General features: G+C 43.2%; 6 protein-coding genes across 11 annotated transcripts; 3 read left to right on the forward strand and 3 right to left on the reverse strand.

The window, feature by feature from the left end:
* The first annotated feature begins 39,127 nt into the window (after positions 1-39,127).
* Positions 39,128-43,908, forward strand: LOC109874564 (uncharacterized). 3 transcript variants are annotated; one of them, XM_031810088.1, is made up of 6 exons: positions 39,128-39,257; positions 40,737-40,815; positions 41,815-41,940; positions 42,071-42,205; positions 42,382-42,545; positions 43,096-43,908. In XM_031810088.1, exons 1-6 carry the CDS (start codon positions 39,225-39,227, stop codon positions 43,456-43,458), a joined length of 900 nt encoding a protein of 299 aa, XP_031665948.1. In that variant the 5' UTR covers positions 39,128-39,224; the 3' UTR covers positions 43,459-43,908. The 3 variants fall into 3 exon arrangements, with proteins under 3 accessions (XP_031665948.1, XP_020322124.1, XP_031665949.1); XM_020466535.2 differs by having other exon boundaries at positions 42,382-42,479; XM_031810089.1 differs by having other exon boundaries at positions 40,737-40,809.
* Positions 43,909-44,015: 107 nt separating this feature from the next.
* On the reverse strand, positions 44,016-51,919 carry sf3a2 (splicing factor 3a, subunit 2). The gene is made up of 8 exons (XM_020466534.2): positions 51,636-51,919; positions 50,731-51,014; positions 46,219-46,265; positions 46,014-46,123; positions 45,647-45,696; positions 45,068-45,208; positions 44,893-44,961; positions 44,016-44,774 (listed from the first exon to the last, which is right to left on the reverse strand). Exons 2-8 carry the CDS (start codon positions 50,926-50,928, stop codon positions 44,463-44,465), a joined length of 927 nt encoding a protein of 308 aa, XP_020322123.1. The 5' UTR covers positions 50,929-51,014; positions 51,636-51,919; the 3' UTR covers positions 44,016-44,462.
* Positions 51,920-51,937: 18 nt separating this feature from the next.
* plekhj1 (pleckstrin homology domain containing, family J member 1) lies at positions 51,938-54,810 on the forward strand. Its single transcript, XM_020466537.2, has 6 exons — positions 51,938-52,442; positions 52,632-52,699; positions 52,794-52,860; positions 53,076-53,166; positions 53,303-53,366; positions 53,467-54,810. Exons 1-6 carry the CDS (start codon positions 52,349-52,351, stop codon positions 53,548-53,550), a joined length of 468 nt encoding a protein of 155 aa, XP_020322126.1. The 5' UTR covers positions 51,938-52,348; the 3' UTR covers positions 53,551-54,810.
* A 13,804-nt stretch (positions 54,811-68,614) lies between these two features.
* On the forward strand, positions 68,615-76,121 carry LOC109874868 (fizzy-related protein homolog). Its single transcript, XM_020466906.2, has 13 exons — positions 68,615-68,793; positions 70,124-70,194; positions 71,088-71,216; positions 71,594-71,657; positions 71,771-71,901; positions 72,054-72,136; positions 72,282-72,465; positions 72,614-72,679; positions 72,860-72,962; positions 73,162-73,346; positions 73,692-73,925; positions 74,084-74,281; positions 74,464-76,121. Exons 2-13 carry the CDS (start codon positions 70,126-70,128, stop codon positions 74,503-74,505), a joined length of 1,488 nt encoding a protein of 495 aa, XP_020322495.1. The 5' UTR covers positions 68,615-68,793; positions 70,124-70,125; the 3' UTR covers positions 74,506-76,121.
* Positions 76,122-92,851: 16,730 nt separating this feature from the next.
* LOC109874764 (hydroxysteroid 11-beta-dehydrogenase 1-like protein) lies at positions 92,852-99,396 on the reverse strand. Its single transcript, XM_031810112.1, has 6 exons — positions 99,363-99,396; positions 96,187-96,380; positions 95,904-95,928; positions 95,764-95,783; positions 95,572-95,665; positions 92,852-94,456 (listed from the first exon to the last, which is right to left on the reverse strand). The coding sequence occupies exons 1-6, from the start codon at positions 99,394-99,396 to the stop codon at positions 94,203-94,205; spliced, it is 621 nt and encodes a 206-aa protein (XP_031665972.1). The 3' UTR covers positions 92,852-94,202.
* Positions 99,397-105,552: 6,156 nt separating this feature from the next.
* On the reverse strand, positions 105,553-112,111 carry LOC109874606 (spindlin-W). Of its 4 annotated transcripts, XM_031810094.1 has the most exons (6): positions 111,915-111,983; positions 110,475-110,655; positions 110,333-110,374; positions 109,967-110,232; positions 108,967-109,200; positions 105,553-107,952 (listed from the first exon to the last, which is right to left on the reverse strand). In XM_031810094.1, exons 3-6 carry the CDS (start codon positions 110,350-110,352, stop codon positions 107,747-107,749), a joined length of 726 nt encoding a protein of 241 aa, XP_031665954.1. In that variant the 5' UTR covers positions 110,353-110,374; positions 110,475-110,655; positions 111,915-111,983; the 3' UTR covers positions 105,553-107,746. The 4 variants fall into 4 exon arrangements, with proteins under 4 accessions (XP_031665954.1, XP_031665950.1, XP_031665951.1 ...); XM_031810090.1 differs by lacking the exon at positions 110,475-110,655 and having other exon boundaries at positions 111,915-112,111; XM_031810091.1 differs by lacking the exons at positions 110,475-110,655; positions 111,915-111,983 and adding an exon at positions 111,422-111,645.
* Positions 112,112-143,428: the final 31,317 nt, after the last annotated feature.

The raw sequence follows: 143,428 nt of genomic DNA on the forward strand, positions 1-143,428 counted from the left end.
TGATGGGGTGGCATTCATAAAACGCTAAAAATAGACTAGAGAAAGAATGATAACAGGCAGCATTGAAGCATGCTCAAATCTGGATTCACAGCCTATAGACTACAATAGTATTATGTTCCGTGGATCCATTTACCTACATGAAACACTAGGAAACACTATAGGAAACATTATAGGAAACACTAGTCAAGGATCATACTAGAGACTAGTCAAGGATCACATCACCTCCACCCTACCTGATACCCTAGACCCACTCCAATTTGCATACTGCCCCAATAGGTCCACAGACGATGCAATCGTCATCACACTGCCCACTGCCCTATCCCATCTGGACAAGAGTAATACCTATGTAAGAATGATGTTCATTGACTTCAGCTCAGCATTTAACTCCATAGTACCCTCCAAACTCGTCATTAAGCTCGAGGCCCTGGGCCTCGCCCTCGCCCTGTGCAACTGGGTCCTGAACTTTCTGATGGGCCGCCCCCAGGTGGTGAGGGTAAGAAACAACATCTCCACCCCACTGATCCTCAACACTGCGGCCGCACAAGGGTGCGTTCTCAGCCCTCTCCTGTACTCCATGTTCACCCATGACTGCGTGGCCGTGCACGCATCCAACTCAATCATCAGGTTTGCAGACAGTGGTAGGCTTGATTACCAACAATGACGAGACGGCCTACAGGGAGGAGGTGACAGGACAGTAGTGGAGAAGGTGGAAAGTATTAAGTTCCTCGGTGTCCACATCACTGACAAACTGAAATGGTCCACCCACACAGACAGTGTGGTGAAGAAGGCGCAACAGCGCCTCTTCAACCTCAGGAGGCTGAAGAAATTTGGCTTGTCACCTACAACTTTTACAGATGCATAATCGAGAGCATCCTGTTGGGATGTTTCACCGCCTGGTACGGCAACTGCCCTGCCCACAACCGCAAGGCTCTCCGGTGGGTAGTGCAGTCTGCACAACGCATCACCAGGAGCAAACTACCTGCCCTCCAGGACACCTACAGATCATCATTGACAACAACCACCCGAGCCACTGCCTGTTAATCCCATATCATCCAGAAGACGAGGTCAGTACAGTCCAAGTACAGACTATTAAACAGCCATCACTGCATAGAGTGGCTGCTGCCAACATACAGACTCAAATCTCTTGTCACTTAAATGTAATAAATGGATACAATAAAGGCATCACTAGTCACTTTAAATAATGCCACTTTAATAATGTCTACATATCCTACATTACTCTTCTCATATGAACATACTGTATTCTATACCATCTACTGCATCTTGCCTTGTTCGGCCATCGCTCATCCATATATACATATATATTTATATGTACATATTTTTATTCATCCATTTATATTTGTGTGTTTAAGGTAGTTGTTGTGAATTTGTTAGATTACTTGTTAGATATTACTGCATTGTCAAAACTAAAAGCATTTCGCTACACTCGCATTAACATCTGCTAACCATGTCTACGTGACTAATAAAATGTTATTTGTTTTGATTTGATGTATATGACACACTATTAGAAACACTATATGAAACACTATAGGAAACGCTACAGGAAACACTATGAAACACCAGGAAACACTAAATGAAACACTATATGAAACACTAAATGAAACACTAAATGAAACACTATATGAAACACTAAATGAAACACTATATGAAACACTAAATGAAACACTATATGAAACACTAAATGAAACACTATATGAAACACTAGAGGAAACACTATATGAAACACTATATGAAACACTATATGAAACCCTGTAGGAGACACTATAGGAAACACTAAATGAAACACTAGGAAACACTATAGGAAACATTATAGGAAACATTATAGGAAACACTATATGAAATACTATATGAAACACTATATGAAACACTAAATGAAACACTATATGAAACACTAAATGAAACACTATATGAAACACTAAATGAAACACTAAATGAAACACTATAAGAAACATTATATGAAACACCATATCAAACACTATAGGAAACACTATATGAAACCCTATAGGAGACACTATAGGAAACACTATAGGAAACACTATAGGAAACACTATATGAAACACTATATGAAACCCTATAGGAGACACTATAGGAGACACTATAGGGAACACTATAGGGAACACTATAGGAAACACTATAGGAAACACTATAGGAAACACTATAGGAAACACTATATGAAACACTATAGGAAACACTATAGGACACACTATAGGAAACATTATAGGAAACACTATATGAAATACTATATGAAACACTATATGAAACACTAAATGAAACACTATATGAAACACTAAATGAAACACTATATGAAACACTAAATGAAACACTATATGAAACACTAGAGGAAACAATATATGAAACACTATATGAAACACTATATGAAACCCTATAGGAGACACTATAGGAAACCCTATATGAAACACTAGGAAACACTATAGGACACACTATAGGAAACATTATAGGAAACATTATAGGAAATACTATATGAAACACTATATGAAACCCTATAGGAGCCACTATAGGAAACATTATAGGAGACACTAAAGGATACACTATAGGAAACACTATAGGGAACACTATAGGAAACATTATAGGAAACATTATAGGAAACACTATAGGAAACACTATAGGAAACACTATAGGAAACACTATAGGAAACACTATAAGAAACCCTATAGGAGACACTATAGGAAACATTATAGGAAACACTATAGGGAACACTATAGGAAACACTAGGAAACACTATAGGAAACACTATAGGAAACACTATAGGAAACACTTTAGGAAACACTATATGAAACACTATAGGAAACACTATAGGAAACACTATAGGAAACCCTATAGGAAACACTAGGAAACAATATAGGAAACACTATAGGAAACACTATAGGAAACACTATATGAAACACTATAGGAAACACTATAGGAAACACTATAGGAAACACTAGGAAACACTATAGGAAACACTATAGGAAACACTATAGGAAACACTATAGGAAACACTAGGAAACACTATAGGAAACACTATAGGAAACACTATAGGAAACACTATAGGAAACACTAGGAAACACTATAGGAAAAAGGTTGAGTCAAACTAAGCTAATTTCCCCATATCCCTTAATACATTCTGCTTCCTGCTTGCCTTGTGCGGCCATTAAAAAAAATGCCGGAATGACATCATCACATACGCACATGAACACAAATATACACAGATATACACACCGAGACAGCATTATGAAAATTATGAACACGCTTACACACAGCATTAGGATCACAGACACTCGCTTGTGTGTGAGGTCAGAGGGGTTGGCACTGTGTGTGAGATCAGAGGGGTTGGCTCTGTGTGTGAGATCAAAGTGGTTGGCTCTGTGTGTAAGCTCAGAGGGGTTGGCTCTGTGTGTGAGGTCAGATGGGTTGGCTCTGTGTGTGAGATCAGAGGTGTTGGCTCTGTGTGTGTGTGTGTGTGTGTGTGTGTGTGTGTGTGTGTGTGTGTGTGTGTGTGTGTGTGTGTGTGTGTGTGTGTGTGTGTGTGTGTGTGTGTGTGTGTGTGTGTGTGTGTGTGTGTGTGTGTGTGTGTCTGCTGGAGTGAGATAAAGAAACCGAGGTCTGGTGATTTGTCTGTCTGTTTCTGTGTGCGTGTTTGTGTTAATGTGTGTGTGTGTTGGTGTTGGTGTGAGTGTGCATGCTTATGTGCGTGTGTTGGTCAGTGTGAGTGTGCGTGAGTTATTTGTCAGGGTGTATCTGTGCTCTGTGCAGTTTGTCAGATTGAGTGTGTTTGTATACAGAGCTGTGCCAACGCCAAACAGCCATTTATCATGGAGGGGTGAGGGAGCAAGGCTGGCCAAGCGGAAAGCTGACAGAGGCAAGGCTCAGGACAAGGGACCTGTTCTAACACCGCTATAATGCATCCTTCCTTGATTCCTTCCCTCCTTAATTCCTTCCTCCCTTCTTTCCTCCCTTTTTGTGTGTGTGTGTGTGTGTGTGTGTGTGTGTGTGTGTGTGTGTGTGTGTGTGTGTGTGTGTGTGTGTGTGTGTGTGTGTGTGTGTGTGTGTGTGTGTGTGTGTGTGTGTGTGTGTTTATCTGTTCCTCCTTTGATCTCCTCTTCTAGTATTTTTGCCCGTGGGTCAAGTGCGCAGCTTTCAAGGCTTCCCATCTGGAATGTGGAGACAGAGAGACAGGGTTCCTGTTGAGTGAGGAGCACCTGGAGTCTTCCACCAGTTTCCCCTGCCACTGCAAGCACACAGCTCATATATGAGGGAGGGGGCCAAGAAGCAGACAGGGATAGACAGACAGATGGAGAAAGACACAAAGCATAGAGGCAAGCAGAGGCAACGGAAATATGCAGAGAGAGAGGGGGAGAGAAAGAGAGAGCGAGAGACAGAGTCTCAAACCCAATACCCCCCTTAGCCCTCCCCCTTGTTTTTGAGTGTTCCTTTGTGGAGGAGGCTACCCCAAAAACAGAGCAACTAGTGGTAGGGAGAGATAAATAACCCTGGGGAATGGAACATCACTACATCACTACATCACTTGCTCACATCAGAAGTGTTCAAAGGATAGCCTACCACGCAATTTGTTGACGACGAGGCTTGTTTTTCCACAATGCATGTACTGGGAGCAGTAATACCTTTCCTTATATTTCTCATGCTACAAATACATACTTGCCATATGAGTAACAAATGAGAACTGCAAAACAACAATGTTGTCGTAATGTAGCCATCCTCTGTCTATGGTTCAATGTGGAGAAGTAATGTAGCCATCTTCTGTCTATGGTTCAATGTGGAGTAGTAATGTAGCCATCCTCTGTCTATGGTTCAATGTGGAGTAGTAATGTAGCCATCTTCTGTCTATGGTTCAATGTGGAGTAGTAATGTAGCCATCCTCTGGCTGTGGTTCAATGTGGAGAAGTAATGTAGCCATCCTCTGGCTGTGGTTCAATGTGAAAGTAGTAATGTAGCCATCCTCTGGCTGTGGTTCAATGTGGAGTAGTAATGTAGCCATCCTCTGGCTGTGGTTCAATGTGGAGTAGTAATGTAGCCATCCTCTGGCTGTTGTTCAACGTGGAGTAGTAATGTAGCCATCCTCTGGCTGTGGTTCAATGTGGAGTAGTAATGTAGCCATCCTCTGGCTGTGGTTCAATGTGGAGTAGTAATGTAGCCATCTTCTGTCTATGGTTCAATGTGGAGTAGTAATGTAGCCATCCTCTGTCTATGGTTCAATGTGGAGTAGTAATGTAGCCATCCTCTGGCTGTGGTTCAGTGGGGAGTAGTAATGTAGCCATCCTCTGTCTATGGTTCAATGTGGAGTAGTAATGTAGCCCTCCTCTGGCTGTGGTTCAATGTGGAGTAGTAATTTAGCCATCCTCTGGCTGTGGTTCAGTGTGGAGTAGTAATGTAGCCATCCTCTGTCTATGGTTCAATGTGGAGTAGTAATGTAGCCATCCTCTGGCTGTGGTTCAATGTGGAGTAGTAATGTAGCCATCTTCTGTCTATGGTTCAATGTGGAGTAGTAATGTAGCCATTCTCTGGCTATGGTTCAATGTAGAGTAGTAATGTAGCCATCCTCTGGCTTTGGTTCATGATCGAATATCATCGAATATTGTAAGAGCTTTCATTGTCTGCTTATATGCCCCTGTTATTTATTCTACGGTTCTGCAGGGAGAATACTGTCAGAACAGCCCACGTTATGAATTCTCTCACTGTCCATTTCAAAAGTGCTGAACAAATAGGCATATCCATCTTAGCTCGCTTATTAATGTCTTAATGGATATTATGGCTCGCCTCGTTTCCGTTCATCGTTCCCTTATGCCATAGTTTGTACATTGTGTCACGCCTGCTCCCACTTCCCCTCTCTGGCGCTCGAGGGCGCCAAGCTGCCCTTCATTACGCACACCTGTCACCATCATTACGCGCATCTGCGCAGTATTGGACTCAGCTGGACTCCATTACCTTGTTGGTTGTCCCTCTATATCTGTCTGCTCCTTAGTTTGTTCACTGTGTCAACATTGATGTTGTTACATTTTCCTCTGTCCAGATGCTATCCTTGTTTGCTTATTGTCTATTATTCATTAAATGTTCACTCCCTATACTTGCTTCTCGTCTACCAGCGTTGGTCTTTACAGAATGCTGACACCACTATCTGAAGCATTGGGGAGTTCTTGTTTTTTGTTTTTGGTGGTGACGTCGGGTCCGGGTGCCTCAGTCGATGGAACCGGGGGTGCCCCAGCTGGCTCATCGGGCTTCCACGCCTTAGCTGGCTCGAGAGGTTTCCTTGCCTCTGTTGGCTCGGCAAGCTCCCATCCCACGTCATGCCTCAGCTGGGATCGTCAAGCTTTCACCCCTCAGCCGGATCGCCAGGCTCCCATGCCTCAGCCGGCTCGTCGGGCTCCCACACCTCAACCGGTTTGTCGGGCTTCTATGCCTCAGCCGGATAGTCCAGCACCCATGCCTCGGTCGGCCCATCAAGCTCGCCCAGTTGGGATGCCAGGTGACACCCCTAGAGGGGGAGGTGCTGTCACGTCTGCTCCCGCTTCCCCTCTCTGGCGCTCGAGGACACCAAGATGCTCTTCATTACGCACACCTGTCACCATCATTACACACATCTGTGCAATATTGGACTCACCTGGCTTTGCTGGTATGCACCTAAAAAATTGGTTGAGTTTGATAAGATACCACTAAGATATACATGCTAAAATCGCCACTAATTTGGTGAAGACATTTTTTGGGGAGGAGATTGGAGATTGTCTGTTATGTCAAGATGTCCGACCGTTCTATTTAACGTAATCTCCTCACATTTGCATACAACGATTCATGGACCATCTATATCTGGGTTGCATCTGGTTACCATGGCCCAACTTCACCTGCACACTAGAACTCAGTGCGAAAAGGGAGCAGAGATGACTTCATCAAGTCATCCAAAAACATGGCAGATATTGGATGAATATAAAATGTTAATATGGCTGTGAGTGATGGAAAACAAATCTGCCTCAGTATTTGAATAATTCACTGGATAATACAAGGTGATGAAATAAGTGTCTTATTAGGACTGTTCTAATCTGACTTCTCTATGTGGCCGTGTATGGAAATGATCTTTCTGAACCGGGTGTCAGTTAAACTGCAGTACCGAAGCAAGACTGTAGGAACAGTGCTTCTCGACCGGAACCCAGGCCCCTTGGAGTTATGGGAACCACTTGATAGGAAGTCTGCATCTCGATTTGCTTTGTTTGGAGGGCCAACTAGAGGGCTGAAAAGGCACTACACCTCAGTCAAAGTTGAATCAGGACACCACTTCAACGCGATGCAGGTTAGTGCAAAACGGGGGCGGAAGGCTAAGGAGAGGTATTGGGATACCTCCATTTATATTATTTATTTCAAGCTATATTATGTCACTTGCATTGTAATTGTATCATATTGCTTTGGTAACATCCAATTGTCCCTTCCATGCTAATAAAGCTCAATTTGAATTTAACAAAATGTAATTTAAATTTGAGAGAGAGAGAGAGAGAGAGAGAGAGAGAGAGAGAGAGAGAGAGAGAGAGAGAGAGAGAGAGAGAGAGAGAGAGAGAGAGAGATGGGAGAAAGAGGCTGAGTCCCTTCCATTGTTCATATAGCAGTGGGCTGAGAGAGGCACATAGCTGAAGCTTAAAAACAATTACCTTCTGGCTGAATGATGATTAGACACACAGCGTGTGAGTGGGAGCTGGAGAGGCCTACAAAAATCCCTCTGAGGAAGCAGAGGTGACGTACAGCCAGAAACAATTGATCACATAGGCAGGGGAACCCTAAGTGTACTCTTCAAAGATAACAATTGATAACCACATTCAACATCACATCATTGTGAACTCGGATTGAGATTAAAACTTTAATAAGACGATTTTGCTACCAAAATATCCAAGATATTGCCTGGTCAATGCAAATTAGTATGTTTTCATCAATGTTTGGTGCCAACATAGAGGACATAGCTCCAGAACTATTGTATCTGCAGCACATTTTAACAGACAGTCTATCGTCATGGATAGAAACTGGTGAGGGCCCAAAAAGATGACAATTTTGTTTTGCACAGAAACACAAGAAAAATCTCTGTGAAGTGCAAAAAATCTTCACTCCCCCCCACACACACATTCTTAAATTGCATTTTTGTCCCCCCCTCCAGTTTTATTTGAATGTAATACAAATCAAGTCAACGGTGTGCTTTAGGACCATGCAGACAGCTCCCCAGCTCCCCAGCCCCCAGCTCCCCAGCTCCCCAGCTCCCCAGCTCCCCAGCTCCCAGCTCCCCAGCTCCCCAGCCCCCAGCTCCCCAACCCCCAGCTCCCCAGCTCCCCAGCCCACATTTCCCCAGCACCCCAGCTCCCCAGCCCACATCTTCCCAGAACCCCAGCTCCCCAGACCTCCAGCTCCCCAGCACCCCAGCTTCCCAGCTCCCCAGCTCCCCAGACCTCCAGCTCCAGCTCCCCAGACCTCCAGCTCCCCAGCTTCCCAGCTTCCCAGCTCCCCAGCTCCCCAGTGCCCCAGCTCCCCAGCTCCCCATCTCCCCATCTCCCCAGCCCTCCAGCTCCCCATCACTGCTGAATTAGCAAACATTTTAAAACTGAAGCACTCATTCATGACATCTGACATCACGAACTGAACTCTATTTGTTATTCCCCCACTTTATTTTGAGTACAAAACAGCGAATATTGCTGAAAAGCCAAAAGTTTGCATCCCTCTATCATATTATCTCTGTGGTATTGTATCTATTCTATGATACTACCTCTGTGGTGAAAACTCTCCGAGAGAGAGAAAGAAATTAGGGCCATTGGCATCAGTGTTGTGTTCTACCTCTGTGCTTTTCACAAAGAACGGATGTGAAAAGCTGCAATCATCTACAATCAGCCGTCTGTCAGGGATCCACTAAAAGGCTCCTCAACAACCCTGCTTGCTGCACACACAAACAGCCAGAGAGAAAGAGAGAGAGAGAGAGACAGACAGACAGACAGACAGACAGACAGACAGACAGACAGACAGACAGACAGACAGACAGACAGACAGACAGACAGACAGACAGACAGACAGACAGACAGACAGACAGACAGACAGACAGACCAGACAGACAGACAGACAGACAGACAGACAGACAGACAGACAGACAGACAGACAGACAGACAGACAGACAGACAGACAGACAGACAGAGACAGAAATAGAGGGGGAAAGTCAAGGAGAAAATAAATCATAGAGCTTTAAAAGTGAAATGAGAAAGAGTAGAAGAAGTTGGAGGGAGAGCTGCTAGAACAAGACAGGGAGTATGAGAGAGTGAGACAGAGATAGAGAGAGAGAGAGAAGGCGAGAGAGAGAGAAAGAGAGTATCAGAGTCAGAGACAGCAACCCTGTGAAATATCTCCATTCTAATGAGATCACAAATTAGGCCGCCAACGAGCTGAACACTGAAACAGGCTAACGTGTGATCACCAGACTGGCTCATACAGTATATCTAAAATGCTCATATCTCCCTTCAAAAGCTCATATCTACTTCCAAAAAGCCCACAACTCACAACTCTACCCAAAAAGCTGTTATCTGCAGAAGTTGGCAATTTCACCCACCCACTCTAAACACCCAGACTGCTATCTCAAAACAGAGAGGGGGAGAATCAGAATATGTGAGTGGCCCTTTGAGGTTGTTTTGAGGAAAGTGGACAAAATGGGGAAAGGAGAATTAGAGAAAGGATTAATGGGTGAGAGCAATCATTATTTGACAGATATTGATGAGGTGGAATAGCCAGAGTGGGCCTTGAACCAGTGATCTTGCAGATACAAGTCAAGTGCAGTACCTCCTGTGCCATTAAGTTTCAGGCCTTATGCTGTGGGGTGCTGTGGGGTTATACAAGGTGGATACGACTTTAACGAAACTGTCAGAGCAACTCTACAGGAGTCAGCTGTACCTGAGACTGAAAACACACATTCAACACACCTTTAACTCACTTTCTCTCTGAAACAGTTGCCAATGGGCCAGTCGCCAAAAAATCGCTGAGAGAGAGAGAAATTTAAGCTGTGAAGCACTTATTTTTCAATGGTGGAGTAACCCTCTGTTAGTTTAGCAGTACCCACTGTATTTTTCTAAGTTAGGGAGGAATAGGACACCGACAGCATGAGGTCAACCCCCCCTACCCCCGAACCAGCTCATGTATAGTCCACCCCCCTACCCCCGAACCAGCTCATGTATAGTCCACCCCCCTACCCCCGAACCAGCTCATGTATAGTCCACCCCCCTACCCCCGAACCAGCTCATGTATAGTCCACCCCCCTACCCCCCACCAGCTCATGTCTAGTCAAACCCCCTAGCCCCCAACCAGCTCATTTCTAGTCCACCCCCCTACCCCCCAACCAGCTCATGTCTAGTCCACCCCCCTACCCCCCAACCAGCTAATTTCTAGTCCACCCCCCTACCCCCCAACCAGCTCATGTCTAGTCCACCCCCCTACCCCCAACCGACAGCATGAGATCCATCCCCTTACCCCCCAATTAGCAGCATGAGGTCCACCCTCTTACCCCCCAACCAGCAGCATGAGGTCCACCCCCTTATCCCCCAACCAGCAGCATGAGGTCCACACCCTTACCCCCCAACCAGCAGCATAAGGCCCACCCCCTTACCCCCCAATTAGCAGCATGAGGTCCACCCCCTTACCCCCCAATTAGCAGCATGAGGTCCACCCCCGTACCCCCCAATTAGCAGCCGAAGGAGCGTGGCTCAAATACTTTCAGTGTTCATATCTATACACAGTATATCAAATCTAAAACATCAAATGTTTGAAGACAGATGGATCTGATGGATAACCAGAGAGTTGAATGAACATCAATCAGCAGTTTGAGATATCAGCTGATCTAAGAAGGGCTATATAAATACATTTGATTTGATTTGATCAATCAGACATCACACGAACACACACAGACACAGACAAATGTTGTTCTCTCTTGAAGGCCTATGATTCTGAAGTGTAGAATCCTCAGTATAGTAGCCTTGGGTTAGACAACTGCAGTTTTTCTAGTTCTTTGCTTTGCCACTAACATACTGCTAATTTGGTCATTTTCGAGCACACACACACACACACTGATGGACAGGCCCCTCAATAGATTACATTGTTAATTTCATCGACACCCAGGGGGTCTGATAGACTGGAATAAGCTATTGATCACGAAAGCTGTGGGGATACACACACGCACACACACACACACACACACACACACACACACACACACACACACACACACACACACACACACACACACACACACACACACACACACACACACACACACACACACACACACACACACACAGGGGGATACTATGACCCCTGCCAAGGAACTGGGACTGCACACTGAGAAGCACTTACTCCACGCTGACAATGGCAGATTAGGTAGAGCAGAGCTGCAGTCATCTTTTATGAGCTAGCCCTTATGAAGTGGGGCTGGTGTCTGAATGCTTCAGTTCAGTGCCTTCAGAAAGTATTCACAAACCTTGAGTTTTTCCACATTTTGTTGTGTTACAGCTTGAATTTAAAATGGATTTAATTGAGATTTTGTGTCACTGGCCTACACACATATTCCAGTATTTATGCTGCAGTAGTTTATGTGTCGGGGGGCTGGGGTCAGTTTGTTATATCTGGAGTACTTCTCCTGTCCTATTCGGTGTCCTGTGTGAATCTAAGTGTGCGTTCTCTAATTCTCTCCTTCTCTCTTTCTTTCTCTCTCTCGGAGGACCTGAGCCCTAGGACCATGCCCCAGGACTACCTGACATGATGACTCCTTGCTGTCCCCAGTCCACCTGGCCATGCTGCTGTTCCAGTTTCAACTGACCTGAGCCCTAGGACTATGCCCCAGGACTACCTGACATGATGACTCCTTGCTGTCCCCAGTCCACCTGGCCATGCTGCTGCTCCAGTTTCAACTTCCACCTGACTGTGCTGCTGCTCCAGTTTCAACTGTTCTGCCTTATTATTATTCGACCATGCTGGTCATTTATGAACATTTGAACATCTTGGCCATGTTCTGTTATAATCTCCACCCGGCACAGCCAGAAGAGGACTGGCCACCCCACATAGCCTGGTTCCTCTCTAGGTTTCTTCCTAGGTATTGGCCTTTCTAGGGAGTTTTTCCTAGCCACCGTGCTTCTACACCTGCATTGCTTGCTGTTTGGGGTTTTAGGCTGGGTTTCTGTACAGCACTTTGAGATATCAGCTGATGTACGAAGGGCTATATAAATAAATTTGATTTGATTTGATTTGATATTCCATCATGCCAAAGTGGCATTGTAGGGTCGCCTAAATAGGGGACCTTCAATACATTTGTAATTCAATGTCGTATAAAATGATAATGATAGGGTACGTTGTTGGGGCTGTATTTCTAGACCTAAAGAAAGCTTTTAACCACGAGGTTCTCATTACAAAACTGTCCAAGTTCAACTTTTCCCCCAATGCCTTGGATGAAATCATACCTTTGAATGCAGAACCCAGTGTGTCAGAGTGAGCAATGAGCTGTCGCCCACTCTCAGCTATGATGTGGGCGTGCCCCAAGGGTCAATACTGGGGCCCCTGAAGTTCAAAAGTATGCAGATGATACAGTGATATATATGTATGCAAAGAGCAAACAACAAGCTGCAAAATAACTCACTACTGCAATGGTCCAGGTTACAAAGTGGCTCAGTGACTCATGTTTGAATCTCAATGTGGAAAAAACAGCCTGCATGTTCTTCACAAAGAGGGCAACTGATGCTACTGAGACAGATGTCTATGTGTCAGGGGAGAAGCTTCATGTGGTATCTGATGCTACTGAGCCAGATGTCTATGAGCCAGGGGAGAAGCTTCATGTGGTATCTGATGCTACTGAGACAGATGTCTATGAGCCAGGGGAGAAGCTTCATGTGGTATCTGATGCTACTGAGACAGATGTCTATGAGCCAGGGGAGAAGCTTCATGTGGTATCGATTTTAATTACCTTGGCATCATACTTGATTCCAACCTCTCTTTTAAAAGCAGGTGAAAAGGGTAACTAAAATAACCAAATTCAATCTAGCTATTTTTTGATTCATACAAAATTGTTTGACTACAGATGTAGCAAAGCTGTACTTCAAATCTATGATACCCCCCAAACTTAACATACTGCTTGACTAGTTGGGCCAAGCTTGCTGTGCAACATTAAAACCCATTCAGTCAGTCTACAAACAGGCTTTCAATGTGCTTGATAGGAAGCCCAATAGCCATCATCACTGTTACATCCTCAGAAAGCATGAGCTCCTGAGTTGGGAAAATAATGTGCAATACACCGACGCATGTCTTGTATTCAAGATCCTAAATGGCCTGGCTCCCCCTCCGCTCAGTATTTTTGTTAAACAGAAAACCCAAACCCATGGCAGCAGACCCACAAGGTCTGCCATGAAAGGTGACTGTATAGTTCCCTGAAGGGAAAGCACCTTTAGTCAAACTGCTTTCTCTGTGAGAGCTTCCCATGTCTGAAACACAGTGCCATTAGACACACATAACTGCACCACCTATCAGACCTTTACTAAAAACATAAAGACATGGCTAGAGGCCAATCAGACGTGAACATAATCACTAGCTGTGTATTGCAGCTTTCCATGTTATCTGTTGTCTGTAGCTTGTGAGGTGTGGAAACACTGTTGTTTTTATATATTTTGATTTGTTGCTTTTTGTGCTACTTCTCTGTCTGCATGCTACGTGTTGCCTGGCCTATGTTTCTCTGTCTGCATGCTACGTGTTGCCTGGCATATGTTTCTCTGTCTGCATGCTATGTGTTGCCTGGCCTATGTTTCACTGTCTACATGCTATGTGTTGCTTGGCCTATGTTTCTCTGTCTACATGCTACGTGTTGCTTGGCCTATGTTTCTCTGTCTGCATGCCAGGTGTTGCTTGGCCTATGTTTCTCTGTCTGCATGCTACGTGTTGCCTGGCCTATGTTTCTCTGTCTGCATGCTATGTGTTGCTTGGCCTATGTTTCTCCTGTCTGCATGCCAGGTGTTGCTTGGCCTATGTTTCTCTGTATGCATGCTACGTGTTGCCTGGCCTATGTATCTCTATCTGCATGCTATGTGTTGCTTGGCCTATGTTTCTCCTGTCTGCATGCTATGTGTTGCTTGGCCTATGTTTCTCTGTCTGCATGCTACGTGTTGCCTGGCATATGTTTCTCTGTCTGCATGCTACGTGTTGCCTGGCCTATGTTTCTCTGTCTGCATGCTATGTGTTGCTTGGCCTATGTTTCACTGTCTACATGCTATGTGTTGCTTGGCCTATGTTTCTCTGTCTACATGCTACGTGTTGCTTGGCCTATGTTTCTCTGTCTGCATGCTATGTGTTGCTTGGCATATGTTTCTCTGTCTGCATGCTATGTGTTGCTTGGCCTATGTTTCTCTGTCTACATGCTACGTGTTGCTTGGCCTATGTTTCTCTGTCTGCATGCTACGTGTTGCCTGGCCTATGTTTCTCTGTCTGCATGCTATGTGTTGCTTGGCCTATGTTTCTCTGTCTACATGCTACGTGTTGCTTGGCCTATGTTTTTCTGTCTGCACGCTACGTGTTGCCTGGCCTATGTTTCTCTGTCTGCATGCTATGTGTTGCTTGGCCTATGTTTCTCTGTCTGCATGCTATGTGTTGCCTGGCCTATGTTCTCTGTCTGCATGCTACGTGTTGCCTGGCCTATGTTTCTCTGTCTGCATGCTACGTGTTGCCTGGCCTATGTTTCTCTGTCTGCATGCTATGTGTTGCCTGGCCTATGTTTCTCTGTCTACATGCTACATGTTGCTAGGCCTATGTTTCTCTGTCTGCATGCTACGTGTTGCCTGGCCTATGTTCCTCTGTCTGCATGCTACGTGTTGCTTGGCATATGTTTCTCTGTCTGCATGCTACATGTTGCCTGGCCTATGTTTCTCTGTCTACCTGCTACGTGTTGCTTGGCCTATGTTTCTCTGTCTTTATGCTACGTGTTGTTTGGCTATGTTGCTCTGCATGTGCTCACTGCTCATTGTTTGTCTGTATTGGTATTGTAATTGTTTTTAATAACCTGCCCAGGGACTGTGGTTGAAATTTAGCCGGCTGGCTAATACCGGCACTTTTACTGAAACGTTGATTAATGTGCACTGTCCCTGTAAAAATAAAATAAATTCAAACTCAAACTCAAACCGTTATCAATTCACATCCCAGAGAGTCTTGAAGTTCATTTTATACTTCGTTTTCACTAAACAACAAACATATTACAAAGTAAGCTTACATTTGGTCTGTGTTTGAGCTAGAACTACAGGGGAGTAGTTGTCAACGTTCTCCAATTGTCAACGTTCTCCGATAATGTGTGGCTGAATTCGAACATCAAATGTCCACCCAGTGACTACATCTTTGTGTGAAAAACAAAGCAAACTACCCAATGGGAGGGTGAAAGATGACAAGATCCAGGTGTACCGAGAAAGAGGCTTTGGAGGAAATTCTAAGTGAGTCTGACACAGATGCAGGGAGCGACCTGGACCAAGATGACTTGGGCTGAGAAATGTTTTCTAGAAGGATTGGATTCCATTTTAGATCTGTAAATACATAGTTTTTTATAGCTTTCTATAGTTTACTATATGTATTTATTAATTTTTTTGATATAGTTGTGGTCTGCCTCTTTTTGTTCGGTACTGCCAGTATAGTGTTGTCCTATGTAGCCTATACCCTGTGTATCATTTCACAGTAGTTACATATTGTATATATTTCACATAGGTTTGCTGGTAAAACTTGGATATATTCTGTGTAACTGTGGAGAGGCCACCAAATTCTCATGGCCATTGATACTTTGTCTCTAAAGGTAGGCTACCTGTGTCCCACTGTTTGAATTGCATAGGCTAGTATATTGCTTTTACATTACAGTATTGTAGTTTTGTTATAGTTGTGGTCAGTTTTTTTTGTATAGCTTACACAATAATTATGACAACTTCCAGAGGATGTCCTCCAACTTATCAGAACTCTTGCAGCATGAACTGTTGTCCACACAATCAAAGGATTAGATAATTAATGCAGTACTGAAAGCATAAACTACAGTTAGCTAGCACTGCAGTGCATAAAATGTAGTGAGTAGTTGACTCAAAAAGAGAAAAAGACAGTAGCTGAACAGTTTTGAATAAATACAGTGCCTTGCGAAAGTATTCGGCCCCCTTGAACTTTGCGACCTTTTGCCACATTTCAGGCTTCAAACATAAAGATATAAAACTGTCTTTTTTTGTGAAGAATCAACAACAAGTGGAACACAATCATGAAGTGGAACGACATTTATTGGATATTTCAAACTTTTTTAACAAATCAAAAACTGAAAAATTGGGCGTGTAAAATTATTCAGCCCCTTTACTTTCAGTGCAGCAAACTCTCTCCAGAAGTTCAGTGAGGATCTCTGAATGATCCAATGTTGACCTAAATGACTAATGGTGATAAATACAATCCACCTGTGTGTAATCAAGTCTCCGTATAAATGCACCTGCACTGTGATAGTCTCAGAGGTCCGTTAAAAGCGCAGAGAGCATCATGAAGAACAAGGAACACACCAGGCAGGTCCGAGATACTGTTGTGAAGAAGTTTAAAGCCGGATTTGGATACAAAAAGATTTCCCAAACTTTGAACATCCCAAGGAGCACTGTGCAAGCGATAATATTGAAATGGAAGGACTTTTCAGACCACTGCAAATCTACCAAGACCATGCCGTCCCTCTAAACTTTAAGCTCATACAAGGAGAAGACTGATCAGAGATGCAGCCAAGAGGCCCATGATCACTCTGGATGAACTGCAGAGATCTACAGCTGAGGTGGGAGACTCTGTCCATAGGACAACAATCAGTCGTATGTTGCACAAATCTGGCCTTTATGGAAGAGTGGCAAGAAGAAAGCCATTTCTTAAAGATATCCATAAAAAGTGTCATTTAAAGTTTGCCACAAGCCACCTGGGAGACACACCAAACATGTGGAAGAAGGTGCTCTGGTCAGATGAAACCAAAATTGAACTTTCTGGCAACAATGCAAAACGTTATGTTTGGCGTAAAAGCAACACAGCGCATCACCCTGAACACACCATCCCCACTGTCAAACATGGTGGTGGCAGCATCATGGTTTGGGCCTGCTTTTCTTCAGCAGGGACAGGGAAGATGGTTAAAATTGATGGGAAGATGGATGGAGCCAAATACAGGACCATTCAGGAAGAAAACCTGATGGAGTCTGCAAAAGACTGTCACGCCTTGGTCTTAGTGTTTTGTGTTTTCGTTATATATTTTGGTCAGGCCAGGGTGTGACATGGGTTTATGTGTTGTGTTTCGTATTGGGGTTTTATAGGATTTGGGATTGCTATGATTAGGGGTGTGTCTAGTTAGGCTTGGCTGCCTGAGGCGGTTCTCGATCAGAGTCAGGTGTTTCTTGTTGTCTCTGATTGGGAACCGTATTTAGGTAGCCTGAGTTTCGCTTTGTATTTCGTGGGTGATTGTTCCTGTCTCTGTGTAGTGTTCACCAGATAGGCTGTAATAGTTTCATGTTCCGTTTGTTGTTTTTTTGTATTTATTAGTTATTTCATGTATCACCCCAAAAAATGTATTGGGGGGGGGCTCAGAGGGAGAGTGGATGAGTCATGTGTCAGACCTGAGCCATCGTGAGGAGCAGCGATATAAGGACTTCTGGTCTTGGGAGATGATATTAGACGGAAGAGGACCCTGGGCTCAGCCTGGTGAATATCGCCGCCCCAAGGAGGAAGCAGAGGCAGCAGGAGATAGGAGCCAACGATACGAGGGAACACGGTTGGCAAGGAAGCCCGAGAAGCAACCCAAAAAAATTATTGGGGGGGGCTTACAGGGAGTATGGCTATGCCAGGTAGGAGACCTGCGCAAACTCCCTGTGCTTTCCGGTGGGCTAGAGAGACCGGGCAGACACCGTGTTATGCTATGGAGCGCACGGTGTTTCCAGTGCGGGTGCATAGCCCGGTGCGGTTCATACCAGCCCTTCGTATTGGCCGTGCTAGAGTGGGCATCGAGCCAGGTAAGCTTGGGCAGGCTCGGTGCTCAAGAGCTCCAGTGCGCCTGCACGGTCCGGTCTATCCAGAGCCACCTCCACACACCAGTCCTCCGGTAGCAGCTCCCCGCACCAGGCTTCCTGTGCGTGTCCTCGCTCCACATCAGGCCTACAGTGCGCCTCGCCTCTCCTGCGTTGTCGGAGTCTCCCGCCTCTCCAGCGCTGTCGGAGCCTTTCTCCTCTCCTGCGCTGTCGGAGTCTCCCGTCTGTTCAGCGCTATCAGAGCCTTTCTCCTCTACAGCGCTGCCGGAGCCTCCTGCCTGTTCGGAGCAGCCTGTGCTGCCAGTCTGCAAGGAGCTGTCAGTCTGCAAGGAGCTGCCAGTCTGCAGGGTGCTGTCAGCCTGCATGGAGCAGTCAGAGCTGTCAGTCTGCATGAAGCAGCCGGAAATGCCAGTCTGCAAGGAGCTGTAAGTCTGCAAGGAGCTGCCAGTCTGCAGGGTGCTGTCAGCCTGCATGGAGCAGTCAGAGCTGTCAGTCTGCATGAAGCAGCCTGAGTTGCCAGTCTGCAGGGTGCTGTCAGCCTGCATGGAGCAGTCAGAGCTGTCAGTCTGCATGAAGCAGCCAGAGCTGCCAGTCTGCAAAGAGCTGCCAGTCTGCAAGGAGCTGTCAGTCTGCAAGGAGCTGTCAGCCTGCATGGAGCAGTCAGAGATGTCAGTCTGCAAGGAGCTGCCAGTCTGCAGGGAGCTGTCAGTCTGCAAGGAGCTGCCAGTCTTTAGGGTGCTGTCAGCCTGCATGGAGCAGTCAGAGCTGTCAGTCTGCATGAAGCAGCCAGAGCTGCCAGTCTGCAAAGAGCTGCCAGTCTGCAAGGAGCTGTCAGTCTGCAAGGAGCTGTCAGCCTGCATGGAGCAGTCAGAGCTGCCAGTCTGCAAGGAGCTGCCAGTCTGCAAGGAGCTGCCAGTCTGCAGGGAGCTGTCAGTCTGCAAGAAGCTGCCAGTCTGCAGGGTGCTGTCAGCCTGCATGGAGCAGTCAGAGCTGTCAGTCTGCATGAAGCAGTCAGAGCTGTCAGTCTGCATGAAGCAGCCAGAGCTGCCAGTCTGCAAAGAGCTGCCAGTCTGCAAGGAGCTGTCAGCCTGCATGGAGCAGTCAGAGCTGTCAGTCTGCATAGAGCAGCTAGATCCGCCAGTCAGCCATGATCTTCTAGATCTGCCAGTCAACCAGATTCTTCCAGATCAGCCTGTCAACCAGAATCTTCCAGATCTGCTAGTCAACCAGAATCTTCCAGATCTGCTAGTCAACCTGAATCTTCCAGATCCGCCAGCCAGCCAGGATCTACCGGAGCCTACTACCTACCTGAGCTTCATCTCAGTACTGGGCTTCCTCTCAGTACTGGGCTTCCTCTCAGTACTGGGCTTCCCCTCAGTTCCGGGCTGCCCCTCAGTTCCGGGCTGCCCCTCAGTCCCGAGCTGCCCCTCAGTCCCGAGCTGCCCCTCAGTCCCGAGCTGCCCCTCAGTCCCGAGCTGCCCCTCAGTCCCGAGCTGTCCCTCAGTCCCGAGCTGTCCCTCAGTCCCGAGATGCCCCTCAGTCACGAGCTGCTCCTCAGTTCTGTGGGGTTCTGGGTGAGGACTATTAGGCCATGGTCGGCGGCGAGGGTGGATTATCCCAGGACGCGAAGGGGAGGAACTAGGACATTAATGAAGTGGGGTCCACGTCCCGAGCCGGAGCCGCCACCATGGACAGACGCCCACCCGGACCCTCCCTATGGTTTTGAGGTGCGTCCGGGAGTCCGCACCTTGGGGGGGGGGGGGTTCTGTCACGCCTTGGTCTTAGTGTTTTGTGTTTTCGTTATATATTTTGGTCAGGCCAGGGTGTGACATGGGTTTATGTGTTGTGTTTCGTATTGGGGTTTTATAGGATTTGGGATTGCTATGATTAGGGGTGTGTCTAGTTAGGCTTGGCTGCCTGAGGCGGTTCTCGATCAGAGTCAGGTGTTTCTTGTTGTCTCTGATTGGGAACCGTATTTAGGTAGCCTGAGTTTCGCTTTGTATTTCGTGGGTGATTGTTCCTGTCTCTGTGTAGTTTCACCAGATAGGCTGTAATAGTTTTTTTGTATTTATTAGTTATTTCATGTATCGTCACTTTTTTCATTAAAGATCATGATTAACCACCACGCTGCATTTCGGTCCGACTCTCTTTCTACAAACGAAGAACGCCGTTACAAAGACCTGAGACTGGGACGGAGATTTGTCTTCCAACAAGACAATGATCCAAAACATAAAGCAAAATCTACAATGGAATGGTTCAACAATAAACATATCCAGGTGTTAGAATGGCCAAGTCAAAGTCCAGACCTGAATCCAATCGAGAATCTGTGGAAAGAACTGAAAACTGCTGTTCACAAATGCTCTCCATCCAACCTCACTGAGCTCGAGCTGTTTTGCAAGGAGGAATGGGAAAAAAATTCAGTCTCTCGATGTGCAAAACTGATAGAGACATACCCCAAGCGACTTACAGCTGTAATCGCAGCAAAAGGTGGCGCTACAAAGTATTAACTTAAGGGGGCTGAATAATTTGGCACGCCCAATTTTTCAGTTTTTGATTTGTTAAAAAAGTTTGAAATATCCAATAAATGTCGTTCCACTTCATGACTGTGTCCCACTTGTTGTTGATTCTTCACCAAAAAAAACAGTTTTATATCTTTATGTTTGAAGCCTGAAATGTGGCAAAAGGTCGCAAAGTTCAAGGGGGCCAAATACTTTCGCAAGGCACTGTACATTTCTTCCAAAATGAAGGAGAAGCAAGAGAGAAATAGAGAGAGAGAGATTTCTTCATTTTTTTCCACTTTCAGTTTCACTTACTTAGCTAGCTAATGCAGCTAGCTAGTTTAGCCTACTGAAACACCCTGCTCAAACAGAGGGATGCTATGTTAGCTAGCTGGCTATGACTTTCCAACACAACACTGTAACTCTTCCAAGTCAAGGTAATCTTTTGGTTTTACAAATGTATTGCCACCAGGGCCCACCGGTGTCACTGTTTGCTGACTTTACACTGTAACGTTAGTGCATGATTGTAGCTGGTTTACTAACGCACTAACGAAGTCATTTTAGTAATGCTGACTATGACGTTACTTTAGCTAATATGATGACAACGATGTAGGCTGTGTGTAGCAGTTTGGCTTGGAATGGTTTTTTTGCCTAATTATATACAGCTGATATCTTGTGCATTGAAGTCCACAAGCGAAGGGAAAAGGTGAGAGCCAATAGATGCAAGATGGACTACAATGTGGCTACTATGAAAGTGAACTGTGTATACTTGTGATCAGGGGTGTATTCATTCTGCCGATTCTGTTGAAAAACGTTTCTTAAACTGAAGCAAACGAAACAAAACGGGGATATCTGAATACCTGAATTTGTTGTACCTGAATTTGTCCAATAGAATCTCTTGTTTGCAACTGTTGGATGAATGATTACTCCCTATCACAGCTAGATGCAGGCAAGAGTGTGCAAGGTGGTATTGAATGTCACTGTCTGTCCATGTGTCACTGTCCGTCCATGCGTCACTGTCCATCTGTCTCCTCAAATTTGTCTCTCGACCTGTGTGCACCTACGTTGTAAACTGTCATTCATAGGCTAGGTTGTAGCAACCTCATGATGGGTATAGGGAAATTTGAGTATCATGTAGTAGCCTAAACCAATTGCTGTTACATTGAACTGGGTGAATGGAATATGAATGACAGTTATCCAATATGCTGTAATAGAAACAAGGCCATGCTCATGAAAAACAAATTGTTCTTCCTCATCGTAAACGTCACTGACTGCCACTGGTCTCTACTGCTGTCTCTACTGTTGGTTCCAACTCAACCACTCCACAAAGGCCCCACTCTTCTTCCACTTCCCCACTGCAGGCCCTGGATCCACTCCCCTCTCTCCCAGTTCATCTAGAGGTGGACACCTAGGCCTCAACAGAGTAGAGGGAGGAGTCGAGGTAGGGGCACTGGAATGGAACCAGCACAATAGAGGGAGATGAACCTGAGGGCAGGTGGCATTATGTGGAGCCAGTACCGCCCAGGTACAGACCGAAATGACCTGTAGGACCACAGTTGGACAGTACTCAAACATATACTCCCTTCCAGTTGTTTCATCTCTACTTCACCACCTCTGTGCTGGGGACACTAGTTTCCAATAGCAACAAGTATGGGGACAAGAGGCAGAAGGGAGTGGGAGACCATGCACTGGAAACATGTCACCATGGGCCACATGCTCTCCTACATTTCCCTGGTGATATACATGGGACTGGTGAAGGAGAATAGTTGACAAGTGGAACAAGTCCTCGCTCTACCGATTCAAGTTCCTTGCCTCCATCATGTGTGAAACCAGTTATTGGCAATCAACCGTAACTCTTCACGAGTGACCCACAAAAGGAGGAGGAGAATGACCAGAAGAAGGGTATGATCGTCTTTTCTTGCAAATAGTTCTTATTAATTTGGAACTAAAACACTTTAGGCTTATTCAATTTGTAATAGCAGTGGAATTACACCATTTCCATACTTAGGAGACTTTGGAGCGGTTGAGGGGATACTTGGAGACGTCCTTGACTAAAACATCTGTACTAAAATGTTCTAGCTGTTGTGTCTATTGATCACATTTTTTCCAGATGTTTTTGACTTCTTGTGGAAGCCATCTAATTGACTTATAACTTGTCCATGAAAGATGACTTTCAAAATAAAAACATTTAAAATACAAATTGTGTGTGCTTGATCTTGTGTGATCTGAACTGTGCCACCCCTGTCTATGTTCTGACCATTTCCTTATCTCACAGGTATTTTCTTTCCAATGATACCAACATCACAAAGAAGTGGGTCAAAATTTTAAAAAGCAGACATTGAATATCCCATTGAGCATGGTGACGTTGTTAATTACACTTTGGATGGTGTATCAATACACCCAGTCACCACAAAGACACAGGCGTCTTTTCTAACTCGGTTGCCGGAAACCGCTCAGGGATTTCACCATGAGGCCAATGGTGACTTTAAAACAGTTACAGGGTTTAATGGCTGTGATAGGAAAACACAGAGGATGGATCAACAACATTGTAGTTACTCCACAACACTAACCTAATTGACAGAATGAAAAGAAGGAAGCCTGTACAGAATACAAATATTTCAAGACATGCATCATGTTTGCAACAAGGCACTAAAATAATACTCAAAAACAATTTGGCAAAAGCAATGAACTTTTTGTCTTGAATTCAAAGTGTTATGTTTGTGGCAAATCCAATACAACACATCACTGAGTACCACTCTCCATATTTTCAAGCATGGTGGTGATTGCATCATGTTATGGGTATGTTAGTAATCATTAAGGACATGGGAGTTTTTCAGGATAAAAAATACATGGAATGGAGCTAAGCACAGGAAAAATCCTAGACTAAAACCTAGTTCAGTCTGCTTTCCAACAGACACTGGGAGATGAATTCACCTTTCAGCAGGACAATTACCTGAAACACAAGGCCAAATATACACTGGAGCTGCTTACCAAGACGACATTGAACGTTCTTGAGTGCCCTAATTACAGTTTTGACTTAAATCGGTATGAAAATCTACAGCAAGACTTGAAAATGGCTCTCTAGTAATGATCAACAACCAACTTGACAGAGCTTGAAGAATTTTAAAAGGAATAATGTGAAAATATTGTACAATCCAGGTGTGTAAAGCTCTTAGAGACTTACCCAGAAAGACTCACAGCTGTAATTACTGCCAAAGGTGATTCTAACATGTATTGACTAAGGGGTGTGAATACTTATGTAAATGAGATATTTCTGTATTTCATTTTTAATACATTTGCAAACATTTCTAAAAACAAGTTTTCAGTTTGTCATGGGGTATTGTGTGTAGATGGGTGAGCAGAAAATGTATTTAATCCATTTAGAATTCAGGCTGTAACACAACAAAATGTGGAATAAGTCAAGGGGTATGAATACTTTCTGAAGGCTCTGTATCAGTCCTTTGCAATCCTTCTGCAGTGATAGTGTAAAATGACGGTGGCAACTCAAACGTTCACATTGACTGTAATGTATTTTAAGTCTTTACATAATCAATCTATCAGTCAGTATGTGATTTCTTCTGGCTATGTGTTATAACCAGAGTAAAAGTAGGGGAGAAATGTATTACCTTAAAGCCATTTCCAAGGCTTATGTGATGACAAATGCAGCTTGGGAAGGTATGAAAGCAATTCCTGTCAAGGCTGATTTCAAGGCTTTGTCCATAGTCTAAATAGCCTCTTAGACAGTGCTACACTTGTCTTTGATTAAGTGGGATTAGGCTCTGAGTGCTTCAGTTAGTCAGACACACCGTGTGTGTGTGTGTGTGTGTGTGTGTGTGTGTGTGTGTGTGTGTGTGTGTGTGTGTGTGTGTCTGTGTGTGTGTGTGTGTGTGTGTGTGTGTGTGTGTGTGTGTGTGTGTGTGTGTGTGTGTTCTATCTGTCTCAGTAGCGAAGATGTATGGTTTTGGTTTTGTGTGCGGCGCCTGTGTAATCACGGTTATAAGTACTTCTGAATCACATTCAACTCTGATCACACCCCGGGCAATGCGCAGACACACACACACACACACCAGGCAAGCACAAACACACACACACCTCTCCCTCCTCCCTCCCCAATTCTTCATTGATGGAGTAATTTGTCCTGAGATTGTACTCTGGGGTGCAGTGTGTATTAATGACCATCTATTCATCTATGGCTGTTCAGCCTCTCAGCTTCCCCACCCCACAGCACTGAAGCTCTGCCAATGCTTCAGAGTGTCTGTGACAGCCTCTAATGCCTGTAATAGACTTGGGATAAGTGCTTGGCCTCCGCCAAACCAAAGGCCTCGGTGTGTGTTCCTGTGTATGTGTTTTGTGTGTGTGTGTGTTGGGTGTGGGTACCTATGTGTGTGTTTTGTGTGTGTTTTGGGTGTGCGTGTGTGTGTGTGTGTGTGTGTGTGCCTGTGTGCCTGTGTGTGTGTGCCTGTGTGCCTGTGTGTGAGCCTGTGTGTGAGCCTGTGTGTGCCTGTGTGTGAGCCTGTGTGTGCCTGTGTGTGAGCCTGTGTGTGCCTGTGTGTGAGCCTGTGTGTGCCTGTGTGTGTCAAACAAGTACCAACAGCCTAATGCTAATAGGCTTTATATGATAAGGGCTCTGAAGCTGAACCCTGCTCTCTGGGACAAAGATCAGTTGATCAGAGACTGAGCTTAACATTCACATCACAGTTTCTGAGATAAATCCTAACCAAACACTTTATGAGAGAAAATCCTAACCAAACACTCAGAGAAATCCTAACCACACACCCTCTGAGAGAAATCCTAACCACACACCCTCTGAGAGAAATCCTAACTACACAATCTCTGAGAGAAATCCTAACCACACACTCTGAGAGAAATCCTAACGTCATCAATAGCTTCTCACTATGAACAACAACAGCTTTCTTCTGGCTGTGGAACCTCGACCTTCTCTATACTGTCTCTGTGTCACCCCCCCCCCCCCCCCCCCCCCCCCACCCCCACCCCCACCCACCCACCCGCCTCATCCCTCTCTGTCTCTCCCTTTCATATGGCAGTTGAATAAGAAAATGTAAAGTAAGGTATTCCCGAAGAGAGCCTGGATAGTTCCACCAATCCCCCCCCCCCCCCCCCCCCGCCACTTGTGCACAATTCCTCCTCAAAACCACTTGGACAGATTAAACCACAAGCAAAGTAAACCGCGGGCAAAGCTTTTTGTTTTTCCATGCACACTGCCTATGCAAACTCAATGCAGACTCTTTTCTGCTTGGACTGGCCAACCATGGGAGTTAAATCAGGTTACAGAACATGTAGCAAGGACTATAATGAGACAAGGTACAGACCATGTCCCTAGAACTAAGACCCCTAGTCATGATGAGACAGGGTACAGACCATGTAGCTAGAACTAAGACCACTAGTCATGATGAGACAGGGTACAGACCATGTAGCTAGAACTAAGACCACTAGACATAATGAGACAGGGTACAGACCATGTAGCTAGAACTAAGACCCCTAGACATAATGAGACAGGGTACAGACCATGTCCCTAGAACTAAGACCCCTAGTCATGATGAGACAGGGTACAGACCATGTAGCTAGAACTAAGACCACTAGTCATGATGAGACAGGGTACAGACCATGTAGCTAGAACTAAGACCACTAGACATAATGAGACAGGGTACAGACCATGTAGCTAGAACTAAGACCCCTAGACATAATGAGTCAAGGTACAGACCATGTAGCTAGAACTAAGACCCCTAGACATGAGACAGGGTACAGACCATGTAGCTAGAACTAAGACCCATAGACATGATGAGACAGGGTATAGACCATGTAGCTAGAACTAAGACCCCTAGACATAATGAGACAGGGTATAGACCATGTAGCTAGAACTAAGACCCCTAGACATAATGAGTCAAGGTACAGACCATGTAGCTAGAACTAAGACCCCTAGACATAATGAGACAGGGTATAGACCATGTAGCTAGAACTAAGACCCATAGACATGATGAGACAGGGTACAGACCATGTAGCTAGAACTAAAACCCCTAGACATAATGAGTCAAGGTACAGACCATGTAGCTAGAACTAAGACCCCTAGACATGAGACAGGGTACAGACCATGTAGCTAGAACTAAGACCCCTAGACATAATGAGACAGGGTACAGACCATGTAGCTAGAACTAAGACCCCTAGACATAATGAGACAGGGTACAGACCATGTAGCTAGAACTAAGACCCCTAGACATAATGAGACAGGGTATAGACCATGTAGCTAGAACTAAGACCCCTAGACATAATGAGACAGGGTACAGACCATGTAGCTAGAACTAAGACCACTAGACATAATGAGACAGGGTACAGACCATGTAGCTAGAACTAAGACCCCTAGACATAATGAGACAGGGTACAGACCATGTAGCTAGGCCTAGGACACCTAGATATAATGATTGCAGCAAAATCAGCAGGTTAGTTATTGGTTTCATAACTACATTGCATCCCTCTTTCTCAAATCTGGGCCTCTTATTCCACAACACTGTTTCCCCCTCTCATTTCCCCTCTATAATCAAGGACTGATTGACACCTGGGACACCGGGGGATTGACACCTGGGACACCTGGGAATCAGTTATCATAATCAATCAAGAGAAAACCAGCCAGGCTGATTTGATTGGCCCTGCCTGCTGCCCTCCGTCCTCTTCTCTGATGCTCCTCTCCAGATCTAGTACTCTTCTCTAATGTGAGTGCTCCTCTTCAGCTCCTCTTTAGCTCCTCTTTAGCTCGTCTTTAGCTCCTCTTTAGGTCCTCTTCAGGTCCTCTTTAGCTCCTCTTCAGGTCCTCTTTAGCTCCTCTTTAGCTCCTCTGCAGGTCCTCTTTAGCTCCTCTGCAGGTCCTCTTTAGCTCCTCTGCAGGTCCTCTTTAGCTCCTCTGCAGGTCCTCTTTAGCTCCTCTGCAGGTCCTCTTTAGCTCCTCTGCAGGTCCTCTTTAGCTCCTCTTCAGGTTCTCTTCAGCTGCTCGACAGCACCAGACTCTACAGCACTAGACTCTAGAGCACTACAATCTGCAGCACCAGACTCTGCAGCACCAGACTCTGCAGCACCAGGCTCTACAGCGCTAGGCTCTACAGCACCAGGCTCTACAGCACCAGGCTCTACAGCACCAGACCCTGCAGCACTAGACTCTACAGCACTAGACTCTTCAGCACCAGGCTCTTCAGCACCAGGCTCTACAGCACCAGGCTCTACAGCACCAGGCTCTACAGCACCAGACTCTGCAGCACCAGACTCTGCAGCACCAGACTCTGCAGCACCAGACTCTGCAGCACCAGACTCTACAGCACTAGACTCTACAGTACCAGACTCCTCAGAATCAGACTCTACAGCACTAGACTTTACAGCACTAAACTCTACAGCACCAGGGGCTTCAGCACCAGACTCTACAGCACCAGACTCTTCAGCACCAGACTTTATAGCACCAGAATCTACAGCACCAGAACCTACAGCACCAGGGTCTTCAGCACCAGGGTCTTCAGCACCAGGGTCTTCAGCACCAGGGTCTTCAGCACCAGACTCTACAGCACCAGGGTCTTCTGCAAGGGTCTACAGCAGGACCTACTACTTTGCTCATCTCTTCTCTCCTTCTCTTGTTCCTCCTCTCTTCTCTCTTTCTCTTGTTCTTCCTCTCTTCTCCTCTCCTGTCACTGCAGATGTCCATTTAGCATGGGGAATACTATGTGGTTATCAGCCACCCTACTAACACCTGTGCCTGCTACTCCAGTATCAAGTATGCCAGTTCTCATGACTGGGACTGTGATTACTGAGAGACATCATTTGACTACTCTATTCAACCTCACATGTACTCCAATAATCACCTTCATCCTCTGCTGACTCCTCCCACCAGGAACTACACCTTCTACCAGAACACAGATAACAACCCAGAAGACCCTTGAAGATTCTAAATGAGGAAACAGGAGCTCCAGAGGATGTAATAATAAAATCCGTGAGAAGCAATGCAGGGCCTGAACTGGATGGGAAACAATGTAGTTTTAGGCTAATGTAACCAGAGAACAGTATGGTAACATAGTATGACTGTGGATGTGTCAGCCCACCTCTAGGACAGTGGCTCATGCCCACCTCTGGGACAGTGGCTCATTACAGGCCACTGCATGCCAAGCGCAGAACTCTCTGTTTCCTCACCTCCGGTGGCAGAATGATGGACAGATCGCCACGCCATCTTGGAATCAAGAATAAGTTAATAAACAACAGTGAAAAAAACAATCAGAAATTATCTATTTCACTTGATTTGGCAATATAAACATACACACTGAGTATACCAAACATTAAGAATACCTTCCTAAAATGTAGTTCAACCCCCCCCTTTTGCCCTCAGAACTGCCTCAATTCGTCGGGCCTGGTCTCTACAAGGTGTGAAAAGCGTTCCACAGGGATACTGGCCCATGTGGACCATTCTTGATTCACACGGGAAACTGTTGAGCATGAAAAACCCAGCAGTGTTACAATTCTTGACACAAACCGGTGGACCTGGCACCTACTACCATACCCTGTTCAAAGACACTTAAATATTTTTTCTTGTCCATTCACCCTCTGAATGGCAAACATACACAACCCATGTCTCAACTGTCCCAATGATTAAAAATCCTCCTTAACCTGTCTTTGCCCCTTCATCTACACTGATTGAAGTGAATTTAACAAGTGACATCAATAAGGGATCATATCTTTCACCTGGATTCACCTGTCATGGAAAGAAACCTTGATCAAAGGGAACAGTAATGCTGTGGTTCCCACCTATCTCGAGGAGGCCTGAAGTTAATGTTGCTGTACATTCTATCTAACCCAAGGTGTTCTGGGGTTCCCTTTGTAATAGATCTTAACCAACATCAACAGTCTGCCTCTTCCACTCCAGCGTCGCTCAGTCTCTCAGTCAGCCTCTCAACTCACTTTTGTCTATGAAGTATTTTAATGTCAACTCATCTGAATTGCAAACGAGGAAGTGAGAGTCAGACGGCAGATGCCAGACTCATTGCCAGGCCTGGAGAGGAGCAGTCTGTCAAAGTCACTGTGATCAAATGGACCAGTGCCACTACTGCTGGGATAAGGAGCACACTGTTGTAGCCCTAGCTGGACACTACTGCTGAATAATATCAATCAGATGATAGTCAAGTCTCAAGATGTATTATTCAGGATAATGCTTATCTATAACCATCCTTACAGGTCTGTAGTAGTTTAATTTCAGAGCCAAGGTGGTAAGTTGTTTGTATACACATTACTTCTTCACTTTCGTTTTGTTCGATCAACCAATTCTGACAAGTCCCACAAAAACTACTGAACTTCCTTTCACTCCTCTCCCCTAGGTCTGAACATTCTAGTCCCATTCTCCTCAATATTCTAACATTTGAACGTTCTAATTCCGGAACACTACCCCACTCTGAGTGTTCTGTTACTCTGTATGTGGAATCCTCAACGCCTGTCTGTTCTATATTAGAACAGTTTATCAGGCAGTATCCTGATTTTTCACCACAGAAACACACATCATTCTATAGAGATTTGCATGGAATGGCTTTACCCTCACTCTCACAAAAACACTACTGGCAAATTCAGTATCCGGAAGCAATGATTCATTCTCCTCTTTTGTTAATGGATTTGCCTGTTTGCTCATCAGGTTTCATGATGGCTGTACCTCTCCTCTATTTTTTCCTCCCTTCATCATCATTGTCCCTTCGTTTACCAATAACGCAGTTCCAGTTATTGCTGCTTCCGACTTCCTCCTTTTCCTAAAAAGTTTTAGAAGTATGTACAGTTGAAGTCAGAAGTTTACATACCTCAGCCAAATACATTTCAACTCCGTTTCACAATTCCCTCATATTTATATCCTAGTAAAAATTCCCTGTCTTAGGTCAGTTAGAATCACCACTTTATTTTAAGAATGTGAAATGTCAGAATAATAGTAGAGACTGATTTATTTCAGCTTTTATTCTTTCATCACATTCTCAGTGGGTCAGAAGTTTACATACACTCAATTAGTATTTGGTAGAATTGCCTTTAAACTGTTTAACTTGGGTCAAACGTTTCGGGTAGCCTTCCACAAGCCCATTTGGCCCATTCCTTCTGACAGAGCTGGTGTAACGGAGTCAGGTTTGTAGGCCTCCTTGCTCGCACACACTTTTTCAGTTCTGCCCACACATTTTCTATTGGATTGAGGTCAGGGCTTTGTGATGGCCACTCCATTCCTTGACTTTGTTGTCCTTAAGCCATTTTGCCACAACTTTGGAAGTATGCTTAGGATCATTGTCCATTTGGAAGACCCATTTGCGACCAAGCTTTAACTTCCTGACTGATGTCTTGAGATGTTGCTTCATTATATCTACATAATTTTCCAGCCTCATGATGCCATCTATTTTGTGAAGTGCACCAGTCCCTCCTGCAGCAAGCACCCCCACAACACGATGCTGCCACTCTGTGCTTCACGGTTGGGATGGTGTACGTCCGTTCGTAAGCCTCTCCCTTTTCTTCCAAACATAACGATGGTCATTATGGCCAAACTGTTCTATTTTTGTTTCATCAGACCGGAGGACGTTTCTCAAAAAAGTACGATCTGTGTCCCCATGTGCGGTTGCAAACCATAGTTTGGCTTTTTTATGACGGTTTTGGAGGAGCTGCTTCTTCCTTGCTGAGCGGCCTTTCAGGTTATGTCGAAATAGGACTTGTTTTAAATCAAATCAAAGTTTATTTGTCACGTGCGCCGAATACAACAGGTGTAGTAGACCTTACAGTGAAATGCTTACTTACAGGCTCTAACCAATAGTGCAAAAAACAGTATGTGTGTGTATGTAGGTCAGTAAAGAAATAAAAACAACAGTAAAAAGACATTTGAAAATAAGAGTAGCAAGGCTATATACAGACACCAGTTAGTCAGGCTTATTGAGGTAGTATGTACATGTAGGTATTGTTAAAGTGACTATGCATATATGATGAACAGAGAGTAGCAGTAGCGTAAAATGAGGGGTTGGCGGGAGGTGGGACACAATGCAGATAGCCCGGTTAGCCAATGTACAGGAGCACTGGTTGGTCGGCCCAATTGAGGTAGTATGTACATGGATGTATGGTTAAAGTGACTATGCATATAAGATAAACAGAGAGTAGCAGCAAAGTAAAAGAGGGGTTGGGGGGGCACACAATGCAAATAGTCCGGGTAATCATTGCTTACCTGTTCAGAAGTCTTATGGCTTGGAGGTAAAATCTGTTGAGAAGACTTTTTGTCCTAGACTTGGCACTCGTGGGTGAACAGGGAGTACAGTAGGGGACTGAGCACGCACCTCTGGGGAGCTCCAGTGTTGAGGTTCAGTGTGGCAGATGTGTTGCTACCTACCCTCACCATCTGGGGGCGACCCGTCAGGAAGTCCAGGATCCAGTTGCAGAGGGAGGTGTTTTTAGTCCCAGGTTCCTTAGCTTAGTGATGAGCTTTGAGGGCACTATGGTGTTGAACGCTGAGCTGTAGTCAATGAATAGCATTCTCACATAGGTGTTCCTTTTGTCCAGGTGGGAAAGGGTCGTGTGGAGTGCAATAGAGATTGCATCATCTGTGGATCTGTTTGGGCGGTATGCAAATTGGAGTGGGTCTAGGATTTCTGGGATAATGGGGTTGATGTGAGCCATTACCAGCCTTTCAAAGCACTTCATGGCTACAGACGTGAGTGCTACGGGTCTGAAGTCATTTAGGCAGGTTGCCTTTGTGTTCTTGGGCACAGGGACTATGGTGGTCTAAATGAAGCATGTTGGTATTACAGACTCAATCAGGGATATGTTGAAAATGTCAGTGAAGACACCTGCCAGTTGGTCAGCACATGCCCGGAGCACACATCCTGGTAATCCGTCTGGCCTCGCAGCCTGGTGTACTGTATGTTGACCTGTTTAAAGTCTTACTCAAGTTGGCTACGGAGAGCGTGACCACACAGTCGTCCGGAACAGCTGATGCTCTCATGCATGCCTCAGTGTTGCTTGCCTCGAAGCGAGCATAGATGTGATTTAACTCGTCTGGTAGGCTCTTGTCACTGGGCAGCTTGCTGCTGTGCTTCCCTTTGTAGTCTGTAATAGTTTGCAGGCCCTGCCATATCCGATGAGCGTCAGAGCCGATGTAGTATGATTCAATCTTAGCCCTGTATTGACTCTTTGCCTGTTTGATGGTTCGTCGCAGGATTTCTTGTAAGCTTCCGGGTTAGTGTCCCGCACCCTGAAAGCAGCAGCTCTACCCTTTAGATCCAACTGCTCTTAAACGCTAGTAAAACCAAATGCATGCTTTTCAACCGGTCGCTGCCTGCACCCGCATGCCCGACTAGCATCACCACCCTGGATGGTTCCAACCTAGAATATGTGGACGTCTATAAGTACCTAGGTGTCTGGCTAGACTGCAAACTCTCCTTCCAGACTCATATCAAACATCTCCAATCGAAAATCAAATCAAGAGTCGGCTTTCTATTCTGCAACAAAGCCTCCTTCACTCACGCCGCCAAGCTTACCCTAGTAAAACTGACTATCCTACCGATCCTCGACTTCGGCGATGTCATCTACAAAATGGCTTCCAACACTCTACTCAGCAAACTGGATGCAGTCTATCACAGTGCCATCCGTTTCGTCACTAAAGCACCTTATACCACCCACCACTGCGACTTGTATGCTCTAGTCGGCTGGCCCTCGCTACATATTCGTCGCCAGACCCACTGGCTCCAGGTCATCTACAAGTCCATGCTAGGTAAAGCTCCGCCTTATCTCAGCTCACTGGTCACGATGGCAACACCCATCCGTAGCACGCGCTCCAGCAGGTGTATCTCACTGATCATCCCTAAAGCCAACACCTCATTTGGCCGCCTTTCGTTCCAGTACTCTGCTGCCTGTGACTGGAACGAATTGCAAAAATCGCTGAAGTTGGAGACTTTTATCTCCCTCACCAACTTCAAACATCAGCTATCTGAGCAGCTAACCGATCGCTGCAGCTGTACATAGTCTATTGGTAAATAGCCCACCCTTTTTCACCGACCTCATCCCCATACTGTTTTTATTTATTTACTTTTCTGCTCTTTTGCACACCAATATCTCTACCTGTACATGACCATCTGATCATTCATCACTCCAGTGTTAATCTGCAAAATTGTAATTATTTGCCTACCTCCTCATGCCTTTTGCACACATTGTATATAGACTCCCCCTTTGGTTTCTACTGTGTTATTGACTTGTTAATTGTTTACTCCATGTGTAACTCTTTGTTGTCTGCTCACACTGCTATGCTTTATCTTGGCCAGGTCGCAGTTGCAAATGAGAACTTGTTCTCAACTAGCCTACCTGGTTAAATAAAGGTGAAATAAAAATAAAAATAAAAGATCAGTGCGAATGTTGCTATAATCCATGGCTTCTGGTTGTGGTATGTACGTACAGTCACTGTGCGGACGACGTCCTCAAAGCACTTATTGATAAAGCCAGTGACTCATGTGGTGTATTCCTTTACTGTGGATATAGATACTTTTGTACCTGTTTCCTCCAGCATCTTCACAAGGTCCTTTTGCTGTTGTACTGGGATTGATTTGCACTTTTCGCACCAAAGTACGTTCATCTCTAGGAGACAGAACGCGTCTCCTTCCTGAGCGGTATGATGGCTGCGTGGTCCCATGGGGTTTATACTTGCGTACTATCGTTTGTACAGATGAGAGTGGTACCTTCAGGCGTTTGGAAATTGCTCCCATGGATGAACCAGACTTGTGGAGGTCTACAATGGTTTTTTCTGAGGTCTTGGCTGATTTCATTTGATTTTCCCATGATGCCAAGCAAATAGGCACTGAGTTTGAAGGTAGGCCTTGAAATACATCCACAGGTACACCTCAATTGACTCAAATGATGTCAATTAGCCTATCAGAAGCTTCTAAAGCCATGACATCATTTTCTGGAATTTTCTAAGCAGTTTAAATGCACAGTCAATTTAGTGTATGTAAATCTCTGACCCACTGGACTTGTGATGCAGCTAATTATAAGTTAAATAATCTGTCTGTAAACAATTGATGGAAAAATTACTCGTGTCATGCACAAAGTAGATGTCCTAACCGATTTGCCAAAACTATAGTTTGTTAACAAGACATTTGTGGAGTGGTTGAAAAACTAGTTTTAATGACTCCAACCTAAGTGTATGTAAACTTCCCGACTTCAACTGTAAGTCCTCCTCGGGTCTGAAATCCTTGCCTGTTACTGAGAATGAGACTGCATGAGAATAAAAGACCAAAATAAACATTTTATTCATACTTCTTTTTTGGGAGAAGGCTTCATTTTTCTCACTCTTTTCTGTTTTATTCCCTCTTGAAAATTACAGGTACAAACTTTATACAGCACTGGTAAAAATTGTAAATGGAGCACATCTGGCCCTGTGGTTAATGCACTGCCGCACTGCAAATTGTTGTAGCAGACATTATCATTACAATCTGGGGCCACGTTCATCATCGGCAGACTGTCACTGACTATTCAACAATAGAGTTAACATTCACGCTTACTTACTCTGTGAGGTCATCATACCCTCTAACTGGCAGCCAGGAAATAAGAGCTAATATGATTTTACGCTTCATAATGTCCCGTTGTGAGGCAGGGCATAGAGAGTATCCCACACGGTGGTGGACAGACACACAGTCTCTCTGCCCTCTGAATTATTTCCTCATTACATAAGGACAAAAGGGGCAGATTCAAAAGCGCCACAGCCAGCCATTGGCCTCCCTTGTGAGACAATGTGGGGCATAGGGAGTCCGGAGGCTTTGTTAGCCCACTTTACCCCGCACTGTATGTGGGGCTTCCGTAGACCTTGAAACAGTCCCCAAAACTTTGGGACAAACTTGGCCGAGTTTGACTTCTCCCTATTGTACCAACAGCAATGACAAGATGACGAGAGAAAGTCACTGATTCCTCTGGTTATTTTACTCAGATGAGGCGTGAGATCATTCTGTTTGGAAATGGGGCGGAAAAGGCACAGTCTTGACGATCAAACAGATAACGCCTTCCACTCTCCAATTCTTACGAGGTCATGTCCTGATCACTAATCAACGATGACAAACCAATGTTCACTTGGTTAATTAAGTCAGTTAAGACTTAATACTTCCCATTTATGAGCAACAATAACTTACAATGCAAACATCCAGAAATGTTACTGACATGTCCTGCAGCATATACAGTAGATAATGTATACTATACATACAGTGCATTCGGAAAGTATTCAGACCCGTTGACTTTTCCCAAATTTTGTTACGTTACAGCCTTATTCTAAAACGAATAAAACAATCATAATTCCTCATCAATCTACACAAAATATCCCATAATGACTAAGCAAAAACAGATTTAAAAAATATTGTGCACATTTATAAAAAATACAAAACTTAAATATCACATTTACATAAGTATTCAGAACCTTTACTCAGTACTTTGTTGAAGCCTTTGGCAGCAATTACAGCCTACAAGCTTGGCACACCTGTATTTGCGGAGTTTCTCCCATTCTTTTCTGCGGATCATTTCAAGCTCTGTCAGGTTGGATGATGAGCGTTGCTGCACAGCTATTTTCAGGTCTCTCCAGAGATGTTCGATCGGGTTCAAGTTCGGGCTCTGGCTGGGCCACTCAAGGACATTCAGAGAGTTGTCTTGAAGTCACTCCTGTGTTGTATTGGCTGTGTGCTTAGGGTCATTGTCCTGTTGGAAGGTGAACCTTCGCCCCAGTCTGAGGTCCTGAGTGCTCTGGAGCAGGTTTTCATCAAGGATCTCTCTGTACTTTCTCTGTTCATCATTCCCTTGATCCTGACTAGTCTCCCAGTCCCTGCCGCCCTGTGTATGTAACCTTCTGAACCAGTAGAATTGTGATACAATGAATTATAAGTGAAATAATCTATAAACAACTGTTGGAAAAATTATTTGTGTCATGCACAAAGTAACCGACTTGCCAAAACTATAGTTTGTTAACAAGAAATCTGTGGAGTGGTTGAAAAACGAGTTTTAACAAGTTTTGTATGTAAAGTTGAAGTCGGAAGTTTACATACACTTAGGTTGGAGTCATTAATTAAAACTATTTTCCAACAATTGTATGTACAGTTGAAGTCGGAAGTGTACATACACTTAGGTTGGAGTCATTAAAACTCGTTTTTCTGTATTCTGAAAGCTCTTTTCTCTATTTAGTTTTTCTGTATTTTCAAGGCCAATCTCAGATTCTCTTTGCTTGACATCATGGGGAAATCAAAAGAAATTAGCCAAGACGTCAGAATATAAATTGGAGACCTCCACAAGACTGGTTCGTCATTGTGAGCAATTTCCAAACTCATGAAAGTACCACGTTCATCTGTACAAACAAAAGTATGCAAGTATAAACACCATGGGACCACACAGCCATCATACTGCTCAGGAAGGAGACGCGTTCTGTCTCCAAGAGATGAACGTACTTTGGTGCGAAAAGTGCAAATCCCAGAACAACATCAAAGGACCTTGTGAAGATGCTGGAGGAAACAGGTATAAAAGTATTTATATCTACAGTAAAACGAGACCTATATCGACATAACCTGAAAGGCAGCTCAGCAAGGAAGAAGCCACTGCTCCAAAACCGCCATAAAAAAGCCAGACTACGGTTTGCAACTGCACATGGGGACACAGATCGTACTTTTTGGAGAAATGTCCTCTGGTCTGTTGAAACAAAAATAGAACTGTTTGACAATAATGACCATCGTTATGTTTGGAGGAGAATGTGGGAGGCTTGCAAGCCAAAGAACACCATTCCAACCATGAAGCACTGAGGTGGCACCATCATGTTGTGGTAGTGCTTTGCTGCAGGAGGGACTGGTGCACTTCACAAAATAGATGGCATCATGAGGCTGGAAAATTATGTAGATATATTGAAGCAACATCTCAAGACATCAGTCAGGAAGTTAAAGCTTGGTCGCAAATGGGTCTTCCAAACGGACAATGACCCCAAGCATACTTCCAAAGTTGTTGCAAAATAGCTTAAGGACAACAAATCCATCACAAAGCCCTGACCTGCATCCGATTGAAAATTTGTGGGCAGAACTGAAAAAGTGTGTGCGAGCAATGAGGCCTACAAACCTGACTCCGTTACACCAGCTCTGTCAGGAGGAATGGGCTAAAATTCACCCAACTTATTGTGGGAAGCTTGTGGAAGGATACCCGAAACATTTAACCCAAGTTAAACAATTTAAAGGCAATGCTACCAAATACTAATTGAGTGTATGTAAACTTCTGACCCACTGAGAATGTGATGAAAGAAATACAAACTGAAATAAATCAGTCTCTACTATTATTCTGACATTTCACATTCTTAAAATAAAGTGGTGATCCTAACTGACCTAAGACAGGGAATTTTTACTTGGATTAAATGTCAGGAATTGTGAAAAACTGAGTTGAAATGTATTTGGTGTATGTAAACTTCCGACTTCAACTGTATGTGGTAGATAATGTATATTATACATATATGGTAGATAATGTATGCTATACATATACAGATAGCGCCTGGTGTAGAATCGCAGGGTCATTTAACCAGTCTTACTGTAAAATGTCCTTCCCAGGGGGCAAATAGCCAGCTCTGACAGTGACTCCCATTGCACTGCACTACTATGCAGACTCTGATCAATAGTCAACAGTAGTAGTGCACTGTATGAGGAATAGGATTTTAATGGTCAATGTAAAAGTAGTACCCTTTCTGGGGAATATGGTGTCATTTGTGCCACAGATCCTGTACCCATGGGCGAGGTCGATAGCGGGTGACCACTGACGGGCACCGTCCGGATCGCGTGCAGTACCAGGAAGGCTAACCCTGGCACTAACAATGACATGATGACTCATCTTTCCTCCCCACTAGCTAATCCTGCTTCCCAGCTATTTGCTCCCTGCACACCCAGCCCCTCCAACACTCTGTCTCCAACCCTAACCCATTCTTCTGCATTTTCCCATTTCTCTTGAATTTAGTACACTATCTGCTATCACAAAGGACACACAATAGTATATCTAATCATATTGAAATGTCTGTTGAAAGGACCCTATTCTCTCTCTTAGGTAACACTGATTAATGAGACACACAGAATACTTCAACCACATGTCCCAGCCCCAGCCATGACTTGGTTTGGCCTCTACCTCTTGCCTTGTACCGCACCCTGGTGGTCAATTCTGTAAAGTACATCCTCATATGGTACAGAAACAATGAACATTACAGTTGTCGCCCATAAAGCATAATGGAAAAAACAATACATGTCTGCGTTTCATATTGACCCACAATATCAATGTCATATTCTAAGCAGCCATGGGTAATTTCATTGACAAATAATTGAATAATTGACAATAATTGAACATGGGTTCATGCTGGTCTAGAACAAGCCTTTATACAAAGCAGCCCTGCAGCATCAGAAGTGGCCATTCCTGATTTAGCATAACCCTTGCTCTCCCCCATCCCTCATTCTCCCTCCCCATACCTCTATCTCTGGATCTGGCAGCTGGCATGTAGTCCACCCAGCATCGTTCAACCCCTCTGGCTGACACTCAATGCTTTTTGTTTTTTCATTCTCAATGCTGCAGCTGTGCTTGGCTGTCACCCTCCACACAGAGGGTGTCTCTGCCACCACCCCGGCCCCGCTCCAGGACAACTGCTCATTGACAAAGGTCCTTGATGTTTTCTGAGGCACCCCTCATGTCGAACAAGGTAAGACGCACTCCGTCTGAGGTCAAGGGTTAGGTGTCAGGCCATACGGTTGGGGAGACAAGCTGCTATCCCAGCTGGAACATCATAGCATCCTCTGCAACTATCCATGCCTGTTTGTGTGTCTGTTTCTCTATAGTGTCGACTCATCACTATTTTTAGGACTGTTATAAGATCAGTCAGTTCAAGGTTCAATCAGAAATGTAATATCCTCAACTATGGCTTCAGTGGATTATAATGTAATAATTTAGGTTAGTAGACTGGGCCTGAAGTTACTCAAGTGCTGGAGAGGTTGCCTTGACGCCTAACGCCTTTGTTGTTTGTTGTTTGTTGTTTGTTGTTGCTTTACTAAGGTCTGTTACATATGTGTTGGTTATACTTACACAGTATATTCTATTGTAATGACTGATTATACACTGAGGATACTTAAGCAATAAGGCAAGAGGGGGTGTGGTATATGGCCAACATACCACGGTTAAGGGCTTGTTCTTAGGCACGGCGCGTTGCGGAGTGTCTGGACACAGCCCTTAGCCGTTCCTTATTACTATTATAAACTGGTTACCAATGTAATTAGGGCAGTAAAAAGACATGTTTGTCATACCCGTGGTATACGGTCTGATATACCACGGCTGTCAGCCAATTAGCATTCAGGGCTCGAACCACCCAGTTTATAAAAAACATTAAGACCTGTTAGTTCCATGACATAGACTGACCAGGTGAATCCAGGTGAAAGCTATGATCCCTTAGTGATGTCACTTGTTAAATCCACTTCAATCAGTGTAGATGAAAGGGAGGAGACAGGTTAAAGAAGGAGTTTTTAGCCTTGAAACAATTGAGACATGGATTGTGTATATGTGGGATTCAAAGGGTGAATGGTCAAGACAAAAGATTGAACTGCCTTTGAACAGGGTATGCTAGTAGGTGCCAGGTGCACCGATTTGTGTCAAGAACTGCAACGCTGCTAGGTTTTTCACACTCAACAGTTTCCTGTGTGTATCAAGAATGGTCCACCACCCAAAGGAAATCGAGCCAACTTGACACAACTGTGGGAAGCACTGGAATCAACATGGGTCAGCATCCCTGTGGAACGCTTTTGACACCTTGTAGAGTTCATGCCCTGACGAATTTAAGCTGTTCTGAGGGGAAAAGGGGGGGGGGGGTTTGCAACTCAATATTAGGAAGGTGTTCTTAATGTTTGGTATACTCAATGTATAATTATCCAGTCATCATTCATTTCATTTACACGTCTATATCGACAGCAAGCAAAAAACTCCCATCTAAAAATAGCAACTAATCCATAGGTATGCTCTGACCAAATGCATTGACAATATGAAGTCTGTGTCTTGTTTCTACCCCCTATATACTGTCGGTGTCTCAGGAAAAATAATTGTAACATAATTAACTGTGACAATCCTATAAATCTCTTCTCGCCTCTTACCCTTTCCCTCAATTCTCCCCCTCTGTTTCCTCTTTCTCTCTCAGGGCAGGGATGGAGAAGAGTTTGAGGAGTTAGCCAGACCAGAACCTCCACCACAGAAGCCTGTCCACAGACCAGGTAAAGGTAAGGAACACACACACGCACGCACGCACACACACACACACACACACACACACACACACACACACACACACACACACACACACACACACACACACACACACACACACACACACACACACACACACACACACACACACACACACACACACACACACACACACACACACACACACACACACACACACACACACACACACACAGTGACCACTGACTCAACTGAAGCTCACTGACCACAACAAAGAGCGTGAGTCAGACACTGTTTCAGTCTCTGTGGCAGACAATCAATCAAAGATTGAAGTAAATATAGACCTTATTCCAAGTACCACTGGACCATGAAACACAACCAAGCCTTGTCTCCTTTACCAGCTGTGTGACCCAGTTTATTAGGTACCCCCCATTCACGTAAATGGTTCGGTGCTACAGACAGTGAGTCACGTGGCTTGCTATATAAAGCAGGCAGATGGGCATCAAGGCATTCAGTTACTGTTATATTGAACGTTAGAATATGCTGCTTCAATGAGTGTATCTAATAAACTGAGTGTATATACCATTATCTTATCTTTTAAGGTTATCGTTGGGGTCAAGAAGTCTTTACACCAAGTATACTAAAACCGTTAGGGTCCCTATTTCAGAACACTGCGGTCTAATAACATGTGAGTGGTGCAGGCTGGTGGTAGCAGCATTCCTCTACATAGTTACCACGTCATTGTAACATGATATCTGGTCCTAAGAGCACCACGGCGTGAATTCACCTCACACAGCCTTACTGGGGAGCTTTAACTAGCAAAGCCCCTATCCTCTAGTTACAACCGAGTATATATTTTCTCTCTCCCCCATCTCATTTCTCTCACACTCTACTCACCCGTTCTGCACCACTAGCCGTTAGAGTATACACCACCAACACCATGTCCTTGCCTGCTCCCAATGGATGTACTATATTATGGTGGTGGTCAACCTAATGAGTATCCCCCTGGCTAACACTGATCTGTTTCTCTGCAGAAATGTACACTCAGGAGAGAAGGCGGACCCTCCAGGAGAGGACAATGCCTTCTCAACAGGAACCTCCAGTTAGGCAGCAAGTCCCGAAGATGATGCCCAGAGAACCCAGTCTCCCTGCCAGAAGCAGTGAGCCCACCTCTCTTTCTCTCTCTCCAAACTCTCTCTCTTTATCTCTCAAAAACTTGTCAGTCAAAGACACCTGATTTATGCTATTATAACCCCTGTCTTTGTTTCTCTTCTTCTCTGTGTATCTCAGTGTCTCTGCGAAAAGCTATGTCTCTCCAGAACTTGAGCCAGATAGAGACACCCTGGGAAGGGGTCACCCTCAACCGCTGTCTGTTCATAGCCATCACCATCCTGCTGTTCAGCACTGTCTTTCAGAAACTACACGGCAAGTAGACAAGTGTAACCCACACCCCACTACATACAGTATACTGTATACAGTAAATCATCTCTTTCCTTAGGAGAACTGGCACACCTCTGAGGTGCTGGGAATAAAAAAAGTACTTTGTCATTAATGATTAAAGTGATTTCCATGACGGATGTGATTGTCCTGTCATCCTATAGAAACCATAAAAGGTGGACGGGGTGTGGAGGAAGAGGAGTATGACATTGCACTGACTGTGAGGCGCTCTGCGCTGAGACACAAAGTCCAACCACAGGAGGTAGTGGTACAGACATACAAAATACTCTCCCGTCTCTCTGGGCTCAGAAACCTCATTCCCGACATGGTATGGATTACAGGAGATTTGATGCTAAGCAGCACTCATAAAAGCCTGCAGTGTGTGCTGGTTTTCATCTGCACTTTGCAGATCAGCTACTACCGTCACTGACGGTTAGCTGGACAATCCATTAAAATATGGATAAGTATATAGATTTTAGCTGCATGTGTGTGTATGGAATCTCACACTTCCATACAACAGGCTTAAGTTGAATCGTGCTTGAAATACACATTCACTGAAAACGTGTATGGGACCACAACAATTCCATCCATTTCTACCTCAGAATGCATAGCTGGCAGAATGGGACACCAGACAGATAGTGCCCTACGAATGTCTCTGATTTGATTGACCGCTTTACCTGGACAATTTTCCCAAATCAGATTCTTAAGTTTGATAACTAGCGAGATATTAACACAAACACCACAGCATTTTCAAATAGTATGTTGTTTTATGAGTATAAAGTACATACTCATGCAGTGTTAAAGTTAGCATGCAGTACCTTTTTCCAAAGAGGTTCTGCACTTCTGTGTTTGCTTATGACCATTTCCTGTTTCTGCAGCCAAAGACATCTCTGTATGAGGTGCTCTTCTGGTGGTTACCTGACATTGATGACGATAATGAAGAAGAAGCTGATGAAGAGGAAACCAAACAAGGTCGAGTGAAGAAAAGGGTTCGAGAGAGGTCGCTGAAGGGCCTGAGAGGCAATGGAACACCAGAGAGAAAACTTGTAAAAGGCAGAGAGGGGAAGACAAAAGATAAGAGGGCCAAGAGAGAGAGGGATGAAGAAACTAAGGGAAAGACAAAGGGAAAACAGGCCAAGCTGGGAGATGTGGAAAAAATGGATGAGGAAATAAAAGGGGAAGATGAGGTAAAACCCAAGAAGCTACAAAAGGTTATGAAATCAAAAGCCAGCAAATCTTAAGGCAAACACCACGCTGTCTGATTAAATATTTAGTAAAGGAGTATGATAGATCTAGTTCGCCATTTGTAAATTGTATAATGAGGCCACATCACTTACAACTAATACATGCTGTTGGCTCATTGGCAGCCATTACAAGTGCCAGTCAGGAGAGAAAACCAGTTCTTAGTCTGCCACGTACTTCTTGCTTAAAATATTGAATGATGTGGTTTGTATTGTAAAGATGAGACTTAATTGATTAATTGTAAGGGTGCTATTGTAAAATAACTGCTCAACTGGGGCCTCTTTATAGCAATGCTGGATGTTTCAGACTGCCTGGGCAATTGATGTCATTTTTTTACTAACACTGTAAATACTGTACTTGAAAAAAAAAAAAAAATTGTAACATCTCATTTCTGCTACCTTAACTCCATCACAAAGCATTGGACACATCAATAAAGCTTTCCCTGTGTACTCTGAGAAACAAATAAGTATTGTATTATTCCACAAGCATATATTGTCTTTGTAGCTAAACACATTTTGTTTCCAGCCAAGCACAGAGTAATATCATAAGACACAACTCACTTTTCCACATTCTTTATTATAAAAAAAAGTATATTTAAAAAGGAATTGTGGATTGTCAAAGATGTTGTTTAATTCAGAGGGCTCAACATCTACAATACAGAGGAATCTAGTCATACTGGTGCTATTACAGAGCTCACAAAACAATGACCACCTTACAATATCCACACTAGCAGAATACTTAGAATGCATGACCATGACATGTACACTGCTTAATTCAGAGTAGTACCCAGAGTGTAGATGCTGCCAGAGACAATATTTCAGTATGACAAAATTCCCTTGGCGACTGTGTACAAAACCTAATGAATATGGTCTGGTGGTAAAAAAGCATGTGGATAAACAACGTGTCATCCAGTTTAGAAAGTGTACATTGAAACAGTACACTTGACACAGTCCAACGAAGGGGCACTGTAGTGTAATAGCAACCAAACGATAGGCAGACACAATCAGTTGTTTTGATGGGGCATTCCTCCATGACTGTCAGAAGGGAGCGGGGGTCTCATCAGGGGTGGCATGCCCATCCCGGGGCCACCGTGTTGCATCTGATGATGGTGGTGCATCTGAGGAGGGCCAGGGGCACCAGGGGGCAAGGGTGGCATATGCATCCCCCCTGGGGGTGGAGGGGGCATGGCCTCATTGGGGGGCCGAGGACCTATCCCACTCATCAGCGGAGGGGGGCGCTTTACACCCATCGGGGGTACGGGTCCGCTGGGTGGAGCGAGAGATTTCTCCATCTTGAAGTGGAATTGGAGGAAAAACTGGAAAGATATTGGGGGGGATTAAATGACGTGTACATTCAGTTCAGGATTCTATTAATACTCAAATATCCTTCGAAAGATACAACCATCTATGGGACTGTCAGCACCAGTACCAAACCTGCTTTGTATCTTTGTTCCAGTGGGTCCAGAACCGACTCTCAGCTTTATCAATCTCTCTGCTTGGCACCTGCAGAAATACAGAACATACAAAACAGGTATGATTTGTCAGTACGAGGCAAAGACAAATTGGAGTGATTGGGGATTCCCTTAGGTCCAAATGAAGACACACACACCTTGAAGGCGATGGTCTCATATGGTTCTGCAGCCAGTAGAAGGTACTGCCAACGACGGTCTGGGGGCTCAATGCGCTGCTCGTATGCAGACATGAAGCGATGCCTGGGCCCTATGCCCTCCGCTATCTCTGGGTAATCAATCTGATAAGGGAAGAGAAGGACAGTTACTCAGGGTAACCAGTGTGTCCTAAGACTCTACTGTTCTGAAATGTATGTGACCAATAACATCTGCTAAACACGTGTATGTGACCAATAACATCTGCTAAACACGTGTATGTGACCAATAACATCTGCTAAACACGTGTATGTGACCAATAACATCTGCTAAACACGTGTATGTGACCAATAACATCTGCTAAACACGTGTATGTGACCAATAACATCTGCTAAACACGTGTATGTGACCAATAACATCTGCTAAACACGTGTATGTGACCAATAACATCTGCTAAACACGTGTATGTGACCAATAACATCTGCTAAACACGTGTATGTGACCAATAACATCTGCTAAACACGTGTATGTGACCAATAACATCTGACCCATGTTAATTATGTCCATGTCTCATTCAGACTCACCTGGAAAAGTAAAGACTGTTGCCCACTCTCTGGATCTCTCTGCTTGGTTACTGTGGGAAGGGAAATAATATCAGTTCAGCTCCACGATTCTCCCCAAAGAATGTAAGAGGGACACTGCGCCACCTTGTGGACTGCCCAACTATTTTTTTTTAGCTTTATCATTTAAGGACTATTTTTGCTCTAGATTGCAGAAAATGGCATTTATAACTATTCAAAAATGCAAAGATTGGGGCCACTGCACACCCACCCACACTCAGCAGCACCACCTTGTTAGAAAATCCTGGGGAGAACCCTTACAGTACATAACAGATTGTTCTGGAGTCATTGAATCGTTGATGACTTACTAACATCAAAACACATAACCTACCTTTGTACCCTGGTCGACCAATCTTCACAAATTTCTTGACCTCGACCTTCACCTTTTCGGGGGCTGGCTGGGCAGGGGCTTCTTTTGCTTCTTTGGCTGCTCTTCTCGCTCTGCATTCAACAAAACAGGGAAGTGAGCAACACCAAATATACAAAGTTCTTCAATTAAATAAATATTTTTTAAGTGGTAATCGATATGTACTTACAAATTGGTCTGATGCTTCTTTCCCTGTGTATGGGCCAGATAGCTGCCCTGTAATGAGAAAACAGTTAAGATCATGAATTCAAATGAACCTTTTGAACTAGGGCTGACCACATTTTGTCGACTGGTCAGTTGTTTGGTCGAAAGTCTGTAGGTCGACCAAGATTTTTATAGTCGAGCAGTTGCAAATATATATATGCAGTACCAACCAGTCAAAAGTTTGAACACACCTATTTAAGGGTTTTTCTTTATTTTTACCCTTTTCTACATGGTAAAATAATAGTAAAGACATCACAACTATGAAAACACATACGGAATCATGTAGTGACCAAAAAAAGGTGTTAAACAAATCTCAATATATTTTAGATTCTTCAAAGTAGCCACCCCCTTTGCCTTGATGACAGCTTTGCTCACTCTTGGCATTCTCTCAACCAGCTTCTTGAGGTAGGCACCTGGAATGCATTTCAACTAACAGGTGTGCCTTGTTAAAAGTTAATTTGTGGAATTTCTTTCCTTCTTAATGCATTTGAGCCAATCAGTTGTGTTGTGACATGGTAGGCATGGTATACAGAAGATAGACCAAGTCCATATTATGGCAAGAACAGCTCAAATAAGCAAAGAGAAACGACAGTCCACCATTACTTTAAGACATTTAGGAAAATTAATAACTTTGAAATGTATATCCTTCCTGTTTTGCCCTGTCCGTGGGTGTCATCGGATGGGGCCACAGACCAGATCAGACCAGAACAGACAGACAGAACCTTGAATGACCATCTCTCTCTCAGGACCTGAGCCCTAGGACCATGCCTCAGGACTACCTGACATGATGAATCCTTGCTGTCCCCAGTCCACCTGGCCGTGCTGCTGCTCCAGTTTCAACTGTTCTGCTTGTGATTATTATTATTTGAACATCTTGGCCATGTTCTGTTATAATCTCCACCCGGCAGAGCCAGAAGAAGTGGCTGGTTCCTCTCTAGGTTTCGGCCTTTCTAGGGAGTTACATAACATACATAACCTGTACTATTTACGCTGTCTATGCACACTAGGTAAGACCTGGCTGGACCACCACCTGTATTTTGGTTAGCGCACCAGTTGGTGAGCTGTGGGAAGGCAGGTAAGGGGACTAACTTTTACTTTCTTTAGTTCCGTCCAGCCCCTTTTCCCCACCATACCGTGTTTAGGAATAATAAATTACCTGTAAACTGTATTCCTCTCTGCCTCTGTCCTTCCCCGCACCAACAATCACATACTTTTTCACTCCAAGGGGAGTTGAGATGTAGCAGGGTGTTGCGTTCCCTCCAAGAGGCGTACGTAACAGTAGGTGAACGGATGATCTCCACGTGTGGTTCCCACCGTGAAGCATAGAGGAGGTGGTGTGATGGTGTGATGGTGCTTTGCTGGTGACACCGTCTGTGATTTATTTAGAATTCAAGGTACACTTAACCAGCATGGCTACCACAGCATTCTGTAGTGATACGCCATCACATCTGGTTTGCGCTTAGTGGGACTATCATTTGTTTTTCAACAGGACAATGACCCAACACACCTTCAGGCTGTGTAAGGTATATTTAACCAGGAAGGAGAGTGATGGAGTGCTGCATCAGATGACCTGGCCTCCACAATCACCCGACCTCAACCCAATTGAGATGGTTTGGGATAAGTTAGACCGCAGAGTGAAGGAAAATAAGCCATCAAGTGCTCAGCATATGTATCAACTCCTTCAAGACTATTGTAAAAGCATTCCAGGTGAAGCTGGTTGAGAGAATGCCAAGAGTGTGTAAAGCTGTCCTCAATGCAAAGAGTAGCTACATTGATGAATCTAAAATATATTTTGATTTGTTTAACACTTTTTGGTTACTATATGATTACATGTGTTATTTCATCGTTTTGATGTCTTCACTGTTATTCTACAATGTAGAAAATAGTAAAAATAAAGAGAAACCCTTGAATGAGTAGATGTGTCCAAACTTTTGACCTGTCATCCATGACTGTCTCAGTGGACTAATCCATTGCGGAGGACACGGGGATGGCACAACAGTATTACCAGTTGTAAATGTATCGGTAATTACCATCATTTCTAGTCCACAATGTTTGGATAAGTTCATTTATGTTAATGCACTCAATATATTATTACAGTATTTTAGCGTTCTCATGGTCGGAGTGGACACATTGTTTGTAGACTGCACAACCTAGGCTACACTTGTCTGAAACAAGTTTTGGCTCCTGTCAATGTTGAGTAAGGACACAAATCTGATTATGCAAAGAATTAGGCCTAGGCTACCTGGCCTGCATGCAAATGTAGGCCTATAAATGTGCCCATTTGGGGATCTGACAGTATTTCTGATTTTCTTAACTCACCACCACTGAAACTTCTCAAAGTAATTTTTTCTTCACCTCAAACAGCAAGGTAAACTAAGTCTGTTTTTACATCCATTGACATTTAACTCAGCAACATCAAAAAAACGTCCTCTCGCTGTCAACTGCGTTTATTTTCGGCAAACTTAACATGTGTAAATATTTGTATGAACATAACAAGATTCAACAACTGAGACAAACTGAACAAGTTCCACAGACATGTGACTAACAGAAATGGAATAATATGTCCCTCAATGGGGGGGGGGGGTCATAATTAAAAGTAACAGTCAGAATCTGGTGTGGACGCCAGCAGCATTATATACTGCAGTGCATCTCCTCCTCATGGACTGCACCAGATTTGTCAGTTCTTGCTGTGAGATGTTACCCCCCTCTTCCACCAAGGCACCTGCAAGTTCCCGGACATTTCTGAGGGGAATGGCCCTAGTCCTCACCCTCTGATCCAACAGGTCCCAGAGGTGCTCAATAGGATTGAGATCTGGGATCTTCGCTGGCCATGGCAGAACATTGACATTCCTGTCTTGCAGGAAATTACACAAAGAACGAGCAGTATGCCTGGTGGCATTGTCATGCTGGAGGGTCATGTCAGGAGGAGCCTGCAGGAAATGTACCACATGAGGGAGGAGGATGTCTTCCCTGTAACTCACAGCGTCTGCAATGACAACAAGCTCAGTCCGATGATGCTGTGACACACCGCCCCAGACCATGGCCAACTCTCCACCTTAAAAAAAAAATTTTTAAATAGATCCTGCTCCAGAGTATAGGCCTCGGTGTAACGCTCATTCCTTCGACGATAAACGGGAATCCAACCATCATCCCTGGTGAGACAAAACCACGACTTGTCAGTAAAGAGCACTTTTTGCCAGTCCTGTCTGATCCAGCGATGGTGGGTTTGTGCCCATAGGTGGCGTTGTTGCCGGTGATGCCTGCTGAGGATCTGACTTACAACAGGCCTACAAGCCCTCAGTCCAGCCTCTCTCAGCACTGATGAGTTGTAACTCGGGCAGTTGTTGTTGCCATCCTGTACCTGTCCCACAGGTGTGATGTTCGGATGTACCGATACTGTGCAGGTGTTGTTACACGTGGTCTGCCACTGCGAGGACGGTCAGCTGTCCGTCCTGTAGCGCCGTCTTAGGCGTCTCACAGTAAGGACAATGCAATTTATTGCCCTGGCCACATCTGCAGTCCTCATGCCTCCTTGCAGCATGCCTAAGGCACATTCACGCAGATGAGCAGGGAACCCTGGGCAACTTTCTATTGGTGTTTTTCAGATCAGAGTCAGGAGAAAGGCCTCTTTAGTGTCCTACGTTTTCATAACTGTGACCTTAATTGCCTACCATCTGTAAGCTGTTAGTGTCTTAACAACAATTCCACAGGTGCATCTTCATTAATTGTTTATGGCTCATTGAACAAGCAAGGGAACCAGTGTGTAAACCCTTTACAATGAAGATCTGTGATGTTATTTGGATTTTTACAAATTATCTTTGAAAGACAGGGTCCTGAAAAGGGGACGTTTATTTTTTTTGCTGAGTTTAGTTCCTCAAAGTAGCCTATTTTTAAAAATCATTCCTGCTTTCTTTCAATAACCACTGTGGAGGGAGCTGAAGGTTTGAGTTAACAAACGTCAGCCTCGAAACCTTAATGACTTGGAGAAGATCTGCAAAGAGGAGTGGGACAAAATCCCTCCTGAGATGTGTGCAAACCTGGTGGCCAACTACAAGAAACGTCTGACCTCTGATTGCCAACAAGGGTTTTGCCACCAAGTACTAAGTCACGTTTTGCAGAGGGGTCAAATACTTATTTCCCTCATTAAAATGCAAATCAATTCATAACATTTTTGACATGCATTTATCTGGATTGTTTTGATGTTATTCTGTCTCACTGTTCAAATAAACCTACCATTAAAATTATGGACTGATCATTTTTGTCAGTGGGCAAACGTACACAATCAGCAGGGGATCAAATACCTTTTTCCCCTCACTGTAGGGTGTAGGAAAAAATACATGTTTTAATGTTGACCAATCGATTGAACAGACCACTTCTTGGTTAACTAAGGATTTTAAAAAATTGTGTGGGGGGGGGGACACCCTAAATGTATCATCATATAAAGAGGAGTTATGGTGTGTTAAAATTAGCTCATTACCTCATTGTTGTGTAGTGTCAGACACAGCTTACACTCATAAGAGCCCAGATGGTTCTTCATGAAATAGGGGTCCTTGTTGATGTCGATGGTCTCCAGGGCCAGCTGGCGGAGCCGCTCTCGCCTATCCCGGTTGCTCTCCGAGGAGGACGCCACGCCACCGCTCCCCGTCTTGCCCCCAGCTCTGTGTTGGAAATCCATCTTTGCGGGGCGATGGATTCACTCACCTTCAAACCTCCTCCTGCTGCTAGGCAGCTGGTCAAATACTCTGAAAATAAGTCTTCAGACTGTGGAGAAACATACAGGAAGAATATTGTCAATGTTATGTTTGTAACAAACACTAGCAAAATAAATAAGATTAGTTGTGGAATTGATCTAATCAATCTGCACTGTGGCATAGAAGGTGGAAAGTACTTAAATAGCTAGCCATCTCTGTGGCTGTGATTGGCAATTGCCAATCTAACCTCCACCATTGGAGAACACGTAAAATCTATTCATATGATGCATTTGCAGAACAACTGAAACAACGTAACGTTACCTAGCCAATAGATTAGCGTGCGACTAATTAACTAGCTAGCTATTTAACCAATACTAACTAGTTACATTATCCATTTGCAAACATAACTACATCATTGGCTAACTTAACGTTACTACATCAAAAGCACTGCATGTATTAACTAAATCAAATTAGTTACATCTAATCTACGTTACTGTGTTTTGGTGCGCATGTTAGCTAAAGTAGCTTTGTTGAGCTAACCGGCAAGGTAGCTCAACATAATGACGATTTTAACTTTAAACGAATAAAACGGGGCACCTTTTCATATCTGGTTGCCGTATATTCCGTAAAATAAATACAATACCCTAGCTAATATCACATTTACCAGATAATTACTAGTTTTAAAACTCACCAATTAATTTACGTTTCGATCACGCTGTTCACAAGTTAAACATTCATGCGCACGCGTGAACATCAGTTTTGTACGTTTGTATATCTTTATTGACAAACGTACTTAAAACACAATTTGACGATGTCAAATGCGGTCTTTCTTTAGCTTTACTGTACGAACTAGATTAACAAAAACATAAATATCTTAATTACTTCCCTCCCTAAAATTTGAGACATCCCTTTGGCCACAATTTATAGCCTATAATGTTCAAATGCGTATCAGTCCAAACACAAAATGTCCTCACACAGTCACCATACTACGAAAGCAAGTGTCACATATAAAGGAGTGTCCACGTTTTTTTTTTTTTTCTAGGGACGTAGCTAGGCTAATATCGGACACTTCGACCGCAGTGTGTTTAACCAACCACAAATCAACACATTTCATGACGCTTTGTTAGTTAGGCAGCGAGTAGTTGAAAGTAAGTGCACTTCTTCTGACAGCAGCAGCAGGAGGCGGCTTGAGGAACTAGCTGAAACGAGTTTACCCGCATGAAACTACCGCAGTGAGGCGTGTAACGATGTATATTACCAACACTGACATTTTGACAGAATAGCAAGCTAGGCTAGGTTGCCCTCAGCCATAAGGACATGGCTCTTTTTAGCTGAGAGTGTTGCTTACTAAAGATTTGTATAATTAACGGTCAACCCTGTGCTGCATTTGTGAACCGCCTCAGGATGCGTTTCAATGAGAAGGAACTAATTTCGTTGAGTCGCCAACCATCTGAGAGGGCGGCGGAACTTGGCATGCGAGGACCGAAGAAAGGAGATGGTATGACTAATCCGAGTGGGATCACTCATCACTGATGTCCATAACACCTAACGTTAGTCTAGATCTTAGCTACTCTAACTTGCCGGTTAGCAATTGTTACTCATTCATTGGAAGGCTACTGTAATGTCAAATTGATGGCATGATCAGGAAGACGTTTGCTCATTCATTTGTTCTCATCTGTTATGCCAGTTGTGAAGAGGAGGTTGGTGAAGCTGGTGGTTAATTTCCTGTTCTACTTCCGAACTGATGAGGAGGAGGTAGGAAGAGTCACCACCACCATCTTATGTCTGTCTCTGACTGTATGGGGACTGGGCAAGTGACAGTGGGTGTGTTTTTTTCTCTCCTTGACAGCCTCAGGGTGCCTTGTTGCTAGAGCAGTGTCGGGTAGAAAGAGAGGACAGCCTTGCCTTCTCTATCAGTGAGTCCAAAACTGATCTCCTCTGCATTCATTGTTTGGTTGGCTGTGACCCACTTTTGTTTGACTTTTTTTGTAATTTAGCAGATTCAGTTATCCGGAATAAACATTGCTAGAGTGCCCAACAAGAAAAGGAAAAACAAAGTCCTTTTTAAGCTTTAGTCACTGTACAAAAACATTGTGGGAACTGCTGTCCTAAGGAACCAATCTTCTCTCAGCTTTCCTAGATGAGGCAGAGAGGAAGTACCTGTTTGAGTGTGACTCCCAGGAGCAGTGTCAGGAGTGGATTGACTCCATCATCAAGGCCAGGTAATATAGGACTGCCCCATTTCACTTGTCTATTAGTGCAGAGGGTACAGCTACAGAAGCTCTTCAGGACCAGGGTGGGTGACTATTTTTGCATGACTCATCCTAGTTGCCACTCTGTTCTTCATCTGTCCTACAGTTATGAGTTCATGAGGAAGAACTTGATCTTCTATCGCACAGAGATCCACCGGCTGACCGGCAAGGTAAGACAGACGGACCTGTTATCTGGATGGTCTCTTCTAATTATAGACTTAACAAAGTAACTCTACACAACCTGAATACACACTGATTACCTTCTCCTAGGACCCTCTGGAGCAGTATGGTATTGAAGATGAGACACGCTTCCAGGTCACTAGTGGCCTACAGCTCATGCCGAAAGACATTTAAGATGTACTGTAGCCCCCGCCTACCTATGATGGACTTCTCATCACACCAACCACATCCCTTAGCATCTCAATATTATAGTGGTATTTTCTTGCTCAAGAGTCCAACCTAGGTAAATGGGGAAAGCCTCTTATATTTTAGATTAATTGTTGGTTGTAATGATATGGCCTCCTATATCCACGTACTGTATAACTGTTTCACGGGCTACTGCAGTGATATTCAAAGTTTTTACTCAATTTTATTCCCGGCAGAATTTTTGGGGACTTTTTTTTCTACAATATTAACTTTAACCCTTCTGTCACCTGCTGTACATTTAGTCATTTCACTCATTGAGTTGGCTGGCTGTGTGATTCTCATTTCCTATATGTGTAAATATGTTTTTTTACTATGGTTTTCTAGTGTAAGAAGTTGTATTCTTAGTACAATGTGATGACTGTAAAGCTGTCAGCCATTGAATGTGCAGAGGTTTTTGACTTCTTGAACCCCCCTAGTGAATGAGACTGAAATGATGTGCAGGTTGCACTTTTATCCAACCCACTTGTTTTTTCACTTCATGTTCTTGTCTGTCATGTGTTTAGCCAGATTGGCAATACCTTTTGAGCTTGACCAATATTCCACGACAGTTGATCTTATTGGTGTTAGTTATGATTACTAATCTTATTTGTACTTTAGACCAATGTTTTTAGTTTTCATGATACTTTTGCACATGTTTGTCTAGAGAATGGATTTGACTTGTGTACAGTCTCTCTCTGTAACAAATACTTGTCATGACTAGTTTAAGAATTGCACTCGTCTACCTTCTTACCTGCCTACTTTTAAAGCTATTTTACATCAGTTAATCTGTTTGTCTAACACTTTAATTCAAATTGAGGACTACTGTTATTTAAATGTGAAACTGACAATGTCGTCCTCAAACTCTTTTATCCACAATCAAAGTCTGACTTGGAATAGAGCAGCAGTGATCCTACAATGGTAACAATGCATGTTACTTTTCTCCAGACTACAATTTCCTCAACACTGCAGCACTGTTCTGGGACACTATCAATGGATTTGCAGAATGTCCTTCCAATAATGACAATGCTTTGATGTATGTTGAATGTTTCTGTTGCGTTACTTTGGCACGTTGAGTGTGTGGTCTAACCTAAAGCCTGTTTATGCATTTACTTCAAGTAATCCAATTTAAATTTCACTGTCATACTTCAATACCACTAAGTATGAGTTCTATAATTTTTTTTAAATAAAGTCAGCTTTTAAAGACCTCAACTTTTTTGTGAGTGAACTTGTTTTGTTCCAAGCTTAATCAATGTATAAGTCAAAATGTAGTGTAAAAATGGTCTCCCTGTCACCAGTTGCTCTATTGCTCACGCTGTGTCAAACAACTTCTGTCTAGTGCATAGAGACCGGATGCTCCTGATTTCCAACGACAGTCCCGGAGTCTGGTGGCCTGTCCCTGACTAGAACTGTCTCAAATGTTCCTGATTTATTCTTCAAATAAAAAAAGCTAAGATTTAAGCTGATATTTCAAGCAAAGGCTATATTGCTGGTGACACCTTAATTGGGGAGGACTGGCTGGAAAGGGATAAATGGAACTCCACCATTTCTGCCATTATGGTAGAGTGGCCAGAAGGAAGCTACTCCTCAGTAAAAGGCCACTGACAGCCCGCTTGGAGATTGCTAAAGATTCTCTGCTGAAACCAAGATTGAACTCTTTGGCCTGAATGCCAAATGTCATGTCTGGCGGAACCCTGGCACCATCCCGCTGGTGAAGCACGGTGGTGGCAGCACCATGCTGTGGGGATGTTTTCCAGTGGCAGTGACTAGTCAGGATTTAGAGAAAGATGAGCAAAGTACAGAGATCCTTGATGACAACCTGCTCAGGACCTCTGACTGGGGCAGAGGTTCACCTTCCAACAGGACAACCGCATGAAGCCAAGTCAACACAGGTGTAGCTTCAGGACAAGTCTCTGAACGTCCTTGAGGTTCCCATCCAGAGCCCGGACTTAAACCAGATTGAACATATCTGGAGAGCTCTGAAAATAGCTGTGCAGCAATGCTCCCCATCCAACCTGACAGCTTTTTTTATTTTATATATTTTACCTTTAACTAGGCAAGTCAGTTAAGAACAAATTCTTATTTTCAATGACTGCCTAGGAACAGTGGGTTAACTGCCTGTTCAGGGGCAGAACGACAGCTTGGGGATTTGAACTTGCAACCTTCAGGTTACTAGTGCAATGCACTAACCACTCACTAGGCTACCCTGCCGCCTCCCCGCTTGAGAGGATCTGCAGAGAAGAACAGGAGAAACTCAGCAAATACAGGTGTGTCAATCTTGTTGCATCACCCAGGAAGACTCTAGGCTGTAGATGCTGCCAAAGGTGCTTCAACAAAGTACTGAGTAAAGTGTCTGAACACTTCTCTAAATGTGATCCTTCAGGGTATTTGTTTTAATACATTTGCAAACATTTCTACAAACCTGTTTTTGCTTTGTCATTATGGGGTATTGTGTGTAGATGAGGAAAAAAACTCAACTATTCAATCAATTTGAGAATAAGGCTGTAAAGCAACCAAATGAAAGTATTCACACCCTTTCTCCCCCCAAATATTCTTACAGCCTGAATTTTAAATTGAGATTTTTTTTGTCACCGGCCTACACACAATAACCAATGTCAAAGTGGAATTATGTTTTTTTGGAGATTTGACTAAATATTTAAAAAATGAAAAGCTGAAATGTCTTGAGTCAATAGGTATTCAACCCCTTTGTTATGACAAGCCTAAAGTTAAGGAGTAAAAATTAGCATAAGTTGCATAGACTCACTCTGTGTCAATAATAGTGTTTAACATGTTTTTTGAATGACTACCTCCTCTCTGTACCCCACACCCACAATTATCTGCAAAGTCCCTCAGTGGAGCAGTGAATTTCAAACACAGATTCAACCACCAAAAGCAGGCATTGAATATCCCTTTCAGCATGGTTAAGTTATGAATTCACCTTCAGATGGTGTATCAATAAACCCAGTCACTAACTCAGTTGTTGGAGAGGAAAGAAACTGCTCAGGGATTTCACAATGAGGCCAATGGTGACTTTAAAACAGTCACATAGTTGAATGGCTCTGATAGGAGAACACTGAAGATGGATCACCAACATTGTAGTTACTCCATAATACTAACCTAATTGACAGAGTGAAAAGAAGGAATCCTGTACAGAATAAAAATATTCAAAAACATGCATCCTGTTAGCAACAAGGCACTAAAGTAATAATGCAAAAAGTGTGGCAAAGCAACTCCCTTTTTGTTCTGAATACAAAGTGTAATGTTTGGGGCAAATCCAATACAACACATTATTGACTCAAGACATTTCAGCTTTTCATTTTTTATTAATTTGTATTCAGTGATAAAAACATAATTCCACTTTGACATTACATTATTGTGTGCAGGCCAGTGACACAAAATCTACATTCAATACATTTGAAATTCTGGCAGTAACTCAACAAAATGTGAAAAAAGTAAAGGGGTATGAATACTTTCTGAAGGCACTGTATCATTGGGTCCTACATTTCAGCACTACGAGACAGGGCTCATTCTTTACTGTATTACAATAAAGCAGCTACCAGAATGACCACTAGCGACAAAGCTTTCACTAGCGACAAAGCCCGTTTTTTGGTGAATTCACTCACCTGTTCGCAAATTCGGACTCCATTTTCCCTGTTCAACATGTAATGGATATAATGAAAAATTTTAATTTGTCTTTTTCTCTCACTTTGTGACATCAGGGCTGGCAACATTGCAGAATGTGAAACTGAAAGAGACTCTGTTTCCATTTAGCCTACTGCCAGTTAAATCTTGCCCGAAAAATAATTGTGCCTTTTGTACGTGTCTTCTAACAGGTATTTTTCCAACAAACAAACAGGGAATCCAGTGACACATTGTGGACAGAGTAACTGCTTCTTTCTGCTGTTCCTCCACCGTGCTCTGTAACCCACACCCTACTCAATTATTGACACAAGCAATCTCATTAGGTTTAATAGAGTGGACTCATCAGAGCACCAGAGAGAGGGATATTGACAGAGAGAGAACATGTAGTTTTTTCCCTGTCCTGATGTGTGCCATTGTGTTTTTTGTTGTTGTTGCATACTTGCAGTTGTCTGTGTGTCTGTCTTTGTGTGAAATAGAGAGAATTTGGCAGGGCGGTACATGTAGTATGATTACAAACAGAGACAGTACCAGCTAGGCTACTGCCCACACAATTGGCAAAAAGTTGGTGTTCAAAGTTCGCAGGCTGGTCCTAGAAGATGAGACACCTCATGATAACAACAGCGACAGCCAGGGCATTGAATCGTAGGCCAGGGTGCGACCAGAAATAACCCTGTTAAGACACTGTGCCCTACAGTTGAGGTTTAGACTCTGTGGTTGGTCTCTCTGTCTTGTTACCATGCAGGAAGGGACTTTCCCAGAGGACAGTTGTTGAATTCCTTCTTTGAAGGTATCCCAATGGGCACAGATGTCAGTTCAACGTCTAGTTTTGATTAACGTTTGATTTAGTTGTCAACTAACGTGATTTCAAGGTGAAATCAATGGAAAATATTAACCACGTCATTGGATTTAGGTAAACAATTTGGTGAAAATAATAAAAATATTCCTGAAATTCCTTTACATTGATGACTTTTTGAAAATCCAATCACTTCTTGCACTTTGATTCAACGTCATCATGGCCAGCACAGACTGAAATAAGACATGTTGTTATTCCACATTTTATATTCTATGGGAGTTATTGGAAGAACGACTTGGGAGCATTCACTAGGTTTGAACTAGTTGAGAACACCAATTGGCTACTAGGTTTGAACTAGTTGAGAACACCAATTGGCTAACAGCTAACTAAACTCATCAAAACAAGAAACGTCCTCTCACTGGCAACTGCGTTTATTTTCAGCAAACTTAACATGTGTAAATATTTGTTTGAACATAACAAGATTCAACAACTGAGACATAAACTGAACAAGTTCCACAGACATGTGACTAACAGAAATGGAATAATGTGTCCCTGAACAAAGGGGGGTCAAAATCAAAAGTAACAGTCAGTATTTGGTGTGGCCACCAGCTGCATTAAGTACTGCAGTGCATCTCCTCCTCATGGACTGCACCAGATTTGGCAGTTGTTACTGTCAGATGTAAGGCACCTGCAAGTTTCCAGACATTTCTAGGGGGAATGGCCCTAGCCCTCACCCTCTGATCCAACATGTCCCAGACGTGCTCAATGGGATTGAGATCCGGGCTCTTCACTGGCCATGGCAGAACACTGACATTCCTGTCTTGCAGGAAATCACGCACAGAACGAGCAGTATGGCTGGTGGCATTGTCATGCTGGAGGTTCATGTCAGGATGAGCCTGCAGGAAGGGTACCACATGAGGGAGGAGGATGTCTTCCCTGTAACGCACAGCGTTGAGATTGCCTGCAATGACAACAAGCTCAGTCTGATGATGCTGCGACACACCGCCTCAGACAATGACGGAACCTCCACCTCCAAATCGATCCCTCTCCAGAGTACAGGCCTCGGTGTAACGCTCATTAGTTGACGATAAACGCGAATCCGACCATCACCCCTGGTGAGACAAAACCGTGACTCGTCAGTGAAGAGCACTTTTTGCCAGTTCTGGCTGGTCCAGCGATGGTGGGTTTGTGCCCATAGGCGTTGTTGCCGGTGATGTCTGGTGAGGACCTGCCTTACAACAGGCCTACAAGCCCTCAGTCCAGCCTCTCTCAGCCTATTTCGGACAGTCTGAGCACTGATGGAGGGTTTGTGCCTTCCTGGTGTAACTCGGGCAGTTGTTGTCGCAGGTGTGATGTTCGGATGTACCGATCCTGTGCAGGTGTTGCGAGGACGATCAGCTGTCCGTCCTGTCTCCCTGTAGCACTGTTTTAGGCGCCTCACAGTACAGACATTGCAATTTATTGCCCTGGCCACATCTGCAGTCCTCATGCCTCCTTGCAGCATGCCTAAGGCACATTCACGCTGATGAGCAGGGACCCTGGGCATCTTTCTTTTGGTGCTTTTCAGAGTCAGTAGAAAGGCCTCTTTAGTGTCCTAAGTTTTCATAACTGTGATCTTAATTGCCTACTGTCTGTCTGTAAAGTGTTAGTGTCTTAACGACCGTTCCACAGGTGCATGTTCATTAATTCATTGAACAAGCATGGGAAACCGTGTTTAAACCCTTTACAATGAAGATTTGTGAAGTTATTTGGATTTTTACAAATGATCAGTTGAAGACAGGGTCCTGAAAAAGGGACGTTTCATTTTTGTTTAGCTATGTCACCAGCTAACGTACTACAAAAAATCCCCTTTTCCACATTTTGTTACGTTACAGCCTTATTCTAAAATGGATGAAATATTTTATTTTATCAATCTACACACAATACCCTATAATGACAAAGCAAAAGCAGGTTTGTATACATTTAGTTATTCAGACCCTTTGCTATGAGACTCAAAATTGAGCTCAGGTGCATCCTGTTTCCATTGATCATCCTTGAGATGTTTCTACAACGTGGTTGTGGAGTCCACCTGTGGTAAATTCAATTGATTGGACATGATTTGGAAAGGCACACACCTGTCTATATAAGGTCTCACAGTTGACAGTGCGTGTCAGAGCAAAAACCAAGCTATAAGGTTGAAGGAATTTTCCATAGAGCTCCGAAACAGGATTGTGTTGGGTACAGATCTGTGGCCAGATGGAAACCGCTCCTCAGTAAAAGGCACATTTCGGCTCGCTTGGAGTTTGCCAAAAGGCTCTCAGACCATGAGAAACAAGATTCTCTGGTCTGATGAAACCAAGATTGAACTCATTGGCCTGAATGCCAAGAGTCACATCTGGAGAAAACCTGGCACCATCCCTATGGTGAAGCATGGTGGTGGCAGCATCATGCTGTGGGGATGTTTTTCAGCGGCAGGGATTGGGAGACTAGTCAGGATCGAGGGAAAGATGAACGGAGCAAAGTACAGAGATCCTTGATGAAAACCTGCTCAAGAGCGCTCAGGACCTCAGACTGGGTCAAGGTTCACCTTCCAACAGGACATTGTCTTGGCTATGTGCTTAGGGTCAATGCAGGAGTGGCTTCGGGACAAGTCTCTGAATGTCCTTGAGTGGCCCAGCCAGAGCCCGGACTTGAACACAATAAAACATCTCTGGAGGGACCTGAAAATAGCTGTGCAGCGACGCTCCCCATCCAACCTGACAGCTTGAGAGGATCTGCACAGAACAATGAGAGAAACTCCCCAAATACAGGTGTGCCAAGCTTGTAGCATCATACCGAAGGAGACTTGAGGCTGTAATCGCTGCCAAAGGTACTTCAACACAGTACTGAGTAAAGGGTCTGAATACTTATGTAAATGTGGTATTTCAGTTTTTTATTTTTCAAACATTTGCAAGAATATCTAAACCTGTTTTTGCTTTTTTTCATTACAAAACCATTTTAGAATAAGGCTGTAACGTAACAAAATGTGGAAAATGTCAAGGGGAATACTTTCCGAATGCATTGTATGTAAATGAGAGATTTCTGTATTTCCTTTTCACTAAATTATCCTAAAATGTATACAAACATGTTTTCCCTTTGTCATTATGGGGTATTGTGTGTGGATGTGTGAGAAAGAACACTCAAATTTGATCCATTTTGAATTCAGGCTTTTAAACAACAAAATGTGGAATAAGACAAGGGGTATGAATACTTTGTGAAGGCACTGTAGCTCAGGTGAAGACAGGGCTAATAAGTGATTGTAATGAACTCCCATGAGGGGTACTGAAGGAGCCTTGGGGTGCACCTTTTAACTAACTACGATACTAGAGGGTGTGCCCTGATGTTGCACCTGCAATCTGGTTATGACCCATAGAGATGGCTGCCATATACACATTCAATGTTGATGGGGCCTTTCCTGCAGCCATGAGCTCCTGGAGGAAAGTGAAAATGACCAATTGGACAGGAAGGTGACATTTCTGCATGGTCGTCACAACACTTCCTGAACACATTTCACTTGCAGGAATACAGGGATCGCATACAGCAGGCATCATATAGATTTAGCCGCTGGCCGTTTCTTTCATGAGTGGATGGTCAGGGGCCGGAAACATGATTACTGAGTTACAGTTCATATAAGGAAATCAGTCAATTGAAATAAATAAATTAGGTCCTAATCTATGGATTTCACATGACTGAGCAGGGGCGCAGCCATGGGTGGGCCTGGGAGGGCATAGGCACACCCATTGGGGAGCCAGGCCCACCCAATAAGAATTAGTTTTTCCCCACAAAAGGGATTTATTACAGACAGAAATACTCAGTTTCATCATCTGTCCGGGTTGCTGGTCTCAGATGATCCTGCAGGTAAAGAAGCCGGATGTGGAGTTCCTGGGCTGGCGTGGTTACACGTGGTCTGCTGTTGTGAGGCCGGTTGGACGTACTGCCAAATTCTCTAAAATGACTTTGGAGGTGGCTCGTGGTAGAGAAATTAACATAAAATGATCTGGCAACAGCTTTGGTGGACATTCCTGGAGTCAGCATGCCGATTGCACGCTCCCTCAAAACTTGAGACATCTGTGGCATTGTGTTGTGTGACAAAACTACACATTGTAGAGTGGCCTTTTATTGTCCCCAGCACAAGATGCACCTGTGTGTTGATCATGCTGTGTAATCAGCTTCTTGATATGCCACACCTGTCAGGTTGATGGATTATCTTGGAAAATGAAAAATGCTCACTAACAATACTTGAGGGAGCAAGGGAATTGGTGGAAGTGCATACAGCAGCCATCTGTGTGATAGGGCATCGACACTGAGTGGGCCTGCTGGACTCTTTATTGAAAACCACATAGGACAATGGGTTGAGTCTTGCGATGCGAGCAGACGGCGATGGCCCTTAAATCGAGCCTAGATCATCTCCATTACTGTGGGATGTGTCCTCCAGTCTGAAGGAAGAGGGCCTCCTCTGGAGAGAAGGTCTGCTGCCTGATTCTCCAACCCAGGTGGGTGTATTGCTCTGAGGGATGTAAGGTGTCTGCTTGCCCAAAGCAGTAACTCACTTTCTACCTGGTGCAGTGAAATTATTTATATTAGGGATGCACCAATATGACATTTTTGGCCGATACCGATATCTGATATTTTCCTTTCCCCAAAAAAACAATACCGCTAACCGATATTTAACATTTTTGCAGCCTTTTAAGCATTCTAGTACAGTTAAATAGTTAACACACACATACAGTGGGGCAAAAAAGTATTTAGTCAGCCACCAATTGTGCAAGTTCTCCCACTTAAAAATATGAGAGGCCTGTAATTTTCATCATAGGTACACTTCAACTATGACAAACAAAATGAGAAAAAAAATCCAGAAAATCACATTGTAGGATTTTTTATGAATTTATTTTCAAATTATGGTGGAAAATAAGTATTTGGTCACCTACAAACAAGCAAGATTTCTGGCTCTCACAGGCCTGTAACTTCTTCTTTAAGAGGCTCCTCTGTCCTCCACTCGTTACCTGTATTAATGGCACCTGTTTGAACTTGTTATCAGTATAAAAGACACCTGTCCACAACCTCAAACAGTCACACTCCAAACTTCACTATGGCCAAGACCAAAGAGCTGTCAAAGGACACCAGAAACAAAATTGTAGACCTGCACCAGGCTGGGAAGACTGAATCTGCATTAGGTAAGCAGCTTGGTTTGAAGAAATCAACTGTGGGAGCAATTATTAGGAAATGGAAGACATACAAGACCACTGATAATGTCCCTCGATCTGGGGCTCCATGCAAGATCTCACCCCGTGGGGTCAAAATGATCACAAGAACGGTGAGCAAAAATCCCATTGGGAGAATGTCATATGGTCAGATGAAACCAAAATATAACCTTTTGGTAAAAACTCAACTCGTCGTGTTTGGAGGACAAAGAATGCTGAGTTGCATCCAAAGAACACCATACTACTGTGAAGCATGGGGGTGGAAACATCATGCTTTGGGGATGTTTTTCTGCAAAGGGACCAGGACGACTGATCCGTGTAAAGGAAAGAATGAATGGGGCCATGTGTTGTGAGAGTTTGATTGAAAACCTCCTTCCATCAGCAAGGGCATTGAAGATGAAACGTGGCTGGGTCTTTCAGCATGACAATGATACCAAACACACCGCCCGGGCAACGAAGGAGTGGCTTCGTAAGAAGCATTTCAAACATACCTTGTTCGGTCTCCTCAGGACTTTGAATGGCCCCACAAACAGCGGGGCCAGCTTCCGGCAGGGCAAGTTTCGGGTCGAGAGCCAGACGCGGTCCCCCGGTGCAAACATGAGCGGCGTCCCAGGTCTCCTCAGCGTGCCTAAACCAGTCATCCACTGCAGGAGCCTCGATCTGGCTCTGATGCCAAGGCGCCAGGACCGGCTGGTACCCCAGTACGCACTGGAAGTGGGAGAGGTTAGTGGAGGAGTGGCGGAGCGAGTTCTGGGTCATCTCTGCCCAGGGCACGAACGTAGGCCGTAGGGAGACCGGGCAAAGGGAGGAGACGACAGGACTTAGAAAACCGATCCACAATGACCAGGATCGTGGTGTTACACTGTGATGGAGGAAGATCACATTAGGAAATCCACCGACAGGTGCGACCACGGCCGTTGTGGAACGGGTAAGGGATTTAACTTCCCTCTGGGCAAGTGCCTAGGGGCCTTGCACTGGGCGCACACCGAGCAGGAGGAAACATAAACCCTCACGTCCTTAGCTAAAGTCGACCACCAGTACTTCTCACTAAGACAGCACATTGTCCGACCAATGCCCGCATGCCCAGAGGAGGGTGACGTATGGGCCCAATAGATCAAACGGTCGCGGACAACAGACGGACCATACAGACGCCCAGCTGGACATTGGGGAGGAGTGGGTTCTGTACATAACGCCCGCTCGATGTCCACGTCCACCAGACAAGAGACAGACAAGAGGCCGGGAGTATGGGAGTGGGATCCATGGGCCGCTCCTCTGTGTGACGAGGTACTCATAGTGCCCTGTGGTGGTACTAAATGCCGTCTTCCACTCGTACCACACCTAGATCTCGTACCACACACTCGTACCACACCTAACTGTACCACACCTAGATCTGGTTGACGCCTCGATAGTCAATACACGGGTGCAGACCTCCATCCTTCTTCACAAAAAATAAACTCAGTGAGGCAGGTGAAGTGGAGGGCCGAATTTACCCCTGCTCCAGGGATTCTGAGACATGTGTTTCCAGAGCCGCCGTCTCCTCTTGTGACAGGGGATACAAGTGACTCCTGGGAAGTGCTGCGTCTACCAGGAGATTTATCTCACAATCCACCCCGTTGATGGGGTGGTATTTGAGTCGCCTTCTTCTTACAGAAGGCGAGAGCCAAATCGGCATATTCAGAGGGGATGCGCACGGTGGAGACCTGGTCTGGACTTTCCATCGTAGTCGCACTGACGGAAACCCCTAAACACCTCCCCGAGCACTCTCGTGACTATCCCGTGAGAGCCCTCTGTTGCCACAAAATAGTGGGGTCATGACAGGCCAACCAGGGTATACACAGCACCACGGGAAATGCAGGAGAATCAATAAGGGAAGATAAAAAATATGATAATGAAAACCAGGTGTGTAGAAAATAAAGACAAAACCAATGGAAAATGAAAGATGGATCAGCAATGGCTAGAAGACCGGTGATGCCGCCCGTACAAGGAGAGGGACCGACCTCGGTGGAAGTCATGATATGTGCAAAGAATGGATTTTCACATAAAAGAAGTGTGTTCCAAGGAAAAAGTTTTAAAAAAATGCTTTTTGTTTTGGCGTGGTTCTGTGTATGCTTCAATTGCCTCTGTATCTTACTGGCATTGTCAAGTGTGGACTGTCTGTCTCGGTGTTGGTGGACTCGGTTAAGTGAGGACCGGTAGCCTACAGGACCGCTGAGCTCTGTGATCACTCCAAGTGTAACGGATGTGAAACAGCTAGCTTAGTTAGCGGTAGTGCACACTAAATAGCGTTTCAATCGGTGACATCACTTGCTCTGAGACCTTGAAGTAGTAGTTCCCCTTGCTCTGCAAGGGCCGCGGCTTTTGTGGAGCGATGGGTAACGATGCTTCGTGGGTGACTATTGTTGATGTGTGCAGAGGGTCCCTGGTTCGCGCCTGGGTATGGGCGAGGGGACGGTCTAAAGTTATACTGTTAGGGAATAGTAATGCTGGATCAACAGGCTGGTATGGCAGTGAAGCGGGGACTGGCACGACACCACAAGTCAACAAGTGCCAACAACAGGTACAACAAGCTAACTAGCTACGGTAACTGACATCTCTATGTGGCCGTGTATGGAAATTGTCTTTCTGGGCCGGGCAAAAGTTAAATTGTAGTACCAAAGCAAAACTGTAGGAGCAGTCAACCAAACATTAGGGTGTTTTTGTTTGACCCACTCAAACATGACCAAAGACACGACTGAAACAGAAACTAGTGATGGGCATTCCAGCTCTGTGAGCCGGCTCGTTTGGCTCAGCTCACCAAAGAGAGACGGCCCTTTTGACTCCCAAACGGCTCTTTAAAAAAATGTATGTTTTGTATTTTTTCAAATCAAACAGTTTGTGATAGTTTCACTATGATTGGTGTTAAAACAATTCTAATTAAATTATTAAATGAAATCATTCTCTACCTTAACCACAAAGTATTTAAAAATGCATTGGTTTGTTATGAAAAGGAATGCTATTAAACATTTGCATTTAAAGTATAACTTTTTAATGTAAATTAACAAAGTGCATATAAATCTAACCATTCAAAACTAATACAATATAAGCAACATAATAGAATATTGCACCATATCAAAGAAAAATAAATAACAATTTGCAAAACTGCAACATCCCAAAAATGTAAATAAATTACCTCCATTATGGCATCTGCTGAAGGATTCCTTCGTGCTGCATCCCCAGTTGTTCTCTCATCAAACAGTATCCAAACAGCAGATGTTTGTGGCACTACTGCTGGTGCTTCTGCTCCCTCTTCATCCTGTTGCCCTGGTGCATGAGCCAGCTGACTGCTGGGGCTGTCCCTCCCTGCTGCTGAGGTTATTCTTTGAAGAGCCTCATCAATCACTCTGGCATCACTAAAGGCTAACTTCTTAAACATGGGGTCAAGTGCAGCGGTTTCTGATAGCACGTGATTATATTCCATTCTGTGGAACTTTCTGTCCATTGATGAACATAGGGTGTCCATCAACTCTGTCGCATGTCCTGTGGTTACATTTGCTTCTCTCTGGCAGCTGGCTGTGATTGGCTGCAGACCCTTACACAGGAGTTTCACTTTTGAGGCTGTCACATAGCTGAAAAGAGAGAACAGTAACATATTAGTTCAGGTTCATGTTTTGTCTACTGATTCTACATTCTCATCTACTGCTCATAAATATATATAATACTGGATTAAATAATGATGTAGTAATAACTGCTTACTGTACCTCTCTCCACTGATCTCCACAGTGACCTGCTCAAAGGGTTCCAGGACTCTGCACACCTCCTCCACCACCTCCCATTCCTCTTGGGTCAGAGCATCAACAGGTGCATTGACAATGACCAGGGTAGAGATGATGGCATCCTTTGACTCAAGAAACCGCTTCAACATATAAAATGTTGAATTCCACCTTGTAGTGCAGTCTTGTTTAGGCCTCAGCTCAGGCATCCCCATCTGGCATTGTGTAGACTTTAGTTTTTCAGCACCTACTGTGCTCCTTCAGAGCATCTCTTACAATCAGGTTGATTGTGTGGGCAAGACATGGATGATGGGTCCATTTTAAGATTTTCATGGCTTTGCTTATGTTACAGTGTTAAGGCAAACTGCAGTAGCTTTTTGGACTCTTTCCAGCACTGAAGCCTGTGTGCTCCCATACAGTTGTGGAATAAGTGATTTTGAAAGGGTTTTCCTGCTTGGAATTGTGTACATTGGATTTATACTATTGCTATAATTTCTAAAACCTCTGTCCTCCACGATCGAAAATGGCTGGAAACGGCTTTATATGAGATTTTGTTTTGGCAAATTCTACACTGTGCTCTAACATTGTTTATTCAAATGTATCCAAATGCTACTGTGCTTTAGTCTCATTTTCCAGCTGTTGTTTTCACAGCTGTCCTACCTCTCTCTCTTCGTCTGCTAAGTGTGTGACTGTGAGCGAGTTGGCTCGGCCCTCCCTCGCGCATCTTTGGTTCATTGGTTGACACAGCGTGTCTGATTGACAGGAACAGCAGGTGAGGCTATTAGTCTGAGCAGACGGCCAGAACGAATGTGTGTGCGCTTGAGCATTTAGGCCTATATTATTATTATTTTTTCGTTCTTTGAATTAGTTAATTCTATTCATTAAAATATTTTGATTATTTATATCTTAATTTTTTTTATAAATATATTTGGCTCTTCTGATATGTGAGCCGACTCGTTCGCAAACGACCTATCACTAACAGAATCTAATTTACCTGGGATATATACAAATTGGTGTGATATTTGAGGCTCTCTCTCAATTGATTGTATATTGAACACATATGATTTCAGTTCATGAGTGTGTGATATGGGGGTTGGAGACATGTTTATTTCGACATTATAAAGAAAACGTTTTATGTTGCAGATCACCTCCCGTCGACTTCACTCCTCGACTTTCGGCTACAGTCGGTTGCTTTAGCCTTACTAGTCAAACGAGCCCATTATTAGCTTTCAATGGAATGTCTCAACTGTAACAAAGAGACTATCCCATTATGGTGCTTCTTCTTTCTTCTTAGTTTCACTTCAAAGTAATTGCATTTTTTATGATTGGGTTATCAATGGTAAATATCTTTAGCACAGTAATGTTTCATCAAAGATGGTTTAGAAACTATGGTCACTGGTTTTACCTCCCTGCCGGCCCCTCTGCCTGGTAGTCCTTCGTTACCATAAACACAATGTAAAAAACATTTATCTTCATAAAATCTGATTGTACACCTAACCCTAACCTTAAATTATGACCGAAAAGCTTAGCGTTGACTTTGTGGCTGTGCTAACTAGTGGAAACCCTCTGTTCCCTTGACGACGTAAAATGTGTGATTCAAAAACAGTGACGTCACCGCGCCATTCCCATGTTGCTTTGCGAATCCCAGTCGAGCGTTTGTTCGATTTGTTGGTCTAAACATTTGTCTCTGTCTGGGCTGGAGAATAAATAAAATTGATTTATTTTGCAAGAAATCTAGCCAAACAAACCGTCTCAAACTTGGTGCATAACTGAGAGTCTTTGACGCTGCACGGTAGGTGAATCGGAAAAAGAATTGTGTGAGAAACAAGTTCGAACGTTTGGAGATAAACAATCACAATAGCTAACGTTAGCTAGATAGTGCTAACTTTTAGCCTATTCAGCGTGCTAATGGTAGTCGAGCTACTATCAGTGGCCTTATCTAATGGTGTTTAAAAGTGGCGCCCATGTTGGCTCTCTTGTCTTGAACTACGTTAGCTAGCTATTAATGCCTAACTAGCTAACGTTAGCTTTGTAGCTAGCTAGTGCAACGAGCACTCAGGTTTGTCGACTAATTAGCTAACATCGATTATTATTTGTTGCGCAGACTGGTAGAACTTTAATACGAAATTCCAAGAAATCCGCATATTTCCACTCCTCCATCGACATACATGAAAGTGACAAGCATAATGTTAGTTATGGGATGGAAGTGATGTTCACCCGTTCTGAGGCCTTCTGTCAATGGGCTAAGTTTACAGGTCACGACATCAATAAGCAATGCCAACAGGTTTCTGATGATACTATACAACAAGCACGACAGAAGATAAATCGAGATTAGTGAACCAGCTGGTCAAGTCTCCACACAAAACGACCCCAATAGTTAGGTACAATTTCCAGAGGTAAAAGCAGTGCCATGAATCTGACGTGTTGCTCATATACACCTCGCAGTATAATATAGTAGTGGTTCCCAACCTTTTGGGGTTACTGTACCACCAAGTAAATTTTTCTCTGCCAGGGGTATTGCTGAAGTCATGTCAATTTTACCAGTAGGCCAAGTCACCCCTGGTTGGGAACCACTGTCATAGAGGCAGCAGGTAGCCTAGTGGTTAGAGCGTTGGGCCAGTAACCAAAAGGTTGCTGGATCGAATCCCTGAGTTAGCAAGGTAAATATTTGTCGTTCTGCCCCTGAACAAGGCTGTCATTGTAAATAAGAATTTGTTCTTAACTGACTTGCCTAGTTAAATAAAATAAAAAAAATTGGGGGGGGATCTGTGCAGATGACAATGTTTAAAGTTATATCCATGCTGTATCTTTTCTGGGGTGAATTTATAGAGCGAAACGGAACAAAACGAGGACGGACAACCTGCATTTGTCCAATTGAAGCTCACATTTTTGTTGCTTTTGCTACAGTGTCCAAATAATGAGTTGGTCTGCTACGTCCCTGTTGTAGGGTGGCAGGTAGTCTAGCAGTTAAGAGCATTGTGCCGGTAACCAGAAGGTTGCTGGTTCAAATCTGCGAGCCGACTAGGTGAAAAATCTGTTGTGCCCTTGAGCAAGGTACTTAACCGTAGTTGCTATGGATAAGAGTGTTCGCTAAATGACAATGTCAATGTGCTCCTTTACAGACATGGACCAGGACTATGAGTGTCGGCTGCTCAGGCAGATCAACATCCAGAACGAGAACGCCAGCCCTTTAGTAAGTGTATAGACTCAATAAAAGTTGTGTATTATTCTGGATTGACTTGTGTTGCACAATATCATTCTGTATTGAGGTGGCATATGATGTTACAGATGCCAACATCTAGATGTATTTGTCTGAATTGGTTGGCACACTCAGCTGACAGCATAATGTTCAGGGATTTCAAGAGTAAGTTCTAGTTCAGTTGATTGGACGTAGCATATGGTCATCTATCCAGAGATACAAATCCCCTGAAATTAGGTCAGGTGTACCAGTAGGCTGTACTAGAGAACCAGTTTGTGTATTATTTTCTTGCTAAACTATATCAGACATACATTTAGCCTAAGCAGAACACACTGTCAGTGTTTGAAGTTGACAGCTACTGAACAAAGACTATAGATTTTTTCAGATTAGCTTGACAATAGTCTGATACTGGCTCCTCCCTTACATGTTTAATAACAAAACTGCTTTGTGAAGACTGAAGAGGATGTCTGTGTGACACGAGAGCTTTGCTGTCCAACGGTGTGTGAAGTCTAAAAGCTACGTTTTTATTCAATTAGTCACTCTGTCAGATCCCCTGATGTTTTGTCTGCATTAAAACCACCTCTCTGATTGACCCCTCCTGTTTACTTTACGTTGAGTTTCACCCCTCCTCTCTCCCTGTGGAAACCCATTAGAAAATAGGCACAGGCTACATCTTAGAGCATTCCTTTTAATTGTATCTCTATTGAACACCTCATCCGCGAATCACGAAACCCCCTTGGTTAATTGTTTATCTCGCCTGGGCTCTGCAGATCTCATGAGCTGTTAATGTGCAATGGTTGTCGTTTTCTCATCTTTCGTGGTTCAATTGTCCTCTCTGTGAACGAGTTCCTCTCTGACCATGTATCCCCTTCTCTCTCCCCATGAAGAAGGCCATAGATACAGTACGAGCCCTGACACCCACCAACTCCCCCCTGTCGTCACCAAGCAAACATGGCGACCGCTTCATCCCCTCCCGCGCCGGCGCCAACTGGAGCGTCAACTTCCACCGCATCAATGTGAGTCCCCCTGCAATGAACTTCGGGATTTTTTTTGTGCCCCAAGTTTTATATCTGTGTTGATCGTGTCACTTGCTGGGTTTCTGTTTTCTGTCACCCTAATGAAGGGTGTTGTAGCCGCAACATGCATTTGCATTAACATTTTTTGCTATGCATGAAACAATAAAGGCTTTTAAAATTGTTCCACTACATGAGTGCCTTGATTACTTCCGGAAGTTTGGTTGCAAAGGCTTTTCCGGCATTGTTTACTATCCAGCATCAAATCATCTACAGTATTTCACCCCATGATCAAAGAGCACCTCATGGATTAACTATAAACCAATGAAGCACTCCTCTCCTGTCTCTACATATTAGTCACTGTTAATGTTGTTGTGTAGGAGAATGAGAAGTCTCACAATCAGAACAGGAAGACAAAGGATGGCACTACAGACACTAGCAAAGGTGAGCCTCTTGACTCTGTTGAATTTATTGTGTTTCTGTAGTGTGCATTGATTCTGTTTTACTCATTCATTCATTTCCATTCAAATGGAGATTAACATACCCCTCCCTCCTAGCGGACGGCCTGGCGTACTCTGCCCTACTGAAGAACGAGCTGCTGGGGGCAGGCATAGAGAAGGTCCAGGATCCCCAGTCAGAGGACCGTCGCCTCCAGCCCTCCACCCCCGCCAAGAGGAGCCTCTTCAGTGTACTTAACATAGGCCCTTATACATTCTGTTGGAATAGCGTCTTTTTCAAAGCTACCAGGGCTAGTGTATTGTGTGTGCTGCAGTTTTAATTTGTTAGTCGTACAACATGTTTACCTTTGATACTAAATATGCCAGTTGTTTGTGTTTACAGTATTCTGTCAGTGCCAAGCGATCTCTACCCGAGGATGGCAACACAGTGTCTCCATACTCCTTGTCTCCTGTTAGCAGCAACAGGTATTCACCACTTTCACCTATGCATTGGTTTTATATTATATGGCTAACAGTGGTATTCTAGTTCTCCTCTCCCTCTCATTTCATTATAATGAGTATTTTCTGTGTCACATTGAATGAGTCATCTGTCTTGTCTCCCTCCTTGTAGTCAGAAGCTGTTACGGTCGCCTAGGAAACCCACGCGTAAGATCTCTAAGATCCCCTTCAAGGTGCTTGATGCTCCAGAGCTGCAGGATGACTTCTATCTCAACCTGGTGGACTGGTCCTCCCTCAACGTCCTCAGTGTCGGCCTGGGAACCTGCGTCTACCTCTGGAGCGCCTGCACTAGCCAGGTGTGTGTGTGTGTGTGAATGTTTGTATGTTATCACACTGAAATCAGTGACACTGTCTCCATTTATCGCAAATGCCTCTCTCTCGTAAACTCTTTCATATGATGTGAGTTGGAAATTGACAATCTGGATTGTGTCTTTTGGTCTTCAGGTGACGCGTCTGTGTGACTTGTCAGTGGAAGGGGACTCTGTCACGTCAGTGGGCTGGTCAGAGAGGGTGAGTCTTGTCTGCTTTAACTCCTATGTGTTGTCATGTACACCCCTTATTTACAGTTTACCCTATACTTCCAGGGCTCTGTAGTCCTGGCTCTATACGCTTCAGGGGGTGTGATGGATTTGCCCTGATACCATGTGTGTCTGGTTATTGTACTCTTTTGTGTGTGTGTGGTTTCTCAAGGGGAACTTAGTAGCGGTGGGGACTCATAAGGGCTATGTACAGATCTGGGACGCAGCAGCAGGGAAGAAACTGTCAGTCCTGGAGGGACACACAGCCAGAGTGGGTGAGTAGGAGGAGGCTGGCTGTCCTACAGAGAGAAGAGGAGAGCTTCTCCTCTGACTCAGCAACAATGGAATATAATATCTAGTAATTCTATTGCTATGGCTTCATCATGAATTATTCATCCTTAAGTCAAAAGAAAACTATGAAAACTGAGTGCATTTCAGCTGTTTTTATATTTTTTGCTAAATCTTTCTCTCTAGGTGCGTTGGCGTGGAATGCCGACCAGTTGTCATCTGGCAGTCGTGACAGGGTTATCCTGCAGAGGGACATCCGAGCCCCACCCCTCCAGTCAGAACGTCGTCTCCAGGGACACCGACAGGAAGTTTGCGGCCTCAAGTGGAGCACCGACCACCAGCTACTGGCCTCAGGGGGAAATGACAACAAGGTACACACAGCACAGACCACCAGCTACTGGCCTAGGGGAAATGACATGGTACACACAGCACAGACCACCAGCTACTGGTATCAGGGGAAATGACAACAAGGTACACACAGCACAGACCACCAGCTACTGGCCTCAGGGGAAATGACAACAAGGTACACACAGCACAGACCACCAGCTACTGGCCTAGGGGAAATGACAAGGTACACACAGCACAGACCACCAGCTACTGGCCTCAGGGGGATTACAGGACAAACCCAAACCTCTTGAATAACTATTGTACACTCCTGCTTTTATCCTTATCCTATGGCATTAACTTCCCAGAAAAATAACAATCCCTCCCCATAGCTGCTGGTATGGAACCACTCCAGCGTTCTCCCGGTGCAGCAGTACACGGAGCACCTGGCAGCAGTGAAGGCCATCGCCTGGTCCCCCCATCAGCATGGCCTGCTGGCGTCTGGAGGGGGCACGGCCGACCGCTGCATCCGCTTCTGGAACACCCTGACAGGCCAGCCCCTGCAGTGCACCGACACGGGCTCCCAGGTCTGCAACCTGGCCTGGTCCAAGCACACCAACGAACTGGTACGTAGGTAGGGGCGGCTTTTTAGGGTCATTCTGTGGGAAACAAAACTTTGTATGAAATTTGATGTTTTCCATATATTTGGCACAAAGACAGGCCCTTTTAAAGGAAATCATTTTGACTCCTAAACATTTGTGACTAAAGTCCTTTTTACCTCCAGGTAAGCACACACGGCTACTCCCAGAACCAGATCTTAGTGTGGAAGTACCCCTCCCTCACACAGGTGGCTAAACTCACAGGCCACTCCTACAGAGTGCTTTACCTGGCCATGTCCCCAGACGGAGAGGCCATCGTCACAGGAGCCGGAGACGAGACGCTGCGCTTCTGGAACGTCTTCAGCAAGATGAGGTCCACCAAGGTAGCCATACACCTCATATTGATTGGTGAACATAGATCTTTGTGCTGTGTGTGCCCCATATGAAGTCTACCTTTCACATGATTTTGTTACCAATAACAACCCAATAAGCAAAACCACTGTCTTAGCTGATGTAGAGGATTGTAGTGTTTTAGAGATCTGACCCCTGCTCTCTTCCTCTGCAGGAGTCTGTATCTGTTCTGAACCTGTTCACCAGGATCCGGTAGCCAGAGGGGCGCAGCTGTCCGGCTGGGGGAACAAGCGGGCTGGGGGAACAAGCCCATAGGGAATAATGTACTGCACACAACAAGTCCGACCCCTTTTCTCTTCCTAGGTCTCTGGTAGGCTAGGGTCCTTTCACATACCCAAGGCCAGGTCGTCAAGCCGATAGAGGAGTCTTCTTCCACTGCCTCACCGCCCATCATAACCAGTGTGACATCACAAGGTCACACCCCCATACCCATATTGGTGCTTTCCCCGGAAGAGGAAGAAGAGGACTCTGGACCTTTCCCCCAAGTGATTCTGTTTTTTGACAGACACTGTGTGCATACCTGCCAAATACGAAGTTTGTCCTTTTATTGAATGTTTATTTATTGTTTTTCTTTTCTTTTTAAACATCGTTATCACGTGTCGTCTGCTTCTGCAGCCTGTTTGTTTTTGTTTTCTGTGTGTTAATGTTTTCTGTGTCAGACTTTATGAAGAGCCTGATGCTTTTGTGTTTGTGCCTGCCTTAAAGGGATAGTTCACGTCTAAAATCAAACTCATGTTTTCAGCATTGAAGGTATGGAAATGTATGACATGCTTTGACTTCAGGGTGAGCTGTCCTGTACCTGCTTGTAAACTAGTGATGGTTAACCCTGGGGCTTGAGAGGTGGGAGCTCACAGGTTTTTTGTGTGTTGTAGACCATTGTAATTTATTCACCCTGTAAAAACACCTTTTTAAGTTCATTTGAAGTGTGATGATGCGTGATAATAATAATGGTGGAAATCTTATGTTTTTTTTTAATTAGAAAAAAATCTGCAATTGTAATTTGAGCAGTGGCCGCAAACAAACTACATATACTCACTTACAGTTATTATCTGTAAATCGTATTGTTTTGGCAGTTGTCTTTTTTCATTTTTAACCAGTTTCTATCTTAACCTACATTTACCTAGACACATTTCACATTATTGCTGTCTTGAGTTACAATTTCACTCAGTCTGATAATGGGCTAGTAGCATTCAAAACAGATGTAAATAACGAGGCATAACCTTTGCATTGAGACTTATACAAGAAAGAAAAAACTGATATCAAAAGTACCATTTTTTATCTTAATCAGGGTAACTTTTTTTCCTGGGTGTAGCAGGAACTGAAAGTCACTAAAGAAAAATGGAAAGCTGTTGATGGCCTCTTAAAGGCATTACTAGTGCATTGTGCTGTGTGTGTCTGTGGTAAAAAAAAAAAAATGGGAAAATATATATATTTAGTCCATGGCACTTATCTTTTTCCTCAGCTTATGTTTTGCTCTTGACTCTAAGCAGATGTGAAAATCTCATTTTGTTTTAATTCATTTAAAAGAAATGTTTAGGCTGATTTTTCTAGTGATTATTTTTCATTTTCTCAGTTTGGATGTGGTGTTGGAGTGACCTGGTGTGCCATCTTTGAATGAGTGGTATTTATTTGAGCTGTGTAAAAGTGTCCAGTAGTACACCCATAGCTTGTTCTGAGAGTTGAATATTATCTGAGAAAGGTGGAACGCTGATCTGTTCGGTGTATATACTAGCTCCAGTCCTAAATAAGCATTTGTACTCCTTTTATGCCACTTAGAAACAAATAAAAACAAAGAATGCTGCCAACTTGAAATGCCTAAAGAATGTTATGAAGATTTCTGTACTGGGAGAAACTGAATGTTTTTATTTTTTTTAAGAGAAAAAAAAGTGATTGTATATTTTTATCATCAACTGCGTCTGAATGGGAATGTGGAGCATGTGTAATCGTTTGTATCATCAACTGCATCTGAATGGGAATGTGGAGCGTTTGTATCATCAACTGCGTCTGAATGGGAATGTGGAGCATGTGTAATCGTTTGTATCATCAACTGCGTCTGAATGGGAATGTGGAGCATGTGTGATCAACTGTGTCTGAATGGGAATGTGGAACATGTGTAATCGGCAGAACGTGTGGAATAATCCCTCAAGACATACATCACTATTGCTAAAGAGTTTTGATTGCTGTGTGTGATGAAGAATATCGTACTATGAACTGACGCCCTCTGTTAGATGGCTCTTGTAGCTGTCCCAATGCAAAGGAATGACCAGAGGACGTTGTCTCCTACAGCAGCAGCCTCATCCACGCCCCTGTTCCATTTCCGCACCAAGATCAGGCTGTAGTTCGTGCAGGTTTTTGCTGCTATTTGATTCAAAATAATCATTTGAATGTACAGCCTGGTCTTATAGACTAGTAAATGTAAATCTAGGACATTAGTAGGCCTATGCTACGTAAGACAGAAGGTCACTTAGGTCAAAATAGAAAGTAAGGTGGTCGTATAATGCGAATGTCTAGCAACCCAAAGGTTGTGGGTTTGAATCTCATCATGGACAATGTTAGCTCATTAGAAAATGTGCAACTACTTAGCATGATAGCTAACCTTAAAGCTTTAACCTTTTATTTATTTAACTAGGCAAGTCAGTTAAGAACAAATTCTTATTTTCAATGACAGCCTAAGAACAGTGGGTCAACTGCCTGTTCAGGGGCAGAACGACAGATTTGTACCTTGTCAGCTCGGGGATTTGAACTTGCAACCGGTTACTAGTTCAACACTCTAACCACTAGGCTACCCTGACTCTTAACCCTAACCGCTAGCTAAAGTGTTGTGGTTGCAGGTTCACCTGCCTCATCAAAAGCCTATTATTTTAGGGTGTTGCTATAGGCCACCAAGTGCTAACGGTCAGTATCTACACTGAACAAAAATATAAACGCAACATGTAAAGTATTGGTCCCATGTTTCATGAGCTGAAATAAAACATCCCTGAAATGTTCCAAATCTCTCAAATTTTTGCACAAATTTGTTTACATGCCTGTTAGTAAGCATTTTTCCATTGCCAAAATAATCCATCCACCTGACAGGTGTGGCATATCAAGAAGCTGATTAAACAGCATGATCATTACACATGTGCACCTTGTTCTGGGGACAATAAAAAGCCACTCTAAAATGTGCAGTTTTGTCGCAACACAATGCCACAGATGTCTCAAGTTTAAGGGAGCGTGCAATTTGCATTATGACTGCAGGAATGTCCACCAGAGCTGTTGCCAGAGAATGTAATGTTAATTTCTCTACCATGAGCCGCCTCCAACCTCATTTTAGAGAATTTGGCAGTACGTACAACCGGCCTCAACACCACAGGCCACGTGTATGGCATTGCGTTGGCGAGTGGCTTGCTTATGTCAACGTTGTGAACAGAATGCCCCATGGTGGCGGTGGGGTTATGGTATGGGGAGGCATAAGTTACAGACAACCAACACAATTTCATTTAATCGATGGCAATTTGAATGCACAGAAATACTGTGACGAGATCCTGAGGCCCATTGTTGTGCCATTCAACTGCCGCCATCACCTCAAGTTTCAGCATTATAATGCACAAGGATCGGTACACAATTAATGGAATCTGAAAATCTCTCAGTTCTTCCATGGCATGCATACTCACCAGACATGTCACCCATTAAGCATCTTTGGGATTCTCTGGATCGACGTGTACAACAGCGTGTCCAGCAACTTCGCACAGCCATTGAAAAGGAGTGGGACAATATTCCACAGGCCACAATCAACAACCATGGCGTTTACAAACACTATATCATCCATCTGTATTGATAACATTTTTACTAATACTGTCGAACTTTGTTCTAAAGCTGTATCCGTTGGATGCAGTGATGCGCTGCTATATCCAGGAAAGTCAAGGTTCCAAAAGCTGGGCCTAAAATAGTGAGATTATACAAAAGATTTTGCTGTGATTTATGTGGATGTTTAAAATATTTTTTTGTCTGGTGTGATTAATGAGGATCATCCAGAATCTACACTTGATGAATTTATGAAATTTCTTCTTAAAATTATAAACATTGACCTGTTAAGAAACTGACTGTTAGAACTGTTAAGGCTCCATGAATTGACGAGGAATTGAAAAACTGTATGGTTGAAACAGAAAGAACAAAAAACTGTGTTATGAAGCCAAGATCAATGATATAAAAACACATTGGAATATTTTAAATGAAATTATAGGCAGAAAGAACTCCATCTTTCAGCAAATCAGATGTCTTATTCATCACAAAACCATTTGATGTTGCCAATTATTTTCATAATTACTTAATTGGCAAAGTGGGAACATTTTGGCAGGAAATGCCAACAATGAACAGTGAGCAGTCCTATTCATGCATACAAAAACAAATAATGAAAGAAAAGCAATGTAAGTTTCAATTTTGTAAAGTCAGTGTGGGAGAGGTGGAAAATGATTGTTATCGAACAATAATGACAAACCTTCTGGCACTGACAACTTAGATGGAAAGTTACTGAGGATGGTAGCTGACTCTATAGCCAGTCCTATCTGTAATATATTTAATCTGAGCCTCGAGGAAGGTATTTGTCCTCAGGCCTGGAGGGAGGCCAAAGTCATTCAGCTACCAAAGAATGGTAAAGCGACCTTTACTGATTCTAACAGCCAACCTATCACCTTGCTGCCAGCTCTTAGCAAACTGTAGGACAAAATGGTGTTTGACCAAATACAATGCTATTTCCTTGCAAAAAAAATTAACAACAGACTTTCAGCACTGACACAAATGACAGGTTGTTAAAGAGACAGTGACACGTTTTCACATTTCATTTTTTCATAATGTAAAATGCATATTCCGTATTATACAGTCTATGCTTGATATTTTATTCACCATAGGAAGATTGTGGGAGCTGTACAGTTAGATTTCAGTGCAGCCTTGGATTTTCATTGACCATAACCTGTGTTGTGGTATTTTCAACCTCTGATATATTGTTAATTCAGAGCTCTAGACCTCAGCTGAATCTGGTAATGAATGGTGTGGCTGTTGAGCAAGTTGAGGAGGCTAAATTACTTGCATAGTCAAAACATATTGATTCAATGGTACTAAAGATGGGGAGAGGTTTGTCTATTATAAAGAGATGCTCTGCTTTTTTGACACCACACTCCACTCCACATCCTGCAGGCTCTAGTTTTTATCTTATCTTGATTATTGTCCAGTCATACGGTCAAGTGCTGCAAAGAAGGACCTGTTTAAGGTGCAGCTGGCCCAGAACAGAGCAGCATATTTTGCTTTTCATTGTAATCAGAGGGCAAATATCAGTACTATGCATGCCAGTGTCTCTTGGCTAAGAGTTGAGGAAATACTGACTGCATCACTTATTTTAATAAGTAACATGAATGTGTTGGAAACTCCAAATTGTTTGCATAGCCAACTTACACACAACACTGACACACACTTACCCCGCCAGGCATGCTACTGGTGGTTTTTTCACAGTCCTCAGGTCCAGAACAAATTCAAGCACCGTAGAGGGCCATGATCGTATGGAACTCCCTTCCATCTCATATAAGGCAAGTGAACAGCAAACCTGGATAAAATAACGAAAAAGAAAGCAACACCTCCAGGCACAATGCCTCTCCCCATGTGACCTACCTTTTGTGTTTATGTATTGGCACACACACACACACGTTTTAAAATGTATGTCAATTGTAAAGTCTTTTGTCTCTAATGTCTTTTCGTTATGTGTCGGACCCCAGTAAGACTAGCTGTTACCATTGGCGCTGGCTACTGGGGAACTTAACAAAATAAAATCAAAGCTTAGCTAACGTTAGCCACCTAGCTAACGTTAGCCACAACAAATTGTAATATGTAACATATCATGTTTTGCAAATTCGGGAACATATATTATGAAATGCAATTCGTAAAATATTGTACGAATTGTGATTTGCAACATATCATACAAAATGGATGATGAACATCCAGAAATAAATACATACCTAACATAACAAAACATATGATACTACTTGGAGTGTCTGGGATGTACTTTTACTATGTTACGTCTACCCCGGAGTCCAGGTTGTGGAATATTCTGATTGGGTGAGTGTGCAATGACAAAAGCCTGCAAACACGGTGGCTGTCCGGAGCCCTTCAGAGCTAGTTCGCTAGCTCCCACCCCTTCATTGTTCACAGGTGTGAAACGACTGGGGAAGTGGGAGAAATATGGTGCTTCCGCTTCACTTAGTACCACAAATGGCTACAAAAATTTCCCACAATATTGTCCTTAGAGACCTGCCAACACCAAAGGGTCAGGAACTGGTAATGTTCCATTTGGGCCCATAGGACAGCTGCATCCTAATAGTATTGAATTGCTTCCTTTACTTGTCTCCTTTTCTTCATGACCATTGAACTGAAAGGTAAGGCCAATAAGGTGCCTCTTTACCCTTCACTGTTCATGGTGAGTGCCTCTTTACCCTTCACTGTTCATGGTGAGGTAGAGGGGATGGAGGCTCATTCTGAAAACAACCCTTACCAAGCTCTATCCCTTTATCTAACCTGGTTGCTTGCTTACTAATCTGAAGGAACACAACTGGTGTAAGCAATATAGTGACTGGTCCGCCATTGCTTACACCTATCCAGTCCATTCAGATCTGCAAACACAGAGAGATTAGCAGACAGGTTGTTGTTTTTTGGACCAGATAGACAATTGGAAGCTACTGGAGACTATTGGACCACAGACACAAACAGAAAAACAATGAAGGATCAAAGTGGTGTGTTCGTCAGACAGATAATGGATTGTGTCTGCTGCCTACTGTAGAACCCAATCATAATCCAATGCAAATTACACAGATGTAGGCATACAACAGGGTATGCAAAGCATTACTGCACCCACTGCAGCTTAGCTGCTTTACCATTAAATTAAGCATTGAGAGCAGGCTGGAGAATAAAGGGAGATGTCTTCATATGCATAATCCTTCCTCCCAATGAGTCTATCAAGAGACGGCCCAGAGAGAGAGAGGTCTTTAGGATCCATATTGAACCCAGCTGTAGTGCTAATCACCACCAGACTGCTGGGCTATCAAAGACTCTGTTATACCTGCTGTTCACATGCGTCCTTCTTCCTGATCTTGTCTCGATCTTGCCTGTTTACAATTAACAGATCTGATCATAATCAGATCACAATCCGTCTTTTAATCATCTACAATTGTCTAAACATGTGGGCACAATCAGAATGTGGACAAGATCAGGACAAAGGCTACATTTTAGAACCAGGTATAAACAGGGCTAAAGGAGTGTGGCTTTGTGTTGGGTATCCAGAAAGACATAGGCTATATCTTGGGTTGGTTTTCAATACAACATTGTAAGGATACATGACTTGATGCTTTATCCTATTTCTAGGCCATAATACTTTGCATACCCTATTTGCTGTTAAACATTAGTTTGGCCATTCAATAGGCTGTGTCCTTATAGGATTCTATGCATCTCTAACCAGCTGATCGTGGACTACAGGAAAAGGTAGACCGAACAGGCCCCCATTAACATCAACAGGGCTGTAGCGGGTCGAGAGTTTCAAGTTCCTTGGTGACCACATCACCAACAAACTATCATGGCCCAAACACACCAAGACAGTCGTGAAGAGGGCACGACAACACCTTTTCCCCCTCAGGAGACAAAAGATTTTGCATGGGTCCTCAGATCCTCAAAATGTTCTACAGCTGCACAATCGAGAGCATCCTGACCGGTTGCATCACCGCCTGGTACGGCAACTGCTCGGCATCTGACCATAAGAGGGTAGTGCGTATGGCCTAGTACATCACTGGGGACAAGCTTCCTGCCATCCAGGACCTACATAATAGGTGGTGTCAGAGGAAAGCCACAAAAAATGTCAGAACTCCAGTCACCCAAGAAATAGACTGTTCTCTATGCTACCGCACTGCAAGCAGTACTGGAGCACCAAGTCTAGGACCAAAAGGCTCCTAAACAGCTGCTACCCCCAAGCCATAAGACTTCTGAACAATTAATCAAATGGCCACCGGACTATTTACATTCACCCCCCCTTTGTTTTACACTGCTGCTACTCGCTGTTTATTATCTATGCATAGTCACTTCACCCCAACCTACATGTACAAATGACCTCAACTAACCTGTACCCCCACGCATTGATATTTTCTTAACTCTTTCTTGAACTGCACTGTTGGTTAAGAGCTTGTATAAGCATTTCACGGTAAGGTCTACACCTGTTGTATTCGGCGCATGTGACAAATAAAGTTTGATTTGATTTGACACTACATAGCATCCTTAGTCCTTACAGACTCAAGCCCAATATGATATATTGAGAAACAGGGTGTTCAAGTGATACAGTCAGAGATATATGATTTTAAACTGCACCCATTTTGTACCTCACATTTGTATTTGTACATGTTTTTGAGTTTGCATGGCTCTGGCCTTTTGGGGCCCTCTTGAGGCGCGAGCGGGACTCTTCACAATTAACAGCGACCTTTACACACAATGCTCCTGCGTAATTGAGTTTATTCATAGGAAGGGCAGTGGTGCACCAAAAACATCCTTCAAGGTCCTCAGATGGGAACACACTCACATTTTAGATTTTAGTCTACAACACACTGGCTATGAGACGGCTTCAACCTTTTTAGTAATTAGGTATTTGTGTGGTATAAGGGGTGGGGGGATTAAAATGAGCATTGAAATGGAAAATAGAACCACTTGGGTTTTCTAAATATGTTTATCTGAGAGATGAGTGAGATGAGCAGCATCCACAATAATGAGTCACACATAACCTTCGGTGGTTATTGAACGTTTGCCAATCTATTTGAAGAGTGCACCCTTGCGATCTATTTACATATTATTTCCTATTTTCTTTATTTGTTCCGGTAATTCCAGGTAGAAAAGTACAGTATGCATACATTCATATGATCATTCATCCTGTTGGTGTACTGCCTTTTAACTGTCTGTAAAGTGACCATACACTGTGGCCATTTTCTGGGGCAATTTGCAGAACATTGGCTCATGAATTTCACCTTTTCTCAAGATAGGGGATTTAATGCTTACAAGAACAGCCTTATATGATCAATCAATCAATCAATCAATCAATCAAATCTATTTCATAAAGCCCTTTTTCATCTATAATAAATGTTATACATGATATAATGTGTGTGTAAGCCTATTTGCCTTTTAGATTATTTATGTTTCACTCCATTGGTTTTTATTTGTAATTTCCGGTCATAATTGGTTGGGGCCGCGCCCCTGATTTTCAAATATATATATAAAAAAAACATCGAATCTCAATTGTTTTTTTCCCTGTAGACGTGATCTACATCGATCCAGCCCCCTTTCTGGTGTTTGGACAATATATAAACGGACATAATTTCATCTCTCGCTGAGCTACCTAGTAACATCCTAATAACCATTACGTGAACCGCAGATTGGGGAGGGTTTACAGCTGAGATTGACGTGTGTTCAACGGCAGCCGGAAAGAGAGAAAGCGGGGCGACAAGACGAGCACACAGCCCAATCGAAACGGTACCAAGGAGTCACCTGTTGATCCGTAGGCTTTATGATGGTAAGTCAGACGTCCTCTATTTCACTTTCACATGTTAGACAGGTAAAAAAATATATATGTTAACTTGTGGAAAAGACGTTGCCATTGTAGAGAGAATTGTACAGACAATATATTGTGTTGTTTACACAATTATGGTTGAAGGGATCCAGGACGTGCCCGAAAGAAGAAAACGGTCAGTGTGAGAAGTATATTTGTTCGTATCATTGACAAATTAAGAGTGGACTCCATATTTACAGCAATTATTCTGAAATGCAATGTCATTCTCTCGCTCGTCTGCCAGCATATAGCTTGAGCCCCGAGAAAAATATTCCCATCCCGTTGCTGTTTTTTTTTGCCGAACAAATATCAAAATGTTGTGTATCGGTTAACTTTCAGTAGCCTATTTACGTAGTTTGTCTTCATTTACGTCGAATATATAGGTTTTTTTAATCAGCATTAGATGGAAAACTTTCGTGTAACATGTGGTTTCCGGGGCCGGTGTAAGGAAAGGCGAGTCTGATGCTGGGGATAGGGCGTCATTCAGCACTGAGCCACTGGACAGCTCCCACGTCCACAGTGTCTATTCGACAATCAACAACAAATATCGTTTATAAAAATATTCGCTACTAGATTTTCAATTGGTTTGTTGGTCCTGTTAGCAACAAGATCAGACCATGTAATGACGTCATTAGTAGACTGCTAGTTCCTCCACAACACCTTTCATTCATCTGGCCTGGTTTTCTTCATTGAAATCCCCAGTTACTTTCAAGGGGAAAGCTTCATGAAATCCATGTCAAAAAGAGCCATTGAGATGTTCATATATAATTTTACATTTGAGTGTCATTTAAAAAAAAAGATATGTTACTGTCAACAGAAAATGAAGGAAAGACATGACTTGGAAAGAAAGGCCTACTCAAAAGAGGAATTGACTTTTCCACATATAATGACACATTTCCTCTAAATGATCTGTTTCCCTGAGAGCGAGCTTTCTCTGCCTGTGATCAGCCAGCCTCTCTACAAACCATGGTTGCCAACATTTACTGTCATCCTTTCTCCCCCTTCCCTTCTCTTACTAAATTGTCACCACCACCCCACTCTCCCAGTTGCTCCCAGTCCTGTTGCATAGCTACCTGCTCTGGCCATGAAATCAAATCAAAATCAAATCAAATGTATTTATATAGCCCTTCGTACATCAGCTGATATCTCAAAGTGCTGTACAGAAACCCAGCCTAAAACCCCCAAACAGCAAGCAATGCAGGTGTAGAAGCACGGTGGCTAGGAAAAACTCCCTAGAAAGGCCAAAACCTAGGAAGAAACCTAGAGAGGAACCAGGCTATGTGGGGTGGCCAGTCCTCTTCTGGCTGTGCCGGGTGGAGATTATAACAGAACATGGCCAAGATGTTCAAATGTTCATGAATGACCAGCATGGTCGTATAATAATAAGGCAGAACAGTTGAAACTGGAGCAGCAGCACGGTCAGGTGGACTGGGGACAGCAAGGAGTCATCATGTCAGGTAGTCCTGGGGCATGGTCCTAGGGCTCAGGTCCTCCTCCTCCGAGAGAATTAGAGAACGCACACTTAGATTCACACAGGACACCGAATAGGAGAGAAGGGGTACTCCAGATATAACAAACTGACCCTAGCCCCCAGACACAAACTACTGCAGCATAAATACTGGAGGCTGAGACAGGAGGGGTCAGGAGACACTGTGGCCCCATCCGAGGACACCCCCGGACAGGGACAAACAGGAAGGATATATATGAAACACATTGGAGATGGAAGACAATGATTATAGCTGTGAGTGTGCACGCTATCCAGATGATAAAATCAAGCCAAAAGCAAACAAAAATTTGATTTATCTCCTATGGGAAGTTCAGTCTTTGACTGTCGTCTGTTTTCCTTAGTGGTGACCGTACTGTGTAGATAATGTAACACAATATGAACACTATGACAATGTAGAACCGTTTTCACAACTATCTACAGTATGTAGCTCAGGCAAACCCCATTATTAAGGCCAGCTCTATTTCTTTAATATTGGAATTTGACGAGAAAAGAAGGCACTCCATGCAGTAGCAGTGCTTTAGCAACTAGGGTTTACTATGAGTGCTATGTTCCCCTCCCCCATCTCCCCTCATACTGCTGTCCTCCTCCTCTTCCCCCTCTCCTCCTATCATCTCCTCTGCCTCTTTGAGAAGCACTGAAAGGTTGGCATTAGAACAAAGGCAGAACGGAATGTCAACAGGCTTGAGAGAGAGAGACCCCCAGGGATGAGAAAAGGACAGTGCCAAATAAACCTCTCACCTCTACACCCTGTGTCACTTTTCATATCTTCCACTAGAGTTCCAACTACAGCTCCCAATAAGTATGAGTAGTAGAGTGTGGTATTTACATGTTGAGTGCATACTGTATAGATGTGCAGAGCGGGAATAAAAATGTTAGGTGGGTGCATATGTGAAATGTCAAGTGGAATGGGATAGCTCTGTGCTATCATGTCTTTCTTCATATTTTATTTCAGCTGAAGCAAGGGATCCAGAACACCAGACGGATGGATGGAGAGAGAGAGACAACTGATCCTAGTGCTGTGTGGAAGACTAGTGATTTTGTTGTGATGCTGAGCAATGAGAATAACAACAAGTCCCAGTCTGCCCCTCAGCACAGGGCACTGGCCTACAGTCTGCTGCATACTACAAGTTCAAGTCCCAGTCTGCCCCTCAGCACAGGGCACTGGCCTACAGTCTGCTGCATACTACAAGTTCAAGTCCCAGTCTGCCCCTCAGCACAGGGCACTGGCCTACAGTCTGCTGCATACTACAAGTTCAAGTCCCAGTTTTTTTATTGGTCATATACACGTGATATGCACAGAGTACCCAGTGAAATGAAATGCTGACTTGTAGGTTCACCTCTTGACAGTGCAACAACAAAAGAAACAACCAAATGAAAACTCAATGGGATAAAATAGAGTAGTAATTTAGAAAGAATATATTATAAAATATAATGCAAATTAAATTAAGACTGATATTTACAATATGTGGCGGGAATTGTGCAATAGATGGTGCAACGATTATAGAGTCCAGTAACATCAGTCGTGTGCGTGGGAAGGTGTGTTCGTGTGTGTGTGTGTGTTTGAGCCTATGTGTAGGTGTGTGTGGGTGAGTATACAAACACTGTGTGAGTGTGTGGCTTTGTGGTGTAATGGAAGTTAATTAAACACTGGAACATTGATAAAAATACAAAACGGGTAGAAATGGTCACATCCAAACAATCAGGAAATACATCAGACATGTGGAATCTCGTGAATGCTCAAAGGGAGAGGCAGCCATTTCCCCCTGGTAATCTTTTGAGATGAGCGTTTTAACCTGATATATTTGAACTAGGGCAAACTTACAGTTCAAAGTACAGAAAGCCCACAGTGTATGTCTCTATGACTACACCTCATAGATAAAAACACTTCTAGAATTGCTTTATCTGACATCAAAGGATGTCAAATGTGGATGTAAAAGAGGACATTTTGAAAATGGTCTATTGCTGAACTTTCAAATGACATGCTTTTCAGCATGTCGTAACACCAGGCCTGGGTTCAAATATGTGTTTGAGTATCAAAAGGATCAAAAGGACCGGTGGGTTAGAAGAACCCGTGGCTAGAACACAAAGCCTTTCATGCCCCTGCGCATACAACCTGGAGGGGGCTTAAATTAAGGTGGGCCAATCGGAAATCAATGTCCATTTTCTCAAAATGTACCATTAAAGCAGCCATCAATTGCACACTTGTGACCACCCATAATGAGATATAGCCAATATTGTCAATCAATACAGCCTGAGGATGAATGCTTCCCATATAACCACCCACATCCTCTGTCCAGGTAAGTCTGATTAGTCACAATGGGTGCTGCACATCGCTAGTGGATAAGGAGCATTCAACTCCTCCCACTCCATTACAATGGAAAGCATTCACCATCCCCACCGCCATTACAATGGAAAGCATTCACCATCCCCACCTCATTACAATGGAAAGCATTCACCACTCCCACTCCATTACAATGGAAAGCATTCACCATCCCCACCGCCATTACAATGGAAAGCATTCACCATCCCCACTCCATTACAATGGAAAGCCTTCACCATCCCCACCGCCATTACAATGGAAAGCATTCACCATCCCCACCGCCATTACAATTGAAAGCATTCACCATCCCCACCCCCATTACAATGGAAAGCATTCACCATCCCCACCGCCATTACAATGGAAAGCATTCACCATCCCCACCTCATTACAATGGAAAGCATTCACCACTCCCACTCCATTACAATGGAAAGCATTCACCATCCCCACCTCATTACAATGGAAAACATTCACCATCCTCACCTCATTACAATGGAAAGCATTCACCATCCTCACCTCATTACAATGGAAAGCATTCACCATCCCCACCTCATTACAATGGAAAGCATTCACCATCCCCACCTCATTACAATGGAAAGCATTCACCATCCTCACCGCCATTACAATGGAAAGCATTCACCATCCTCACCGCCATTACAATGGAAAGCATTCACCATCCCCACCCCCATTACAATGGAAAGCATTCATCATCCCCACCCCCATTACAATGGAAAGCATTCACCATCCCCACTCCATTACAATGGAAAGCATTCACCATCCCCACTCCATTACAATGGAAAGCATTCACCATCCCCACCCCCATTACAATGGAAAGCATTAACCATCCCCACCTCATTACAATGGAAAGCATTCACCATCCCCACCTCATTACAATGGAAAGCATTCACCACCGCCATTACAATGGAAAGCATTCACCATCCCCACCCCCATTACAATGGAAAGCATTCACCATCCCCACCCCCATTACAATGGAAAGCATTAACCATCCCCACCTCATTACAATGGAAAGCATTAACCATCCCCACCTCATTACAATGGAAAGCATTTTGATCACAGGATAAGCACCACAAAGATACAACATCCAACCATAGGTGGAGTTGGGCTTCCTGTGTGGGAACAGTGGTAAGTGGTTAATGCCATAGACCTACGGGGGTTCACTTAAAGGGCCAATCCACAGTTGAAATATAAACAAAGTGTTGTCCCCACCATTGTTTCGGTAACAAGCTGATGGATGGGGCTGGAGAAATGTAATCACTCTCAAATACATAGATAGAGCTATGGATGCAAGGACTGACCATCCATGATAAACTACATGACAAATAGTATGTGGATGCCTGCTTGTCGAACATTTCATTCCAAAATCATTGGAATTATTAATATGGGGTTGGTCCCCCATTTGCTGCTATAAGAGCCTCCACTCCTCTGGGAAGGCTTTCCACTAGATGTTGGAACATTGCTGCGGGGACTTGCTTCCATTCAGCCACAAGAGCATTAGTGAGGTCAGGGACTGATGTTGGGTGATTAGGCCTGGCTCTCAGTGGGCGTACCAATTATTGGTCACATACACATGGTTAGCAGATGTTATTGTGAGTGTAGTGAAGCACAGAATAGTCTAGAGTGTCATTGTATTCTGTAGAGTTAAGATTTTCCTTCACTGGAATTAAAGGGCCTAGCCTGAACCATGAAAAACAGCCCCAGATCATTATTCCTTCTCCCCCAAAATTTACAGTTGGCACTATGCATAGTGGCAGGTAACGTTCTGGCATCCACCAAACCAAGATTCGTCCGTTGGACTGCCAGATGGTGAAGCATGATTCATCATTCCACTGCTTCAGAGTCAAACAGCGGCGAGCTATACACCACTCCAGCCAATGCTTGCTCAGCCTTGGAAACCCATTTCATGAAGCTCCCGACTAACAGTTCTTGTGCTGACATTGCTTCCAGAGGCAGTTTGAAACTTGGTAGCGCAGAAGCACACCATTCCAACCGTGAAGCACAGGGGTGGCAGCATCATGTTGTGGGGGTGCTTTGCTGCAGAAGGGACTGGGGCACTTCACAAAATAGATGGCCTATGTGGATATATTGAAGCAACGTCTCAAGACATCAGTCTTAAAGCTTGGTCGCAAATGGTCAATGACCCCAAGCATACTTCTTATACATCGCTTCACCACTACTCCCATCCTAGTTCATCCTGACCCTTCCCGTCAGTTCGTGGTGGAACGCCACGGAGAAAAACTACTATGTGGAAATTCGTGAGCTTCTCGCAGTGAAGATGGCGTTGGAGGAATGGAGGCACTGGCTGGAAGGGGCAGAACATCCGTTCATCGTATGGACCGACCACTAACATCTGGAGTATCTCCGCACTGCCAATCGCCTCAACTCCAGGCAAGCTAGATGAGCCCTGCTGTTCACACAGTTCAACTTCTCCCTCTCATATCGACCAGGATCCAAGAATGTCAAGCCAGATGCACTGTCTTGCCGTTATAGCCCCACAGCTATTACCCTGGAGCCCAAAACCATCCTTCCCACCTCGTGCCTGGCAACGGCACTCAGCTGGGGTATAGGGAAACAGGTCCGGGAGGCACAGCATTCCCAGGGGAGGGTCCCAATAACCGGATGTTTGTGCTTGACGCGGTCCTGGAGTGGGCCCACTCCTCCAGACTAGCCTGCCACCCGGGGTCCCGCCGGACCCTGGCATTTGTGTGATGACACTTTTGGTGGCCCACTATGGTCCCTGACGTCTACGCATTCATCACCGCTTGCACAGAGTATGCTCAGAACAAGACTCCTCGGACAAAGCTCCGGCTGGCCTTCTGCAAACTCTGCCTGTCCCTCACTGTCCCTGGTCCCACACATCCCTGGATTTCATCACGGGTCTCCCCCAGTCTGAGGGCAACACTGCCATCCTGACTGTGGTCGACCGGTTTTCCAAGGCTGCCCACTTCATTCCTCTCCCCAAATTAGCCTCGCCCATGGTGATGGCCCAGCTCATCAGCACGTCTTCCGGATCATGGACTGCGCATGGACATGGTCTCCGACCGGGGTCCTCAGGTCTCGTTCCAGTTTTGGAAGGCATTCTGCACCCTCATTGGGTCGTCGGCCAGCCTGTCCTCTGGGTTCCACCCCCAGTCCAATGGCCATTCGGAGCAAGCCAACCAGGACCTTGAGACAAATCTGTGCTGCCTGGTCTCCACCAACCCCACCACCTGGAGCCAGCAGCTTGTGTGGGTGGAATTCGCACACAACTCCCTTCCTTGCTCTGCCATGGGCCTATCACCCTTTGAATGTTCCCTGGGTTATCAGCCCCCTCTCTTCCCCGAGCAGGAGGAAGAGGTTGGCGTACCTTCTGCCCAGATGTTTGTCCGCCACTGTCGTCGTACCTGGAGGAGAGCCTGATCGGCCCTCCTCAAGACCACCTCCAGGTATCGACAACAAGTGGATCACCATCAGACCCCGGCTCCCCGGGCTATCCACCCGGGATCTGCCCCTCCGGGTGGAATCCCGCGAACTCTCCCCCCGGTCCCTCTGCTGTTCGTCTTCTGTTACCCCATGCCCTTCGTATACACCCCACCTTTCATGTGTCCCTTGTTAAACCCATGTCTCACAGCCCTTTGTCTCCTGTTTGTCAAGTCAACCAGTTTTTTGTATCAGCTCCTGCTTTTCCCCAGTCTCTCTTTATTCGTCCTCCTGGTTTTGACCCTTGCCTGTCCTGACCCTGAGCCCGCCCGACTGACCACTTTGCCTGTCCTGACCCTGAGCCCGCCTGCCTGACCACTCTGCCTGCCCCTGACCCTGAGCCTGCTTGCCGTCCAGTACCTTTGCCCTGTCTCTGGATTACCAACCTTTTCCATGACCTGACCCATAGGCTACCTGCCGTCCTGTACCTTTGCCCCTGTTGCTGTAATAATATTGTTACTTCGATACGGTCTGCATCTGGGTCTTACCTTATCCTGATAGAAATATGAGTTATCCTGATAGAATATAAAAACTGAAGAAACGAAGAAAGATAAACAGCTAAATCAAAAATGGTCTAACCTATAGACCCCTTTCTAGTACACAACACACTGCCGTAACATACAGATGTCACTTCTCTTGGCTGCAGTAAGAAAGCCATCGCCATCTTCGCCCATTCAATATAGCCTAGATGTACATTTATATTACATCTAAACAAAATCACTTTTTGGTGTTCTTTTACACTTACAATGTTTTGATTCTTGCTTGAACAGTCGTTAACATTATATTTGGTTGTTATCTTTGCAAAATAACTATTTTGGTTGCAGCAGTTGTTAGCTAAAATGCTAACTCTCATTAGCATAGGCTGTAGCAAAAGCTAGCCGAAGAGCCATTTTACTGGTACAATGCAACAAGTACACTGCAGTTGATTTGCGATAATGACACAAACATTATATTAAGGAGAACATTTGTATGAGCCTTAAAATCCAATTATTATCTAAAAGTAGAGTGAAATGCACTCATAAAAGTGTAAATATAAGCTTTTTTTGTGTTCTGTTCTGCTACAAACTGGAGCCCATAGCCCTCGTGCAGCAATGTTTGCAAACACAGAAAGGGGTCTATAGCGGAGCGCTATCGACACACCCACTCCTTTCCACACTCCCACTACTTTCCTTTCGACACACCCACTCCTTTCCACACTCCCACTACTTTCCTTTCAACACAACTCCTTGCGCATCCTTTGGTTGCCATATTGAGCTGCAGATACCCATACTTGAACAAATGGCAAAGGAAAATCTACGCAAGGAGATCAACTGAGGCCAAAGCCTCAACTTGATCTCATAGTTTCAAGTCAGGATTTGACGTAATGTGGATTAACGTCAAATTTTGGCCCATTAATTCCGCATTATTACAGGGTTCAGTCCGTGTAGTTACAGGGTTCAGTCCGTGTAGTTACAGGGTTCAGTCCGTGTAGTTACAGGGCTTGAACAGAAACAACGCAAAGGGTTACGGTTAAAGCTTTGGTTTGTGGAAAGCATAAAACAAAATACAACAACAAATGTGTTTCCATTTGGAAATTCAGGGCTACTGAGTGAACAGCACTGCCACATATAAAATAATCGTTTAAACAATGACTTGTAGGGGTGTTTGTTTAATTTGGAAGCTTTTATTTTCATATTTACCACTGTACATCAAATATACCACTACATTTTAAACAAATAGGAGAATGGTTAAATTAGCATTTTTTAGAGACACAGAACAGAATCACATTTGTCTTGGTAAAATGTATTTTATACAATAAGGAAGTGAAATGTCATCAACACCAAGCGCGTGTTCACCCAATCTGTGCCGGAGTGGGTGAACACCATACTATACAGTGAACAGATAGTAGGGGTAACACCCTACTATCTTATCCTGAACAACTGTTCCCTAACCTAACCCTGCCTGCTCTGTGTACTATATATTTGTATTTATTATGGATCCCCATTAGATACTGCAGCAGCTACTCTTGCTGGAGTCCAGCAAAATGAAGGCAGTTATATACAATTGAAAAAACATGACATTTCACAATACATGAAGTGTGTGCCCTCAGGCCACTACTCTACTACCACAAATACCACATAGCTCCCCGTGTACATTTAAGGGCCAGCCATGCTGCCCTGTTCTGAGCCAATTGTAATTTTCCTAAGTCGTTCTTTGTGGTACCTGACCACACGACTGGAGAGTAGTCCAGGTGCCACAAAACTAGGGTCTGTAGGACCTGCCTTGTTGATAGCATTGTTAAGAAGGAAGAGCAGCACTTTAATATGGACACACCTCTCCCCATCGTAGCTACTGTTGCATCAGTATGTTTTGACCAGGACCGTTTACAATCCAGGGTTATGTCCTCAACTTGCTCAATTTTCACATTATTCGTTACAATATTTAGTTGAGGATTAAGGTTTAGTGAATGATTTGTCCCAAATACAATGCTTTTAATATTTGGGACTAACTTCTTTCTTGACACCCATTCTGAACCTGACTGCAGCTTAGTTAAGTGTTGCAGTGATTTCACTTGCTGTGGAAGCTGATGTGTGGAGTCATCAGCAAACATAGACACACTGGCTTTACTCAGAGCCAGTGGCAGGTCATTAGTAAAGATTGAAAACAGTAGACAGCTGCCCTGGGAAATGCCTGACTCTACCTTGATTATGTTGGAGAGGCTTCGATTGAAGAACACCCTCTGTGTTCTGTTAGACGGGTAACTTTCCATCCACAATATAGCAGGGGATGTAAAGCAGTAGATTATGATCAATAATGTCAAAAGCTGCACTGAAGTCTAACAAAACAGCTCCCACAATCTTTTTATTATAAATATATCTCATCCAATCATCAGTAATTTGTGTAAGTGCCGTCCGTACATGTTGAATGCCCTTCCCTATAACCGTGTTGAAAATCTGTTGTTCATTTGTTTACTCAAAGGTTGGTAAGGCAGCTGAGCCAGTAAAGGGTGCTTTGCTATTCTTGGCCTGAGGACACACATGTTCCTGTAGGCTTAGGTGCTTCCTTAACTAGGGGTATGGTGGCTCCTTCAGTATGTGTAGGAGTTCTGGATGATGATGTCTCTGAAGAAGGGGAACCAGTCTCTGCACAAGCAGGCGAAGTAGATGTATCCAGGGTAAAATGACTCCTTCTGGTGTGTGGCCCCGGCCTTGATGATGTGGAGGGCAGCATCGTTGGCTGGGTAGGCCGTGTTGGTATATCCTCTGGAGCTGGCATAGAACAATGTAAAGACCTCTGTGATTGCCAACAATGATTTTGCCACCAAGCACTAAGTCATGTTTTGCAGAGGGGTCAAATACTTATTTCCCTCATTAAAATGCAAATCAATTTATAACATTTTTCACATGCGTTTTTCTGGATTTTTTTGTTGTTTGTCACATTCTGACCTTAGTTCTTTTGTTATGTTTTTGTTTTAGTATGGTCAGGGCGTGAGTTGGGGGGGTTGTCTATGTTAGTTTTTCTATGATTTTCTATTTCTGTGTTTGGCCTGGTATGGTTCTCAATCAGAGGCAGCTGTCAATCGTTGTCCCTGATTAAGAACCATATTTAGGGAGCCTGTTTTCTATTGTGTTTTGTGGGTGATTATTTTCTGTTTTCTGTTGTGTGTCTGCACCAGCCAGTACTGTTTTCGGTCGTTTCTCTTTGGTATTTTTGTTATTTCCGTGTTCATTTTAATAAATATGGACACATACCACGCTGCACCTTGGTCCTCACCTCCTTCCACCAACAACGGCCATTACATTGTTATTCTGTCTCTCACTGTTCAAATAAACCTACCATTAAAACTATAGACTGATCATTTCTTTGTCAGTGGGCAAACGTACAAAATTAGCAGGGGATCAAATACTTTTTCCCCTCACTGTAAATGCTTTAATCAGGACTCCATCTGAAATGGCCTATTCCCTATATAGTGCAGTACTAGGTGCAGTTTCAAATGCATACCAGGTTATCTCAATGGTTTGAATAAAGGTTGCAGAATAAAATAACGACACATTGGTAAGATCTACATGATACCTACTGTAATGTTTTACCTTAACTCCCCATTACACTTTAACTAAGACCTACTATACATGCAGCAGTTACTGAACCATCAGAAATATATACCATTACATAATCACTCAATACAACTCATTCATGTTGTTTCTCTTAAGACTATATGTGTAAGACTATCTGTATAAGACTATATGTATAATACTATATCTGTATAAGACTATATCTGTATAAGAAAATCTATATAAGACAATCTATATAAGACTATATGACTATTGGTATAATACTATCTGTGTAAATCTGTATTGTATAAGGCTGTGTGATGTGTACTCACCCAACAGAGATGACACTACGATCATAGACCCTGCACTCTGCTCCAGTACTGGTAAAGCTGCTGAAGCCATGTCAACATAGCTGAGGAAATTCAACTTTGGAAGACAACACATTCAAAACTACACTCAAAGAATGACCTTGTCTCGCATGACCAGACACAAGACTGAATGTATTCTTAGTGATCAGTCCTTACCCAGTTGTTCGACAGCCATCCTCACCATTCTCTCTGGGTCTGAGGACTGGGACATGTCCCCTGTCACATACAGAGCCTTCTGAGCCCCCAGGCTTGTGCAGTTCGCTGCCACCTACAGGACAGAGAGAGCAATGACACACTGGTACAGAGGCTGTCAATATCTATCTGGTCATCATGAGACAGTAGAGAGGATAGAAGTTCATAGTCAGACAGACAGACAGACACAGAGACAAACAGACAGACAGACAGACAGACACAGAAACTGACACAGAAACTGACACAGATACTGACACAGATACTGACACAGACAGACAGACAGACAGACAGACAGACAGACAGACAGACAGACAGACAGACAGACAGAGAAACAGAAACAGAAACAGAAACTGACACAGAGAGACCGACACAGACAGAACCTCAAACCTTCTGTAAGGCGTACTCCCTCCTGGCTGTGATGACGACCTGGGCGCCCGTCTTGGCATAGTGGTATGCCACCTGTTCTCCGATGCCTGTGCTGGCCCCAGTCACCAGCACCCTGGCACAACGAACAGACTCTGAGGGGAAGGACAGACGGACAGACAGGCAGTCAGTCAGGCTGTGTGGGGTGAGAAAGACTACTGACGGAGAAGGAAGATCACATGATCACTGAGACTAAAATAAAATAGAGGTGTTTTAAGGTTAAACACACATTTGCGTAAAGTACTTAATTGTCATCATGATGATCACATACTATTAAATACTGAACAAAAATATAAATGCAACATGTAAACCGTTGGTCCTGTTTCATGAGCTGAAATACATGTGGAGTGTTGGTCCTGTTTCATGAGCTGAAATACATGTGGAGTGTTGGTCCTGTTTCATGAGCTGAAATACATGTGGAGTGTTGTTCCCATGTTTCATGAGCTGAAATACATGTGGAGTGTTGTTCCCATGTTTCATGAGCTGAAATACATGTGGAGTGTTGTTCCCATGTTTCATGAGCTGAAATACATGTGGAGTGTTGTTCCCATGTTTCATGAGCTGAAATACATGTGGAGTGTTGTTCCCATGTTTCATGAGCTGAAATATATGTAGAGTGTTGTTCCCATGTTTCATGAGCTGAAATATATGTAGAGTGTTGTTCCCATGTTTCATGAGCTGAAATACATGTAAAGCGTTGGTCCTGTTTCATGAGCCGAAATACATGTAGAGTGTTGTTCCCATGTTTCATGAGCTGAAATACATGTATATTGTTGGTCCCATGTTTCATGAGCTGAAATACATGTAAAGCGTTGGTCCTGTTTCATGAGCTGAAATACATGTGGAGTGTTGTTCCCATGTTTCATGAGCTGAAATACATGTATATTGTTGGTCCCCTGTTTCACGAGATGAAATACATGTATATTGTTGGTCCCATGTTTCATGAGCTGAAATACATGTAAAGTGTTGGTCCCATGTTCCAAGAGCTGAAATAAAAGATCCCAGAAATGTTCCATACACACAAAAAGCTTATTTAAATCAAATGTTGTGGACAAATTTGTTTACATCCCTACTAGTAAGCATTTTTCTTTGCCACGATAATCTATCCACCTGATAGGTGTGGCATATCAAGAAGCTGATTAAACAGCATGATCATTACACAGGTGTAGTGCTGGGGACAATAAAAGGCCACTCTAAAATGTGCAGTTTTGTCACACAACACAATGCCACAGATGTCTCAAGTTTTGAGGGTGAGTGCAATTGGCATGCTGACTACAGGAATGTCCACCAAAGCTGTTGCCAGAGAATTGAATGTTAATTTCTCTACCACAAGCCGCCTCAAACAATGTTTTAGAGAGTTTGGAAGTACGTCCAACCAGCCTCACAACCGCAGACCACGTGTATGGTGTTGTGTGGGCGAGTGGTTTGTTGATGTCAACATTGTGAACACAGTGCCCCATGGTGGCGGTGGAGTTATGGTGAGGGCAGGAATAAGGTAGCATATCATACTAATTTGAGTGTCCCGGATATTTATTTACTATGTTACGTCTACCCCCGAGTCTAGGTTGCACTACTATCATAGCACAGCACACTGTGTATGCTGGTAACATTGTGGGAGGCAAGCCGTCTGGAGAGACTATGTATGGACTGATTACATAAAATACAATAAATACATAGCTGCACTGGGGACGGTCAAAGTAACTTATGTTGATATCAGGGTAAGATATGAACAATTAAGATAAGATTTGTCATATCAAGAAGTTGGGACTATAAAGGTTATCTACAAAAAGATGATTAGGAGTTCATTGGCTTTAAAGTTCCAACCCCTCATTGGTTTAAATGGTGTCAGGAATGTTATATTGTATTCTTTTTAACTTAACATTAATTGGGGTATTTAGAGTTGTATATAGGTAGAGAATATGGTACAGAGCAAGGCTATGTCAATAACTCATTTGCAATTAGAACTTTCTAGTCCCAAATTCTCGGTGACAAATGAAGATAAGAAATGAAGTGTTATACTGTAACACATTAAGTTTAAATATGATCCATAAGTTGTAGATCCTGACCTTATTTCACACTCAGTTATGTCTGCCCTAAAATAGACAGATCTGCCCGATGGCCACATCTGCAAACCCTTCAAATCTACCAAGTCTCCACAGTCCAATCCAGTCTAGATATTATAATGGGTGTCTGCAGTCATTAAGTGACTAATTTCCATTGTGGATTGAAACTGTTCAAGAACTCAGGTTAAATTGAATTGACAAAGTGAGTGGTGTCCCATTTGATGTCATCAAAGTTGTTTTCTGATTATATTGTAAATGATGACAATAGTTAAATCTAGTGCATTAAATCTTAATTTAGTTTAAAAACTTGTAATGGAAAAAGCTAATAGTACACTGGGAAATGAAAATTACAGCAATTTCCTGGATGGGGGGAATCTAAATGAACAAGAACCTTAAATGAGCTAAAAAGGTGTGTTGTCTGTCTGTCCTATAGAGCACTGTTGTCTGTCTGTCCTATAGAGCACTGTTGTCTGTCTGTCCTATAGAGCACTGTTGTCTGTTTGTCCTATAGAGCACTGTTGTCTGTCTGTCCTATAGAGCACTGTTGTCTGTCTGTCTTATAGAGCACTGTTGTCTGTTTGTCCTATGGAGCACTGTTGTCTGTCTGTCCTATGGAGCACTGTTGTCTGTCTGTCCTATGGAGCACTGTTGTCTGTCTGTCCTATGGAGCACTGTTGTCTGTTTGTCCTATGGAGCACTGTTGTCTGTCTGTCCTATGGAGCACTGTTGTCTGTCTGTCCTATGAAGCACTGTTGTCTGTCTGTCCTATGGAGCACTGTTGTCTGTTTGTCCTATGGAGCACTGTTGTCTGTCTGTCCTATGGAGCACTGTTGTCTGTCTGTCCTATGGAGCACTGTTGTCTGTTTGTCCTATGGAGCACTGTTGTCTGCCTGTCCTATGGAGCACTGTTGTCTGTTTGTCCTATGGAGCACTGTTGTCTGTCTGTCCTATGGAGCACTGTTGTCTGTCTGTCCTATGGAGCACTGTTGTCTGTCTGTCCTATGGAGCACTGTTGTCTGCCTGTAATATGGAGCACTGTTGTCTGCCTGTCCTATGGAACACTGTTTGAGGACTCACCTGGATCAAACTTGTCTCTCCAGAGGACTGCCATCAGACAAACGACAAAAATTAAAAACATTGTCTTCAGCGGGACCTGCATAACAATGTTGACTTCTATTCAGTGCCGCAGGTGATGCTCAGGTAAGACACGTGACTTTAATTGGTAAAACAATTTTGTGCCTGTGCCAATATCCTACTTCATCGAACTGTAAAAACAAAACAGTACCGTATGGTTATTCTACAAACTCCATCAAGTTCTGTAAAGCATGCTTGATCACACTGCTGCAAGGTACGGACAAAGTGGTTCTTGCCTTCCACCTCATATATATTGTAGCCCTAGTCTACCGCTTGTCTTGCCTTGAAGGGGCAGCGACACTTGGACACCAGCCATGTAAGTTGGCACATACAGTTCAAGTCAGAAGTTTACATACACCTTAGCCAAATACATTTCAACTCAGTTTTTCACAATTCCTGACATTTAATCCAAGTAAAAATTCCCTGTTTTAGGTCATTTAGGATCAGCACTTTATTTTAAGAATGTGAGATGTCAGAATAATAGTAGAGATAATTATTTATTTCAGCTTTTATTTCTTTCATCACATTCCCAGAGGGTCAGATGTTTACATACACTAAATTAGTATTTGGTAGCATTGCCTTTAAATTGTTTAACTTGGGTCAAACTTTTCGGGTAGCCTTCCACAATAAGTTGGGTGCATTTTGGCCCATTCCTCCAGACAGAGCTGGTGTAACTGAGTCAGGTTTGTAGGCCTCCTTGCTCGCACACACTTTTCCAGTTCTGCCCACAAAATTTCTATAAGATTGAGGTCAGGGCTTTGTGATGGCCACTCCAATACCTTGACTTTGTTGTCCTTAAGCCATTTTGCCACAACTTTGGAAGTATGCTCATTGTCCATTTGGAAGACCCATTTCCGACCAAGCTTTAACTTCCTGACTGATGTCTTGATTTGATTTGGATCTCTTTTTAGTCCCCATTTGGACTAATCTTCCAAGAGTCCTTAAACATTCAAATACAATTTATAATACAAACACATTTTCACTATTACAAACATAAATAATATACTAGCATAATGACCCAATAAATACTCAATCTAAAAAATATTGATTCTTCATCTACTATAGTCCCACAACATTTCTATGTATTATATTTAAATAGTTTTAAAATAACGTTTACATTTATATATATTGAAAGGTTTCTAGTGTGCTCAGTTAATTTATTACATTTCTTTATTGTTTGAAATCCAAATGTTATTTTGCCTATTTCTCTTTTCTGTCTGGATAACTCATAGATGGTGGACAATCTATTCTTAGTATTTACAGAATGTCTGTCTCTTACCAACTGAATACCGTTGTGAATAGAACTTGGCCATTTTAAATGATGTATATTATGAAATAAAATAAGCATGGTCCTTTCAATTATCTTATCGATTGATGACCAACCAAGAACACTGCGTATGACTGCAACAGAAGAACCATATCTCCACCTTAAAACAATCCTTGCTGCTTTGTTCTGTGCATTCTGCAGCCTCCTAACTTCACTTGATGATGCATTTCCCCAGACCACCGAACAGTAGTTCACCTGACTCTCAATTAATACTTGTGTTATTTACAGAATAATTTTTCCTGGTAAACATTTAGCTATCCTTCTGATTATGCTGCTTTAATATTTTTTTTTACATAGATTAGTTATTTGAGACGACCATGATAAGCAGTTGTCTAGCTGCACTCCCAATATTTTGGTTTCTGCCACTTCTTCAATTTGTACTCCTCCCATACTTAATTGTATCCCATGCTGTTTTGGCCTTTTCCTAGTTGAACAGACCAACATAACTTTGGTTTTCTTGGTGTTTAAAACAAGTTTGTTTTGGCAAACCCACTTCCTGATATTCTCCAAATCTCCTTGTAAAGCTTGCTGTACCTGTTGAACCGATTGTCTTACTGCATAAATTGTAGTATCATCTGCAAAGATGATAGTAGATTGAGTTTCAACCAAGGCATAGGGAAGGTCGTTGGTATATATTAAATAAAGAAGTGGCCCAAGGCAGCTGCCCTGCGGTATTCCACAGTTTAACACATTGGGGCAAGAAAAATAACCATTGATATAGGTGGACTGTTTTCTGTCAGTTAGATATGACTGTACCCAATTCAATGCTACCTCCTTAAAACCATAATGCATACATTTTGTCAAGATTATTTCATGATCCACTAAATCAAATGCTGCACTGAAATCTAAAAATAGTACACCTACAAATTTGCCATTATCCATAGAATTGAGCCACTGATCAGTCATGTCAACCAATGCAGTGGTAGTGGAATGGTTTTTGCGATAAGCATGCTGATTGGCTGTAATCAGGTAATTATTTTCCATGTACTCCCACATTTGTCTACTCACAATACCCTCCAATATCTTACTGAGTGTAGGGAGTAGACTAATTGGTCGACTATTAGCAGGAGTAATGAGTTCTTTGCTGTCTTTCAGAATAGTTTTGCATGCTTCCATACATTTGCAAACATCCCCTTTTCCAGTGACCAGTTAAATATGTATCTCAGTGGAAATGCAATCTGGGGAGCAGCACAGCGAAGCAAGAAATTTGTCCATAAGACCATAACCTGTAGATTTACCATCAGGTAATGACTTCAATAGGTTTAACACCTCCTCCACTGACACCGTTTGTAGACTAAAAGAGCAGATCTTATTGCTCATAATATGATCATCAATCCATTGGACAATAGCTTGTTTGGAAGAATGTATGTCTACATTGTTGCTCAGTAATGACATTTTCTTTGTAAAAAATATCAATATCAACTGGTTTTGTGATTATTCTCCTGTCAACCTCCACACTAGATGGGCATGATGAGATAGATGTACCAAGTAAGCCCTTAACTGTGTTCCATACCTTTTTATAATCATTTTTATAATCAATAAACGCATTGTTGTAAAATAACTTATTTTCTTTCAATTCAATTTAACTGCATAATTACGTAATGTTCTATAATTGTGTTAATCAATTTCCAATTTTGACTTGAGATGCTGCTTCAATATATATACATAATTTTCATCCCTCATGATGCCATCTATTTTGTGAAGTGCCCCAGTCCCTCCTGCAGCAAAGCACTCCCACAACATGATGCTGCCACCCCCGTGCTTCAAGATTGGGATGGAATTCTTCGGCTTGCAAGCCTCTCCATTATTCCTCTAGACCAGAGGAATAAGGGGGAGAAAAAGTATGATCTTTGTCCCCATGTGCAGTTGCAAACCGTAGTCTGGCGTGTTTATGGTGGATTTGGAGCAGTGGCTTCTTCCTTGCTGAGTGGCCTTTCAGGTTATGTTGATATAGGACTCGTTTTACTGTGGATATAGATACTTTTGTACCTGTTTCCTCCAGCATCTTCACAAGGTCATTTGCTGTTGTTCTGGGATTGATTTGCACTTTTTGCACCAAAGTACATTCATCTCCAGGAGACAGAATGCATCTCCTTCCTGAGCGGTATGACGGCTGCGTGGTCCCATGGTGTTTATACTTGCGGACTGTTGTTTGTACAGATGAACGTGGTACCTCCAGGCGTTTGGAAATTGCTCCCAAGGATGAACCAGACTTGTGGAGGTCTACAATTTTTTTTCTGAGGTCTTGGCTGATTTCTTTTCATTTTCCCATGATGTTAAGCAAAGAGGCACTGAGTTTGAAGGTAGGCCTTGAAATACATCCACAGGTACACCTCCAATTGACTCAAATTATGTCAATTAGCCTATCAGAAGCTTCTAAAGCCATGACATCATTTTCTGGAACTTTCCAAGCTGTTTAAAGGCACAGTCAACTTAGTGTATGTAAACTTCTGACCCACTTGAATTGTGATACTGTGAATTATAAGTTAAATAATCTGTCTGTAAAACAATTGTTGGAAAAATGACTTGTGTCATGCACAAAGTAGATGTCCTAACCCACTTGCCAAAACTATAGTTTGTTATCAAGACATTTGTGGAGCGGTTGAAAAATGAGTTTTAATGACTCCAACCTAAGTGTACGTAAACTTCCCACTGTCTACAGTACCAGTCCAAACTTTGGACACACCTACTCATTCAAGAGTTTTTCTTTATTTTTACTCTTTTCTACATTGTAGAATAACAGTGAAGACATCAGCACTATGAAATAACACATATGGAATCATGTAGTAACCAAAAAAGTGTTAAACAAATCACAATATATTTTATATTTGAGATTTTTCAAAGTAGGCACCCTTTGCCTTGATGACAACTTTGCACACTCTTGGCATTCTCTCAACCAGCTTCATGAGGTAGTCACCTGGAATGCATTTCAATTAACAGGTGTGCCTTGTTAAGTTAATTTGTGGAATTTCTTTCCTTCTTAATGCGTTTGAGCCAATCATTTGTGTTGTGACAAGGTAGGATTGGTATACAGAAGATAACCCTATTTGGTAAAAGACCAAATCCATATTATGGCAAGAACAGCTCAAATAAGCAAAGAGAAATGACAGTCCACCATTATTTTATGACATGAAGGTCAGACATTTCAGAAAACTTTCAAGAACTTTCAAAGTTTCTTCAAGTGCAGTCGCAAAAACTATCAAGCTCTATGATGAAACTGGCTCTCATGAGGACCGCCACAGGAAAGGAAGACCCAGAATTACCTCTGCTGCAGAAGATAAGTTCATTAGTTACCAGCCTCAGAAATTGTAGTCCAAAAAATGCTTCACAGAGTTCAAGTAACAGACACATCTGTTACTTGAATCAGGGCTTCATAGTTAATTTGCTTTAAAGAAAGCACTACTAAAGGACACCAATAATAACAAGAGACTTGGGCCAAGAAACATGAGCAATGAACATTAGACTGGTGGAAATCTGTCCTTTGGTCTGATGAGTACAACTTTGTGATTTTTGAATCCAACCACAGTGTCTTTGTGAGACGCAGAGTAGGTGAACGGATGATCTTCGTTCCCATTGTGAAGCCTAGAGGAGGTGTGACAGACACTGTGATTTATTTAGAATTCAAGGCACACTTAACCAGCATGGCTACCATAGCATTCTGCAGCGATACACCATCCCATTTGGTTTGCGCTTTGGGGGACTGTCATTTGTTTTTCAAAAGGACAATGACCGAACACACCTCTAGGCTGTGTAAGGGCTATTTCACCAAGAAGGAGAGTGATGGAATGCTGCATCAGATGACCTGGCCTCCACGGTCACCCGACCTCAACCCAATTGAGGTGGTATAGGATGAGTTGGACCGCAGAGTGAAGGAAAAGCATCCAACAAGTCCTCAGCATATGTTGGAACTCCTTCAAGACTGTTGGAAAAGCATTCCAGGTGAAGCTGGTTGAGAGAATGCCAAGAGTGTGCAAAGTTGTCATCAAGGCAAAGGGTGCCTACTTTGAAGAATATAAAATATATTTTGATGTGTTTAACTTTGTTTACTACATGGTTCTACATTTTCTACAATGTAGAAAATAGTTGTTTTTTATTTAAAAAACTTGAATGAGTAGGTGTGTCCAAACTTTTGACTGGTACTGCATGTATAATTATTTTTTAATGTCAGATAGGCAAATACACAATGTAATTGTATGCCCGCTTCCTGATACTCATTCTACTTCTCCCTCTCGCCATATTCTCATGCACAGGAATATGGGAGATATGCTATGTACCAGGAGCTGGGAACACACACCGTGTGCAAAAAATATCTCTTTTATTATCCATGATAGTGTTGTTACACAAACAGACAAAACGGAAAATTGAACACTTGTAAGCTTACTAAATAATCAACTTTTGTAGAAAGCAGCAAAATAACATGGTAAATATATTTCCTCTGAATCTCTCGACAGTCCTGTAAACTTGCAAACTACACAATAAAGCACCGTAACAACGGAGGGAGGAGAGAAAATTCTGATATTTTCCCAAACAGAGCTTTTGAATACCACTGACTGTCTGATGGGCATGATGAAATAATTAATGGTTTTAATAGCTAGCAAACAATGTGAGAATGACAGAGCAGAACACAAGAGAGGAGGACAACAAGTTTCCAAATGTATGTAGAATTTAAGATCTAAATTAAGTGGCATTTTGAGGTAACATTACTTTTAAACTAAATTGAATTATTTAGGGCCTTCTAGGCATGGTAAAATGTCATCGCTCTGGCAAAATGCCACTACTGGAAAGGAATCGTCACCAGTCACACAGTTAAAGATAAAAGGTCTTTATCTTTGTTCAACTTCTCTCAACAATTGCTAGTTTCAAAAGTCAATTTCAACATCAACCTTTTTAGTGTGGATAAATAGCCCCATTAAAACATATGTGCAGCTTTACAAAAGCATTCACATAAGGGACATTTTTACACCTTCATTTCTGAGGTGAACAAAGAACAAAAACTAAGCTAGAAACATGAAACGGTTTAATGACCTTTTATGTTTAATTCCTTACTTAAAAAAAGGTTTAAATGCTAAGTAAACCTGACCACTAGTGGGGAAAAATAATGAACCAACAATGGCTGCCATCGCAAAATAAAGCATTATTCAACATCAAACAGGAAGAGCAAATAATACCAAAGCATCTTTGCAGTATTTTTTAAATGCGACACACATTACAGGTATTTACAAAAGGTAAGTACAGTTACGGGCATGACGGTCTAACAACATGACAGAAATATTACATTATCCAACCATGACTACGGATTGATTGTAATCCAAAATGTCTTAAACATGACTCTCTGAACTTATGAAACTAGTAGCTAAGTCAAACAATTCCTCTCAAATTAAAATGTGAGCTTAGTGTGGGTGTTTCTGAAACATGAGCAGGCAAATCTTGGCAATTGTTTATAATTTCTATTAAATAACATTATTTTCTTGCACTATTCAAGCAACACATTTGAACATTAACATAGGTCATTTTCACTGATAATATCTACTTTCTTAGCCAAACAAAACACTAATTATATTGTCCATAGTAACCAAGTCATCAACCATCAGTTGGGAATACATTGTATCAAAGCATTTGCCCTGGTACAAAGTTCGTATCCATGTTTTATTTCAGAATATATAAATACAAATGATAGCTAAATATGTTTTAAAATAAGTTGCACATAGAGATAAGAAAAATAAAACATTGCTGCTTCATCTCTTGTTTCTTAAAGTAACTGTCGAGTGAAAATGTAACTTTAAAGAAAGTTAATATTCTGTTAAGCCAAACAATGTTGTTGACTCGTCCTATACTCATGTGGCCAAAGCATAAATTGGAGAAAAATAAACACTTCAAAAACCCCACCTCAAACTTGTATCTAAAACAGACAGTTTAAATAGAGTATGATGTCATACTCCTGAGAAGGATGAGCTGGCCAATCAGCGGCCTACTCGCATTAAAATTTGTGATGACCAGTATACGCCCACACCATTATGTTGTTGGGGTACAAACACACCATTCAAATACAGAAAAGCTGCTTTTTAACATACTTAATTACTTTTTTTTGGAAGGAAAACTATTTTTCTTATATTGTAAGTAATTAATTGTCATATTTCATAGAAATCTGGAAAAGTTTGACAGTTACTTTAAATGAAAAATAAATAGATGTAAGCTTTGAGCTGTTTACAAAAGCCTAGTCGATCTAAGTCACAGATTTCACACTTTTAGCAAACTTCTGACCTTGGTAGTCCTTCTCCCATTAGATGAGACAAGGCTGGGAACATGTCCACAATAATGACAGTAAGTGTCAGGTTTGCAGAGTTTCATTTCAATCCAGTCAACTCAGGGGAGGTATTCAAATTCCATTGATGAATTAAGCCTCTCAATATTTCGATTTGGTAAATACTGAATTTTGAACTCACTTCCTGAATTGACTGAGTTCAAATAGGAGTCGACCTCAAGGTGGGTGTACAGGTGTGAGGGTCTGAGGCGGGGGGACTAGAAAGTCCTTCCTAGGTAGGTTTGACCAGGTCGGATTGTATTCTAGGTAGGTTTGACCAGTTCGGATTGTATTCTAGGTGGTTTTGACCAGGTCGGATTGTATTCTAGGTGGTTTTGACCAGGTCGAATTTGTATTCTAGGTGGTTTTGACCGGGACTAATTTGTATTCTAGGTGGTTCTGACCAGGTCGAGTTGTATTCTAGGTGGTTTTGACCAGGTCGAGTTGCATTCTAGGTGGTTTTGACCAGGTCGAGTTGTATTCTAGGTGGTTTTGACCAGGTCGAGTTGTATTCTAGGTGGTTTTGACCAGGTCGAGTTGTATTCTAGGTGGTTTTGTCAAGGTTTAGTTGTATTCTAGGTGGTTTTGACAAGGTTTAGTTGTATTTTAGGTGGTTTTGACAAGGTCTAGTTGTATTCTAGGTGGTTTTGACAAGGTCTAGTTGTATTCTAGGTGGTTTTGACAAGGTCTAGTTGTATTCTAGGTGGTTTTGACCAGGTCATAAACGTGGATGTGGAAGTCGTCGTCGTATTTGATGTAGTAGACGGAGGGTTTGGCGGGAACCTGGTAGATAACCAGCCCAGTCCTCTTCACGCCCTTATCAGTGACGTACTCCACCTGCTTACCCACAAGGCTCTCTGTCTCCTCGCCTGGCTTCCTGTCCGCAGGCAGCAGGTGTTTGTTCTCTGGGAAACGAGGGAAAAAATAAAGGAGGAAAAAAAGAGATATGCATATGGTGTCTGCCGTTTTACTTCACATAACAGAACAAATACTTCCTCCTCTTTCAGGTCCTCTACTCAGCAGCTAGCCACGTAAGACCAGTTCTCATGCTCTCAACAGACTACAACCATTTCACCCAGTAGCCTCATAAGCCAGTCATGACCTGATTTTGAGTTGTCTTTCTGGATGTATACTTTCATCCCCAGCAGCATCTGCCCAGCATAATCAGACGTGTGTATATCTCTTCTGTATATCTTTTCCTTAGCTTTTACATGTCAAACCTGCCTTTCATTCAGCTTTACAACAATTACTTCATCCTCAGGTTCTGATAGTACTGTGGACATGGCTCCCTCCCAGGCCATCCACATACTGTGCTGTACGTCCCTATTTCAACTGCCCTATGCAGTGAAGACCATTTCTATTTCTTCTTAGGGAGATAAGATATGTGTGGGTTAAAGTCTTTACAAAGACCTTAATTAATGTTAAACTAGGTTTACAAACCCTTTACTAATGTTAAGGTATCCCTTGTGTCAGCACTAACCATTGCAACAGACCTGTGATTTGTATCAGACCCTCTGTCACATCCTCTTCTAAAGGTTAAGATAATTATATGGAGTAAATAAAAGTCCTCTTCTAAAGGTTAAGATAAACATATGGAGTAAATAAAAGTCCTCTTCTAAAGGTTAAGATAAACATATGGAATAAATAAAAGTCCTCTTCTAAAGGTTAAGATAAACATATGGAGTAAATAAAAGTCCTCTTCTAAAGGTTAAGATAAACATATGGAGTAAATAAAAGTCCTCTTCTAAAGGTTAAGATAAACATATGGAGTAAATAAAAGTCCTCTTCTAAAGGTTAAGATAATTATATGGAATAAATAAAAGTCCTCTTCTAAAGGTTAAGATAAACATATGGAGTAAATAAAAGTCCTCTTCTAAAGGTTAAGATAAACATATGGAGTAAATAAAAGTGTTTCGCACCAGCTTCAGGGAGGATGCGGAGGTCTCCGTCCTTATAGTCGTCCCAGAGCTGGTACATGTAGAGCACAGGGTCCTTCTCATAGGTGATGTAGTACCAGTTGGTCATGATGGGGGCGCGAGATAGCACCATGCCCCTCCACTCATTCTTCTCACCGTCCTCCTTCTCAAATAGGTGCTCCACAGCCTTGCCCACCAACTCTGGCGCATCGTGGGGCACCTTGATCTTGTTGTTTACTATAGAGGTAAAGAGAAGGATTTATAGTTTTGAAAAACACTAAAATAGCAGCCTGGTCAAGAATACGGAACACTCACTTTTGGTTTCAGATTATTTCATTTAACTAGACAAGTCAGTTAAGAACAAATTCTTATTTACAATGAGGGCCAACCCCGGCCAACACAGGGCCAATTGTGCACCACCCTATGGGACTCCCAATCACAGCCAGATTTAATACAGACTGGATTCGAACCAGGGACTGTAGTGACGTCTCTTGCACTGAGATGCAGTGCCTTAGACCGCTGCGCCACTCGAGAGCCCCAAAATAGAACGTGTGCTGGTTCCACCAGGCTACTAAAATAGTAAAATAACTTAGACTGAGAGAATTGCTCTTTTTGTGTACTTTGAGGGCAAGAGGTAACATGGGGAAACAAATACTCCATTTAAAAAAACAGCCCTAGGCCCTTTCGATCTGAATGTAATGGATCAATCCTATTCAGGTCCAATCCTATTCAATTCTTCTACATTGACACATATACAGTACAAGCTAGGTGCTGGGGTGATGGGATTGAACAAAATTATCTTGCATCGAGTTGACAACACCTTTATCTTGTGGTTTGCTGTACAGGAGATTACAATTAGCAATGCGCAGAAAGTTCTCACACACTGTTCTTTTGTGTTTTGTACATATTCGCTTGGTGGTCATTCCAGGTCGAGAATTTCTTCTCTCATTACCAACATGCTTAAATCAAAGCTTTGACATACTAAAATAGTAGGTGAACCCACCGACTTTCTCTGTTAAAACCTGCAGGTTGGACACCCGCTCGTCTTTGAACAGCTCGATGCCATAGACGCAGTCGAAGCCGTCGTATTTGACCATGTACAGGGAGGTGTTGACGGTGAGGCGCTCCAGCACTGTGCCTTTCCACTTGGTGAGGTTGCCCTTCTCCCTCCAATTGTGCTCAATCCGCAGGCCCAGCAGGTTGTTAGGGTCTAGGGTCGACGACAGAGACAAACCCGAACTCTCACTCAGCTCGCCGCTGCTACGCTTTCTGAGAGAAGAATATAGGTGTAGGTTAAAGCATAACAGGAAATACCCAAAACAGTACTCAAATATCAGTGAAATAATCAAGAACAGGTGTTTCAACCTACCTGCCCCTTTTCTTGGACATATTTCCAGAAATTCACACAATCCTGTGGGCAGAGAGCAAAGAGAGTGTATTATTTCAAAGCAAAACCTTAAATAATGTAGCAAATGGCAGGGCAGGGAAGCGAACCCAGGTCGCTGGCTCACAAAGTGAGGATCGCTATGTTGCACCATCGGAACGGAAAGGCACGTCCCTACGCCCCAGACAGCTCAGCCCCTCACACTTCTGGGTCGTAAGTTCACAAACACCATCCCACTTCCGACACCAGTGTAGCGAACAGCAGGGCAGGGAAGCGAGCCCGGGTCACTGGCGTGAAAGGCATACACCCTGCGAATCGTGCCAATAGAGTTCACCCACTTAGTGGAAATAGTCATGCGGCTCATATTTATTTTGTATTTTTACCTTTATTTAACCAGGCAAGTCAGTTAAGAACAAATTCTTATTTTCAATGACGGCCTAGGAACAGTGGGTTAACTGCCTGTTCAGAGGCAGAACGACAGATCTGTACCTTGTCAGCTCAGGGGTTTGAACTTGCAACCTTCCGGTTACAAGTCCAATACCAAGGATCTCTACCATAGTTTCTCCAGATTGAGATTAATTTAATACAATTGTATTGAGTGTAGGCTAATTATGAATTAGCATTTCACTAGGCTATATTGATAACACATGGACTGTGTCACGGGGTAGAAATACCTATATTCAAATGATAAATGTTAGATGGCACATTGATCTGGAGACATGCAATCTGCAATTCATAACAAGATAACCTGTTACAGTGTTATCATATAATTAATTATGGCTACGCAAGCAATAAACCCAGACCCACCAGTGTATAAGTACCGGTGAGGATGGGTTATTTCACCCAGGTAGCCCTAGTTTCCCGCGAGTATATACCACAGGCGTTGTTACAATGGTTGCTACGATGGTTGCATTTACACGGGCAGACAAATTCGGATATTTTTCGAACTAATTGGTGTTATGACCAATTAAATCAGCTCTAAAAGCATCTGATGTGATTGGTCAAAAGACCAATTAGTGGCAAAAAAATATCATAATTGGGCTGCCTGTGTAAACGCAGATTAAATAGCCCTACCGGATGTCAACAAACAACGTCGCCCTCAACTGCTGCATGTGCAATTGTCTGTGAAATCATGTCATGTTTCTAATGTAATCTCCCTGCGGACCACGTTTCGTAAGATTGCAGCAATTTGATATTTTTGGAAAACCAGAGATATTCCTGACTACAACATCAAGGTGTAAGCATGCCTATAAGCATTGTTGTAGGCCTAGCCTTTCACATGCACGATTACGTTCCGATGTTGCCAATTGCTTTTCAAAGACGCGCGTGCCTATTTGCGCAAAGCGAAACCAATAATAGAACATTCAACGTCATGTAATCATGTGCGGTAATTTTGTGCCGTAACACTGACCACTGGTATACAGTAAAACGAACAACTGTGTTGGCATTTGCATTACCATAAATAGTGTAGACAAAATTGACACACTGGAGGGCTTGAAATGCATTATAATGTAGTGCAGGAACACGATTATCAAAGTAGAAAGCATATTTAGACAAAGAGAGTTACCTGGCCCCTATTTTCATATCTACTTCCCTCTGCTGAGCAGAATCCGCCTCATGAAGGCTACAAGGAAATAGTCTGACTACGGGAACTACAACTACCAAGATAGGTTTATGACTAAACTCTGTAAAAGTGTTGTCCTTCGCACAGGCCGCTGGGAGTTCGTGTCCTTCACGTTACCCACCCAAATAAAGCCATTGCAATAGATTGGGTTGTGTAACTCACAAAGGAGCAAAAATAACGGTCTTTAGTGGAGCTGTACATTGTGGCTTTGAGAAGCAATTAAATATTCAGTGTGTAGGCCTGTCTATTTCAGGAAAAATTAATGAACATAAAAAAGTATCCATTTTGTTTTGCCAATCTGTCGGCCAAGCGTTTAGAGTGAACTACATTTCCCACAATGCAATACACATCGCGGATTGGGTTGGGAAAATTCCTTTACAGCTGCACTATGACATGTATTTTTCCCTCAGCCCATACTTTCTTTGTCCTGCTATTCAACTGTGGGCCCATATGAATAGCTATGCCTGCTTTAGGAAATAGATTTTTACATAGTCTAGACCTACAATGTGTGAGTACTTCTGTAGAATGGATGCATTGCATGTTTATATTTACATCAAATTATATAATATTGGCTACTAATAATAATATGTTAGCAATTATAAAATGGATCAATGTTGAATAAAGGCTTGGAAGTGGTGTTGTGAATGAGTCAACCAGGTGTTATTTGCAAGAAGGTGGAGGCACACACACACACACACACACACACACACACACACACACACACACACACACACACACACACACACACACACACACACACACACACACACACACACACACACACACACACACACACACACACACAGCATTTGTAAATGTAGTCTGATAATAATCTGTACAAAACAGTTCATCTGATAATACTTGCTTCATATGTTTTCCAGTTTCTGGAAATACTTTGCAAATGCAACTTATTTCTATGTGAAAACTGAAATGGTATTTTAATTCCTTTCCATAGATGCTCTTATCCAGTGCAATGTACAGTAGTGAGTGCATACAATTTCTATACTGGTCCCTCGTGGGAATCAAACCCCTAGTATTGCAAGCACCATGCTCTACCAACTGAGTCACATAATATCATCACAAACCACTTGATGCCTCAATGTACTCAATTACTGTATTGGTCATCATCTTTCTTCATGGTGATGGAAAGTCTACAGGTATAAACCTAGATGACCAGCCTATGTACAATACAGTGTAAGGATGGTCAATTAATACTGCACAAAAAGTGGTTGTTTTCCATGTTATTTTTTTATTTTATTTTTTTATTTCACCTTTATTTAACCAGGTAGGCTAGTTGAGAACAAGTTCTCATTTGCAACTGCGACCTGGCCAAGATAAAGCATAGCAGTGTGAACAGATAACACAGAGTTACACATGGAGTAAACAATTAACAAGTCAATAACACAGTAGAAAAAAAAGGGGAGTCTATATACATTGTGTGCAAACAGGCATGAGGAGGTAGGCGAATAATTACAATTTTGCAGATTAACACTGGAGTGATAAATGATCAGATGGTCATGTACAGGTAGAGATATTGGTGTGCAAAAGAGCAGAAAAGTAAATAAATAAAAACAGTATGGGGATGAGGTAGGTGAAAATGGGTGGGCTATTTACCAATAGACTATGTACAGCTGCAACGATCGGTTAGCTGCTCAGATAGCAGATGTTTGAAGTTGGTGAGGGAGATAAAAGTCTCCAACTTCAGCGATTTTTGCAATTCGTTCCAGTCACAGGCAGCAGAGTACTGGAACGAAAGGCGGCCAAATGAGGAGTTGGCTTTAGGGATGATCAGTGAGATACACCTGCTGGAGCGCGTGCTACGGATGGGTGTTGCCATCGTGACCAGTGAACTGAGATAAGGCGGAGCTTTACCTAGCATGGACTTGTAGATGACCTGGAGCCAGTGGGTCTGGCGACGAATATGTAGCGAGGGCCAGCCGACTAGAGCATACAAGTTGCAGTGGTGGGTGGTATAAGGTGCTTTAGTGACAAAACGGATGGCACTGTGATAAACTGCATCCAGTTTGCTGAGAAGAGTGTTGGAAGCAATTTTGTAGATGACGTCGCCAAAGTCGAGGATCGGTAGGATAGTCAGTTTTACTAGGGTAAGTTTGGCGGTGTGAGTGAAGGAGGCTTTGTTGCGGAATAGAAAGCCGACTCTTGATTTGATTTTTGATTGGAGATGTTTGATATGAGTCTGGAAGGAGAGTTTACAGTCTAGCCAGACACCTAGGTACTTATAGTTGTCCACATATTCAAGGTCGGAACCATCCAGGGTGGTGATGCTAGTCGGGCATGCGGGTGCAGGCAGCGATCGGTTGAAAAGCATGCATTTGGTTTTACTAGCGTTTAAGAGCAGTTGGAGGCCACGGAAGGAGTGTTGTATGGCATTGAAGCTCGTTTGGAGGTTAGATAGCACAGTGTCCAAGGACGGGCCGGAAGAATATAGAATGGTGTCGTCTGCGTAGAGGTGGATCAGGGAATCGCCCACAGCAAGAGCAACATCATTGATATATACAGAGAAAAGAGTCGGCCCGAGAATTGAACCCTGTGGCACCCCCATAGAGACTGCCAGAGGACCGGACAGCATGCCCTCCGATTTGACACACTGAACTCTGTCTGCAAAGTAATTGGTGAACCAGGCAAGGCAGTCATCCGAAAAACCGAGGCTACTGAGTCTGCCGATAAGAATATGGTGATTGACAGAGTCGAAAGCCTTGGCAAGGTCGATGAAGACGGCTGCACAGTACTGTCTTTTATCGATGGCGGTTATGATATCGTTTAGTACCTTGAGTGTGGCTGAGGTGCACCCGTGACCGGCTCGGAAACCAGAGTGCACAGCGGAGAAGGTACGGTGGGATTCGAGATGGTCAGTGACCTGTTTGTTGACTTGGCTTTCGAAGACCTTAGATAGGCAGGGCAGGATGGATATAGGTCTGTAACAGTTTGGGTCCAGGGTGTCTCCCCCTTTGAAGAGGGGGATGACTGCGGCAGCTTTCCAATCCTTGGGGATCTCAGACGATATGAAAGAGAGGTTGAACAGGCTGGTAATAGGGGTTGCGACAATGGCGGCGGATAGTTTCAGGAAAAGAGGGTCCAGATTGTCAAGCCCAGCTGATTTGTACGGGTCCAGGTTTTGCAGCTCTTTCAGAACATCTGCTATCTGGATTTGGGTAAAGGAGAACCTGGAGAGGCTTGGGCGAGTAGCTGCGGGGGGGGCGGAGCTGTTGGCCGAGGTTGGAGTAGCCAGGCGGAAGGCATGGCCAGCCGTTGAGAAATGCTTGTTGAAGTTTTCGATAATCATGGATTTATCGGTGGTGACCGTGTTACCTAGCCTCAGTGCAGTGGGCAGCTGGGAGGAGGTGCTCTTGTTCTCCATGGACTTCACAGTGTCCCAGAACTTTTTGGAGTTGGAGCTACAGGATGCAAACTTCTGCCTGAAGAAGCTGGCCTTAGCTTTCCTGACTGACTGCGTGTATTGGTTCCTGACTTCCCTGAACAGTTGCATATCGCGGGGACTATTCGATGCTATTGCAGTCCGCCACAGGATGTTTTTTTGCTGGTCGAAGGCAGTCAGGTCTGGAGTGAACCAAGGGCTGTATCTGTTCTTAGTTCTGCATTTTTTGAACGGAGCATGCTTATCTAAAATGGTGAGGAAGTTACTTTTAAAGAATGACCAGGCATCCTCAACTGACAGGATGAGGTCAATGTCCTTCCAGGATACCCGGGCCAGGTCGATTAGAAAGGCCTGCTCACAGAAGTGTTTTAGGGAGCGTTTGACAGTGATGAGGGGTGGTCGTTTGACTGCGGCTCCGTAGCGGATACAGGCAATGAGGCAGTGATCGCTGCCTGGTTGAAGACAGCGGCGGTGTATTTGGAGGGCCAGTTGGTCAGGATGACGTCTATGAGGGTGCCCTTGTTTACAGAGTTAGGGTTGTACCTGGTGGGTTCCTTGATGATTTGTGTGAGATTGAGGGCATCTAGCTTAGATTGTAGGACTGCCGGGGTATTTAAGCATATTTGATCAAGAAAAATATTTAATTTGTCTTATTTTGGCCAGTGTAGACCGTCATTGTAAATAAGAACTTGTTCTTGTCTGACTTGCCTAGTTAAATAAAGGTTAAAAAATAACTTTGCACCTTTTGATGTAAATGTTTGAGGACAGGGTTTTCTCTCCTTCCATTAGAATGACATCACAGAGAAAGGGACAGAGCAACAACTCTTACAATTCCAACTATTGAATCCTGCTAGATACTGTTCTTCATTATTACAACCACCTTTTTGCTACATAGTCTATATCGGTCCACTAATACTAGTAAAGGTCTAATACTAGTAAAGGTCTAATACTAGTAAAGGCCTAATACTAGTAAACTTTTTTTTCTGTAAAATATTCTATATTTTTGTTTATTTTGTATTTTTCGGTGTGTGCTGCAGCACCCTCAGCACCCCTACTTCCCACGGCTATATACACACACAAACAGGCAGCAAGAGTACCTAGCTAACTAAAATCAATCTCTGTCTGTCTGTCTGTCTGTCTGTCTGTCTGTCTGTCTGTCTGTCTGTCTGTCTGTCTGTCTGTCTGTCTGTCTGTCTGTCTGTCTGTCTGTCTGTCTGTCTGTCTGTCTGTCTGTCTGTCTGTCTCTCTCTCTCTCCCTCTCTCCCTCTCTTCCTCTCTCTCTTCCTCTCTCTGTCCCAGACTGCTGTGTCACTGTACATAATGAACTAGAGGTACAGACTCTAATCACTAAAAGACACTGCTACCTGCTGTGGGGAGTGATGGGAATAAGAAGGACCTCTGAGTCTCAGTGGATGTGATCAGTCATGCTGTCCTTTAAACTGAAATGTTAGTTTTCACCACTAGATGTCCGCCACAGTCTCTCTGTGACAGCAGACCATTCATAATGAGCTGATTTGGGCAGACTTGGTGGAAAAGGTACACAATTGTCATACGTGAGGAAACGTAAAGATACCTTAACCCTCCTGTTGTGTTCGTTTCATGTTAATTAATTCTGTGTTCCCGGTCCAAAATCCATAATAATCCATATAATATCACCTACTGTTGTGTTAGATCATTGTATCAACTTAAGTTATTGGGATCATTACAAGTTTTGAACTTCTATTTGCTATTTATGGCCTGCAGGCCTCATTGACCTGAGCTCATACAGCTCGTTTTTGAGTAAAAAAAGCATTATGTATGGATTATTTTGACTATTACAAATACTCAGATGAAACATATTGTGTTATTTATCACAGACTACTTTGTGTCAAAGTTTAACAATGACATTTGTTTTGAAACCATTAAAAATGTTTAAATAGTGGCAGGATTTTCTGTCATCAATCCGGGATATGGCGTATTTCATTGGTCCCGGGGTCATCCTGATAACATTTTCAGCCGGCAGCCGACCTCTCCTCTCAGGTGGGGATGAAGACCAGGACAAATTCCCATTCTTTGACCGGAATGTAACAACAACCTCAGCAGGGCCCTCTTCCTCATCACTGGAATGTAACAACAACCTCAGCAGGGCCCTCTTCCTCATCACTGGAATGTAACAACAACCTCAGCAGGGTCCTCTTCCTCATCACTGGAATGTAACAACAACCTCAGCAGGGCCCTCTTCCTCATCACTGGAATGTAACAACAACCTCAGCAGGGTCCTCTTCCTCATCACTGGAATGTAACAACAACCTCAGCAGGGCCCTCTTCCTCATCACTGGAATGTAACAACAACCTCAGCAGGGCCCTCTTCCTCATCACTGGAATGTAACAACAACCTCAGCAGGGCCCTCTTCCTCATCACTGGAATGTAACAACAACCTCAGCAGGGTCCTCTTCCTCATCACTGGAATGTAACAACAACCTCAGCAGGGCCCTCTTCCTCATCACTGGAATGTAACAACAACCTCAGCAGGGCCCTCTTCCTCATCACTGGAATGTAACAACAACCTCAGCAGGGCCCTCTTCCTCATCACTGGAATGTAACAACAACCTCAGCAGGGTCCTCTTCCTCATCACTGGAATGTAACAACAACCTCAGCAGGGTCCTCTTCCTCATCACTGGAATGTAACAACAACCTCAGCAGGGTCCTCTTCCTCATCACTGGAATGTAACAACAACCTCAGTAGGGCCCTCTTCCTAATCACTGGAATGTAACAACAACCTCAGCAGGGTCCTCTTCCTAATCACTGGAATGTAACAACAACCTCAGCAGGGCCCTCTTCCTCATCACTGGAATGTAACAACAACCTCAGCAGGGCCCTCTTCCTCATCACTGGAATGTAACAACAACCTCAGCAGGGTCCTCTTCCTCATCACTGGATGGTTCCACATCGGTTGTCTCTTGGTCTGGATCATATTCTGTGTTGTCTTCAACTTCTGACACTTCCTCCTCTAATGCATCTTCACTGTCAGCTTCCTGGCCTCTCACCTCCTCACCAGTGTCATGATCAAAGATATGATCAACATCCTCACATACAGTATATTGTTTGGTCATTGTGCTGCCACAGAATGAATTGTGATCAAGGCCTCAGTAAAGCTTTATACACCAGAGCTGCGAGAAAAGTTCTATATATTATTGAAACAATGTTGCAATTATTTGTGAGAATGCCAACAGGTGTGGTTCTCGTGGGGAAAGACTCCTGTGGGGGTTGCCATGGGAGCCAAGAAGGGGAGTGAGGTGTGTGTGTTTGTGTTCAAACACACATGCATGTGGGGTCTGGGAGAGGAAGTGTGTCCATCTGATGAATGGGCATGTGCCTGAAGTCAATTTTATACACTAATTGTAGTCCCACCCATTCATTTAGACCGGAACACAGCAGGAGGGTTAATAGAAAATGATTCAAGTAAATGTGAAATTCACCCAGTAAAATACTAATTGAGTAAAAGTCTAGTTTTAAATGTACTTAAGTACAGTGGTGGAAAAATTCACTATTTGTGTTTAGTGAGTCCGTCAGACCAGAGGCAGTAGGGATGACAATGCGTTATATATTGACCCGCAGTGGCATATCTGTGTGCGTCAGACTTCTTACTCAACCTCACCTTTAGTGTTTGAACTATTCAGTCAGAAATCACTGGCCCATCAACTTAAGGACTGACGAAACTAATTTGTCTCCACTTAGCGACACACAAGCCTTTGAATCGACTTTGTGAAGAATTTCTTTAACCACTCCCTGAAGGCTCTTTATAAATCATCTTCTGTCCTGGACGAGGAACTTCGGAAGAGTTTACTTCAATGGTAACTTCATTAAATGTAGTTGTTGTACCCTAGCATACTGGAGCTGGCAGACACTTAAAACCCATAACAGTCTAAGCCCTGTCTAAGCCGGGGGATGTGGGTTCAACTAAGCTATATGGAATTGTTTTAAGAAGGTCAAGAAGAATGTTAAGACCCATTGAAGTATCCCAAAAAATATTAAACAATTTTTTTAATGAAAAAATATTTTTGGCCTTACTGCTACTAGCCTACACAAACACATTGAATAACATATTTACTACTTGGAATTTGTTGAATTTCTTTGACATGTATTTAACCCCTTATTTTGGGCACAAAACAGACGCAATATACAGTATTCTTCAACTGGTTCTGGGGACCATTCAGACGAGTCTTGTGAGGACTGTGGACGTCCTAGAGAAAGACAACCAACATGTATGTGTTCGTGAGAGTCTCGCCTTTCCACAAAGGGGAAACCCAAATCTGGGCCTCGTGTTCGCACACCACAGACAGAAGTTGTCAGATTGGCTGTACCGACTTCAGATGAGTCCCAAGGCACATTTGGCGGTCATAGAGCAAAACGGAGAACACGTTGTGTTTGTGAGAGTCTCACAGGGGTCATAACCATTTGGTTGCTACAGGTGATTTTGTGAGAAGACTCTGTCACCTTTCACCGCAGATGCAGAAGTGTGACATCAGTGGATTTGGTGGATTAAGAGGCATCCAATGCAAGCTGATATCTCTAGCTTAAATTGACAGATTTTTATTGGGATTTTTAAATTCTGCTAATTAGATTCCCGCGGGGCACGGACATTGACTCTAGGGGATTTAAACTGGGTAGTACTACGGCTCTATTCAATCTGTGTCAATGAAGCATTAACATTGAAGTGTTGACACACCAGGGAATATTGCTATGTAGAAATAAAGACGGTCTAAAGGGCCCTTCCCTCTTTGTTCCCTTCATCTGTACTGGTCTTAAAACAAAGGCTATGGTAAAACAATCAAACATTTATCTGTGCTTTCACTCATCCAGTTTGATGCCAGTTCAGTTGGAGGAAAGGAGATGAGGAGAGGAAAAGCCACTTTACACAATTGAGATACACCCGGATGAATCATCTCTACCATCAGTCTCATCCCATTTCTCTCCCATAATCCACTGTAGTCTGTGCCCTGAGCCCTATTCCAATACTTTTGCAATGCCTCCTTCTTTCTTACCTCCCTGTCTTGAAGTAATCCCTTTTCTGACATGAATGGATCTAAGCTCTTGCTTTCACCTCCCTTTCGAGGTTGAATCAGTGATTATGTGGTTATGTGGTAGTCCCACCTAGCTATCTTTAGATTAATGCACTAATTGTACGCCGCACTGGATAACAGTGTCTGCTAAATGACTTAAATGTAAAAGTTCAAATAAATATTACTCGGAGGAGACAAAGAGATGATTTATTGAACAGGGCTATGGACTGCTCTCTCAGTGGTTTGGATGCCAGTGTGCCTTCACCTTGGCTCACTCAGCAACACTGGATCTGGCCAGAGAAGCCTGTGGGTCTGGCTAAAGCTTGTATACAATCGACCCCCACAGCCATTCATCATCACAGACACAGAACATCCAGAACAACAGAGGTGATTGGTGTTGTATAAGGCTAGAGAGAGACTAAAAGCCTTGTACACAAGGTTATAGAATTTCACTAGCATTTTACTTGAGCCATTTGGCCTACGTCCTGATAATGATGTGACAGACATCATAAATAGTTAAGAGCTATAACTCATGTAATTTTATGGCAGCTGTCATGAGTCATGAATCCTTAGGAAATCTGTTATGTGGGTACAATGAAACCGTTAGGTTGTCCTTTTGAAAAAGGGTTCGAGTAGGCCTAAAGTGCATTTTCTTACGTCAGAAACGGCGACTGAGTTTAGGCCTACTCGAATCCTTTTTCAAAAGGGCTTCCTGTCAGCCGAAGAACTAGCGCTGCACCAAACGTCCTCAGATGTTTACAGTGGAGATGTATAGCCAGTGTGCGTGTGAGTGAGTCAGAAAGTTAAGCTGACAAACCGTATGTGTGGGCCTTGTGTCCTCCTCTCTGACTGTGTACAAAGCTTTCCTGCTGGCCAAGGTGCCTGTCTACATTCCTGGATGCCTGTCGTTGTCACAGCAACCGAGCAAAAAGCATTGAGCTGAAAAGGCACTGCTACGTTGTTTCACCAAATAGCTAAAAGTTGCCATGACTAATGGAATAACTTTCTTTATATTTGTAAGAGTGAAGCAGGATGATGACGGTGCTATTCCAACTCACTTCCTGCTTTTTATTTGGCACAAGAAGTCACACACTGCTGTACAGAATGGCTTTAGATATACAGACAGTCTTGGGAGGGAAACGGGAGTAAAATACAATTCACTTTATTATGCTCTTAAATATTTTACAGTTCATCACATGAGAGCAAGGATGAACATTTTAACATGTGTTTCCATTCATTTGATCAATGAATCCCATTATGGTATATTACCAAAAACTGTGCAGTATTATCTAATAATATTCTCTCTTAATCTAATGGTGATCCAAATTGGGGATCGGGATAAACTGGCAGGTCATGGCTGGATCACTCGTGTCAGTAGCCAACAAAGTTTGCAAACCACTGCTTAAAACCAAGTAGCTTAGTGTAATCCTAAAAAGTCTGGAGGGAAAGTAGCCTTGGTTCCATCACACACACACACATGCGCACACACACACCCTCTCCTTTCCTCTCTTTCTCTCTCTTATACATACACATAGATTGCATCCAAATCCCTGGTCTGTCCCACACACAGCCAGGTAACTCTCTCTGCTGCTGTCTCAGCTGCTAAGAGGTTCCTCCGGCAGTGGTATCCTAGGAGGGGAGCCAGTGGATGCGTTCTCCCCAGGGGCACGATGCGAATCTCGCCTTTAAAAATAGAGTACTCCCTCTCTCCCTCTCCCTCCACCTCACATCTCCAGGTATATGTCAGTTCAATTTTCACTGCAGGAGAGAAGACACTCACTTGCCAAACGGGTCAGGTAGAGTTTTCTGGTGATGGAAGCCTTTGCACGTAGGTGGGATGAGATAGAATCTTTGACAAAACTTTTCCCAGAATATTTACAATGAACAAAACAATGAACAAAACATTTTGTTTTATCAAGAACCTAGATAACATTTATTCTGGAACTCAATATAAAGAACAAGCTAGACTGTGTCTGGTTTATTTTTGGCAACTCCCAGTCAGTTTTTCTATTTCTCAAACCAAGGAACCTCAATCCCAGCCCCCACACTCTTCCTGTACCTCTTCTGCCTTTATCAAAAGATCTCCAGGACTGGTAGCCATGTAAATGAGCTCCTGTTATAGCAGAGAGTGTTGATTGTGGTGTGGGATGAAATACAGAGGGGATATTATGGTGAAGGAGACATGTAGACTCAAGACCGGTCATGTCTATATCCAAGGTCACACTGTGTGTGCGTGTGTGTGCGTGTGAGTGCCTGGATCACACACGAAAGAACAATTGATTGAGTGTCACATCCTGTTTCCATTGGTAGATCATGAAGTGTGTGTGTGTGTCTGTGTGTCTAGGAATACTGCTCTGTTTCAGCTGATAATGGTAGCATGTCCACATGGCAACAAGCTCTCACAGTCTCACTGCAGAGTTAGACGTTTATCGACGTTTCTCCAAACATCAAATTTCGAAGTTGTTCCAAACGTCAAATGGATAGGGTTAGGGTTAGGTACTCATTCCAAAAGGTTAAGGTTTAGGATAGGGTTAAAGCAAAAACATAAAAAACGAGTGTCCACACACACACACACACACACACACACACATACACACACATACACACACACACGCACACATCCAGAGACATGGGATTATGCCCATTCACCACCCCGTCCACCACGCCCTAGCAAAACCCTAGCCTACTTGATGGTAATAGTGCTCACTGTTGTCCCTAGTGGGCGGGTTTGAAGGGATTTTCCGACGTGCCCTGGACATGTATGGATGTCCAATTTTGAAGTCACTCTTGAGTGATCTGTCTGCATATGAAGGAGGCCTTTACAGACCCCTGACTGTCAGAAAGTAATACATGATTAGACGTTCTAACATGACTCTGTGTGGTTCACCATGGTTCACTGTTTATCCAAATAAAAGCATTGTGTGTGTGTGTGTGTGTGTGGTGTGTGTGTGTGTGTGTGTGGACACTCGTTTTTTATGTTTTTGCTTTAACCCTATCCTAAACCTTAACCTTGTTTGTGCACATGTGTGTTGGTGCATGTGCATGCCTTCGGCATGCCTGTGGAATGTTACATTCTAAAATTGGAAATCACGCCAGATGAGGAGAGTGTTAGGGCTAAAATCAGAATGTGCTGATTGCTGTTTTCACTGGGTTTAATTAGCTGATCTATAAGCTGATTTTTAGCCTTAATCACACCTAACCTCCCTGTTCCCTTGCAAAGGATGAAATGACAAATTTAGAGGATGGTGTCTGCTGCAGTCTTTTTCTCAGGAGAACTTTCTGTAACAACCCCAAGACATTTTGTGTTTGAGAGCTGAATACATTTCCACAGGGTCAAGAAGAGTTTAGTGGGATGGGTGAACACATGGGACGACTGGGTTTGAAACATAGATCTCCTGCGGCCTACAAGTCATGTATTTATGTTACCTTTATTTATACAGGTTAAATCAATTAGGAATATATTATTATTATTATAATATCTAAGATATTATTATTTGCAATGCTGATCTATGTTAGCTCACTGAGCTAAAGTATAGGTATTAACCCGGATCGCTAAAGGAAGTTTTTTGGTCTCAGGTAACCCCCCCCCCCCCCCCCCCGACACAAAGAAAAAAAATGAGCAATCATCCAAACGAATCTTCAGTCTACAAATCATAAAGTTGACTTTAGAAAAGTATCCCCAAAGAGAGTTCAGTACAAATATTTCATTTCCTGATGTAAATTAAACTTAGCATTCAATGGAGTTCTGTCCACTGAACAATCTTGACGATAGAGTTCCAAGTCATGTCCTCCACGCAGGACATTGTATGTGTTTAACCTTTTCACAGTGAAGAATGAGGTTCACTCCTAATGAGTATGACCAGCCTATAAAAGGCTCCCCTACGCATGTTTCCCCGTCCTTTAACACCATGTATGACCTCCACATAGCGTTTCAAGTGTTATGTTTCACAAGTTTAAGGACCAGACTTTGAAATTGGTTTAGAATATTTATTGAGGAAATGGATGTGCGAATGAGGATTCAGGAGGAGAATTAGAATGGACCAGATGAAGCCGAGGGCTGCAGATGACCCTCCCCAGGAGATCCTTGGAAGAACCTAAAAGATACTAGATAAAAGGTGAAGGGATGCAAAAACTTGATAAAGGTAGTAATGCATGGTGTAACACAACACGTCATGCACTACAGAACATAGAGAAGGAATGTTCATTTGTCAGGTTAAAGTAGTGTGGCTGTGGTGATTAAGGAGATTGAGGACAGGTGTGGAGGATGATTGGCAGTTAGTAGCAGCTGGTGCTTGTTGAGTTGCAAGGGAGCCGTGTTCAAGGCAACTTGTTAAAGTGTTTCATGTTCATTCTTAAAACCACACGTGAGTTAGCAAATACCAGAGGTACAATAGAAGGAGCAGCATCCCTATAACTTTCACTGACGTTTAAATAAATATATCTATATATTTTTTAAGTGAACAGCAGGCCTGCATTTGGCACTCAGCCATCTACTCCATTTGCATTTGCACACACTGTATATATATTTTTCTATTGTGTTATTGACTGTACGTTTGTTTATTCCATGTGTAACTCTGTGTTGTTTTTTGTCACACTGCTTTGCTTTATCTTGGCCAGGTCGCAGTTGTAAATGAGAACTTGTTCTCAACTGGCCTACCTGGTTGAATAAAGGTGTTCTCAACTGGCCTACCTGGTTGAATAAAGGTGTTCTCAACTGGCCTACCTGGTTGAATAAAGGTGTTCTCAACTGGCCTACCTGGTTGAATAAAGGTGTTCTCAACTGGCCTACCTGGTTGAATAAAGGTGTTCTCAACTGGCCTACCTGGTTAAATAAAGGTGTTCTCAACTGGCCTACCTGGTTAAATAAAGGTGTTCTCAACTGGCCTACCTGGTTAAATAAAGGTGTTCTCAACTGGCCTACCTGGTTGAATAAAGGTGTTCTCAACTGGCCTACCTGGTTAAATAAAGGTGTTCTCAACTGGCCTACCTGGTTAAATAAAGGTGTTCTCAACTGGCCTACCTGGTTAAATAAAGGTGTTCTCAACTGGCCTACCTGGTTGAATAAAGGTGTTCTCAACTGGCCTACCTGGTTGAATAAAGGTGTTCTCAACTGGCCTACCTGGTTGAATAAAGGTGTTCTCAACTGGCCTACCTGGTTAAATAAAGGTGTTCTCAACTGGCCTACCTGGTTAAATAAAGGTGTTCTCAACTGGCCTACCTGGTTGAATAAAGGTGTTCTCAACTGGCCTACCTGGTTGAATAAAGGTGAAATTAAAATAAAAAACACAAAAATCTAAATCTAACTCAGGCTACGGGGATTTAGTTTCTTGCAGTTAAGAAGAGTGATAACACACTAACTACCTGCCATTAATGATTGGACTAAATTAAATGTACTATTTACCCATAAGGTTGTATAGCCTTCCCTGTCACAGCCAGTTGACCCTGAGAGAGAGAGGTGGAGTAGACTAACTTCCAACCATGCACAAAGCTAATTAACACTTCTACCAGATCAGAGGAGAAATAGGAAGACGTGTGTGTGTGTGTGTGTGTGTGTGTGTGTGTGTGTGTGTGTGTGTGTGTGTGTGTGTGTGTGTGTGTGTGTGTGTGTGTGTGTGTGTGTGGCATGAATAGCAGACTGGTATCCAGGCTATCAGCTAGGTGTTGACCAGAATACAGTTGGAACATCTGTTCCTACTGAACCATTCAATGGCTTTGATGGGCCTCTACTTCACAAGGTGTTGATGTACTGTCCTGTCTATTTCCAGATGCTGATGCTGAAAGGTGTTGTAGTGTTTGACTCTGTTCCTTCACACTTTCTGTTGATATTAATTACTCCCTCCAGTCTGACCTCCAGCTTGTGGGTCTAAGCACTCTAATCAACACACACAGCGTTAGTAAATACAGACACAAACAAACCCTCACGTGTGTACGCACGTATGTACACACACACACACACACACACACACACACACACACACACACACACACACACACACACACACACACACACACACACACACACACACACACACACACACACACACACACACAAGTAGGCATGCATTCATGCAAGCACATAGGTACTGTATGCACGCACCCAGGTACAATTGTCCACACACCTACCACTGTATATGTCAGTATATCAGTAATAGAGTGGTGTTCTCCCTCCCTCAATTGAAATACTATAAAAGTGCGTCCCACGCTTCCCTGACTTCTTGGAATTGGGAAAAGCTACAGTATGTTAGGAACCCTTGATTTAACCAGACCATTGTTGTATTGTCATTGCTGTGATCATCACCTTGACCCAGGGCCGGACTGGACATTTCGGGCAAATGCCAGATGGGCTGGTCCACTTTTTGCCCATGGGGCCTGCCTAACTAGTCATTTTTTGGGGTGGCAAAATTATAATAATTTGGCTAATAGTGGGGGCCTCAAGGGGAAAAAAATTAGCCGGTGTGTTAGAAATGCCAGGGCCGATTACTGGTCCCAGTCCGCCCCTGCCCTGACCTTAGTCATTGTTGATGTTGTTGCTGACTGAGGTCAACTCAGTCAATTTAGGAGATTAAAATTAATTTAATTAATTATAAAATCTTCATCAAATGATGAAGACCATCACTTCATACCCTAAATTAAACATCAATTAACTTAGCAGAAAAATATTCTGTTAATACTCTCTCTAGCTTATTGTTTTCATATGTTCATTGTTACTAAAGTGTTGCCAGAATTAGAACCAATCAAATCAACACTCTGTAATGGTCAGTAACCATTGAAAAGCAAAATGGATGGGATTATCATGGTTGTCAATCACTGACTTAGTTCTAGGAAAGCCCATTTCCCTGTTTCCTCCCTCCACCCCACTGAGCTTCCCACTGACTTAGTTCTAGGAAAGCCCATTTTCCCTGTTTCCTCCCTCCACACCACTGAGCTTCCCACTGACTTAGTTCTAGGAAAGCCCATTTTCCCTGTTTCCTCCCTCCACACCACTGAGCTTCCCACTGACTTAGTTCTAGGAAAGCCCATTTCCCTGTTTCCTCCCTCCACACCACCTTGCTTCCCACTGACTTAGTTCTAGGAAAGCCCATTTCCCCTGTTTCCTCCCTCCACACCACTGAGCTTCCCACTGACTTAGTTCTAGGAAAGCCCATTTTCCCGGGTTTCCTCCCACCACACCACTGAGCTTCCCACTGACTTAGTTCTAGGAAAGCCCATTTTCCCTGTTTCCTCCCTCCACACCACTGAGCTTCCCACTGACTTAGTTCTAGGAAAGCCCATTTCCCTGTTTCCTCCCTCCACACCACTGAGCTTCCCACTGACTTAGTTCTAGGAAAGCCCATTTTCCCTGTTTCTTCCCTCCACACCACTGTGCTTCCCACTGACTTAGTTCTAGGAAAGCCCATTTCCCTGTTTCCTCCCTCCACACCACTGAGCTTCCCACTGACTTAGTTCTAGGAAAGCCCATTTTCCCTGTTTCCTCCCTCCACACCACCTTGCTTCCCACTGACTTAGTTCTAGGAAAGCCCATTTTCCCTGTTTCCTCCCTCCACACCACTGAGCTTCCCACTGAATTACATCTGATGGGGACTGACGGTGTATAACTCCTTTCAAGTTCCATTCAAAGGTTTCATCCCCGCTATGTTGCAGGGTTGCTGTGATCAGCATAGAATTAAATAGAACATCAGCCTCTCCGTATATCTCAATGGTGTGGGCTATTGTTTTATTTGAATTGTATATGAGTCTGTGTACTGTGTCTACAGACACGTGCTTAGTGACAGAGACTCAATGAATTGCGGCAGAATAGCTGCTTCATGAAAACTCAGAATAATGTTAGAATGAACAATACTACAGTAGCTTGCTAACTAGCTAGCTTGTTTGAAAGCATGCAACATTGTGTGTGCAGCACTAAGCAGGTAGGTTGATTAGCATCATTGTTTCAGTGACTGGCTCAGCTAGCAGGCTGCTAATGTTGGACACATTTAGTGCGCATTGTCAAACTTAAGAAATACTGCATTTTGAAGCACACGAATCCTTAGCTAGATGTAAAATGGGGAGACTAAGGCTTCCTCACCCTAGTAAAAGCTAAATTATCGACAAATGTATTGTTTTATCTTAGATTCATTCAGACTGTTATGAGTCAGAAATGGGGTTTAGCAGACGATGCCACCTAGGTAATATTTTCTAATGTTAGACAGTACATTGTAGCCAAACTAATTTGTATCTATCCCATTACCTTTGCAAGATAGGAGACAGATCAGTGCAGGCAAAATCTACGTAGTCTCTGATGTACAACAAAGGCCTCAGAGGGCCTTTAGAGAGATCTAATCTATCCATTGTCAATATAAGGCTGCCTGGGATCTGGTCTATTGATGGCTTCGATGAGTCAGTTGGTGTGACTGTGACAATGCCCTGAGGCGATGTGATGGGGGTCTGAGGTGCCCATCAGTTCAGCAGGAAATTATAGCAATCTTTGATTTGTAAAAGCATGCAGTTGGATATGTCCTTGTCGCAGATGTTTTTATGAGTCAGATAGCAGAGCTTATGCCGGGAGAAGGAGAAGGAGAAGAAGACCGGGGGGAGGAGAAGGAGAAGGAGAAGGAGAAGGAGAAGGAGAAGGAGAAGGAGAAGGAGAAGGAGAAGGAGAAGGAGAAGGAGAAGGAGAAGGAGAAGGAGAGGGAGAAGGAGAAGGAGAGGGAGAAGGAGAAGGAGAAGGAGAAGGAGAAGGAGAAGGAGAAGGAGAAGGAGAAGGAGAAGGAGAAGGAGAAGGAGACCAGGAAGAGGATAAGGAGAAGGAGAAGGAGAAGGAGAAGGAGAAGGAGAAGGAGAAGGAGAAGGAGAAGGAGAAGGAGAAGGAGAAGGAGAAGGAGAAGGAGAAGGAGAAGGAGAAGGAGAAGGAGAGGGAGAAGGAGAAGGAGAAGGAGAAGGAGAAGGAGAAGGAGAAGGAGAAGGAGAAGGAGAAGGAGAAGGAGAAGGAGAAGGAGAAGGAGAAGGAGAAGGAGAAGGAGAAGGAGAAGGAGACCAGGAAGAGGATAAGGAGAAGGAGGAGACCAGGAGGAGGAGAAGGAGAAGAAGGAGACCAGGAAGAGGAGAAGGAGACCAGGAAGAGGAGAAGGACAATGAGACCTGGATGAAGAGAAGGAGAAGGAGAAGGAGGAGACCAGGAGGAGGAGAAGGAGAAGAAGGAGACCAGGAGAAGGAGACCAGGAAGAGAAGGAGAAGAAGGAGAACAGGAGGAGGTCCAGCTGCAGAATGCTGCTATCCTCCATTATCATGGCTGAAAGATACCCAATTATTTACTCCCATAAGCGTGTGGGGTGTGTGTCTCTTTGGGTGGTGTGTGTGTTTACGAAAGAGAGAGAGAACCTCATCTTCTCTTTATGTAGCTGGAGAAGGTTTAGAGAAAGAGCGAGAGAGAGAGAGAGAGAGAGAGAGAGAGAGAGAGAGAGAGAGAGAGAGAGAGAGAACGCCACTCTGCACTTCCAGTGACTCAGCAATTTCCCAGATGAAATGTGTGAATGATCCTCTCCTCCCTCCTCAGAATATCCCCATTAGTTTCACTACTTAATTGTTTTTTATCAGGGATGTCACAAATTGTGGCCCTAAATCTCATCTTTATAATGTGACACATGATTACATTTAGACGTAAAATTAATCACGTTGAAATTGCCTTGCAGGCAACTACGTTAACTAACAGTAAGTGTAATTGACGACACACAAAGCTACACAGTCTCCTAAGCAATATGAATTTCACTGTAATGCCAATGTCCTCTAATAGAGCATTAAATGTTTTTTCAGATTCTTACTTCACTTACAATTCTCTTTGGCTGATGTTTACTGCTATATCCATTAACATCCTTCATCTGTTTACTGCTGGAGAGACGTCAGAAGCACGTTGGTAAAAGCAGGGAGACAAAAGGACAGAAATAGACCCAACCTGGGATGGTTGTTATGCTGCGGTAAGGCTGGGTGAGCAGAGGAGAGGAGAGTAGAGGAGAGGAGAGGAGAGGGAATGGCCTGGTCTGCACACTCTTCAGCCCTGCTTCAGGTGCTGTGATGAATAGAGAAAACAGGTTTTATTTGTCACAGGCAAAAGCACAGAGAAATGCTTAACTTGCAAACCCTTGCCAACAATGCAGTATTCAATAAAAAAAACATTATATAACAATTTGGGGTCACTTAGAAATGTCCTTGTTTTTGAAAGAAAAACACATTATTTGTCAATTAAAATAACATCAAATTGATCAGAAATACAGTGTAGACATTGTTAATGTTGTAAATGACTATTGTAGCTGGAAACTGCAGATTTTTTATGGAATATCTACATGGGCGTACAGAGTCCCATTATCAGCAACCATCACTCCTGTGTTCCAATGGCACGTTGTGTTAGCTAATCCACGTTTATAATTTTAAAAGGCTAATTGATCATTAGAAAACCATTTTGCAATTATCTCTCAAAAACTTGTCTTGACCACAAACCCAGGGGCTCTTTTAAATGCAAGTGCAGGTGTCATTAGTTGTCTGTGATTGAGAATCATACTTAGGTAGCCTGGGTTGCACTGTTTGTTTGTGGGTGATTGTCTATGTTGATGGCTTGTTTCAGCACAGTTCTCATTAGCGTCACGGTTGTTATTTTGTTTATTGTTTTTGTATAGTGTTTCAGTGTTCAGTGTTTTCTTTATTAAAATTCATGATGAACACATATCACGCCGCATTTTGGTCCTCCGATCCTTCTCGCCTCTCCTCTTCAGATGAAGAGGAGGACGACCGTGACAACAAGTCCCTACACCATGGCAACCCTGCCTCCCTACAAGCTATGGGTATTGATCATATTCCGGCCTCTATTAGAAAAGGGGACCGTCTTAAACAGTTAAACCAAAGGGAGAGTTTTGGGATTTACAAACTACAGGCCACTAAATACCCTGGTTTAAATGAAGATATGGATTTCTCACCCTTCCTGTAGGGTCGTGATGGGTCCATTCGCTGTCATCTAGTGGACATTTTGCTCATTTGCCCTCAGCTATGGTTAGACTGTTGTTCATGTTTTGCTGTGTTCTAGTGTACTATGGAATATTTAGCTTTCTTATTCTTGACACTTCTCCCAGTCATATTTAAGGTTAGAACTACCTTTTAGTGTTCTGATACATCTATCTTGGAGTTGTATTTTTATGATAACATAGCTACGGTATTTCACCTTTTAATGTGTATAGTATTGCTTACTAGGTGTGTCCAATCAATTGTGTAACCATTCCCTCTTCCAATTAGAGCTAATTGAAAAGCTGTTCAAAAGAGGACATTGTATTCCTTTTTTTTGTACTCCCTGACGAAGGCCATGCAGCCGAAACTTGTCGGTTTTTAAAAACTTAGTTTCTATTGAACATGCCATACTAATAAAGGCATTTTAATCAATTATATGAAGAGTGCTTTGGTCCTCCTTTCTTTTTGATGACCAATTCATCCCTTTTACCAAAGAGCACCTATCTACTAAAATGTACTATTGTGTACCTTAGTAGCGCTTCCCTTCCTCCTCTTTCTATTCTAATGTACTTGTAGTATTTCTTATTCCTCCTGTTTTATCATACCATTTTGATATTGAATTGAGAGCAGGATGAATGGAGAGAGAGAGGAGGATGGATGGCGAGAGAGAGAGAGGAGGATGGATGGCGAGAGAGAGAGGAGGATGGATGGAGTGAGAGAGAGGATAGGTGGAGAGAGAGAGGAGGATGGAGAGAGAGGAGGATGGGTGGAGAGAGAGGAGGATGGATGGAGAGAGAGGAGGATGATGGAGAGAGAGAGGAGGATGGATGAAAGAGGAAGATTGATGGAGAGAGGAGGATGTATGGCGAGAGCAGGGTGGATGGAGAGAGAGGAGGATGATGGAGAGAGAGAGGAGGATGGATGGAGAGAGAGGAGGATGTATGGAGAGAGCAGGGTGGATGGAGAGAGAGGAGGATGATGGAGAGAGAGTAGGATGGATGGAGAGAGAGGAGGATGTATGGAGAGAGCAGGGTGGATGGAGAGAGAGGAGGATGATGGAGAGAGAGAGGAGGATGGATGAAAGAGAGGAGGATGGATAAAAGAGAGGAGGATGGATGGAGAGAGCAGGGATGTGTCTGCACAGTCAGGACAGACTGTCTCCAAAACAGTTTGTACTTATTCATTATTTTAAATTCCACACGTGTTGGTCATAGTTTGAGTCAGGTTGGCAGTGCCGGGAAGGAACAACGTTACTGTGTGTGTACGTGTGTGTGTACGTGTGTGTGTACGTGCGTGTGGAGGGGCAGGAGATGGGCTGAGATGTAGGAAAGAGATGAGGAGTTGTCAGAACTACTTACAGGTAAATGAGAACTGCTTCATCAGCAAACCCAACCAGTCAAATATGGGTTAACTACATGGTTAGAACAATGGTTAACAAGTTATAACTAGGTTATACAGCTGAATAGACACTTTAAAGGGGTTCTGACAGAGAGATCTTGAGACTGTCCAGTGGACAAAACATGTTGCAATGACGTCTTTATGACAGTTTTTGCCTGCTATGTACATCTAAAAAAAGTTATATTGTTGTTGTTCTATTACACTCTTGGCAGTCTATTTGAATGAGTTGTACAACATCTAGAAACACTGTCAGTAACATTATTTTCAAACCTGCGGGTAGGACAGGTGGAGGAATAAAACAATGGTGCTCTAGAACCTCAAATTCAACATAATTTCAACCCCCGATTGAATATAGGATGAAAAGATTGTTTACATTTCTATGTGGAACTTTCTAACCAATTTCAATGTTTTCATAGTTCTGATGATTATGTTGAAATTAGATTGATGTAACAACCTGTTTGTCAGGTTATGTCAATGTATTAAAGTTGAAGTTTTACCCTAATTTTAATGTTTACGACGTTGGTTGAAATTTTATGAAAACAGTACTGGCTGATTACAGTTTTTAAATCAGCCCAGTGGTTGGGCTGTGTTGCATAACGATAAATGCTGATTTGGATGCTCTCCTGCCAGTTAACCCCTGAGAGTCGATTGACGCACCAGTGCATCAATTTAAATTGCATAAAAAAATCCCCATCAAAATCCATCAATTTAAACAAGAGATATCTTTTTTGCATTGGATTGGTCTCAATCCACCGCATCTGCCAGTGTCGCACTTCCACATGTGCGGTGAAAGGTGGTAGAGCTAGAGCGATGTTTGTCAGAACACGAGACATCCGGAAAATCGGTCTTCTCACGAAAACGTCTGTAGCGTCAGAACAGTTTGACATACAAAACTATTATGACCACTCTATGGAAAGGGGACATCAAAGCTATGAAATATCACATATGGAATCATGTAGTAACCAAACAAGTGTTAAACAAATCAAAATATATTTTATATTTTGGATTCTTCAAAATAGCCACCCTTAGCCTTGATAACAGCTTTGCACACTCTTGGTATTCTCTCAACCAGCTTCACCTGGAATGCTTTTTCAACAGTCTTGAAGGAGTTCCCACATATGCTGAGCACTTGTTGGCTTCTTTTCCTTCACTCTGCAGTCTAACTCATCCCAAACCATCTCAATTGGGTTGAGGTCGGGTGATTGTGGAGGCCAGGTCATCTGATGCAGCACTCCATCACACTAATTCTTGGTCAAATAGCCCATACACAATGCCCATACACAATGCCCAATGTTGGGACATTGTCCTGTTGAAAAACATATGAAAGTCCCACTAAGTGAAAACCAGATGGGATGGTGTATCACTGCAGAATGCTGTGGTAGCCATGCTAGTTAAGTGTGCCTCGAATCCTAAATAAATCACAGACAGTGTCACCAGCAAAGCACCCCCACACCATCACACCTCCTCCTCCAAGCTTCACTTCAGAACCACACATGCAGAGATAATCCGTTCACCTACAACCTAACAATTCCAAAACTACTGTCTTATACACACAAGTGTAAGGGGAAAAAGAATATGTACATAAAGATATATGAATGAGTGATGGTACAGAGCGGCATAGGCAAGATACAGTAGATGGTATTGAGTGCAGTATATACATATGAGATGAGTATGTAAACAAAGTGGCATAGTCAAAGTGGCTAGTGATACATGTATTACATAAAGTAGATGATATAGAGTACAGTATATACGTATACATAAGACGTGATTTTTCTAAGACGCCAGGTATCTAAGACGCCAGGTATCTAAGACGGAAGGTATCTAAGACACCAGCTATCAAAGACACAAGTTATCTAAGACCCCAGTTATCTAAGGCGCCAGGTATCTACGAGGCCAGGTATCTAAGATGCCAGGTATCTAAGACACAATTGATCTAAGACGCCATTTATCTAAGATGCCAGGTATTTAAGACGCCAGGTATCTAAAACGGCAGGTATCTAGGACACCAGGTATCTAAGATGCCAGGTATTTAAGACGCCAGGTATCTAAGATGCCAGGTATTTAAGACGCCAGGTATCTAAAACGGCAGGTATCTAGGACACCAGGTATCTAGGACACCAGGTATCTAAGACTGCAGGTATCAAAGACGCAATTTACCTAAGACACAATTTATCTAAGACCCCAGGTATCTAAGACGCCAGGTATCTAAGGCGCAGGATAGCTAAGACCCCAGTTATCTACGACGGCAGGTATCGAAGACTCCAGATATGTAAGACACCAGGTATCTAAGATGCCGGTTATCTAAGACGCCAGGTATCTAAGATGCAGGTTAGCTAATTAACATTTTGATGAAAGTACCATATCAACATTAAAGATACCGACAAAGTATTGAAATGTTTCTCTTATGTGACAGTGTATCTCACACACGCGCACACACGCGCACACACGCGCACACACGCGCACACACACGCGCACACACACACACACACACACACACACACACACACACACACACACACACACACACACACACACACACACACACACACACACACACACACACACACACACACACACACACACACACACACACACACACTTCTATGTGGGTGGCCGACTGAGCTTCTCTTTAATTGCTCTCTGCCATTGAAAAGGTTGAATGGTTAATGGGGGTTTTGTATTAGTGGCAGTCATAGAAAGAGTTTAGCTGTGCATGTGTGCGTTTGTGTGTGTGTGTTTCAGCTTTGATGAATAGCTTGGGCGTCAGCAATCCCAGACCTTGATGGAACAGAATAGATGAGATGAATCAGAAGCCCAAGCATTGTCCCAGAAGCCCAGAGCACCCAGAACACAGAGTTCTACTGTGCACCAGACAGTCTAACACTACACTTCCTAGAAGCCCTTCAGGTAGATGGAACTTGTGGAAGCCTGATGTGGTGCCTGCCATGTAGAGGGCATGAACTATTAGCTTTTGAGACACTGTCAGGGAACAGATAATATGGTATCTGTCTGAAACTGGGAGTGAATGATGTTTACAAAAAGAGACAGATGGTTTAAGATTTCCTTGCTCTGCATTATCTCGTCCTCCTTATCTTCCTCTCTCACTCTCCCTCGATCCATCTGCCAGGAGTTCATGGACATTTATGTCTGTAATGGGAAGTGTTTAGGGTTAGGGTCAAGTGTTTAGCAGAGCAGATGCATAGCATACTGCACAGCCTAGGCCTGCTGCTCACACAGAACAGAACAGTACAGAACAGCACAGAACAGCACAGCGCAGAACAGTACAGAACAGTATAGCACAGTACAGCATAGTATAGAACAGCACAGAACAGCACAGTACAGAACAGCACAGTACAGAACAGCACAGTACAGAACAGCACAGTACAGCATAGTATAGAACAGCACAGAACAGAACAGCACAGTACAGAACAGTACAGAACAGCACAGTACAGAACAGCACAGTACAGAACAGCACAGTACAGAACAGCACAGTACAGAACAGTATAGCAGGGTACAGCATAGTATAGAACAGCACAGAACAGCACAGTACAGAACAGCACAGTACAGAACAGCACAGTACAGAACAGCACAGTACAGAACAGTATAGCACAGTACAGCATAGTATAGAACAGCACAGAACAGCACAGTACAGAACAGCACAGTACAGAACAGCACAGTACAGCATAGTATAGAACAGCACAGAACAGCACAGTACAGAACAGCACAGTACAGAACAGCACAGTACAGAACAGCACAGTACAGAACAGCACAGTACAGAACAGCACAGTACAGAACAGCACAGTACAGCATAGTATAGAACAGCACAGAACAGCACAGTACAGAACAGCACAGTACAGAACAGCACAGTACAGAACAGCACAGTACAGAACAGCACAGTACAGCATAGTATAGAACAGCACAGTACAGCACAGTACAGAACAGCACAGTACAGAACAGCACAGTACAGAACAGCACAGTACAGAACAGCACAGTACAGAACAGTACAGAACAGCACAGTACAGAACAGCACAGTACAGAACAGCACAGTACAGAACAGCACAGTACAGAACAGCACAGTACAGAACAGCACAGTACAGCACAGAACAGCACAGTACAGAACAGCACAGTACAGCACAGTACAGAACAGCACAGAACAGCACAGTACAGAACAGCACAGAACAGCACAGAACAGTACAGAACAGCACAGTACAGAACAGCACAGTACAGAACAGCACAGTACAGCATAGTATAGAACAGCACAGAACAGCACAGTACAGAACAGCACAGTACAGAACAGCACAGTACAGAACAGCACAGTACAGAACAGCACAGTACAGCATAGTATAGAACAGCACAGAACAGCACAGTACAGAACAGCACAGTACAGAACAGCACAGTACAGAACAGCACAGTACAGAACAGCACAGTACAGCATAGTATAGAACAGCACAGAACAGCACAGTACAGAACAGCACAGTACAGAACAGCACAGTACAGAACAGCACAGTACAGAACAGCACAGTACAGAACAGCACAGTACAGCATAGTATAGAACAGCACAGAACAGCACAGTACAGAACAGCACAGTACAGAACAGCACAGTACAGAACAGCACAGTACAGCATAGTATAGAACAGCACAGAACAGCACAGTACAGAACAGCACAGTACAGAACAGCACAGTACAGAACAGCTCAGTACAGCACAGAGCAGAACAGTACAGCATAGTACAGAACAGTACAGCACAGTATAGAACAGCACAGAACAGCACAGTACAGTATAGCACAGAACAGAACAGTACAGCACAGTAAAGAACAGTACAGCACAATACAGCACAATGAGATGAGATCCCAATAATCTTTTCTAAAAGATTTGGTCTCCCTTGATATTTGTATTTATTTTATAATTAGCTAATCAGTATTGAGCTGAGCTTAACTGTGGGTTGTCCTAGTGCAGCAAAACGCCCCCTAAGGGAGGCCAGTTTGGATTTAGCTTCAGACCAATCAAATCACTTCCTTCGCAAAATGTCATTTCCAGAAAATATGTCTGTTTCTGATCTGTTTGTGTTGATGTCCGTCAGTAGCTAGCTTGCTAAATCTGTCTAAATCGGCCCTTTCCTAAGTCATGGATGGAGATGGGGATTTGGACTTATTAACTCTCTGTACAGGCCAATGATAATGACTGTGATTCTGATCAACCATAAATGAATATGTTGTACCGCTGGACTGAGATGATTGACGTTCAGAATGTAGTCTAGTAGGCTCATGTTAACTAGCTAACTAACTTAGCTGGTTCACTGTTGTCAATGTGAGAAAGTTAGGCTAGCAACCATTTTAGCTAGGTAGCCTATGACAACAAACTGTATGATAGTGGCACGCCCTGACCTTAGATATCTCTGTTTTCTATATATTTTGGTTAGGTCAGTGTGTGACTAGGGTGGGTACTCTAGTTATTGTATATCTAGGGTTTTGTATGTCTAGGGTTTTTTTGTATGTCTATGTTGGCCTGATATGGTTCCCAATCAGAGACAGCTGTTTATTGTTGTATTTAGGTAGCCATTTTCCTCATTTGTGTTGTGGGATCTTGACTATGTGTAGTTGCCTGTCAGTACTATTTTGTATAGCTTCACGTTTCGTTTGGTTGTTTGTTGTTTTTGTTCAGTGTTTCATTAAAAAAGAGAATGTACGCGTACGACGCTACGCCTTGGTCTCACTCATACGACGAACGTGACAAAAGATCCCACCAAAAATGGACCAAGCAGCTTGTACAGGAGGAGTGGACTTGGGAGGAGATCCTGGATGGAAAAGGACCCTGGATGCAGGGCGGGGAGTATCGCCGTCCTAAGGAGGAGATAGATGCAGCGAAAGCGGAATGGCGACGATATGAGGAGATAGCTCAACAGAGCAAGCACGAGAGGCAACCCCAATAAAAAAAATTGGGGGGCACACATGGAGCCAATCAGGGAGTTGAGTGAGGAGCTCGACGCAAGATTCCGGAGAGAGGTGCTGGCATTGAGAGCGCTGCAGAGCGGGCGTGCTGAGGTGCGTGTCATCAGCCCGGTGCCACCTGTACCGGTCCCACGCATCAGGTCTCCAATGCGCTTTCACAGCTCAGTGCGTCCTGTGCTAGCTTCTTATTAGAAGGATTTTATCTAATAAAATGACACTACGTTATAGCTGGGACCCTTTGGATGACAAATCAGAGAAAGACTTTAAAAAAGTATGTGAATATTTAATCGCTATTTGTGAATTTATGAAACCTGTGCCAATGGAAAAAATATTTTGATGTGGGGTGCCGTCCTCAAACAATTGCATGGCATGCTTCTGCTGTAATGGCTATTGTAAATTGGACAGTGCAGTTAGATTAACAATAATTTACACTTTCAACCAATATAAGATACTTGTATGCACCTACATGTTTAATATCCATCATTTTGATGATTATTTATTTTGAATTGCGCGTCCTCCAGTTTCATCAGAAGTTGTTCCGCTAGCGGGACCCCTATCCCAGAGAGGTTGAGGCAAGAACAGCTCAAATAAGTAAAGAGACAGTCCATCATACTTTAAGACATGAAGTTCAGTCAATCTGGAAAATTTCAAGAACTTTGAAAGTTTCTTCAAGTGCAGTCGCAAAACCGTTAATCATTATGATGAAACTGGCTCTCATGAGGACCGCCACAGAAAAGGAAGTTCCAGAGTTACCTCTGCTGCAGAGGATAGTTATTAACTGCATCTCAGATTGCAGCTCAAATAAATGCTTCACATAGTTCAAGTAACAGACACATCTTAACAACAACAGTTCACTGGAGACTATCAATCAGGCCTCATGGTCAAATTGCTGCAAAGAAACCACTGCTAAAGGACACCAATATGAATAATAGACTTGCTTGGGCCAAGAAACATGAGCAATGGACATTAGACCAGTGGAAATATGTCCTTTGGTCTGATGAGTCCAAATTTGAGATTTTTGGTTCCAACTATAGTATCTTTGTGATACTCAGAGTAGGTAAACGGATTATCTCCGTGTGTGTGGTTCCCACCATGAAGCATGGAGGAGGAGGTGTGATGGTGTGGGGATGCTTTGCTGGTGTCATGACGTTGCCCTCTTTGGGTACAGTGAGCACCATCCCCCTCTCCCTCTCTATACTCCTTACACCAGGCTCTGTTAGACAGGTCATACATTCCTGGAGGAGATCCTCTCCTCATGGCCAGAGTATATAGAGAGAGTGAGTTTTCATAGAGAGAACAAATGAATTTCTTCCACCTCACAGAACTTGAGGTCCGAACAATATTCATGTTCTGGAGAATGTATAAAAGATCGGTGAAGAATTCAGCTACGAACTGGTCCTTTTGGTACAATTTTGTGAAACTCATGAGAGACAATACAGCCACATTACCATAATTCTGTTTATACATGAGTCTCAGTTATGAGGCTTACATCTAATTGTTGTATAAAATGAATGAGTAAAGATGAAACTGTTTGTGAAATTATGTAATGTGATTTTAGACTGTTTAATGAAGGAAACTCCAATTCCCTTTGGAGTTGAACTAAATCAGAGGACTGCCCCCTTGAGCACAGGCAGGGCCCTGCGTCATGGGACAGCCCTTTTCTATGTTCTGAATAAAACCCCCACCTGGGTTTTCCCACTTCAGACCAACTTACCTCGATAACCACGAGAGGGCTAAGGTTTGAGTAGAGACCAGCTTACCCCGATTTCCACGAGAGTGCTAAGGTTTTAGGAGAGACCATAAACCTGAGTATAATCTAAGGTTTGAGTAGATTGCTGAATCTTTTAACCATACCACATGGTTAAACTCTTAGACTACTGATACCAACAGAATAAGAACAAATCTTTGATGCTAATTACTAGTCTGCAGCTAGGAATTCGGTATCATTGAACGCGAAGACCGACAACTGCCGAAACATCTATTCTATAACGAAATGAATGAATGTTACTCTGAACTATCCATTCTAACCACGGCAGAGAGAGAGAGAGCGAGAGAGAGAGGGCGGACAAACTCTCCAACAGAAATAAACTTTTCAACAGAGATCCCATCGACACACTGAGCGTAAATATATATATTGATTGCAATTATTCCCGAATGAGTGAGCGTTCATGTGCAAAGGATTAGCATTTCAATTGTTATAATTATCAACTTTGTAGTGACTTCTTAGTCGACCCCCACATTCCCTTTTGTCCACCAAGCCGCGATGCCGGTTTAGCTCACTAGGGCACATTCCCCTATCATTTCCTTGTAACTATATCTACTGTTGCTATGCATTTCTGTGATTACTTAGTTAGTAAATAAATTATTTAAGACAATTGATGTATGGATGACTCATAGTGAAGACTGGGTTCATGCAGATAACCAACAATTTACGATGTTTGGAATGAGACTAACGTGAGGTAAAGAATAATTAATTAATTCGAAGACTAATTGATCAGACGTTAAAATATCTGAAAGTTACATTAGGAAAATGATAACTTTGTAATCTGAATATTTTCCTTGGTGCCCCGACTTCCTAGTTAATTACAGTTACATGATTAATTAGTTTAATCATGCAATAATAATTACAGAGTTATTTGATAAAAAATAAGTCTTCAGTTTTAATGATGCCAAAGACACGACACTGGTGACACTGTCAGTGATTTATTTAGAATTCAAGGCACACTTAACCAGCATGGCTACCACAGCATTCTGCAGCGATATGCCATCCCATCTGGTTTTCGCTTAGTGGGACTATAATTTGTTTTTCAACAGGACAATGATCCAAAACACACCTCCAGGCTGTGTATGGGCTATTTGACCAAAGAGAGTGATGGAGTGCTGTATCAGATGACCTGGCCTCCACAATCACCTGACTTTGATCACAGAGTGAATAAAAAGTAGCCAAAAAAGTGCTCAGCATATGTGGGAACTCCTTCAAGACTGTTGGAAAAGGGTGGCTATTTGAGGAATCTAAAATCTAAAATCTATTTTGATTTGTTTAACACTATTTTGGTTACTACATGACTCCATATGTGTTATTTCTTTGTTTTGATGTCTTCAGTATTATTCTACAATGTAGAAAATAGGAAAAATAAATAAAACCCTTGAATGAGTAAGTGTGTCCAAACGTTTGACTGGTGCTGTACATGTAGGTGGGAGGGAGCGAGGGAGAGCTTTCTACGAGTCTCTGTGTGTGGAGTAAAGGTGGTCTAGAGCTATTTTTCCCTCTGCTTGCACATGTGACATGCTGGTAGAAATGAGGTTAAACTGATTTAAGTTTGTGTTATTTCATCGGTTTTTGGTGTAAAATAGACAGCTACAAAAAATATAGATTAAAACTCTCTTGGTAGATAGTGTGGCCTACAGCTTATCTTGAGGTTTGGGCCTGGTCCACTAGCAGCAGTAAACCTTTGTGTCTGACTCATTAAAGAAAACATATTTGTCCAGTTCGAGGGAGCAATTGCTGTTCTGATACCCAGAAGCTCTTTTCGGGCATAAGAGACTGTAGCAGAAACATTATGTACAAAATAAGTTACAAACAATGCGAAAAAACACACAAAATAGCACAACTGGTTAGAAGCCCATAAAACAACAGCCATCACTTCCAACTACTAAATCAGTAGTTGTTTAGTAAACTGTCGGAAACATTCACTTGCTTGACCATGCTGCAGGTGATATAACTGTTTGCTACACGCAATTTTTGCTTTGTGGACTTCACCTGACAGATGCTGCTCTCCGGTTTTGTGATGAAACAAACATTATGTGTAGTTGAATTTATTCTGCCACTGTGTGACTGTTGTGTTTTTGTTGTCACACCTTATTGTATATCACGGTGGCATATCAACGAATGGGTCATAGAGCAAACAATGCAATTATTACAACATATGTTGTAATATGGCTTTTTTTACTGGCTTGGCTTCCCCAGTGATTTGACCCACACACTGCTACTGTTCATACATATACTGAAAATATGTAGAAACACAACATGCAACAATTTCAAAGATTTTTCTGTATTACAGTTCATAAACTCTACAAAAAAAGAAATGTCCTCTCACTGTTAACTGCGTTTATTTTCAGAAAACTTAACATGTGTAAATATTTGTATGAACATAAAAATATTCAAAAACTGAGACAAACTGAACAAGTTCCACAGACATGTGACTAACAGAAATTGAATAATGTGTCCCTGAACAAAGGGGGGGTCAAAATCAAAAGTAACAGTCAGCATCTGGTGTGGCCACCAGCTGCATTAAGTACTGCAGTGCATCTCCTACTCATGGACTGCACCAGATTTGCCAGTTCTTGCTGTGAGATGTTACCCCACTCTTCCACCAAGGCACCTGCAAGTTTCCAGACATTTCTGGGGGGAATGGCCCTGGCCCTCACCCTCCGACCCAACAGGTCCCAGACGTACTCAATGGGATTGAGATCCAGGCTCTTCACTGGCCATGGCAGAACACATTCCTGTCTTGAAAGAAATCACGCACAGAGCGAGCAGTATGGCTGGTGGCATTATCATGCTGGAGGGTCATGTCAGGATGAGCCTGCAGGAAGTGTACCACATGAGGGAGGAGGATGTCTTCCCTGCAACGCACAGCCTTGAGATTGCCTGCAATGACAACAAGCTCAGTCCAATGATGCTGTGACACATCGCCCCAGA

This window comes from Oncorhynchus kisutch, linkage group LG30 (genome assembly GCF_002021735.2).
Source record: "Oncorhynchus kisutch isolate 150728-3 linkage group LG30, Okis_V2, whole genome shotgun sequence".
NCBI classification, from domain to species: Eukaryota; Metazoa; Chordata; class Actinopteri; order Salmoniformes; family Salmonidae; genus Oncorhynchus; species Oncorhynchus kisutch.

Excerpts from the sequence above, each read along its gene's own strand:
- sf3a2 (XM_020466534.2), bottom strand. The coding sequence starts at position 50,928 with ATGGATTTCCAACACAGAGCTGGGGGCAAGACGGGGAGCGGTGGCGTG. Across the intron at positions 44,962-45,067 it reads ATGAGACCATCGCCTTCAAG|GTGCCAAGCAGAGAGATTGA; the intron begins GTGTGTGTGTCT and ends GTATTTCTGCAG. Across the intron at positions 44,775-44,892 it reads GGAACAAAGATACAAAGCAG|TTTTTCCTCCAATTCCACTT; the intron begins GTTTGGTACTGG and ends ATATCTTTCCAG.
- LOC109874606 (XM_031810090.1), bottom strand. The coding sequence starts at position 110,352 with ATGTCCAAGAAAAGGGGCAG. Across the intron at positions 109,201-109,966 it reads GGTTTTAACAGAGAAAGTCG|TAAACAACAAGATCAAGGTG; the intron begins GTGGGTTCACCT and ends TTACCTCTATAG. Across the intron at positions 107,953-108,966 it reads CCGCATCCTCCCTGAAGCTG|AGAACAAACACCTGCTGCCT; the intron begins GTGCGAAACACT and ends CTCGTTTCCCAG.
- LOC109874764 (XM_031810112.1), bottom strand. The coding sequence starts at position 99,396 with ATGGCAGTCCTCTGGAGAGACAAGTTTGATCCAG. Across the intron at positions 95,666-95,763 it reads GATGGCTGTCGAACAACTGG|TTGAATTTCCTCAGCTATGT; the intron begins GTAAGGACTGAT and ends TGTCTTCCAAAG. Across the intron at positions 94,457-95,571 it reads CGTAGTGTCATCTCTGTTGG|CTCCAGAGGATATACCAACA; the intron begins GTGAGTACACAT and ends GTTCTATGCCAG.
- LOC109874564 (XM_031810088.1), top strand. The coding sequence starts at position 39,225 with ATGTTTTCTGAGGCACCCCTCATGTCGAACAAG. Across the intron at positions 42,206-42,381 it reads TGTCTTTCAGAAACTACACG|AAACCATAAAAGGTGGACGG; the intron begins GCAAGTAGACAA and ends GTCATCCTATAG. Across the intron at positions 42,546-43,095 it reads GAAACCTCATTCCCGACATG|CCAAAGACATCTCTGTATGA; the intron begins GTATGGATTACA and ends CTGTTTCTGCAG.
- plekhj1 (XM_020466537.2), top strand. The coding sequence starts at position 52,349 with ATGCGTTTCAATGAGAAGGAACTAATTTCGTTGAGTCGCCAACCATCT. Across the intron at positions 52,861-53,075 it reads CAGCCTTGCCTTCTCTATCA|CTTTCCTAGATGAGGCAGAG; the intron begins GTGAGTCCAAAA and ends ATCTTCTCTCAG. Across the intron at positions 53,367-53,466 it reads TCCACCGGCTGACCGGCAAG|GACCCTCTGGAGCAGTATGG; the intron begins GTAAGACAGACG and ends ACCTTCTCCTAG.
- LOC109874868 (XM_020466906.2), top strand. The coding sequence starts at position 70,126 with ATGGACCAGGACTATGAGTGTCGGCTGCTCAGGCAGATCAACATCCAG. Across the intron at positions 71,658-71,770 it reads CACTACAGACACTAGCAAAG|CGGACGGCCTGGCGTACTCT; the intron begins GTGAGCCTCTTG and ends CCTCCCTCCTAG. Across the intron at positions 74,282-74,463 it reads GCAAGATGAGGTCCACCAAG|GAGTCTGTATCTGTTCTGAA; the intron begins GTAGCCATACAC and ends CTTCCTCTGCAG.